The sequence below is a fragment of the Chiloscyllium plagiosum genome, unplaced genomic scaffold, assembly GCF_037043375.1.
Source record: "Chiloscyllium plagiosum isolate Xiang-an unplaced genomic scaffold, Cpla_swu_hap1 HiC_scaffold_38, whole genome shotgun sequence".
NCBI classification, from domain to species: Eukaryota; Metazoa; Chordata; class Chondrichthyes; order Orectolobiformes; family Hemiscylliidae; genus Chiloscyllium; species Chiloscyllium plagiosum.
In genome coordinates, this window is record NW_028270176.1 from 26,457,213 (window position 1) to 26,562,322 (window position 105,110).

A 105,110-nucleotide genomic window follows, 5' to 3' on the forward strand; every position below is an offset into this window, starting at 1 on the left:
AGGCAGGCATCCTTGCAAGAGGATTCGCAGTAGGGTTAAAATCAACGAGGTAAAAACAATGACTGCAGATGCTGGAAACCAGATTCTGGATTAGTGGTGCTGGAAGAGCACAGCAATTCAGGCAGCACCACTAATCCAGAATCTGGTTTCCAGCATCTGCAGTCATTGTTTTTACCTCGTTGATTTTAACCCTACTGCGAATCCTCTTGCAAGGATGCCTGCCTTGAAGAAGTTTTCCTCCTCTCTCTACAAGAATCTCAGGGAGTCTCTCTCTCACTGTAACTCCCAGGTCATTTCCTCAGCCCTGAAGCTCTTCAACCATGTCCTGAAACAAACTCGACTCTATGCTACTCTCTCCCCACCCCCACCCTCCTCTAGCTTATCTCTCCATGCTTCAGGCTCTCTGCCTTTATTCCTGATGAAGGGCTTTTGCCCGAAACGTCGATTTTGCCTGGCCTCGGATGCTGCCTGAATTGCTGTGCTCTTCCAGCACCACTAATCCAGAACAATTGGATTAATGTTTAAATAACCTGTGTTTCCAGTTCTTGCCCACACATTAGGATTTGTCTGCTCTTCGGCACTGGTCGTTAATCTATTCATCGTTACAGCTACCGAATTGTTCTCAACTCTGATCTTTAAATTTAGTAAAATTATCATATCTCTACCTAAAAGGTTGCTAGCGACATCAGGGATATATAATAATCGTTCCGTTATTTCTTCGTTATTTACTTTTATTAAAGTTGGTTCGAAAACAGGCACTAGGAATTCTTCCCCTTTTATTCCAGAAATCTTGAGACTTTTGTTAGTTAACTTAACACCACTAGGTCTAAAGCTTAGGGATGATCGGGCTGCTCCCATCTATTTCCTCTCCCTTAGGCCCCACCTTCAAATTTATCAAGGGTTCCTGGCGGGTTTCAGGAAGAAGGAACCCCTGACTTCCCTATTCTTCATCAAAAGTCATTAACGAAACTGCTTCTTTTTGTCGCATTAGCTTTGGACAATCTTTCTTAAAAATGTCCTGTTACTCCACAGTAATAACATCCTGCCGATTGTCTTTTTTATAATCTGTTCTTTGCCTCTCGTCTTTCCTTGTTGCTTTCTGATTCTATCTTTCTCTTCACAACTTCCTCAACTGCTGCAACCATTATTTTAGCTTTCTATTTCTGTTTCTCATCTTTTTACATATACTTTCTGTGCTTCATGTAACAATTCCTACATCTGTCTCTCACTCCATCCATCTAATTTCTGTAACTTCTTTTGTATGTCTGGCCATGATTTGGTTACGAACTGAACCTTCAAAAGTCCCTGAGCTACCGGATCATTAGGATTCATTCCTGAATATTTTCTAGTGACTTCTTTTAGCCTTTGCAAGAAAGCTGACGGGGCTTCATCTTTGTCTTGTCTTACTTCAAAAGCTTTCGTAAAATTTTGGGATCTAGGCGCCACCTCTCTGATTCCTAAAATAACCATCTCTCGAAAGTCCCTCATTTCTCCTCTATCATGTTCATCCATACCCTTTCATCGTGGGTCTATATTGGGGAATTTGTTTTCAGCTGGTATTACTCCCTTGCCCACAGGGTGTCTCTTTTCCCATTCCCTAAGCACTTCTAATCTTACCCCTTTCTTCTCCTGAAAATAGTGTCCCCATAATACTCATCAGTTCACCCCATGTACACAAATTCGGTCCCAGGAATTGATTCAACTGTTCTGTCAATCCTACTGGATCTTCAATCAAACTTTTCATTTCTCTTTTAAAAACCTAACTTTACTACTGGTCAGCGGTGCATTAACATATCAGATTTCACAATTACCGACGGGTAATTCTCTAAAGGGGATATATTTGTGCCGATGCCCTGCCTATGTCCCTCTCTTCACTTCTTTTTACTGCTGATCTCATTCTAATCGGACTCAAGGGAAGGTCTTCCCCCGGACCTCTTTCAGGTCCTTGTACCTGAGGGGGTGCTGTGGGAGAGGGAAACGACGGACCATTATTATCATTGTTATATGGGGGAGGGAGTAAACTTGACAAAGGATCCCAGCGGGAATCCTTTGTTTCCTCATTGCCTTCTTCTGTTCTTGACTTTTTCAGAATTAAAATTTTCGGGCTCCCTATCAGACAGGCAACGTAGTCAGATTCTTTATAGGAGCACTTATGTTTCCTATTTACATATATATTTAAATCTTGATATAACCAATCCTCGTCAGACCCATATTTAGGCCAAAATACATTTGGGGCTTTAATGCTTTCCTTAGTCCACTCAAAACAACAAAATTTTATCACTTGTTTTTGGTCTTTTCCTCACGTCCAAGGATTGTATTTCCAATCTCTTCGCATTTTTCCTAAAGGACTGTCCATTGGGATATAGTCTTCGGCTGTCTCTCTCATGTCTCTTTCTACATCTGAATTGCTATTCTTATTTCCCATTTTAATACTCGGCTGTTTTCTTTATATAATTTTAAATTAACCTCTCTGAAGTTCGGTGTTACCTTCTTCCACACCCACTTCAGGGTCTCAGACCGGATCTCGCTTGCCCGAGCCTCCGCAGCAATGGGGGAAAAAGTAGAGACCACCGAAATCGGCAGGGTGCACCTTCTCCGATTTTTCCGAAATTGCCGAGAGACCGGAGCTTGGGATCCCAGGACGAGCACCCAAATCTGTTAGAAACAAACTCAAAATTTTAGACGAGACCAACAAATCTGGAAACAAGACAATTTATTACGGACTTGCAAGTACGGGCTGCAACTGCACAAAGCAATTGAGCGAATTAGACTTGGGTTAGTTTACAATTATACCTTTGAGCTGAGTGAGGTCACCCCTCCAGACTCCTAATTACTCAATCTCTCTTACTAGGCTATACAACTGCCCATCTTCACTCCACTCTTATTACTTCCCCTTCCCCATGTTGTCAACCTTCCTCCCTGTTAGTGCTGACATTTTCTTTATTTTGTCGATAGTACCTCAACATATAGTTTAACATTTTGTATCAATACTGCTGGTACATACCATTTTCCATACACTTCAACTTTGTATCATTTTTGTACAGCTCAGACATTTTAGTTATCTCAGTTTTTTTGCTGAAAACTTATTTTAAAAGCGTTAACTTGCTTATATTATTCTCCAGAATTAGTATTTAATTAACCATAATGAAAAGTAAAGATACGCTTCCCTAAGTACCTGCAGAGTTAATAATTTTTCTGCTGGACCCCTTTTCTTCATGTTCTTTTATATCTGCAAAAACAACACTTCTTTTCATTTCTAACATTTCTAAGTCCCAAGTCACAAACTCACTATCCCAACTTGGAGAAATATTCACTGTTCCTGCATTATGATTGGGTCAAAATCCTGCAACTCCCTCCCTAAAGGCACCATAGGAGCACCCTCATCAGACAGGAGTTAAACATTTCAAGATGATCACTAACACCTTCTCCAGAGGCTAGAGAAAACAGTTAGCGTGTTCAAAGCCACAGCAACAAGAGAATTGACCCCTGACCAACATTTCTGGACAGGATTGTTTCACCAGATGGGACTGAGATTGTTCAAGAAATTCATCAACACCTTCTTAAGGAGAATATGGGATGAGCAATAAATGCTAACCTTGCCAGTGATCCCATATTATTGGGAAGATGTTGCCAGCGTTGGAGGGTTTGATTTATAGGGAGAGGCTGAAAAGGCTAAGGCTGTTTGTCAACTGCCTTTTCTGCTAACCTCCATCCCCAATCCACTCCAAATCAATCAACTCTACCCTCATTCCTATATTTAACCAAGGGCAATTATATAAAAAAAAATCACATAATGAGGTTAGAGTCCAACAGGTTTATTTGGAAGTACAAACTTTCGTCAGGTAGCTATTGGGGCAGGATCATAGGACACACACAAAATTTATAGTAAAAGATCAAAGTGTCATACAGCTGACGCGATGTCTTGAACAAAGTTAGGTCGCTGTAAAGCCTCGCATCACTTAGAATGGGTCGCAGATTTTGAATCATTAATATGTAAATTCCAGAGCATCTTTCAAGTCACATTCCCAAGATAATTTAAGGTTAAAAAAAGGTGACACCTCAGTTCAGACAATGCATTAAAGGTGTGAGGTTAGAATCTGTTGCTGTCTCTGACACACACACACACACACTTACATATACACCCTCTCACAAGCATATAATCTGTCACACATGTGCACGCATGCACTAATGTACACACACACGTCTATGGGGTGAATTTGCAGATACATTCTATTTTGTTCAAAAAGTACACAATCTGTAGGCAGTCAGTCCATGTGACATTTTGGAAATAGAACCAGTCTGACTCAAGGTTGGAATACACACAGACTCTAACCTCACATCTTTAATGCACTGTCTGAGCTGAGATATCACCTTTTTTATAAAACCTTAAGTTATCACGGGAATGTGACTTGAAAGATGTTCTGGGATTTACATATTAATGAATCGAAACCTGCAACCCATTCTAAGTAATTAAAGACTTAACAGCAATCTAGGTTTGTTCAATACATCACATCAGTTGTATGACACTTTGATCTTTTACGATCAATTGTGTCCTATGATCTTGCCCCATTAGCTATGTGACAAAGAAGCAGTTCTCGGAAAGCTTGTTCTTCCAAATAAACCTGTTGGACTATAGCAGGTGGCACAGTGGCTGTGGTTAGCACTGCTGCTTCACAGCACCAGGGACACAGGTTCAATCCCAGCCTCGGGTGACTGTCTTTGGAATTTGCACGTTCTCAGTGTCTGCTTGGGTTTCCTCCGGGTGCTCCGGTTTTCTCCCACAGTCCAAAGATGTGCAGGTTAGGTGAATTGGCCATGCTAAATTGCCTGCAGTGCTAGGTGCATTAGTCAGAGGGAAATGGGTCTGGGTGGGTTAATCTGAGGGTCGGTCGGTGGACTGGTTCGGCTGAAGGGCCTGCATCCGTACTATAGGGAATCTAATCTAATGATCTGGTGCTGTGTGATTTTCAGCTCCGTCCAACCGACTGACCCCACATGGACTCCAGATTCTGGATCAGTGGTGCTGGAAGAGCACAGCAATTCAGGCAGCATCCGACGAGCAGCAAAATCGACATTTCGGGCAAAAGCCCTTCATCAGGAATAAAGGCAGAGAGCCTGAAGCGTGGAGAGATAAGCTAGAGGAGGGTGGGGGTGGGGAGAAAGTAGCATAGAGTACAATGGGTGAGTGGGGGAGGAGATGAAGGTAATAGGTCAGGGAGGAGAGGGTGGAGTGGACAGGTGGAAAAGGAGCTAGGCAGGTCGGACAAGTCCGGACAGGTCAAGGGGATAGTGCGGGCTGGAAGTTTGAAACTCGGATGAGGTGGGGGAAGGGGAAATGAGGAAGCTGTCTCCTCTAGCTTATCTCTCCACGCTTCAGGCTCTCTGCCTTTATTCCTGATGAAGGGCTTTTGCCTGAAATGTCGATTTTGCTGCTCGTCGGATGCTGCCTGAATTGCTGTGCTCTTCCAGCACCACTGATCCAGAATCTGGTTTCCAGCATCTGCAGTCATTGTTTTTACCCACATGGACTCCAGACTACATTCAGACCAACACGCCCCCACGTCGATCTCTGCCCCCACAACCAACTCCGCTCCAGCCCCACACCAGGTCCTAGATCCCAGCCCTGCCGTATTTTTACCATCCCTCCCTTAGTCCAAGAACTCCTAGATTACACCTCCTCCCACCCTGCCCCCTGTAAAAACGCCATCCCACATTCCCAATTCCTTCATCTCCGCTGCATCTGCTCCTAGAAGGATAAATTCCACCACCGAACAACCCAAATGGCCTACTTTTTCAAAGACCGCTGTTTCCCCTCCGACGAGGTCGATGATGCTCTCCATCGCATCTCCTTCACTTCCCACACCTCCGCCCTTGAACCCCGCCCCTCCAATCACCACCAGGTCAGAACTCCATTGATCCTCACCTTCCACCCCACCAACCTCCAGATACACTGTATCATCCTCCATCATTTCCGCCACCTCCAAACAGACCCCACCATCAGGGATATATTCCCCTCCCCACCCCTATCAGTGTTCTGGAGAGACCACTCTCTCCTCGACTCCCTCGTCAGGTCCACACCCCTACCAACCCAACCTCCATACCCGGAACCTTCCCCTGCAACCGCAAGAAGCGCAAAACTTGCGCCCAAACCTCTCCCTTCACCTCCCTCCAAGGTCCCAATGGATCCTTCCATATCTGTCGCAAATTTACCTGCACGTCCACACACATCATTTACTGTATCCGTTGCACCCCATGTGGTCTCCTCTACATTGGGGAGACAGGCTGCCTACTTGCGGAACGTTTCGGGGAACACCTCTGGGACACCCGCACCAACCAACCCAACCGCCTTGTGGCTGAACACTTTAACTCCCCCTCCCAATCCGCCAAGGACATGCAAGTCCTTGGCCGCCTCCATCGCCAGACCCTGACCACATCACGCCTGGAGGAAGAGCGCCTCATTTTCCGCCTAGGAACCCTCCAACCACACAGAATGAATGTAGATTTCTCCAGCTTCCTCATTTCCCCTCCCCCCATCTTTCCTCAGTCCCAACCCCCAGATTCAGCACCGCCCTCTTGACCTGCAATCTTCTTCCTGACCTCTCCGCCCTCACCCCCTCTCCGACCTTTCACCCTCAACTCCTATCGTATTCCCAGTGTCCCTCCCCCAAATCCCCTACCTTTTATCTCCACCCGCCTGGCACACCAGCCTCATTCCTGAAGAAGGGCTTATGCCCGAAACGTCGATTCTCCTGCTCCTCAGATGCTGCCTGGCCTGCTGTGTTTTTCCACCATCACATTTTTCAATAGTGGGAGTACAGAGTGGTTTGGTGTCCTGACCTCAGCAAGAGGATGTACTTGTTTTGGAAGGGGTGCAATAAACTTTCATTGGACTAAGCCTTTTCACTAGGTGGGCTGTCCTTTGAACAGACTGTTACTCCCAGATTTCTGGAAGAATGGGACTTTACCTCATTGGAGCTATCAAATTTACATTAAGTTCATTTTGGGACCAATAATTTTTTTTTAAATTCGCTTAGTGACATAGTTTGAGACCCCAGATACACATAGAGAATAAAGTCACCAGATTCCACAGTGTTAAACAAAATAAGCTTTACTAAACAAAGTTACAATAGCAAGAATAATGTGCAATATATGTACAACTTGCATTGTACCATATAGAATTAACATGAGACAAATACAGACAAACTGATAATACACTCCAGAGCACAAATAGCAAATGAGGTCAAGGCAATTACCACGTATTTCTTAACGGATCAAGGTATTATTAATGTGTGGGTCATCAGATATCATTGAAACTTTATAATGGATTCAGTTTTTAAGGTCTTCAAAAGTGCACCATCATGGACTGTCTTAATGATTGCTCACATCCTGGTAGTTCACTCTCCTTCCTAAATTTTTCAATTCTTGAGACTGACCCCAGCATCTACACAAGGATACAATTTTAGCTCTTTGCAGACAGCTAACTTCACAAAGCTACCATTGCCCCGGTTTCACAACTTCGATTTTTCACAACTGCACTAAGCAAATACTGTTTGTATAAATCTTTTACTCCATTCTCAGCTGTACTGAACAAAAGCTGGCTTACATTTTCCAAGCCATTATGGATCTGAGTTTGAAGCACAACACAGCTGCTTCCAGGACTTTTCCTGTGTCCTACCTGCATGGAAACCATTACAGTAGTGCCCTTTAAGAATGAAGCCTCTTTATCCGAAAGCTGACCACCTCAGCTGTCAAATGTGCACCCTGGCTGCCATACACAGGCATTCATGCTCGTACCGTCCAGTGATTTCTCTTTCCATAGAGCTGGGAGTGGAAGGGCATGGGAAAATTGTAGTCCTTTACCTCCACCTCTTAAGAAAGGTCAGCTCACACCTTAATGCAGGAACCAGACTGTGGGCTTATCTGTCAGAACCCCCTTTAAAACAGGAACCAGTCTCTGGGTTTATCGCTCTGAATTCCCTTTAATACAGAAACTAGACTCTGCATGATGCCACTTGATCAGATGGTTTACCAGGAAACAGCCAAATTTCTTCCTCCAAAGTGTTTTTTTAAGTATCTTATAAGCTTTGTGAAAGAGATTTCCATTTCCGTAAAATGTATTGTATGTTTCTGATATCCTGATGTATTCTCCTAGCATGTGCACAAATAGACAAAATGTGATTCAAACTGCTGTCAAGTTGCTTCGTTATGCCAAATGTCCAGCACAAGTTGCTTTTACTTGAAGATCCTCAATGTCTGAGCTTTAGCTTTCTCCCAGAAATGAAAGCAGCGAGTTCCTGATCAGAGATCCAACATCACAATGTAACCATGTGAAGCTTGGGATGTAATGTATCGGCAGGGATGTTATATCTACTTATTCCAGGTGACCCATCTGACCAGGTTTTTGGGCTCCTTGGAAGCAGGTTGGTAGTAAAGAAGGCAAATGTTATGTTGAACTTCTTAGTGAGAGGAGTTGACTAGGAGGAATTGTGTGTAGGAGCAGTGATGACTTGCTGCAATTACACAGGACCTTGGTGAATACCACATCCGTGTAGTTTTGGTCTCTTCACCGGAAAAAGATATTCTTGTTATACAGTGAGTGCAGTGAATGTTTATCACACTGATTCCTGGGAGGGCAGGAGTTATGTCCAGAAAGCAAGGAGATCGGTTACGAATAATTTACTGCAATTTAGAAGAATTATAGTGGGTCAGGGTGAGGGTTGGAGGAAGAAGGAGGTGGTACAGGTCTCAGAAACCTACAGGGCTAGACAGGTTGGTTTAATCTTGCTCCTATCTCTATGTTTTAATATTTTGATGTAAAACCTGATGTCCTCACCTGGTCTGGTCTCTATGTGATTGCAGTCCTCTATTATCTCCCCAATGACTTACTTGGAATTTCAGTTTGTATCAAACCAATGAAGAGAAAAAAAAATTAAACCGAACAGACCACTGGCTATGACTCTGACTCTGAATCAGGTCACAACAAAGAAACATCCAGCACAGTCTTAGGGAAAGTCCCTTCAGTCAGGATCCTGGTTTCCAGGTTGGGAGACTATGTCACAGAGTCTGAATTCCCTGTGCATCTCACACTGCACTATTACCACCTCAGGTCGTAACTGATCTCACCAGCGGTGGACAGTCAGGAGGGAGAGGTGATCGGTCTCCTCAACCTTGACTTTGAGCCCCATGAAGACTCTCAGCCTCGGATCAAACATGGACCTGGAAACCTCCTGCTGGTTCTCAGCTACTTCCCTCCCTTATCTGATGAATCAGAATCAGTTCTCCTTCGTGCTGGACGTCATTTGTACAAAGCAGTGAGTATCACTTGGAAACAATTAGAGTGCCCACTACCAAGGGTTATTTTGTAAAAACACAACTGACGGAGCTGGCTGAGCCCTGAAGGACAGAGTTACCAAACTGGGATGATGGAAGGGGTTAACGGTGCTATAACATGCACATACCCCCTGAAACATGGTCCTTTCATCTTCAGATTAGAATAGATTCCCTAGTGCAGAAACAGGCCCTTCGGCCCAACAAGTCCACACAATGACCCTCCAAAGACTAACCAACCCAGACCCATTTCCCTCTGACTAATGCACCTAACATTATGGGCAATTTACCATGGCGAATTTACCTGACCTGCACGTCTTTGGACTGTGGGAGGAAACCGGAGCAAATCCACACAGACACGGGGAGAATGTCTGTGTGGAGTTTGATGCTGAGAATCGAACCTGGGACCCTGGTGCACTGAGCCAACATGCCACCCCACGGTGTTGGTGAACTGGAGACAGGCCAAGAGCCCCTCTCAAGCAGCCTTTGTGAGACCCAGTGCACTGACCATTAAAGTGCACCCCAGGATCCTATGGGGTGGGGGTGGGTGGGAAGGGGGGGCCCGGATGTAAGCTGCTGGAAATGATCCTGCTCAGGGTCACTCTGGAAAACTTCCATTCTACCCTTCACAGTTAATGCAATCCTGTTGGAATTTTGATTCCCAATCCTGTTCCTGAACCCTCCTGATCAGTCTGACCGGAGCCTCATTCCTCCCTGGATGTGTTTCCCTAAAGCCTGAGAGTCTCTGAACATTTCTACAGTTTGTTTCACACCCCATACTAAACAGGTTTTCTTTAGGACAAGTTCTGACACCTGGACTGAACACACCTGTATCAGGTAAATCTGTTTCTAGACTACTGCATGTGTTTTCAGCTCTTACATTGGATCATGCTGGATAGACAGGGAGGTTTGAAATGCTGAGAGAGATTTTATCAAAGAATGACTGTGACAGTGAGTGGTGTGGGTCACTGTTGCCTGGAACTGGTTCTTAAGCTACTTGAAATTTTTATTTCAATTCCTGAGATTCACTTTTCTGTTCTTCAGATACAGAACTCTCTTGAAAACCAAAAGATCTGATGTTGTAACAAAAACAAAAACAGAAGTTGCCAGAAAAACTCAGCTGGTCTGGCAACTTCTGTGGAGAGAAACCCGAGTTAACATTTCAGGTCAAGTGACTCTTCCGCAGAATTCAAAGAACTCTGAACGTGCTACCACTAGTATTAGTGTTTCCGGAATTCTGTGTAGGAACCAAGTGTACAATTTTAACCAAACCCCCATGACTGGTTTAAGTCAATGGAGGAGAACACAGACCCAGGAGGGAACCAGTGTTTCATCCAGTCCTATGCCTTACTGATCAGCAAATTATTTTAAAATGTCCACTTTATTTCAGCAGCTGTTGGGTTTAATTAAAAAGGGAGACTGCCACTTGTCAGTTACGTCTTTTGGAAAGCACACGTCAATCACATTGTGAGGCAATGTGCACGCACAAGGAGTTGAGGTGGTCTCGTTTGTTAGTGGTTATTGGTATCTAATCTCCCAAATCCCTCCAAGAGTATAATTAACCAAGGATCTGTTTGTACTGGACCTGATTCTGAAACACGAGGTGCTGAAGTTCTCTGCTGTTAGTCTTGTTACTGCGTCCTAGTCTGTTAATGGCTTCACTTGATCCTGGACTTTCTACTACAGCAAGATATGGATTGCTAACCAAAGTGCTTGTTTCTACTTTTACTGTAATTGTGATTTTTGTGATCCTAAAACAACCGAGGTACCGAGTTTCGCAACATCCAACAGTTCACGTTTATTCTGATTACATTTTTGTAAGCGAAAACCCCATGTGTTTGAGGTTGAACTCCTGAAAATCACAACTTTCAGTGAGACCTGATTCCCCATTGTAATCAGTGTTTTAGATTTAGAGTTAGATTGCTGCTGACAATTTTTGCTGGAAAAAAAAGATGCACAGATTGAAATACTGAAGTGTGTGTGTAAAATACTATGTATAAACAACTGAAGTAATTTACAAAACAAAATGAATCACTAAATATGAAAGAAATACCACATACCATGCAATTCAATACTGTTAAAACATGACTGCTGTACAGTACTTTTAAACTGAACATTCCTCATCCAGTGGCAGGTGCGAGTTGGTACTGGATCAGCCCATCTGATCTAATCCCTTGCTCAATATTAAATAGAGACCCTCATCTAATTCTTCATCAGCAATATTGAAGTTAGCTGTCGTTTTTCTGTTTGTTTAGTGTCTTGATCAACACAGCCCCTGGAACGTCCAGCTCTTGCCCATTGCCTCCTCTCCTTTATACTCTGTTCTTGTCACCCATTTTCCAGCTGCCATTGATCCCCAGGATGTTGAGTGTCATTTGATGGGTCTGTCCTCCTGAACAGCTCCTTTATACACTTGTTCAAAGTGTTGGATTCTTTAAAACAACGTGCACTCTGCTGGTTTCTCTCTCATAAGAATTATGTTCCAAGCTGATGCTCTAGCAATCGAAGCATCATAGAGTCAGAGATGTACAGCACAGAAACAGACCCTTCACTCCAACCAGTCCATGCCGACCAGATATCCCAACCCAGTCTAGTCCCACCTGCCAGCACCAGGCCCACATGCCTCCAAACCCTTCCTATTCATATACCCTCTAAATGCCTTTTAAATATTGCAATTTTAATAGCCTCCACCACTTCCTCTGGCAGCTCATTCAACATACATACCACCCTTGGTGTGAAAAAATTGCCCCTTAGGTCCCTTTTATAGCTTTCCCCTCTCACCCTAAACCTATGCCCTCTAGTTCTGGACTCTCCCACCCCAGGGGAGTCTGTCTACTTATCATATAGAGGTTTACAAAATTGAGGGGAATGGATAAGGTCACCTCACAGCCTCCGATGCTCCAGAGAAAACAGCACCAACCTGTTCAGCCTCTCCCTATAGCACGAATCCTCCAACCCCAGTAATATCCTTATAAATCTTTTCTAAACCCTTTCAAATTTCACAACATCCTTCCAATAGGAAGGAGACCAGAATTGCATGCAATATTCCAAAAGTGGCCTAACCAACGTCCTGTACAGCTGCAACATGACCTCCCAACTCCTGTACTCAATACTCTGACCAATAAAGTAAAGCATACCAAAATGCCTTCTTCACTATCCTATCTCCCTGCGACTCCACTTTCAAGGAGCTATGAACCTGCACTCCCAGGTCTCTTTGCTCAATAACACTCCCTAGGACCTTACCATTAAGTATATAACATCAAGTGGTGTCCCTTTGATAGAAGGTGACCTGTTCAGGTGAAACATACAGCCTTGTGAAACTCTAACTGAGTTTCCACTGCACTGAGTCTGGATTAGGGATGGCAGAATCAGCCCAATGTTGTGGGGATCGAGTGATTCCTGGTGCAAAAAGTCTGAGCTGAGGATTGGGCTCACCAATGACTTCCTGCTTTACACAAAAGCTTGAGTAGCAGAATCCCAGGAGGGAAACTCCCAGTGAAAATGCTTATGAGAAAAGCTTTACAATTTGGAAACTCTGAAACCATCCTGTTAATGGGTGCCTGAGAATGTCAGGTAGTTTCTGATGAAATTATTGACTTGTTCTCAGCATGGATGATACAATCAGATTCCATTTATTGTCCATCTTGTCTTGAAGCACTGCAGACGTAGAGCTGTACAGCATGGAAACAGATCCTTCAGTCTAACTTGTCCATGCTGACTAGATATCCTATATTAATCTAGTCCTATTTGCCAGCACTAGGCTCATATACCTCTAAACCCTATTCGTGTACCCATCCAGATGCCTTTTAAAATGTTGTAATTGTACTAGCCTCCACCACTTTCTCTGGCAGCTCATTCCATAAATGAACACTCTTTGCGTGAAGAAGTTGCCCCTTTGAATCAAAAATCTATACCCTTTTGTTTTGGACTTCCCTACTAGCACGACCCAGAGCTTTTGGGGGACTGTGATTTTTGATCTCCATTTTAATTCATGTTCTCACTCTGACACTGAAGGTTCACAGCCTCAAGGTAGGCCATTTAAGATTGAGATGGGTAAAACATTTCTTCACTCAAAAGGATAGTAAACCTATGACCCACACTGCAGAGGCCCCACCACTTGAGTTATACCCAAGTGATGGCTAAATTTACAGATTTCAAAGGCATCAAGGGCTATGGGGGAAAAGCAGGAAGGTGGCTTTGAGACAGAGGACCAGACATGATCACACTGAATGGTAGAGGGCCAACTGGCCTACTCGTGTTCCCGGTTTCTATTCTTTGACCAAACACTTTACAGCTTTCAGGACTGAACTGTGAGTTTACACATAATCTATTCCTATTTTACTAGATTTTTCTTTTATTATCTAAACCACCAACAAACCTCACTCTTTACAACAAAAGCAATAACAAATTACAAGTATTGGCACCAGGGATAGTGCTCATTTTTCTCTTTAGAGACTTCATGACAGCCAACTATTTAGCTGGTTCCTATTTGTTTAAGGCATCTTCTAATCAAATTTGTTCAGAAGTGTAACTACACATCTCTGAAGCAGCTGACACTTTAACCCCGCACTCTTACTTGAGAGGTAAGGTCACTACCACTACACCAACAGAGCTCCTCACTTCTGTCTTTTTTTAAAAAAATAACATTTTTCTCATCAGAGCTGAAAATGTGTTGCTGGAAAAGTGCAGCAGGTCAGGCAGCATCCAAGGAGCAGGAGAATCGACGTTTCGGGCATAAGCCATTCTCGATTCTCCTGTTCCTTTGATGCTGCCTGACCTGCTGCACTTTTCCAGCAACACATTTTCAGCTCTGATCTCCAGCATCTGCAGCCCTCACTTTCTCAAATATTTTTCTCATCAACCTGGTGAGATATGTTATTACATATCTCTGGAGCAGGTGGGTCTTAAACCTGTTCCTCCATTTTCAGTGGCAGAGACATTACCACTGCATCACAAGAGGGCCCTTACTTGTTTTTTTTAATTTAACCTATTTTCCTAATCAACCTGTTCAGAGATGTTATTACACATCCCTAGTGAGCATGGTACTTAAACACAGGTGTCCTACATCAGTAAAGACACTATCACCACACAAGTCTCCTCACTTTTCTCTTTGCTTTCTGCCAGATTGACATACAGCTCTTTCTTTCACATCTCCTCGGGACAGATATTTCGTTGCTTCACTTGTCATTTTAATCGACCTCCTTAGGTTTGCCAAATAAACTCTTCGGTCTTTAAATCTCTGCTTTCCTCCAGCCTGTCACAGATCTTCACTCTTGTTCTTTTTCCTCTTACACTTCTAACTTTTTTTTTATATTTCAAAAATATACTTTATTCATATATATTTAATCTATACAATTGGACATGTCATCATTCTGTAAACATTCCATTTCTTTACGTATCGAAACAGGGTAATCATTCATATTCACAGGTTAGTGCGATTACATTGAGCTCAGACGCCAGCGGAGCCCAAATGACTGCGTGGGCCCCCTGTTCTTCTTAGGCAGGCAGATGTTACACGGTGGTCTTTCCCCACCGCGCCTTGGCGGCAGCTGCCCCAAGCTTCAGCGCGTCCCTCAACACGTAGTCCTGGACCTTGGAATGTGCCAGTCTGCAACACTCAGTCGGGGTCAACTCCTGTCCCCGGTGTCGCGAAGGATGGGCCTGGCCTCGCTGCCGCGGAACGCTCCGAGTAGTTGGACCGTTCCGTATCACCTGTCCTTCGTGGAGAAATTTATCAAGAAAAACACCTTTGACCACAAGTCCATCAGGAAGTGGTCAGCATGTAGTGTCCTTGAGACCCTTCAGGAAAAGGAGAGGTCAACTCCTTCAGCTGGAAGATCAACAGGTTTCGGACCGCCCAGAGAGCGTCCTTCACCGAGTTGATGATCCTCCAGGCACAGTTGATGTTCGTCTCGGTGTGCGTCCCGGGGAACAGGCCATACAGCACGGAGTCCCGCGTCACGGCGCTGCTCGGGACGAACCTCGACAAACACCACTGCATTCCTCTCCAGACTTCTTCTGCATAGGCACATTCCAGAAGGAGGTGTGTGACAGTCTCGTTTCCCCCGCAGCTGCTTCGAGGGCAGCGTGCGGTGTGGCAGAGAGTCCGGGCATGCATAAATGATCTCACAGGCAGAGCCCTTCTCACCACCAGCCAAGCCATGTCTTGGTGCTTGTTGGAAAGTTCTGGCGATGAGGCATTCAGCCAAATGGCTTTGGCAGTCTGCTCAGGGAACCGCTCGACAGGATCTGTCTCAGAAGAGCTTATGCTCGAAACGTCGACTGTCCTGCTCCTCGGATGGTGCCTGAACGGCTGTGCTTTTCCAGCACCACACTTTTTGACTCAGTTTAGATGAAAACTCACTTACCAGAAACATTAACTCCGCGATTTTCCACAGACGCGTCTGGACTTGCTGACTCCTCTCACCATTTCCCATCCTAACATGGCGCCTGTTTCTCGCGGCATTTTCCACCCGACGTGCTCCCGCTCCCGCCCTGCGCTCTCATTGGGCGAGCTGCCTGCCAATCAGCGGATAGCATGGGCGGTGACATGCGCTTCACTGGGACAGTGCGCCAAAGGGAATCCTCAGCTTCTGTTACCTCTTGTTGATTGGCTGAGTTTCTTGGGCCAGTTTCACGGGGGGCACACCTGAGTGGGTGGGGCGGGCTATGATTGACGGCCCAGACCAGCCCCCTAATTGGCCCTTGGCTCGAGCAGAAACCGTTAGAAAAAAACAGTTAAAATTTAAAAGTGGGACTGGAGGTAAAACTTCAAACTGATTGGGCAACTACAGTAAGTTTAATTTTTTGGGGGGAGGGAGGAGATATCACGTAAAGGAAGCTAAGAAAAAAAAACTAAAGAGGTAAATGTGTGATGTGTTGGAATAAGCATTGAATTTACTGGAAAGAAATGTTTGTTTTAAGGATGAATCATTGTCTGGAGTTGGGGCTTCCAAGAGGAAAGGGAACTGGACAATGGGAAATCCTCCCAAATCAACAACACCCAGCCTTCCTGAGAAGGACAATGCAGTGGGAGTGTGGAAAAACTATCACCTTCAAGCTCCTCTCAGAATCACACACTCACTGTCCCGCTTTGGAGAGATATATTCCTTCATCGTCGTTGTGTCATAATCCTGGAACTCCCTCCCTAATGGCACAGTGGGAGCTAAGCAGAAGGCCCCCACCATCTTCCCAAGCAGGACATAGGATGGACAATTAATGTGGGCCTTATCATTTAACATAACTCAAGACTTAATACAGCATTGTAATGATGAAGCATCTCCCTCCACTGCTGTACACTCTGAAGATTATGTTTTATACAGAAAGCTGTGGTTACATGGACAGCTCCTGTAGCATAACTAACAGCATCCTACCAGGAAAGCACAGATAGATACCATGACTGGTGGGCTAATAATTCTCCCATGGGGCACCTGTTCTCTGTTGACCAGAGTAGAGCTAACAAATGTGGAAGTCAAATGATGTCTGCTGAAAAAAGCCCCATCTTTGAGGTGATTCAATTTTTCTTTGGATGCAGTAACACAGCTAAGATAGCTTTATGGTGCAACGGATAGCATCTCTGTCTCTGAGCCAGGAGCTGTAGTTTCAAGTTCAACCCCAAGACTCATTGACCATGGAAGATGCATTCATAATGCAACCAAACAGGTCAACCTGCAAATTCTTCCAACATGGTGATGGAAGGTGGTGGAAGTAAGAGAGATTCCTGGTCAGCTGTGATTGATGTGGAGTGGTGATTAGATTAGAGCGGTGCTGGAAAAGCACACCAGGTTCAGGCAGCATCCGAGGAGCAGGAAAATCAACGTCTCGGGCAGGATTCATTCCTGATGAAGGGCTCCTGCCCGAAATGTCGATCTTCCCGCTCTTCGGATGCTGCTTGACCTGCTGTGCTTTTCCAGCACCATTCTAATCTTGTCTCTCATCTCCAGCATCTGCAGTCCTCACTTTCGCCTTGATGTGGAGTGATGTCCTTCAAGCACAAACTTCTGGCTTCAGGCTAGTGACCTAAAGGGAAAAAAACATAAATAGACAGAGGGTGGCACGGTGGCTCAGTGGTTAGCACTGCTGCCTCACAGCGCTAGGAACCCAGGTTTGATTTTAGCCTCGGGTGACTGTCTGTGTCGAGTTTGCACATTCTCCCTGTGTCTGCATGGGTTTTCTCCCACAGTCCAAAGATGTACAGGTCAGGTGAGTTGGCCATGCTAAATTGCCCATAATGTTAGGTGCATTCATTAGAGGGAAATGAATCTGAGTGGGTTAGTCTTCGGCGGGTTGGTGTGGACTTGTTGGGCTGAAGGGCCTGTTTCAACACTGCAGGGAATCTAATCTAAAGTGTGCGATTCATTGGCCTCATATCTCCAGCTGAAGGAAGGATATAAAGAAAGAAGAAGGAAATAAGTCTAATGACTGTCCTGTGAATTTTCAAAGGTATCCTCACTAATGTAATAGTGGATAAAAAGTGAGTGTCTCATTGAAATTCTGAATGCACACACAAATCAGTTCAAACTGCATCTATGAGGAAGTTCAATGTATTTTCAACACCGAAACAAAGTGAATAGAAATTGGATGGAATTTTCCATGTTGGGAATGAATTACAATGGGCAACAAAGGAATGTGTGTTTAAAATATTAAATAAGGATTAGCCAAATGAGCCTAACCACAGGTATAATGAAGTTGAAAATGGATAGAAACCCAATGGTGCACTCAATGGATTTGGGAATTAGAATCCCTGACATTGTTGATGGATCTGTGGAAATCTAAGCTGCTCGTTGGATTTGCACAGAGCCCTCCAGCCATTTCCAGTACAGTGCCAGCTGCATGTCATGTTGTCCTCTCATGTCTCCCACCCTGTGTCAGAGGGAGCCAAACTCTGAAGGGCATAAAATGGAAGGGGACCACCTTCTGATTCTCCCAATCTTGCTCTGCTCACTGGAAGCACCTCGTCCTGCAAGAGAAAAGATAAAATGTCGATGTGTGTGCAACCCTGTCATTGTCTGTAGTGCCTACCATAATTGAATAACTGGAAACATGGATTAGAATGATTTGGAGGTGCCGGTGTTGTACTGGGGTGGACAGAGTTAAAAATCACACAACACCAGGTTATAGTCCAACAGGTTTATTCAGAAGCACTAGCTTTTGGAGTGCTGCTCCTTCGTCAGGTAGTTAGAGCAGCGCTCTGAAAGCTAGTGCTTCCAAATAAACCTGTTGGACTATAACCTGGTGTTGTGTGATTTTTAATTATAGAAACATGGAGTCAGTGAGGGTTCAGGGTATTGTTAGCAGCATTAATAGGTGTGTGACGGTAAGGTAGCTGTTATTTGAGAACACTGAGTATTCAGGAGTGTTGCTAGGTTTCTCGTGGGATGTGTGATGCATTGAGCACTGGGAGGCTATTCATGTTCTGGGTACGAGATACCATGGGCATACACATTTAACAACCTTAACGGCCAATGTGAGGTCATTTGACTTCTTGTGATGCTGTTACCAAATCTTTGGGCCAGACATTAGGAATGAACTTCCCTGACCACCTGCTCCCATTCTATCAGAGTGTCTTCTGGGCCCCTGAACTTCTCCTGTCCATTATCAGCACTAAGCCTCCAGCACAATATCTTTGCCCCTTTGTCTTCTCTCTTTGTTAACATTGGCATGCAATGCTATTCAGCAGCAGCCCCTTGAAATTCAGTGCAGTTCACATTTAATGTCTGGTACAGATATTAGTTTTGTACGTGTATCTTCAGTCCTTTCTGCATGTTATTTGTCAAACAGGGAGTTTCTGATCTATGTTATCCAGAAGTTATTTTCAAATTGGGAATATTGCCCTCAGTCAGTTTCAGCAATAAAGAAATTTTCATTCGTCAGACATCGTGCCCTATTGGTGAGGCAATGAATCCTCCATTCACTTTAACTCCGAGATGAAATCTATGTTTTTTGGAACTTGGTTGCCTATGTGTTTTGTAAATTGACAACTGAGAGAATAAACTTTTGCTTGAGTGGAGATTGTAATATTTAAGGTTATATCAGATTTTGTCTCGGAATAGGGCTGTTGCGGGGTTTACATGTCACACATCAATTCAAGAGTCAGTGAAAAGTAGTTGGTGAGGGGTTATTTGGAAGCAGACAAAGAGGAACACTGGCTCCATGCAGCGGAAATACTGCTGTTAGCTGTTTCATAATATGAAAGTCATGAGTGTTTACTGAGTTATACTGGCTCTAAGTCAAACAGCATCTTGATTTAACATTTATATCCTTGTTTTCAAGTCCCTCAATGGTCCTGTACCGCAACCCATCTAGTTCTCTGAACCCCTCCACTTGTTCGTCTCTGATTTCAATTGCTTCATCATGGACAGCTGTGCCTTCAGATGCCTGTGCCCCAAGCTTTGAAATCTGTCTTGAAACCTCTTTGCCTGTACAGTTTACTTTACACCTTTACGATGCTCCTTAAAACCTACCTCACTGACTTTAGATCATATGACCAAACAATTCCTTACGTGACTCGGTGTCACATGATATTTGGAATGCCTCTGTAAAGACCCTTGGGATGTAACTTCCGTAAATAGTGTTAGATAAGTTGATATTTCTATGGTTATGATGGAACTGAGCATGATGTTTACTTCAATATTCTCCCAAACAGGAGAACCCCTTTTTATAAACCACACCGGAGTAGCAGGCTAAGTGAACTCTGGGAAATAAATAATAAATTTATTGAGACCCGAGAGAGCGGTGTTCTGCCTACTGCAGATTGATTCTGTTAAGTTTCATTCTTGAAGGAAAATTACAACAGCTTCAACATAACCTGCTCATGGCTCAAGGATATTGCTGAGCAGGTGCTGCTTGATAGCATTGTTGATGATACTCTCTATCACACCTTTCTCCTCCAGTGGTCCCTGGCATCAGAGATGCCAGTTTTCAGCCAATTCCATTCACTCCATGCGATATCAAGACACAGAAGAGGTACTGGATTCTGCAAAGCCTGTGATAACATTCTGGCAACAGTACAGAAGACCAGAACTTGCCACTCCCCTAGCTGAGCTGTTCCAGTATAGCCATAACACTGGCATCCACTATACAATGTAGAAAATTGCGCAGGTATGACCTGCACACAAAAAAAACAGGCCAAATCCAACCCAGTCAATTACCATCCCATCAATCTACACTTGATTGGCATGGTGGCCCAGTGGTTAGCACTGCTGCCTCCCAGCGCCAAGGGTCTGGGTTCGATTCTGAATATTGTATGCAATTCTGGTCTCCTTCCTATGTGTTGTGAAACTTAAAAGGGTTCAGAAAAGATTTACAAGGATGCTGCCAGGGTTGGAGGATTTGTGCTATAAGGAGAGGCTGAACAGTCTGGGGCTGTTTTCTGTGGAGCATTGGAGGCTGAGGGGTGATCTTACAGAGGTTTACAAAATTATGAGGGGCATGGATAGAATAAATAGACAAAGTCTTTTCCCTGGGGTTGGGGAATCCAGAACTAGGCGGCATAAGTTTAGGGTGAGAGGGGAGAGGTATAAAAGATACCTAGGGGGAAACGTTTTCACACAGAGGGTGGTACGTGTATGGAATGAGCTGCCATAGGAAGTGGTGGAAGCTGGTACAATTGCAACATTTAAGAGGCATTTAGATGGGTATATGAATAGGAAGGGTTTGGAGGGATATGGTCCAGGTGCTGGCAGGTGGGACTAGATTGGGTTGGGATATCTGGTCAGCATGGACGGGTTGGACCGGTTGCTCTGGTTTCCTCCCACAGTCTGGATGTGCTAGTTAGGTGAATTGGCCATGCTAAATTGCCCATAGTGTTCAGGGATGTGTAGGCTAGGTGCATTAGTCAGGGGTAAATATAGGGTAGGGGAATAGGTCTGGGTGGGTTACTCTTCGAAGGGTCAGTGTGGACTTGTTGGGCCTGCAGGAAATCTAATCTAAAATGATGGAAGGTGTCATAACGGTACTGCACAGAACACCTGGTCACAGATGTTCAGTTTGTGTTTGGCCAGGCCCACTTAGCTTCTGACCTTATTATAGCCTTGGTGCAAAACCACATAATTCCACAGGAGGTGAGAGTGACAATCCTTGATGTCAAATTTGACTGTGTTTGGTATCAAGGAACCCTAAGAGAACTGCAGATGCGAGAGATAATAGACAATAGGTGCAGGAGTAGGCCATTCTGCCCTTCGAGCCTGCACCACCATTCAATATAATCATGGCTGATCATCCTTAATCAGTATCCTGTTCCTGCCTTATCTCCATAACCCTTGATTCCACTATCCTTGAGAGCTCTATCCAAATCTTTCTTAAATGAATCCAGAGACTGGGCCTCCACTGCCCTCTGGGGCAGAGCATTCCACACAGCCACCGCTCTCTGGGTGAAGAAGTTTCTCCTCATCTCTGTCCTAAATGGTCTACCCCGTATTTTTAAGCTGTGTCCTCTGGTTCAGCACTCACCCATCAGCGGAAACATGTTTCCTGCCTCCAGAGTGTCCAATCCTTTAATAATCTTATATGTCTCAATCAGATTCCCTCTCAGTCTTCGAAACTCAAGGGTATACAAGCCCAGTAGCTCCAGTCTTTCAGTGTAAGGTAATCCCGCCATTCCAGGAATTGATCTCGTGAACCTACACTGCACTCCCTCAATAGCCAGAATGTCTTTCCTCAAATTTGGAGACCAGAACTGCACACAGTACTCTAGGTATGGTCTCACCAGGGCCCTGTACAGCTGCAGAAGAACCTCTTTGCTTCTATACTCAATCCCTCTTGTTATGAAGGCCAGCATGCTATTAGCCTTCTTCACTACCTGCTGTAGCTGCATGCTTACCTTCATTGACTGGTGTACAAGAACACCCAGATCTCTCTGTACTGCCCCTTTACCTAAATTGATTCCATTTAGGTAGTAATCTGCCTTCCTGTTCTTGCCACCAAAGTGGATAACCATACATTTATCCACATTAAACTGCATCTGCCATGCCTCTGCCCACTCACCTAACCTGTCCAGGTCACCCTGTAATCTCCTAACATCCTGATCACATTTCACCCTGCCACCCAGCTTAGTATCATCAGCAAATTTGCTAATATTATTACTAATACCAACTTCTATATCATTAACATATATTGTAAAAAGCTGCAGTCCCAGTACTGATCTCTGCGGTACCCCACTGGTCACTGTCTACCATTCTGAAATGGAGCCGTTTATCACTACTCTTTGTTTCCTGTCAGCCAACCAATTTTCAATCCAAGTTAGTACTTTGCCCCCAATACCATGCACCCTAATTTTGCTCACTAACCTCCTATGTTGGACTTTATCAAAAGCTTTCTGAAAGTCCAGGTACACTACATCTACATGGATCTCCCTCGTCCATCTTCAGAGTTACATCCTCAAAAGATTCCAGAAGATTAGTCAGGCATGATTTCCCCTTCATAAATCCATGCTGACTCTGACCTATCCTGTTACTACTATCCAGATGTGTCATAATTTCATCCTTTATAATAGACTCCAGCATCTTTCCCACCACTGAGGTCAGACTAAATTTCCTGTTTTCTCTCTCCCACCTTTCTTAAAATGTGGTACAATATTAGCCACCCTCCAATCTGCAGGAACTGATCCCAAATCTATTGAACTCTGATCAAGATCAGATTCGAAAAGTGTGGAACTGGAAAGGCACAGCAGGTCAGGCATCTAACGAGCAGGAGAAGTGATGTTTCAGGCATAAGTGCTTCATCAGGAACATCAAAGAATCTTAGTAAAATTGGAATCAATGGGGATCAGATGAAAATTCTCCAGTTCCTGGTGAAGGGCTTTTGCCCGAAACGTCCATTTTCCTGCTCCTCGGATACTGCCTGACCTGCTGATTGATTGAAGTCACACCTGGCGTATAGGAAGATGATTGTGGTTGTTGGAAGTCAGCCACCTCAGCTCCAAGGCATCTCTGCAGGAGTTCCTCAGGGCAGTGTCTTCTGTTCAACCATCTTCATCTGCTTCATCAATGACTTTCCCTCAGTCATAAGGTCAGAAATGGGAATCTTCAATGATGATTGCACAATTTTGAGCACCATTTGCCCCTTAGATACTCAAGCAGACCATGTTCAAATGCAACAACATCTGGACAATATCCAAGTTTGGACTGACAAGTAGCAGGTAACATTTGCATTAGATAAATGCCAGGCAATGACCATCTCCAATAGGAAACAATCTAAACACTGCCCCTTGTTCATTCAGTGGTGTTGCCATCACTGAAATCTATCAACATTCTGGGGGCTTGCCACTGACTCAAATGAAATTGCCATGGCTACAAGAGCAGGTCAGAGGCTAGGGGTACTGTGGTGAGTAATTCACGTCCTGACTCCCCAAAGCCTGTCCATCATCTACAAGGCATAAGTCATGAATGTGATGGAATATTCCCATGCCTGAATGGGTGCAGCTCCAACAACATGCAAGAAACTTGACAGCATCCAGGACTGACATCATATCTACAAGCATCCAGTTGCTCAACCACTGACTCTTGGTAGTAGCCGTGTGTACCATCTCCAAGATGCACTGCAGGAATTCACTAAAGATCATGAGTTAGCACCTTCCAAACCAACAATCGCTTCCATTGAGAAGGACAAGGGCAGCAGATACATGGGAAGACCACCCCATGCAAGTTACACTCCGAGCCAATCACCATCCTGACTTGGAAATATATTGCTGTTCCTTCACTGTCACTGGGTTAAAATACTGGAATTCCCTCCCTAATGGCATTGTGGGTTGACAGCACATGGACTGCAGCGGTTCAAACTGGCAGCACACCAGTATCTTGTCAAGGATATCTAGGGACAGGCAATAAATGATGACCAACTCATGATGCCCACATCCCATGAGTAAATATATGTTCTTGTGTGTTCTTCATTACATTGATTTACATAGGAGACACAGCATAGAACCAGGCCATTCAGCTAAACTAACCCATGACGTTTATGCTCCACTCAAGCCTGTTCCCTTCTTTCTTCACCTAAATCAATCATTATAACCCTGCATTCTTTTCTCCCTTATGTGTTCATTTAACTTCCACTTGAGTGGCACGATGGTTCAGTGGTTACCACTGCTGCCTCACAGTGCCAAGGACCCAGGTTCGATTCCAACCTTGGCCTACTGTCTGTGTGGAGTTTGTGCATTCTCCACATGCCTGCATGGGTTTCCAAAGATGTACAGGGTAGGTGAATCGGCTGTGCTAAATTGTCCGTAGTGTTCAAGGATGTGTAGATTAGGTGCATTAGTCAGGGGCATATGTAGGGGAATGGATCTGGGTGGGTTATTGTTTGGAGGGTCAGTGTGGGCTTGTTGGGCTGAAGTGCCTGTCTCCACACTGTAGGGATTCTATAAGTTGATACTGTTTACCTCCTCAACCATTCCATTTGGAAGTGAGTCCCACATTCTGCCCATTCTCTGGATAAAGATTTTCATGAATGTTTGATTGGATTTATTAATTATTGCTTTATATCAATGGTTCTTAGCTTTCTCTTCCTCAAAGAGCAAACTTTCTCTCTGAATCCATTGTATCATAATAATTGAGAATGCTTAAGACTTTTAATAACTTATCTCTTGGCCTTCTTTCTTCAATCATAACCCAGCTTTCCCAAAACATAAACTCACACATTTATCATTTTTGTTAATCTCTCAATGCCTTCCCCAGTGTCTCTAGATCCTTTCTATATTACAGCTAGCAGAATTGCACGCAGTACTCCAAGTCTGGCCCAATCAAGATTAGATACAGATTTAGTATTACCATTCTACTTTTCAATTCTATCCCTCTGGAAATAAATCTGAATTAAAGTCAGAGAATCATAGAGATGTACAGCATGGAAACAGACCCTGTGGTCCAACCCATCCATGCTGACCAGATATCCCAACCCAATCTAATCCCACCTGCCAGCATCTGGCCCATAACCCTCCAAACCCTTCTTATTCAGATAACCCTCCAGATGTCTTTTAAATAGCCTCCACCACTTCATCTGGCAGCTCATTCCACACACATACCATCCTCTGTGTCTCTTTTATATCTTTCCCATCTCAGCTTAAACCTATGCCTTCGAGTTCTCGACTCCCCACCCCAGGGGAGACTTTGTCTATTTATCCTGTCCATGACTCTATGCCCCTCATGATTGTATAAACCCCTCAGCCTCTGACGTCCAGGGAAAAAAGCCCTAGCCTATTCAACCTCTCCCTATAGCTCAAACTCTCCAACCATGGCAATATCCTTGTAAACCTTTTCTGAACGTTTTCAAGTTTCCCAACATCCTTCCAATAGGAAGGAGACCAGAATTGCACGCAATATTACAAAAGTGGCCTAACCAATGTCCTGTACAGCCGCAACATGACCTCCCAACTCCTGTACTCAATGCTCTGACCAATAAAGGAAAGCATACCAAACACCTTCTTCACTATTCTATCTACCTGTGACTCTACTTTCAAGGAACAATGAACCTGCACTCCAAGGTCTCTTTGTTCAGCAACAATCCCCAGGACCTTACTTTTAAGTGTATAAGTCCTGCTAAGATTTCCTTTCCCAAAATGCACATTTATGGTTTACTTTCAGTTTGCTTTGTTAACCTAAGCTGTGGAGCAACTTTTCTGTGATTGATGTATTTACACTCCAAGATCATTTTGTTTCTTCTTCCTGCGTACATTTGCACCTTCTATGTAATAAGTGACTTCCCTAATCTTCCCACCAACTTGCACTACCCCATATTTATTTGTGTTTTACTTCATTTGCCAAATATTTGCCAATCTTGAATGCGTCTGTGAGGTTATCCAGGTTAGCCAGATGCAAGACATTGTTCAACACCTTGCACAGTCCTCAATAGATTAGAAGGTGGTACCCCTTTCCAATGACAAGATGTACAGGTAAACTTTCTGCTTCAGCATGATCATCTCACCTCTGTATGTGTTAGCACAGAATTGTGTTCTGCACCCATTTTCTTTCAGAACACAGAAATCCACTGAAGTTTGTTATTATCTATTTAAGAAAGAAATTGGTATTCTTGGTCATTGCTGCAATCCTGTCAAAACAACTTGTCCAGCTGACTTCCACCGAAGCCATGAAATAATTTGACCCTTCAAAGATAGATTCCAATATTGCTGTTTTGTTTTTGATTTCCAGCATCTGCAATTAAAAGCAAAAACAGAAATCGCTAGAAAATGTTTTTGTTTTTGACTGTAAATGCTTGTTTTTCATTTTTTATTTCCTTATTCTGCACATAGCAAATACAGGCAAGAATGGTGGACATTTCCAAAATGGCTGAGAAATATTGGGTTGAATTGGAAAGTCATTGTTCTGCCATTGATCATTGCCCTGCAGAACGCTCTCTTCTGACACTCAACCCTACTGTTATTCTACAATGGCATTTGACCTCTATTTTATCAAGTAGCTTGGCGTTCTGCTGTCCAGACCGTCCTTTACAATTTCAACATATTTTGAATCAACTTTTTTTTAATTTCAAAAATAAACTTTATTCATAAAATTATTTGGGTCTCTTTACAATTGGTCATGCCATTTGTGTGCACATATTACATTTCTTTACATACAGACATCGAAATTTACTTTTTCTATATACAAGTTTGTACATTTACTATCTAGCTCTTCTGAGGCATCAGCGGAGCCCAAATGACTGGGTGAGCCCCCTGTTCTTCCTAGGCAGGCAGATGTTACACGATGGTCTTTCCCCACCGCGCCTTGGCGGCAGCTGCCCCGGGTTTCAGCACGTCCCTCAACACATAGTCCTGGATGTTGGAATGTGCCAGTCTGCAACACTCAGTCGGGGCCAACTCCTTCAGCTGGAAGATCAACAGTTTTCGGACCGCCCAGAGAGCGTCCTTCACTGAGCTGATGATCCTCCAGGCACAGTTGATGTTCGTCCCGGAGAATAGACCGTAGAGCACGGAGTCCCGCGTCATGGCGCTGCTCGAGACGAACCTCTACAAACACCACTGCATTCCTCTCCAGACTTCTTCTGCATTGGCACATTCCAGAAGGAGGTGTGCGACAGTCTCGTCCCCCCCGCAGCTGCTTCGAGGGCAGCGTGCGGTGTGGCTGAGAGTCCGGGCTTGCATAAAGGATCTCACAGGCAGAGCCCTTCTCACCACCAGCCAAGCCATGTCTTGGTGCTTGTTGGAAAGTTCTGGCGATGAGGCATTCTGCCAAATGGCTTTGACAGTCTGCTCAGGGAACCGCTCGACAGGATCCGCCCTCTCCTTTTCCCGAAGGGTCTCAAGGACACTACGTGCTGACCACTTCCTGATGGACTTGTGGTCAAAGGTGTTTTTCTTCATAAACTTCTCCACGAAGGACAGGTGATACGGAACGGTCCAACTACTCGGAGCGTTCCGCGGCAGCGAGGCCAGGCCCATCTTTTACAACACCGGGGACAGGTAGAACCTCAGTACGTAGCGACACTTGGTGTTTGCGTACCGGGGACCCACGCACAGCTTGATGCAGCCACACACAAAGGTGGCCATCAGGGTGAGGGTGGCGTTGGGTATATTTCTCCCCCGTTGCCCAGATCTTTATACATCGAGACCCTTCGGACCCATGAGCACGTCTCGTCCTGATCCATCGAGCGGACCCTGGACCAGAAGATTATCTTGGAGGCCTCCGAGGCAAAGAGCAGGGCTTGCTGGGCCTTCACCTCCTTGAGGTCCTCTGTGACATCGACCCCCATTGTCTGCAGCAGGAGCAGGTTCTGCATACTTTCCAGGAGCTGGGACAGTTTTCCCCGCCTCTCTCTCGCCTCCTGAACACCTTTCAGGATGAAGAACCTCTTGATGTTCCCTTTTACTGTTTCCCACCAGTCCACTGGGGACTCAAAGAGGGGCTTCACAGTTCTCCAACCTGCATAGTCCCTCTTGAGCTCCTCAATGTTTCCCAGGGTCAACAGCTTTGTGTTCAGCTTCCACGTTCCCTTACCAGCCCGCTGCTCGTCCTGTAGGTGACAGTCGGCCTGCAGGAGGCAGTGGTCAGGGAAGAACACTGGCTTGACATCGGTGGATCTGACCGAATCAACCTCTTCAGATATTTCATGCTACACCATGGGAGCAGGAGGAACTGAAGCCTCTCATGAGTTCAATAACATATGACCTATTATAATCGGATGTGGTTTCCATTTGCTTCAGTAAGCTTTTGCCTCTGTAGGATGAGAGTCCCAAGTTTTGTTTTCAAAATTATTGGTTGGTTATGAGTTCCATTTCCCCTTTAGAACTAAGCAGTTCCCTTTTCTCTGAAAAGTGCAAAGATACTAAAGCAGAAATGGACCTCAACCAACCAATGATTTTTCAAAACCAACCAAATCAAAACGGGAACAGTGCTGGCCCATAGATATTTCATGCTTGGGAATTCAGCACAGTTCACAATTTCACTTGTACAGTTATACACAGTGTCATTATAGTCCCCAGTTGCCCAAATCCAGCTTAAATAAAACCAATATTCTTGTTGCTGCCTTTGCATGTCCTTACTTTTACAGTAAATGGCATCTTTATATATTTTTTAATAAAACCTTCCACTCCTCGGTGCTATACAACCTTTGCAGTTGAACTTGATGAAGGAATCCCTGTCTTGTTGTGAGGATTTTGTTGGTTTTAAGCTGATGATATATTATGATGGTATAGCCAGCCTTGATTGAGTGTGTTTAGAATTATTTTTCCAATTCTTCGAAATTGATTTTGCCCTCACAGTTGTAGCTTAATTACGCCTTACATAAAGAAGAAATGTATGAAGCAGGTAGAATGAACAGGTTACTATCTGCCTACATTCAGAACATTATAAACACATCGAGCCAAAAAGATATACAGCTCAGAAACAGACCTTTCGGTCCAACTCAACCCTTCCTATTCATATATCCATCCAGCACTGATCCTTACAGCACAATGCTGGTCACAGGCCTCCAGTCTGAAAAGCAACCCTCTACCATCATCCTCTGTCTCCTATCTTTGGGCCAATTTTGTATCAAAATGGCTAGTTCTCCCAGTAGTCCATGTGATCTAACTTGTTACCAGTCTACCATGTGGAACCTTGCTGAACGCCTTATGATGTCCATATAGACAACGTCTAGTGCTCTGCCTTTATCAATTCTTTTCACTTCTTCAAATAACTCAATCAATATGGACTGGGTGCTGGCAGGTGGGACTAGATTGGGTTGGGATATCTGGTCGGCATGGACAGGTTAGACCGAAGGGTCTGTTTCTGTGCTGTACATCTCTATGACTCTATAAGTTAGTGAGATATGATTTCCCACTCACAAAGCCATGTTGACTATCCCTAATTAGTCCAAATATATGTAAATCCTGTCCCTCAGAATTCCCTCCAACAACTTTCCTGCTACTGATGCCTGACTCACCAGTCTATAGTTGCCTGGCTTTTCCTTACCACCTTTAGAACATAGAACATTACAGCGCAGTACAGGCCCTTCAGCCCTCATTGTTGCGCCAACCTGTGAAACCAATCTGAAGCCCATCTAACCTTCACTATTCCATTTTCATCCATATGACTATCCAATGACCCTTTAAATGCCCTTAAAGTTGGCGAGTCTATTACTGTTGCAGGCAGTGCATTCCACGCCCCTACTACTCTCTGAGTAAAGAAACTACCTCTGACATCTGTCCTATATCTATTACCCCTCAATACAAAACTATGCCCTCTCATGCTAGCCATCACCATCCAAGGAAAAAGGCTCTCACTGTCCAACCTATCTAACCCTATGATTAAACATTTCTTTCTTAAATAATGGCACCACGTTAGCCAACCTCCAGTCTTCTGGCATCTCACCCGTGGCTATTGATGATACAAATATCTCAGCAAGGGGCCCAGCAATCACTTCCCTAGCTTCCCGCAAAGTTCTAGGGTACACCTGACCTGGTCTCGGGGATTTATCCAGCTTTATGTATTTTAAGATGTCCGCCACATCCACCTCTTTTTATGGACACTTTTTAAGAAATTGCTATTTATTTCCCCAAGTTCTCTAGCTTCTATATTTTTCTTCACAGTAAGCACTGAAGCAAATTACTTGTTTATTCACTCGTTTATGCACCTCCCCATATAGGCCACATTGCTGACGTTCAAGTGGCCCTATTATCTACCAAGTCACTCTTTATATGTACTTGTTGAAGCCCTTTGGATTCTCCTCAACCGTACTTGCCAAAGCTATGTCTTGTCCTCTTTTTGCTCTCCTGATATCCCTCTTAAGTATATTCCTACTACCTTTATACTCTTTGAGGAATTCACTTGATCCCTGCTGTCTATACCTGACATATGCTCCTTCTTTTTCATGATCCTGTTGACTCTTTGCTCCTGCCTGCCTTGACTATTTGAATTGCTCATTTTCCCAACTGCACCAGCCTCAGACTAATCCCTTTTCTCACTATCTCTCTGGGCTCTCCCCTCACCCCAGCCCACCCCACTAGTTAAAATCCTCCATCATGGATATAGCAAATCTCCCCACCTATATATTAGTCCCCTTCCAATTCAGTTGCAAACCGTCCCTCTTAGACAGGTCACTTCTACCCTGGAAGAGATTCCAATGATCCAAAAATGTGTACTCTTCTGCCCTGCACCAGCTCCTCAGCCACACATTCATCTGCTCTACCCTCCTATTCCTACTCTCGCTAACACGTGGCACTGGGAGTAATCCAGATATTACTATCCTCCAGAATCTACCTTTTAGCCTCCTGCCTAATTTCCTATATTCTCTCCTCAGAATCTTGTCCTTTTCTCTTCCTATGTCATTGATTCCAGCCTGTACAATGCTGGTCTCGCTCTCTCCTCTTTGAGAATATTCTGCACCCTGTCCAAAACATCTTTGACTCTGGCACCGGCGAGGCAACACAACTTCTGATATCTCATAGAAATGTCTGTCTGTGCCTTTGACTAGAGAGTCCCCTATCACAATCGATCGCTTGGAACCTGGCGTACCCCTTGTTACATTACAGCCTGTCTCGGTACCAGAAACTTGGTTGTTTGTGCTACATTCACCTGACAGTCCATCACCCCATACATTTTCCAAAACAGCATACTTGTTTGAGATGGGGATAATCACAGGAGACTGCTGCACCACCTGCCTACCTCTCTTACCTTTCCTTGAGTTAACCCATCTGTATCTGCGATTTTTCTACCTTCCTGAAATCCCTTAGCTCCTGTAAACTACTCATTGCCTCTAACTGCCACTCCAACTGATCCATGTGAACCAATACAATTCACAACCAAACACACTTCCTGCAGACATAACCATTAGGAACATTGAAATTCTCCATAATCTCACACATCCAACAGGAAGACTACATTACTAAAGCCATCTTTGCACCTGAACAATATACAGACAGACCCAAAAAATGGCACAGTCTTACTGTTCTAAAAAACATGGCTCTATCTTTTGTATTTTTCAAAAAAACTTAATCTGGAGACAGATCGTGATAAAATGTAAACAAAAAAAAATAAATTGACTCTATTATAGACTTAAAAACAAAACTTAGTTGATCCCTAGCTGTGAGTTCCTGATACTGAGGTTTCTCAAAGTTAGGCTGTGAATTTCAATAGTTTTTAACATTTTTCTTAGACTGAACTTCAATGTTCAGAGATACTTGCAACTAAACAGTGCAGGCAACCAGCTGTGAAAGTTCACTACCTGGGCAGTCAGTTGCGCAGGTTCATTGCTTTTTACTCCACCTCCACATGGTAGTTACTACTCCAAGAAATCGAGCAAATTAGCTCCAACACTGAAAAATACTTCAAAAAAGGAGCAGCTCTTACAGTCATAACTTTCTCCCATCCTCTGTCTTGGCATGCCAATCAGGAATGGGCACTGATGCCAGTCTTGTCCCGGACCCAAGAATCAAAATGTGCCGACCTTCATCCACTCTCAGGGGTATGATACAACAACCAAAACTCTGGGCTTCTAGCTGTCTTCACCCTCTGTGTCACTGTGGAAACATCCATCAAAAAGAAAGAAAAAGCAGCATAACAATCAAACAGTAAACACACTGTTAAAGAAACTGGGTCTCAAAAGCCATGGGAAAACACCCCAGTTGTGCCCATGTCATGTGACAAACAGCACTGGAGAAATGCAAACAATTGCTGCCCTTGGAAATGAAATCAAATGGAACTATGGATGGTTACATCACTAAAAGAGGCCATTTCACCCATCGTGTCTGTGCTAGCTCTGTAAGGCTACACCCAGCCTCAACATTGTAGCTTCTTTCTGACATTCTCATAAATTTAAATGTAATAGTTTGAATGTCACTGTTTAAATTAGAATCAATTTAAAAGCAGTACTGTGAAGGAACGACGTTTTCGAACCTCCAAAATCCTAAAGCAGAAGCTTCTTGTTAATTCGACATCATTTGATTCCAGTTTCCTGATTGAACAAAATGATGCTTCCAGAATGATGTGGAGGAGCCAGTGTTGGACTGGGGTGGGCAAAACTAAAAATCGCACAACACCAAATTACAGTCCAACAGGTTTATTTGGAGGTACTAGCTTTTGGAGCGAAGGAGCAGCACTCCAAAAGCTAGTGCCTCCAAATAAACCTGTTCAACTATAACCTGGTGTTGTGAGATTTTTAACTACTTCCAGAATGGCAGACTCGGTTAGTCAAGAGTGAGACTACTGTCTTTAAGTATATGTACAATTGCTCAATATTTACAGGCCCAACTGGGCAGGCTGGTGGTTATGCCTACATGAGCCCAACCCTGTTCATCTCCTCCCACATCCAACAGGAACAGTATATTACTAAGGCCATCTTTGCACCTGAACAATATACAGACAGATCCAGAAAACAGCACAGTCTTACTGCTCTAAAAACATGGCTCTATCTTTTGTATTTTTAAAAGAAGCTTAATCTGGAGACAGATCTTGATAAAATATAAACAAGAAAATATTAAATCTACTCACTATTATAGACTCCCATCACCATATTCTTCTAGTCCATTCTCCCTCATGTACTTATCACATTTAAATGTATTATATTATTCACCACAATCACTCCCTATGACAGCAAGTTCTACATTCTCCTTGCTCTCTAGGCAAAGAGTTACTCTTGAATTTCTGATTGGAATTATTGGTGACAGTTTAATATTGATGGTCCTTAACTCTGTTCTCACCCATAATTACAGCAGTGACTTCACTTCAGAAATTATTTAACTTGTTGAAAAGAGCCTTGGAATTACTTCTGGTTGCGAATATAGCAATGTTAAAGCAGAGAAGAGTGACACATTTGCTTTTAGGAAGAAGTATGAGGAAAGGCAAAATAAATTATAGGTATAATTTTAGAGACAGTGTGGAAATGGAGTGACTGGGCATGAGTGCCTGTCAATCTTTGAAGGTTGCTTATTAGGTTATTGAGTATTGTGTTCAAATCTCCCATTTCAGGAAGAATGTCAAAGTCTTGTGGTGAGCTTAAGAAGAGACTTACTTGAATGAGGGGCTTAATTTACTGTGGAAAGATTGGAGAAGCTGAATATATCCTCCTTAGAGGAGATACGTTAACAGGCTGGATCTATCCTCCTTAGAGGAGATAAGTTAAGAGGGAGATTTAATAGAAGCAGAAATAAGGAGGAACTATTTTCCGGGGCAGGAAGGTTAATCAACGGAGAGGCGCAGATTGAAGAGAATTGTTAAAAGAACAAATCAGAATTTTCTTTCATGCTGTAAGTTGTTATGATCTGGAACATGTTGCTTACAGCACATGTAATGGGTTTTCAAAAGGGAATTGAATAAATATTTGAAGTTGAAAAAATTGCAGTGTTATGAAGAATGGGATCGATGGTTATATATTTCAAAGAGGATGAAATGAGGACTGCAGATGCTGGAGATCAGAGTCGAGAGTGTGATGCTGGAAAAACACAGCAGGTCAGACAGCAACAGAGGAGCAGGAGAATCAACATTTCAGGCAAAAGCCCTTCTCCTGCTCCTCAGATGCTGACTGACCTGCTGTGCTTTTCCAGCACCCCATTCTCGACATATATTTCAAAAAGTTGAGACAGACATGTTGGCTGAGTGGCCTCCTCCTGTACAGTATTATTCTAAATCTTTCTTAAAGATAGAAATAATCAGGCTGTGACAAACATGAGTATTATTAAGAGGTAAATATTCTGCTAATGGCAAGTCCCAGCATGTTGCTGCCTCAGTTTTAGATATCTGAATCAACCTGTTAGGGATGTTATTACACACCTTTGGTGTAGGTGGGTCAGCTCTCCTGGCTCAGAAGGAGGGATGTTATTACTACACCACAATAGGTCCTGAAGCAACTGCTGAATCATTGCTGAAACTAAGGATTAAACCTTTTGAATCTTCAGAGTCAAGATTAGAGTGGTGCTGGAAAAGCACAGCAGGTCAAGGAGCAGGAAAATCGATGTTTCAGGTCCTGATGAAGGGCTTTTGCCCGAACCGTCGATTTTCCTGCTCCTCAGAGGCTGCCTGACCTGCTGTGCTTTTCCAGCACCACTCTAATCTTGACTCTGATCTCCAGCATCTGTAGTCCTCACTTACACCTTCGATCTAACACTCCCCCAATTGAGTTATTTCTGCTGACCGCCGAACTCCGTTTACAGCTGCATCATTTGATGAAAGGTCATTTAGCTTGAAACATTAATGCGGTTTATTTCCACAGGTGCTGTCTGACCTGTGAGTGTTTCTAGCTCTTTATGTCCAGAAGCCATCTGCTGGAAGTCGGTTAACAGATAAAAATTGGAACTCTTCATTAATAGCCCCTTAATTTCTCACTCTGAGAAATGACACAGCTTTTACGCACTGATGATCCTCTACTCAAACTCCCTTGTGCCACTTTTGATGGTCATCATTTGAAACTCTTAAGGGTCTTGTCAGTAAGATTCTGATTTAGCTTTTGGGAAAATTTGGTCAGATGTTCCAATCAGCTGAGGTACCAAATAATTCTGAGTTTCCCCAAAATCTCTACACATGACAAATTGAGGAACTTCATTCATTGTATTTCGTTTGTTGACTCGATTATATATATTCAGCTGGGAGACGCCTGTGGGAGTCAACAAAAAATATTGTTTCTGCTCAGAACTGGTTTTTAGTTTCATAAGCATCAGCAGTGAAACTGAAGCACTGGGTTTTAATACTCTCCATTTGAAGTATTTGAAAGAAAATAAGATGAGGTGCTTCTACTCCAGGTGAGTTATTTATCTCCTAAAACATAAATGTTAATTGTTAGATTTGCTCAGGTGAACTCCTGATTTTATATTCCAGTATATTTTGTGTAGGCTGACAATATTTTATCAAATGCCAAATTTTGGTTGGGAAATTACCAAAGTTTACAGCAGAAAAGATGCTATTTGGCCCATCATGTTTGCGCCAGTCATCAGTGTTCACGATGGGGTGTTCTATTCATTTTGTATTTAGTTTATCACCGTTAACCATGAAATAGGGGCTCCATCAGAATCATTGACAGATACAACAGAGGAGAAGGCAATTCAGCCAATCAGAACCTGTGCCAGGTCTGTCCAATTAATTTCATCCTTCCTCCCCTAACTCTTTCCATCATAGCCCTGAACTTATCTTCTCTTTGAGTATTTCTCCAATGCTCCCGCTTTGGAAAATTCCTGTTGAATCAGCATCCACCTCCTCTAAGGTGGTTCCAGATCACAACAAGGAAAAACATATTCTCCTTAAACCCCCTTCTGGTTGTTTTGCAGCTCCCTTCAATCTGTGTCTCTCTGATAATGACGCTCCTGTCACTGGAAATAGCGTGTCACTATTTACTCTGTCAACACCTTTCATGTTTTTGAACAACATGATTAAATCTCCCTTTTTACCTTCTCTGTGCTGATGAGAAGAATCCTAGTTTTTCCGGTCACTGAAGTAATATAAATTAGGTAAATAAAGTAAATCAAGAAACGTAATACTGGGAGGAAAACTACTTTGTTTAAATAATTCAGACCATGAATGTCCATTTTTTCACAGTAAACCCCAAGTCCAACCCCACTGTCTAACTCATCGCACACTTTCTTTAATATACCACCCAGCCTAATCCTACTCACCCTCTCGATCCCTATAACCTTTAATATTCCATCCAGCCTACATCCACTCATCCCTCACTCCCCATTCCATTTCATATTACACCTAACCTAATCCCACTCTCTCTGACTCATTGCCCCAGTTTAATCTGACTCTCCCCCTCTCCCCCATACTCTTTAATATCGTAAACACTCTCTCGCTCCTTACAGCCTGTAATATTCATCCAATCTGATGCCATTCTCCCTTCTTAGCCCCCATGCCATTTAATAAGTCATTTAGTTTGATCCTCACTCCCTGTAAACTTTAACATCCTGTTCTAATTCCATTCACCCCTCACATTCCATGCCCATTAATATCTCAGTCAGTCTAATACTATTTTCCTGTTGATTGTCCACATATCTTTTAATATTATATTTGTTTGTAGCAACCATCTTATTCCTTTTTATTTGTGGTATTTCCATAACAGAATATAGCAGAGAATCTTAGAATTGATCACCTTATGTGTAGAAGAACCTGTTAACATTTTTCTAACCTTAGTGATTTTTGTGACGATTTGTAGCTCAGGCTGATGATAAGCCTGTAAGTTTGCTCGCTGAGCTGGAAGGTTTGTTTTCAGACGTTGCGTCACCATACTAGGTAGCATCATCAGTGAGAGTCTCCAGTGAAACGTTCGAAAGCGAACCTTCAAGCTCAGCAAGCAAACTCATAGACTTATTTTTCTAACCTGTTGTATATCCAGGATTCCATTTTATCTGTTCTTAATATAAAAGTCAGCAAGTGTGTGTGTGTGTGAGAGAGAAAACATGTCAGGAAGGGATGGGATCAAGTTTGATTGCAATGCTTCCTGTAGTGACAGACCCAGTGAATACTCTAAACTTACGAAATAGCTGCCACTTGAGCATGATTCTTGATAATATATTTCTTTGCCTGGAGCATGTATATGTTCATATTGACACCAGATCTGTGTCAATATGAACATATACAAATATTGAGAGTATGTTTAAAAATTCAGTACTGGGGCTTGGGTGCGGATTATTTGTCCAATGGGACTTTCAGTTACTGTATAGAGACTGGAGTTGTTCACCTTGGAACAGAGAAAGTCAATCCAAAACGTAATGGAGGTCTTCAAAATCATAAAGAGTTTTGATACAGTAAATTAGGAGAAGTAGCAGGAAGGTCAGTAAGCAGAGGGGGACAGTCTGAAGATATTATGAACCAGAGGAGGAAATGTGAATCATGTTGACACAGTGTCATATAGTGATCCAGAATACACAAAGGGATTTGAAAACAAGGTTTACAAGGGTGTTAATCCCAGGACAGAGACTTGGGGATGGATTTTCGACAAATGTATGTGGGAGCAGGAAGAACTCAAGGACTGTTTGTCCCCCTGTTTTGCATAATTCCCTGATTCGATCTCCAATCCAGAATCACACAGAGACAAAGTATTGCAGAACCTCTTCTGGCAGTTAGAGAAAGCTGCAGTTGTGTGCTAAAAACAGCAAGTGAAAGATTATTCAAAGATCAAATGGTTCCAGGCTTGAAGAAGCCTTTCGACTCTCTAGAATAGAAACATAGCTAGTTAAAATGCCCCATCCTTTCCACATAATCTTATATCTCTCAGGCACTGCATTCCAGATCTTAACCACTTTCTGCAAAACAAATTTATTCTCAAGTTGCTGTTGTTTGAGTGACCAATCTCCCTAACTCTGTGATTCTGTTTGTCAGTCTTTCATCCAGTGGGAACAGTTTCTCCATCTCTACTTTGTCCAGCGCCTTATGATTTTCAACACCTCAATCAAAACCCTGGTCAACCTTCTCCTCCCCAAGCAGAACATCCTAATTTCTTCAATTTATCAAAATACCTTAACGCTTCTTATCTGTGGAACCATTCTCGTGAATCTTTTCTGCAGCTTCACTAATGTCCTTCCTAAAGTGCAGTGCTGGAACTGGATATACCAGTGTTGTATAAACATTCATAGCAACCTCCTTACTTTTGTAGTTTATAACTCTTGTATAAAGCCCAGGATTACAGCTGTTTTTGTAATCACTTGTCCTGCAACCTTCAAGGATATTATACATGCAGAGGGAGTTCCCTCTGTTTTTGGATATTAGATTAGATACAGTGTGGAAACAGGCCCTTCGGCCCAACAAGTCCACACCGACCCACCGAAGCGCAACCCACCCAGACCCCATTCTCCTACATTTACCCCTTCACCTAACACTATGGGCAATTTAGCTCGGCCAATTCACCTAACCTGCACATTTTTGGACTGTGGGAGGAAACCGGAGCACCTGGAGGAAACTCACGGAGACACGGGGAGAATGTGCAAACTCCACACAGTCAGTCGCCTGAAGCGGAATTGAACCCAGGTCTCTGGCGCTGTGAGGCAATAGTGTTAACCACCGTGCCGCCCACAAATCATCCCCTTTACATTGTGTTTCCAAATTCTCTCTAGCAAAATATGCAATGTAAAGTCTTAACTGCACGTTATTTGTTTCACATTTTTAATTTAATCAGTTGTTTATCTTAGGAAGAATGTCCGAGTGTCTGAGAAGGGAGAGGCAAGAAGGGGAACTCACAAGACAGGGTACAAGGCAGGAAGAGTTTAGTATTGAGGGGCTGAATGGTCTCTCCCCATTCCTAGAAGGTGAAGATGAGATATCTGGCAGAACTTAACACACAAACGCCAAGATGAAACTTGTCCAATGCTGAGGAAAGCTCTTCCCATCAACCTTTCTCTGGTCACACCCACTCCTTTCCCTGGAAGTTACTGTGATGGAAAATGGGATGTTATCTGCCTAATGGTGGAATGGACCTTTGCAAGTTAGGCCAGGAGATAGAGACATTGTTTTTGTCAAGATTATTTAAAGTAATTCCAAGATGCAGCGTACTGTGCTCTTTGAGTGTTCACCAGGGACACACATCAAGTTAAACATCAACTGCATCTGAAGGACCATCAACTCAATGAAAGACACTTTTCGGTCTGCCCAAAACTTGCTGGTATTCCAATGCAAGCTATCTTTCACTATGTGATCCAGATTGACATTTTCTGTTCTAAGTCTACAAGCTGAAGGACACACCAAAGCTTGGGATAGCCACTGCAGAGGCTCAATGTGAAAAGTTCACTATCTCGGTACAAATAGGGACTGGAAACTGTAGAACCCTTTGGTCTGTGTGCCTGACAAGAATTGCATGGAAGGATATGGGAAGTAGGAAATAGGAGTGGGTCACTTGAATCCTAACGTCTCCACTGTCATTAATTAAGATCAAGGATGATGTCCCCAGGCCTCAACTCCTCTTTCATGCCAAGTCTTCGTAGCCCTCAACCCCATAAATTCAAAAATTCATCCAACTCCTCTTTAAATGTTTTTAATGATCTAGCTTCCCAAATCTCTGGAATAGAGAATTCCAGACATTCACTACCCTTTCAGAAAAAGAAAATCCTTTGCATCTTAGTTTTAAATGCTTGTCCCCTTCTTCTGTAATTATGCCCCCTAGGTTGAAAACCTCTCACCAGTGGAAACATCCTCTCAACATTTATCCTGTCAAACCCCATCAGATCTTGCCTCCTCATTCTTGTAACCTTTAATGAATAAAGGCCTAAACTGTTTAACTGTTCCAGATAAGTCATCCATTCATCCCAGGAATGAGCCCTTTAAAACTGTCTCCAATACCAGTATATCCTTTCTTAAAAACAGGACCCAAAACTACACACAGTCCTCCAGGTGTGGCCTCACCAACACCCTGTGCAGTTTCAACAGGACTTCCCTATTTTTAAATTCCAACTCCTGTAAATATCAACAATATGGAAATTTAACAAGGCACCTCTGAGTAGAACATACCATCAAGAGAAAAGTCTGTTTCTATTCCACTACACTTAATTTTCAATTTGAAATGATTAGCCCTCAGGTTCTATACCCGGCGTGGAATGTATGCCATGAACATTAAGTACAATTGTTTGGAGTCAGGTTAAATTTTGTTGCACTTTCTGTAATTTTCAAGTTGTCAAAATGTTTAGTAATATGCTTAATTTTGGCAAAAGGTCCAGTTGAAATGTTCAAAATTATAAAGTTAGAGTAGATTCCCTACAGTATGGAAACAGGCCCTTTCGCCCAACAAGTCCACATTGATCCTCCAAAGAGTAACCCACCCAGATCCATTCCCCCACCCTCTATTTACCCCTAACTAATGCACCTGACACGATGAGCAAGTTAGCATAGCCAATTTACTTGACCTGCACATCTTTGGACTGTGGGAGAAAACCAGAACACACCCATGCAGACACAGGGAGAATGTGCAAACTCCACACAGACAGTCGCCCGAGGCAGGAATTGAACCTGGATCCCTGGCGCTGTGAGGCAGCAGTGCTAAACACTGAGCCACCATGCCACCCAGCATTAGTGATAATGAAACACATAGACTTGAGTATTTGAAAGGAGAAGGCTTAGAACAATACATTCACCGGCTCTAGCTTGAGTTTATACCCGAACTTTGCAACATCCATTCTCCCGGTCTCCCCGGTGACCAACTGGAAAGACAGCAGTCTTTTCCTTATCTGATTGGTTGATCTTTAACTCCCCTTCCCAAGTTTTGAGAAGATTTGTAGCTCAGGTTGAGGTTCTGGACGTCGGTTTGCTCGCTGAGCTGGAAGGTTCATTTGAATTTTCCAAACGAATGAATGAACCTTTGCCTTCCCAACTCAAACATATTTGGAATTACTAAACAGAAATATTGAAAGAAATGTGTTTTCTAATGCCTCAGGTTTTGCTCCTAGCTCTATCTTGGTGATTAATCTTCAACTCCTGCAGACTCTAGGACAATCCTAAAGGATTGGAAAGAACATCACCACTTCAGAGCAATGAAGGATGGACAATAAATAGCAGCCTTGTGGTTAATGCTTGCATTCTGCACTGAACTGCTGTTATCGTCCAAAGAGTCACGAGTTGTTACAAACTAGTTGTTTTACTATTTTGCAGTTGCATTTGTATTTGGGGAGCTTGCCCCAAATTGGGGGAACAAGAGGAAGAACATCATCCCAGAAAACATTAATGATTACAGAACTATTCCAAAAAGATCAGTTCTGATGCACTAGGATCTCAGTGAAAGAATGGCTTGTGCTGGATATTGGCCAGGTCTGGAGAAAAATGAGGAGCACTTGACAGCTGCTTCCTCTAAAGATTGACAGAAGTTTGAATTGGGAAACTTGTCCTGCTCTACAACGGGTGAGTAAATCATGTTTGTATGCAGATACTTACATGACTTTAATCTGTATGTGAAATGTTGTTATACCCTCAGTAAATGTGAGCCAATCCAAAACTCTGCTGCCCCGTATCCCAAGTCACACAAGTCCCATGCAACACATAGTAGGCCTGCATTGGCTCATGGTCTGGCACTGTCTACATTTTAAAATTGTCATCCTAGTTTCAAATTCCTCAATTGACCCACCCTAATTCTGTAAAACTCCTCCAACCCTACGACCATCTGCATCTCTGTAGCTTCTTCAAGCCCCTACACTGCACCCAATTTCAGTAACTTGCTGCAGTCCCTTCAATGTACCCTATCCCTGTGATCTTCTCAATCCCTAACAGCCTCCAGATCACTACCCTCTCCAATTCTGGCCTCTTGCACAATTCCTGATTTCCAACACTTCGCCAGTAGTGGCTATGACTTTATCACTTGTAGGTCCTAAGTCCTGGAATACCCTTCCTCATCTACTCTTCCAGTACAGTCTCCTGCACTAAGACACTCCTTAAACCTATCCATTTTGCCAAGTTTTAGGCACTTGTCCTAATGCCTTCTAATGTGATGTGGTGTCAGAATGTATTTAATTATATTGTAGGAACATTAAAATATTCTTCTCAGCTATACTCTATCTCTCCTTCTGACAACTGTCTGAGATTAAGATAATCTGTTGGAAATGTTGCAATTTTTAGTTAATCAAATTTAAATTCCTCCAGCAACTATGATGAGATTTGAACCCACATGCCCCAAGGCCACTTCCCTGGGTTTCTGGATTTAAATAGTCCAACTTATTTGCCACTTATAGCACCATCCTTCCTAATTGACTGTCTAGACATATAATGTGCTAAGTGAATATAAATTGTTGCTGCTAATGTTTTTTTTAATGTAACACCTGGTAACATTTTGTATTATATTAAAAATACAAAGATGGGAACTTACTGTTGTTGCTGGAGGGAAGGAGGTTACACTCATTGTTGGAGGTGCTTTTGAAAGACAAGTTGTTGTTGTCATGGTTATCTGGGTGAAATGACGCCTCCGGCCAGAGGTTGTGCTGCAACCTGGTCTGGGTACCTGCCATTCTTCAGTCAGCCACTAGATGGGAGCAGCTCACTAGATGGGAGAAGTCAATTAACACCTTGCTGATTTCCTTTAAAACAGTTAATCTTTGTCCCTTTCAACTTGTAAACAGTTTACTCCAGAGAGAAAAAAATTGCTGAGCCTTTCAAAGCCTGAAAAGTTGTTAAAGTTTTGATGTTTACAATATCATAGAGCCCCAAGTATTAGAAATCCCTTCCTTATTCACTCTACCTGTATTATCCCCTCCTTGAAGATGCTCCTCATACAAATTATTTGAGTAAAGTTTTAGGCACTTGTCTTTATCCCACCTTATGTGACTCACTGTCAGATTTTGGCTGATTAAACTTTGGGAAGATCAAACCATTCTTATCAGAGCCGTGATCCAAGTACCATTCTCTGGCTCTACTGTCTCCATCCCTCTATTACAATACAACTGGGTTGTGAATGTTGTTGTGGCAACATTTCTGTGAAACATGTTGGGGCATTTTATGTTACGTGAAGAGCACAGTAAATGAGAGGGATATTGTTGTTGCTAAGATTGCTCCAGGAAATCATGTTCTTGTCCATGTTGTTGTTGCTAATAAACGTCAAATTGTTGCTGTGGTTCTCTGGGTGAAATGTTACCTACAGTCTGATCCAGATACCTTCCATTCTTCAGACAGCTTCTAGGGACAGATAGAACAGCTTCTGTGAATATTCTGTTCCTCTTCCCTCTCTGATTCCCCTTTGGATCACACTGGCCTCTCCATTACAGGTGGTGCAAATGTACATTATCCTGTTCCCTTACATACAGTGTCACATTGTCAAACTCAACATTTACCTTCCATTCCTAATGAATTTGGAATTGAACCTCTACTTCTAGAAACATAACTCAAACTAAATCGAACACTCTGATCACCCCTGAATTGAGTTATTGAATTTAGCTCCTGGTATGCCTCCTTTATTAAAGTTTGCATCCTTGTTTTCATAGCACTCCCTCTTCAGTCTTCCTTATTTCTGTAATCTCACCAGACCTGTAACCCTCCCAATCACTGTAATCTCCCCCGTCTCGAGATCCCTCCCTACTTCTGAACCTCCTTCAGCCCCTACAATATTTCCTATCTCGAATTCCTACACATCTCCCTGACTCTGTAATCTCCTCCAGCATCTACATCCCTTCATACCTCTGTAATCTCCTTCAGGCCTAAAACTCCTCCCTATTTCTGTAACCACCTCCAGCACCTACAATCTATTATCTAGAGAAATCGTACGACTAGCCAAGAGGAGAAGGGAAGCATAGATAAGATCCAGGCAGCTAAGAACAGAACGGGCGCTGGAGAATATCAGAAGAGTAGAACCAGTCTTAAACGAGGAATCATGCGGGCTAAAAGGGGTCATGAAATAGCTTTAGCGAGCAGAATTAAGGAGAATCCCAAAGCCTTTTATTCTTATATAAGAAGCAAGTAGGTAACTAGAGAAAAGATTGGTCCACTAAGGGGTAATGAAGGAAGGCTGTGTGTCGAGTCTGAGGGAATGGGTGAGATCCTGAATGATTACTTTGCATCAGTGTTCACTGAGGAAAGGAACATGATGAATGTTGAGATTAGAGATAGAAGTTTGATAAATCTGGATCACGTTGACATAAGTAGGGAAGATGTGTTGGGTAGGCTAGAGGTTATTAAGGTGAATAAATTCCCAGGACCAGATGGGATCTATCCCAGGTTGCTGAGGGAGTCGAGACAGGAAATAGCTGGGCCCTTGACAGATATCTTTGTAACATCCTTAAAGACAGGTGAGGTGCCGGAGGACTACAGGGTTGCTCATGTTGTCCCCCTGTAAAGGAAGGGTAGTAGGGATATTCCAGGTAAATACAGACCAGTGAGCCTGACGTCAGTGGTGGGAAAGTTGCTGAAGAAGGTACTGAGGGATAGGATCTATTTATATTTAGAAAAGAATGGTCTTTTCAGTGATAGGCAACATGGTTTTGTGCGGGGTAGATCATGCCTTACCAACTTAATAGAGTTCTTCGAGGAAGTGACCAAATTGATAGATGAAGGAAGGGCTGTTGATGTCATACATTGACTTTAGTAAGGCATTTGATAAGATTCCCATGGTAGACTAATGGAGAAAGTGAAGTCATATGGTTTGCAGATTATTCTAGCTAGGTGGATAAAGAACTGGTTCAGCAACAGGAGACAGAGAGTAGTAGTTGAAGGGAGTTTCTCGAAATGGAGAAAGGTGACCAGTGGTGTTCCACAGGGGTCAGTATTGGGGCCACTGTTGTTTGTAATATACATAAGTGATCTGGAAGAGGGCACGGTTGGTATGATCAGCAAGTTTACAGATGACACGAAGATTGGTGGAGTAGCAGAAAGCATAAGGGACTTTCAAAGAATACAGGAGGATATAGATAGACTAGAGAGTTGGGCGGAAAAGTGGCAGATGGTGTTCAATCCAGGGAAATGTGAGGTGATGCATTTTGAGAAGTCTAATTCTATAGAGAAGTCTAATTATATAGTAAACGGAAGAGACTTGGGAAAAGTTGATGAGCAGGGAGATGTGGGAGTTCAGGTCCATGTATCCTGAAGGTGGCTGCACAGGTGGATAGAATGGTCAAGAAGGCATATGGTATGCTTGTCTTCATCGGACGGGGTATTGAGTATAAGAACTGGCAGGTCATGTTAAAGTTGTACAAGATGTTGGTTCGGGCCGCATTTAGAATTACCAAAGGGATGTGGATGCTTTGGAGAGGGTACAGAGAAGGTTTACGAGGATGTTGCCTGGGATGGAAGGTGCTAGCTATGAACAGAGGTTGAGTAGGTTAGGATTGTTTTCATTAGAAAAAAGGAGATTGAGTGGGCACCTGTTTGAGGTTTACAAAATCATGAAGGGTATAGAGAGGGTGGATAGAGATAAGCTTTTTCCCAGAATGAAGGATTCAATAACGAGAGTCACGCGTTCAAAATGAGAGGTGAGAAGTTTAAGGGGGATACACTGGGCAAGTACTTCACACTGAGAGTGGTAGGTGCCTGGAACGCGTTGCCAGCAGAGGTAGTAGAGGCAGGCACGGTAGATTCATTTAAGATGCATCTGGACAGATGCATGAGTAGGTGGGGAGCAGAGGGATACAGATCCTTAGGAATTGGGCAACATGTTTAGACAGGGGATTCGATTGGCACAGGCTTGGAGGGCCGAAGGGCCTGTTCCTGGGCTGTACATTTTCTTTGTTCTTTGTTCTTTTATCTCTGTAACGTAATCTGCTTGAAGTGAAATAGTACCATGCACAAATGTCATAGAGTCATAGAGATGTACAGCATGGAAACAGACCCTTCGGCCCAACTCGATATCCCAACCTCAGCTTGTCCCATTTGCCAGCACTTGGCTCATATCCCTCTAAATCCTGCCTGTTCTAATACCCATCCAGATGCCTTTTAAATGTTGCAAAACCTGGTAACATTTTGTATTATATTAAAAATACAAAGATGGGAAATTACTGCTGTTGTTGCTGTAGGGAAGGAGGTTACTCTCATTGTTGGAGGTGCTTTTGAAAGACAAGTGGTTAGCACTGCTGCCTCGCAGCACCAGGGTCCCAGGTTCGATTCCAGCGTCAGACGAATGTCTGTGTGGAGTTTGCACATTCTTCCCGTCTCTGCGTGGGTTTGCTCCGGTTTCCTCCCACAGTCCAAAGATGTGCAGGTCAGGTGAATTGGCCATGCTAAATTGCCCATAGTGTTAGGTGCTTTAGTCAGAGGGCAATAGGTCTGGGTGGGTTACTCTTCGGAGTGTCGGTGTGGACTTGCTGGGTGAAGGGCCTGTTTCCACTCTGTAGTGAATCTAATCTATAAAAAAGTTTTTGTTGTCATGGTTATCTGGGTGAAATGCCACCTCCGGCCAGGTTGTGCTGCAACCTGGTCTGGGCACCTGCCATTCTTCAGTCAGCCACTAGATGGGAGCAGCTCCTGTCATTTTCTTCTCCTTCCCTGTCTGATTCCCATGTGGGTTAAACTGTTCTCTCCATTACCCACATTTTTCTGTCACCTCATACAGCGCATTGACCTCCACAGAGTGTTACATTATCAAACTTATCATTTACTCCCCATCTCCTCTGCTGGCATTTTTTTTAAACCACAGATTTGTCAGTGAGAATTTGAAACTCTACTGCCCAATATCATAAATTAAACAAAATCTTGTTCATTCTCCATCCTCATATTCACTGACTGAAATTGGTTCCTGGTTTGGCGACGCCGCCATTTTGAAATTCTCTACCTCTTTTCAAATCACATCTTCTCCAACCTTTCCATCTCTGCAACCTCGATAGCCCCGGTATCCCTCAGTACCTCTGTAACAATCTACAGCCGTCAAACCTCCCATTCTCTGTAATGACCTCCAGTCCTGAGAATTATCCCTATTTCTGTTATCTCCTACAACCCCTACAAATCTTCCTTCCTCTATAACATCTCTAGCCTCAGAATCCTCCCTTTCTCTATAGCCTTCTGCAACCTCTACAACTCTCCATATTTTTGTATTCTTCTCCAGGCCCTACAATTCTCCAAGATCTCTGCATTCCAAATCTGGAATCTAGTCTCTCCAACTCTGGCTTCTTGCATATTCCCTGTTTTCCAACTTTCTACCGTGGGTGGCTATGCTTTAAGCTATCTGAGCTGTTATATGCAAATTACCACAAGCTACTTTAACTTCAGCTACTTATTAAGAAATCTCATAGACAATCGAATATTGAAACCTTATTGTGTGTATGAACCAAAATATGACTCCTTAAGTAGACAAGTTAAGTCTTATAGCTCACCTGAGCTATTACCTGATCAATGGTGGAATTTAGTTATAATTCCAGTCAACAGCATCTGTCTCTATATAAGTCAGAGTTCGATTCCTGTGCATTGTGGTTCTCTAGAGATCTGCTACTGAATTTAATACTTATAGGATTTTCTGTCTTGTGAAGTTTCTGATGTGACATTATTGATGATACTTTAGATCTGTTCATCCATAAGATTGATTACACTCTGGAATCATTAAGTCTGTAGCTGCCTTCTTATCAGGTGTAGCTTCCCTGTTCCTTGTTACATTCGATGTGAACTGTCTCCTGTCTCCCAGGAAATATTGCTGAGCCTTTCAATCCCTGAAAGGTTGTTAAAGTTTTGATGCTTACAGTATCACAGAGCCCCAAGTATTAGAAATCCCTAGGCACTTGTCTTTATCCCACCTTATGTGACTCACTGTCAGATTGTGGCTGATTAAATGTTGGGAAGATCAAACCATTCTTACCAGAGCGAGATCCAAGTTCCATTCTCTGGCTGTACTGTCTCCATCCCTCTATTACAATACAACTGCGATGTGAATGTTGTTGTGGCAACATTTCTGTGAAACATGTTGGGGCATTTTATGTTACGTGAAGAGCACAGTAAATGAGAGGGATATTGTTGTTGCTAAGATTGCTCCAGGAAATCATGTTCTTGTCCATGTTGTTGTTGCTAATAAACGCCAAATTGTTGCTGTGGTTCTCTGGGTGAAATGTTACCTACAGTCTGATCCAGATACCTTCCATTCTTCAGTCAGCTTCTAGGGACAGATAGAACAGCTTCTGTGAATATTCTGTTCCTCTTCCCTCTCTGATTCCCCTTTGGATCACACTGGCCTCTCCATTACAGGTGGTGCAAATGTACATTATCCTGTTCCCTTACATACAGTGTCACATTGTCAAACTCAACATTTACCTTCCATTCCTAATGTCTGCATTTGTTTTCACATGATGAATGAATTTGGAATTGAATCTCTACTTCCAAAAACATAAATCCAACACACTGATCACCCCTGAATTGAGTTATTGAATTTAGCTCCTGGTATGCCTCCTTTATTAAAGTTTGCATCCTTGTTTTCATAGCACTCCCTCTTCAGTCTTCCTTATTTCTGTAATCTCACCAGACCTGTAACCCTTCCTATCACTGTAATCTCCTCCTGTATCTAGATCCCTCTCTACTTCTGAACCTCCTTCAGCCCCGACAATACTTCCTATCTCTGTAACCTCCTCTGGTTCCTACACATCCCCCTGTCTCTGTATCTCCAGCATCTACATACCTCCATGCCTCTGTAATCTCCTGCAGGCCTGAAGCTCCTCCCTATTTCTGTTATCTCCTCCAGTATGTACAATCCATTATCTCTGTAACTTAATCCTGCTTGAAGTGAAATATTACCATGCACAGATGTCATAGAGTCATAGAGATGTACAGCAAGGGAACAGACCCTTCGGGCCAACCTGTCTATGCCAACCAGATATCCTGACCTAATCTAATCCCATTTCCCAGTACTTGGCCCATATCCCTCCAAACCCTTCCTATTCATATACCCATCCAGATGCCTTTTAAATGTTGTAATTGTACCATCCTTCACCACTTCCTCTGGCAGCTCATTCCATAGATACACCATCCTCTGTGTGAAAAAGTTGCCTCTTAGGTCCCTTTTATATCTTTCCCCTTTCACCCTAAACCTACGCCCTCTAGTTCTGCCCCTGCCCCTGGGAAAAGACTTTGTCTGTTTATCCTATCCATGCCCCTTGTAATTTTACAAACCTCTATATGGTCCTTCTGAATCTGCTGTGAGTATGAGAACTGGGCCGTAAGGCACATACACTGTAGGCAGATGTTGTGGGGAAAATCACCAGCCTTCGAGTCAGAGTCAGGGTTCAACCACAGGGTTTATTGTACAAGGAAATACTGGAGCTCCGGGTAGAGAAACACCAACAGCACAGTGGTCAGCTGCGACTCTTCTCTCGGCCTGGAGCACATGTCAAGATACTTTTATACATTTTGTGATAAAATAGGTCAGTGATGTGGTTATTGTCTCTGTAACAGTTTGTTTGTTGTAAACATTGCAGAATTGTTGATAGTTTCGGTGCAGTCATTGTCAGTTCCAACATAGCATTTGTTAATTTAAGCGCGGTCGTTGGCAATTTCAGTGTCGACATTGTCAGTTTCACTGTCTGCGCAGGAGTCTATTGCTGTTCCTGATTACTGCAGCCTTGGCTATTATCATCCTGTATTGAGTCCGTGACAGACTGTTAGCATTTCTATCAAAGGTGTTGGCTGGACCCAGACACTTTGGTGGGCAGTATACACTACTCATGTGAATTCTCTCCTCCACCCACCTTAAACTAATCAACTGCGTTGTGAGTGCATTGTGTTGGCATTCTGGTGGCCCTAGGTAGTGTCTGTGTTTGCTCTGCTGTCTCTCTCCATATTGTTGTCCGGCGGCCATCTTGTGTGTCAACTGGTCAACTTATGGCTCAGCGGCCATCTTGTGTGTCCATATGCCTAGTGTCACCCTGCCCCCTGCCATCTCCTACTTCACGGACATCGTTGACACTTTCATGTTGTACACAGAAAACGTAGTGTCAGAAATGAAGCTACGGTGAATGTTGCAGAGCTATGAGAAAGATCAACTCCTGACAGAAAGCCATAGGTATATTTGGAGCCATGAGCTGCCATTAAATACAAGAACAAAGAAGCAAGCAACAATTAAAATGCCAGTTAAAAGAAAATTACTGCAGCTTTTCCTCTCCATGCTGCTCTTTAAATGAACGCGAATGTGGAGAAAAACTGCATTTGTTTCCCTATACAATGGCAGGGTTATGAAATAGCTACAGATTTGTGAAGCCAGCCAGAGGAACCATGAGTTGAGAAGGAACTGTCTCAAAATGTATCCCACTCACAGAAAAGTTGAGAAAAAAAATTTGGCAGAAATTTTAAAAACTTTGAACCACTGGCATATTTTATTAATGAATGGTACATATTCATTGTCAGGGGATCAAACTGAAAAAAAAAATCTACTGATCGTTTCTGAATGTCATTAAGTCAGCTCACAGAATCCTGTGAATTCACATAATTTATAGACAATTTAATTAAAGATAGGATTGTGTGAGGTATAAGAGATGCTGCAGTCAGAGCACGTCTACTGAACAAGGAAAGAATTACAGCAGTTGACAAGTGCAGAAGTGTTGAGGTTGTGAACAGGCAGCTGGAGTACCTTCAAGGCAGGACAGGCCATGTGTTTCCACTTAATCATAGACACCACAGACAAAAAAAGCCCAGAACAATCAGAGGTAAAGGGCAGGGCACAAATACTACTGAGGACATCATGAAAAGGAGAAGAAGGCATGTCGGACTTGGGGAAAGTAGCCTCCCCATTGTAAGAAGCTGAATTAATTTGTGCACTTGTATCTAACAAAAGGCAGCCCGATAAGTAGGCACAAATAGCCATTGAACAGACATTGACTGAAGATTCTGATGAAATTCCACTTTACCATAGAGCAAGTTGTTTCAGAGTGGATGAAGTGTGGAGCTGGAAAAAGCACAGCAGATCAAGCAGCATCAGAGGAGAAGGCGAGTTGATGTTTCAGGTCAGAACCCTACAAGTTGACTCCCCTTCTCTGTGGAGAGGCTGAACAGGCTGGGGCTGTTTTCCCTGGAGTGTCGGAGGCTGAGGGGTGACCTTATAGAGGTTTATAAAATTATGAGGGGCATGGATAGGATAAATAGACAATGTCTTTTCCCTGGGGTCGGGGAGTCCAGAGCTAGAGGGCATAAGTTTAGGGTGAGAGGGGAAAGATATAAAAGAGTCCTAAGGGGCAACTTTTTCACACAGAGGGTGGTACGTATATGGAATGAGCTGCCAGAGGATGTGATGGAGGCTGGTACAATTACAACATTTAAGAAGCATTTGGATGGGTATATGAATAGGAAGGGTTTGGAGGGATATGGGCCGGGTGCTGGCAGGTGGGACTAGATTGGGTTGGGATATCTGATCAGCATGGACGGATTGGACTGAAGGGTCTGTTTCCATGCTGTACATCTCTATGACTCTATGACTTGCTGTGCTTTGTCCAGCTCCACACTGACTATCCAGTGCCTGCAGTTCTCACTTTCTCCAACAAGTTGTTTCAGTCAAGTTGATAGATGCAACATGATTTGTGATTGTTTGAATGGGGATTGCAGAAGAAGAACATAAGTCAGCATGAAGTGTCAGACACTGATGTGCTCTGTAACTTAATGTACTTCACAGACCAGCCTGAAGTGATGCAACATGGTGACCCAAAGACATAGCCCTTGAAAGTGATATTGATGGCACCATGCTTATGCCAGGAGGACACATTACTCTACAAGCCCATTGTGACAATATTAACAAAGGTCTGGAGTTCCAGATTGTAGAGAGCAAGCCATTGCCACTGTTTCAATTGCAGCAAGACTGTAGATTGGAGTACAAAACCTTCCTCCACCACAACAAGGGTAGAGTCCCTAGTCCTCACATTCCACCCCACTAACCTCCAATCCAACAGATCAACATGCACCACTTCCGCCACCTGCAGTCTGACCCCACAACCAAAATGATATTTCTCTCCCCATCCCCATCCACATTTTGCAGGGACCATTCCCTCCACAGCTCCCTCGATGTGTCCACACTCCCCACCAATCCCTCCTCCACACCCAAAACCTTCCCCTGTGGCCACAGGAGGTGCAATTCCTGCCCCCACACCTCCCCTCTCACTTCCACCCAAAGCCTCAAAGAATCATTCCAGGTCCAGCAGAGATTCGCGTGCGTTTCCTCTAACCTGATTTATTGCATTCATTGCTCCCAGTGTGGTCTCCTCTACATAGAGGGCCAAAGGGCCTGTTCTGCGCTGTATTGTTCTATGTTCTATGGTGCTAATTTATCTGAACTCAATGTCCTCAGAAAGTAATACTGTCTCATATACCTCAATGAGCTTCACTTATTTTTCCAAGTTGCAAACACACTCTTGCACTTTGCTTTCCCTTGTTAAAGCCAATGTCCATTTTCCTCCATTCACAGTCTAAAAATGGAAAGATGTGATATTTATGATTCAAATCTTTGACTCAGATTTTCAATAGCACTGAACCTTGATGTATCCCACAATTTACAGCTTGACAACCCATTTATTTTGACTCCCCATTGTGTTTGTTAATCAGTTCTCAATCCATGTCAGTACATTACCCCAATCACATGTGCTCTACTGTTATTTAATAAGCTTATTTAGACTCATAGAGTCATAGAGATGTACAGCGCCAAAACAGACCCTTTGGTCCAACTCGTCCATGCCAACCAGATATCCCAACCCAATCTAGTGCTGCCTGCCAGCACCTGGCCCATTTCCCTCCAAACCCTTCCTATTCATATACCCATCCAGATCCTTTTAAATGTTGCAATTGTACCAGCCTCCATCACATCCTCTGGGCATACACGTACCACCCTCTGCGTGAAAAAGTTGCCCCTTAGGTCTCTTTTATGTCTTTCCCCTCTCACCCTAAACCTATGCCCTCTAGCTATGGACTCCCCCACCTCAGGGAAAAGACCTTGTCTATTTATCCTATCCATGCCCCTCATAATTTTATTCAGCCTCTCCCTATAGCTCCAATCCTCCAACCCTGGCAACATCCTTGTAAATCTTTTCTGAACCCTTTCAAGTTTCACAACATCCTTCCGATAGGAAGGAGACCAGAACTACATGAGATATTTCATGCACCTTTACAAATCTTTCTTAAATTCCTTATGTACTACATCTATTGTCTCCCCTTATATATTCTACTAGCTGTATCCTCAAAAATCTTCAAAAGGTTAGGCAAATATGATTTTCCTTTCAAAATTCATTTTGACTCTGCCAATCCAAGCATCCTAACTATCCTGTTGTGTCATTCTTTACTGTAGATCTTAGCATTACCAGATGACAGATGTTAGGCTAACAAATCTGTATTTCCCATTTTCCTTCCCACTCCTTTCATTAATAGTGGGGTTGAAACAAGGTGAGATTGAAACATGAATGTAAAATAATGAAGAGTAGATAATCAGAAAGTAAAAACTTCTATCGGCATGTAAAAGGAAAACATTAGCAAAAGCAAATGTGGGTTAATTGTGGGAGAGTTTATAATAAGTATTACTTTGTCTCTGTCCTCTCAAAGAAAGGCATAGATCTTCCTAAGATAATTGTGATCCAAATCTTAGCCAAAAGGATTCCTCAAACCTTTTGCCCAGGTATTCTTCCCTTGAGTGACAGACAAAAAAACCAGGAGTCGACTCAGACTTTAATTAAACAAACTCTTCTTTATTGAATTCTTTAGGTATCAATGCTCAATATAAAACATACATTCATTGCAACATTTATTTCATAGCGCTTAAATTCAACTTGAATTCACTTCATTTAACTTCACTTTACCTTACATTAACTTAACTCACATTTAATTCTACCTGTAGCTTTAGTTGTATAAGTTTGGCTTGAAACAAATGCTACACCAAATTGAGTAAAGTGGCCAACTTTGCTCATGGTGTAGATCTTGCCTCATGTTTCTTTGTCTTCTCTGAAGATTTGCCTTCCTCGAAGACTTCAGGGCATGTGCTTCTCAAATGTTGGTCTTGAATGGGCACTCCTGCAAAATCCTTTGTGCTGTTAACTTTTATCCCAGAGTGTATTCATTTTCCAGAAACTTCTCTGGAACTCATCCAATGAGCTGACCAAACCTGAACACAACATTTGATCCCAGCCAATGGAGTTTGCTGGTAAACAACTCACAAATGTTGACACCAAGTTGTAAGCAGTCATGTCCCATGGTCATTATAAGGCAATACAGTGCCAGTATCTGGCAGACTATTATAAAACCTCCCTTATTTTGTCAAGGGACACAGGAGGTCACAACTTATAGGTTCCAACATGTCCTTGCTGCAGTTTTCACCTAGGTCAGAGTTTAAACTAGTTTGACTAAAGTCCCCAGCATACTTGGCTGTAGTGCTTAACCAGTCTTGTGGCCCCACAAGGATCCAGTGAGAACGGGAACAGGTAGACATTAATGTTAATGAAAAGTAGTATTGAAGAAATCAATGGGATTAAAAGTTGACTAAACCCTAGGATCTAATAACCGTCACCCTAGAATGTTGAAAGAGATGATTACAGATATAGTGGAACCATTGGTAACCACCTTGCATAATTCTATTAATTCTTCAATGGTGCCCACAGATTGGAAGACTCCAAATGTAATCCCAGCTCCATGTTATTTTACATTCATATTTCATTCTCACCTTGTTTAAACCCTAATATTAATGAAAGGAGAGAGAAAACAGGGAACTACAGACCTGTTAGCCTGTCATCAGTTATAGGTAGAATACTAGAATTTATTAGAAACAATGTGATTACTAGGTGTTTAAAAATTAACTGTCTGATTGGGCAGAGTGAATCCTTCTTCTATAAAGGGGAAACCACGTTTGATAAACGTGATTGAGTTTTTTTGAGGATGTTTGTAGCAGCGTGAATAAGATGGACAGTGGACCTGATGTATTTTAATTTTCAGAAGTCTTTTGTTAAAGTGCCACACAGGAGGTTGGTGAACAACATTAAAACGGATGCCGCTGGAGATTCAAGATGGCGGCAGTCTGAAAAGTCTGCTGTGTTGGGTTGTGTGCCATACCCCGGGCAGGGTGGGCTCCTACCTCAACCCCCCACCCCCACATTAGCCACCCCTGAGGAAGACTTTTAGTATAAAGCAGGTACAGCACCTAAATTAGGATTTGGAGGCTCTGGATATGAAACGAAGACGTCCAAAGGAAGGAGAGCTAGGGGAGTGCAGCAGGCAGAGCACTCCCCTGCTGTGTTGGGTGCACCCGCAGCTGTTGCCTCAACTCCCATGGCAGCGCCTTTAAGTTCAGTGGAGCAGCAGCATCTACTCGGGGAGTTCGCAAAACTCCATGAAAAAATCAAAAAAGCACTGGAGCCGATTACTGCCACACTGACAAAGGATAAGCAAGAGATCCGGGCGTTGGATCGGCACGTGGAAGCAGTCAAGCAAAGGACTGCGGCCTCGGAGACCCCGATGGTGAGGTCTGAGGGGCGGCTCCGAACCTTGGAAGGCCAGGTTCGGGCCTTGCTGGAACAAGTAGACGACCTCGAAAATTGAGGTCGGAGAAAAAATTTACAGGTCGCAGTTCTTCCGGAGAGTGAGGAGGGTGAGAATCTGGCTGAATTTCTTGAGAGGTGGCTCCTGGATTTGCTGGGGCTGGAGATTGTGTTGGGCTGGTTGAGTGTGGAGTGGGCCCAACAGATCGCGATACACAGGTCCGGGTCAGATTTGCACCCCACCCCGCCCAGTCCTAGTGCGACTCCAGCACTATAAAGAAAAGCAGTTAATAATAGAAACGTCCAGAAGACTGGGAAGAGATCCAAAGGGCTTTGGTATATAAAGGTTCAAGGATAATGATTTTGCAAGACTTTTCTTGGGCCATAATTAAGAAAAGGAAGACTTTTGATGATGTAAAGAAAAAAATTAAGAGACTTGAATATTCAGTATTCTCTGAGGTACCTGACAATGCTACAGTTTAATTATGGGGGGGGGGGGGGGGGGGTCTGTCTACAACTTTGACTTGGCAGATAAAGCAAAGAATTTTTTAACTCTCTGAAATAATAGATTTGACCGAGGGGGAAAGAGAAAAAGATGTGTGCGGACAATGGCATAATCTTTTTTTTTATCTTCTCTTTCTTCGTTCTTTTCCCTTTTGTGGTCTCTTGCCTTATAGATGTGGTAGTGCTTTGGTGTAAAATCTGGTTTGTTTCATATTATATCTGTTTGGTAGTCATCTGTTGTTTTACTGTTCTGTTTTTCTGGGCGAAGGGTGGTTACTTCTTTGACGTAAAGACATGTGAGGTTGTGATATAGAGGGGGAGGGGAGGGCGTCCATTGTTAACTTGCAGGAGCATAAATAACATGTCTTTTTCATTGGCTGTGTTTGGGGGTGTGGCCTTAACTGGAAGGTGCCAGGGTGGCTGTAAGGTTGGGAGTGAATGCCCCCTATGGGTGAGAGGGGAGATCGCAGGCTATAGTAGGCAGTCATGGCTAGTGATCTGTTCAGATGGTGCACCTGGAAAATAAAGGGGAGCCACTCCCCCATTAATAGAAGAAAGGTGCTTTCAAACTTAGGAAAGAAAGCGTTGACATTGCGCTGTTGCAAGAGACACATTTCACCAATAAGGAACATCTGAAGTTACAGCATAGAGTCATAGAGATGTACAGCATAGAAACAGATCCCTCGGTCCAACCCGTCCATGCCAACCAGATATCCCAACCCAATCTAGGCCCATTTGCCAGCACCTGGCCCATATGCAAGAAAATCCTTCCTATTCATATACCCATCCAGGTGCCTTTTAACTGTTTCAATTGTACCAGCCTCCAATACTTCCTCTGGCAGCTCATTACATACACGTACCACCCTCTGCATGAAACGTTTGCCCCTTAGGTCCCTTTTATATCTTTCCCCTCTCACCCTGAGCCTATGCCCTCTAGTTATGGACTCCCCCACCCCAAGGAAAAGACTTTGTCTATTTATCCTATCTGTGCCCCTCATGACCAGACAGGTTTCATCAAGAGCTGCAGCTCCTCCAACAACATCAGATGGTGTTGAATATAGTGCAGATATGTCAGCAGAGATTGATTCTGGGCTGGGTGCTCTCCCTGGATGCAGAAACGGCTTTTGTTCAGGTGGAATGGTCGTATCTCTTTGCTGTTCGAGATTGTTTTGTCTGAGAGGGGCCTTTGCCAGATGGGTGGCAGTGTTACGTAGTGATCCCAAGGTGGCAGTTATCATGAATGGGGTCAAATCGAGCAACTTTAGTGTGGGGAGGGGCAGCCGACAGGGGTGTCCCCTGTCGCCGCTGCTGTTTACTTTGGTCACTGAACTGTTGGCCAAGGCCATCCGAAAGGACCCTGAAATAGGTGGGAATTGGGGAACACAAAATTACTCTTTATGCGGATATGTCCTTCTGTTTTTGGCTAATCCGGCAAAGTCTATACCTAGCTAAAACAAAAAGTTAACTTCATACATGCACAGAAATTAATGCTTCTGTGTAGCACAATTAAAAAGGATCAGTAAAGTATGTGATAAAATCCCTTTTGGTATATTTCTGAACATTTGGTAGTATGCGATGAGGTGCTGTGGAGCTATTTAATATTGATAGGTTACTAATGGGACTAGATTGGGTTGGGATATCCGGTCGGCATGGACGGGTTGGACCGAAGGGTCTGTTTCCATGCTGTACATCTCTGTGACTCTATCAAGCCATACTGACCTTGAGTCCTTACGCACCCATTCACCCATACATGACAGCAGTATGCCTGTTTGGTATCTCTTCAGATCTGGGAGTTCCACCCCTTCATATCCTGCGGAAGTTGCACCTTGGTAAATTTAATTAGGGGGCACCTCCTGCACCAAATAAATGATCCAAGCCCACTGACAAATCTCCACAGCACCTGTTTGGGTAATGACAACAGGAGCATCCTCATGGGATATAATAACCAAGGAAGAACATCCATTTTAATCAAGGTTATATGGCCTAGCGTGATATGAGTTCAGCTAGCTGGACGGCAGGTGTTGAAGACAACAAACACGCTGGTCTCCTGAACTTTTCCAATCGTAACTTCATATTGTCTCCAGCCAGAACATAAGCAAGTGGGTTAATGATGCTGTTCAAACTGGCCATGACCCTGGCCACTTGGTAACCCAGATAAATATTTTTGAATGCACTGGCCCTGGAGTTGGAAATACCTCGAGATCAGGTTGGCGTTTCTCAGGACATGGTAAGGAGCGAAGCAAAGGGATAACAAGAAAGTGACAATCAGCATGAGCTGAAGGCAGCTATCTGGCAAGCCTTGCTCCACGTTCTTACTGTGGATCAGAACATCACAACGGGGCTGTAACAGCCAACAATGATGGGGAAAGGGAGGAAGAAAGTGATCACAGCCATGTACTCCCGCGTCTCCCTTATCGTAACACCGTCGTAGCGTTCAGTGCCATTGAGATCGGCCTTGGTTAAATTTGGATCGGCCAAGGTTTGGGCTAGAACCAGCCCTCGGACCAGAACGCTGATGAGCAGTGAGTGGTGGCGATTCCAGCTGCCCAGCACCTTCATGGGGTGTACTGTGCCCAGGTACCGTTGCACACTGATACAAGTGAGGAATCCAAGCCTCGCAGGTGAGATGTCCCCTCATCAACTTACTGTTGATGGATAAGATGAGATCTGTGGCTGAGCACTGTGAGAGCCCGATTGGCATAAATCAGGTGAAAACATGGAGGATAATGTGGCAGGGTGAGGGCAATTTGCTTAAGGCTTCGCTGTTTACCCCATTTGGGGGAGCCCCAGGGGTCAATGGACTCCAGCTTCAGAGCATGGAAGGGTAAGGGAATCTCCTGACTGGGAGATTTATTCGAGGGAGAGATCTTGATGTCTTTCAACCAATTAAGTCAGAAATATAGAATTCCTAATAGGGACCTTTTCCGATACTTCCAGGTTAGGGATCATAGACAGAAGAAGACTACACCCTTCGCCCAGCCCTACAAGTCAGTTATAGAGAGGAGTACTTTGATGTGGGAGCGCTCTCTTGGTTAGTACCATATATTACCTACAGAGAGGGAATGCCTTGGGGGATATGGAGAGACTCCAGGGATCTGGAATCAGGAGTTAGGGGGAAGAAATCTCATTGGAAGCATGGGAGGATATATAGGGGAAATGTAAAGGAAATTTCTATGTGCAATAAGGCATAAGCGATGCAATTCAAGATCCTTCACAGGGCCCATATGGCGCCAGAGAGGTTAGCAAAGTTTAACAGGACACCCCCCACCCAGATCTTCTCCGAAATGCCCCGAATATAAAATCAGCATAGGCACCCTCACACATTGCTTTTGGTCCTGTTACAAGATTTGCAGATACTGGGCTGCCATAGTGAATGAGCTGGAGAAGATCCTGGGGAATTGAAGTTAAGGAGGATCCGGTATCCCTTCTTTTGGGATTACCGAATCTGTCCTCTCTGGATGAGCACAGGAGAGGTTATTTAACATTCTTACACACTGTGTGGGGAAGAACATTGCAATGAATTGGATGTTAGAAAATCCTCCAGGTCTTGTGGGGTGACGCACACTTGTGATGGTGCACCTCCCCCATGGTGCAGCATAGAACAGAAATGGCAGCATAGATACAGACCTATCGGTGGATCTGATTAGGGCTTTTATATATAGCTGCGAAGGCCGTATATGGTGGTCCGAGGGCCCCGGGGGTAGGGAAGGGGGGAGACCTAGTAAACGTGGGCATAATAACTGTTGCTCCCGTGGATGGGAGCTTCAGTGCAGGTGCGATAAGTGGAGCAATGCAATGTAGTGCAATGTAATGTAATTTAATTTTATTGGATTGTAATTTAGTTTAATACAATTTCATTTAATTTGAGTTTATTTTAATTTGGGGTGTTAAGTTAAGTAAATATGAGACGATTGTACCTTGAAGAGTAGTAGGCAGATTATTGTTAACGTTATGAAAATGTGATATTATATCTACTTTTCTGTACTTCTGTACTTTTATAACTTTTCGGTTCTTTTTGTAAAGGAGTATATATATATATAAATAAATGCATGACACTAGAGGTAAGATATGAGTAATGTTTGAGGATTGGTTAGTGGGCTGAAAGCAGAGAGATAGAATAAATGGTGGGCAGCACAGTGGCACAGTGGTTAGCACTGCTGCCTCACAGTGCCAGAGACCCGGGTTCAATTCTCGCCTCAGGCGACTGTGTGGATCTTGCACTTTCTTCTCATGTCTGCGTGGGTTTCCTCTGGGTGCTCTGGTTTCCTCCCACAGTCCAAAAATGTGCAGGTGAGGTGAATTGGCCATGCTAAATTTCCCGTAGTATTAGGTGAAGGGGTAAATGTAGGGGAATGAGTCCGGGTGTATTGCGCTTCGGTGGGTCGGTGTGGACTTGTTGGGCCGAAGGGCATGTTTCCACACTGTAAGTAATCTAATCACAAAAAAATGGATAATTGTCAGGCTGTGTCCGGTGGGGATTAGTAAGGATCAATGTTTAGGCCCCTGCACATCACAATCTACATCAATGTTTTGATGTGAGAACAATTGTATTATTTCCCAAGCATGTACATGAGGCAAAACTTGATGGGAATATGAGTTGTGAGCAAGACGTAAAGGCACAGCAGAGAGATGTAGTCGGTTTGAGTGAGTCGACAAGAGCCTGAGAGATAGAATATAGTGTTGACAAGTATGAAGTTGTCCCCTTTGATAGGAGGGTCAGCAGTGTAGAATATTTGTAAATTGGTGAGAGATTAGAAAGTGTTGACATCTAAAGGTATGCAGGTGTTCTCGTTAGTGAGTCACTGGAAGCTAACATACTGGTGCATCAATGGATATGGGAGTACTGCAGGAAAATGGCCATGATCTCAATGAATGGAGGAGCAGTCTGGATGGGCCAAATGGCCTACTCTTGCACCTTTTCACGTCCTTATTTCACAGCTAGAATGGATTTAATATAAAGTTAGTTTTGTGGGATTCAGTGGAAGCCCACAGGACAAGCAAGGGTTAAATTAGACTTGATTAGACCAGGGTTGAGTCCTCAGCAGTTACTTTCAGGGCAAGAACAGTGGCCTTGTATTGCTAACTGGGGAAGTGGTCATAGAGGGAATGGGGGATCTTTAAAATGATTGAAGCACTTAGGCAAACAGCAAGGGGTAACTGCAGAGATCAGTTTCAAATGCCCTTGCTATAGAAATTGACATTGCTTTGGAATTCTGGATTAGTGGTGCTGGAAGAGCACAGCAGTTCAGGCAGCCTCCAAGGAGCAGCGAAATCGATGTTTTGGGCAAAAGCCCTTCTTTGCCCGAAACGTCGATTTCACTGCTCCTTGGATGCTGCCTGAACTGCTGTGCTCTTCCAGCACCATTAATCCAGAATCTGGTTTCCAGCATCTGCAGTCATTGTTTTTACCTCATTGCTTTAGAATTGACATTCCTATAGAAATTAACTTTGCGAGAGAAATTGACATTGTGAGAGACTTGACAAATACAGTTACACCCAAACCACAGAAACCACAAGAGTATAAGAATGTGAGCCATGATCCAACAGAGAAATCTGCCTTTTAACATCAGAGGAAGGGTCCTGGGGAAGGGTTACACCTGAAACGTCAAATTATCCACCTCCTGGTGCTGCCTGCCTTGCTGTGTTGCCCCAGCCTCCTGCCTGTCCCTCCTGATGCTGCCTGGCTTGCTGTGTTCTCCTAGCCTCCTGCTTGTCCCTCCTGATGCTGCCTGGCTTGCTGCATTTTTCCAGCCTCCTGCCTGTTCCTCCTGATGCTGCCTGGCTTGCTGTGTTCTCCTAGCTTCCTGCTTGTCCCTCCTGATGCTGCCTGGCTTGCTGTATTCTTCCAGTCTCCTGCCTGTCCAACCTGATGCTGCCTGGCTTTCTGTGATCTTCCAGCCTCCTGCCCGTCCCTCCTGGTGCTGCCTGGCTTGCTGTGTTCTTCCAGCCTCCTGCCTGGGGCTATTTCAGATCCTAGCATTTGCAGTTTTTTTTGTCTTTTAACATCTAAGCAGCAGCCTTGCACCATCAATGTAGTTGTCTCGTTTTTGCAATTGTACCATCCATGTAACTGCCACACTTCTGCAATAAAGAATACATTGTGTAGTTCCCGTCCCCGGTTTTTCCTATTCCCAGGGGAAACGAGTACCGAACAGTAACTTTAACTGCAAACTTCACGTCAGTGGGAAAACTGAGTTAGTCTTTTTACATTAACTGTTAGACCTGGTGTATTTGACCCCGCAGTGAAATCAAGCATTTGAATAATCATCTGACAATACTGAATGGGATGTGTTGGCCATGATCAAAATGAGGCAGTAGAGGGAACTGCAGATGCTAGAGATTAGGGTCAAGATTAGAGTGGGGCTGCCTGACCTGCTGTGCCTTTGCAGCACCACTCTAATCTTGACCAGGATCAAAATGAGTCTTTTCGTCTATTGCAAGTGTCAGTCCCGAAATCTCCACTGACACCATTAAGGTGAAGTGTATAAACGTCCTCATCAGTGACCCTTCCCTCTGTGTGGTGTGTTGTTAAATTTTTCCATTGATCGGCAGTTTTCATGTTTATACACAAAAGATTTTGATAAGATCTGGTCATTGGACGGGGCTAATCTGGCGTAGAATGTTGTCATTTTTTTTGGTGAAAACTGATTATTTTACCTTTGGTATCTATAGTGGCAAAAGAGAAACTAGGTCCCTATTATAGAAAGTGATGCTTGTAGATGGGCTGTGCAGATGAGGGTTTATTAACAATTTGACCTGAGGAGGCTGGTACAATTACAGCATTTAAAAGGCATCTTGATGGGTATATGAATAGGCCGGGTGCTGGCAGGTGGGACTAGATTAGGTTGGGATATCAGGTTGGCATGGAGGAGTTGGACCGAAAGGTCTGTTTCCATGCTGTACATTTATGACTCCATGCCAACGCAGTTTTAAAAAAAACTATGCTGGCCACACCCTGACGTTCTGGCTGGGAATTCATTCTGACGTTACTATCGTTCTTTGTGTGTGAACAGGAAGGCACAGTCTGTTTGGCATCACGTTTGAGTTCTCAATATCCATTTACTTGCCACCAAATACAATATTACAATGATATAATTTAAGATGGAAATTGGCTGATATAAAGGAAAAATGTAAATTGAAGAATTATTTAGAAATAACATCGAGTTGGATGTATTCAAAAATATTCACCTTTCGATAAATATTTCAATTGGCGGGAGTTATTATATTGACATCCACAGGGTTTTGATGTATTCTGTTATTAGCCGGGTGGATTTCACAAACACATTTGTTGCTGTTATTTTTACAGATTGGATGTGAGAATTGAGAGGTGTAGATTTTACCTGAATAGCTCAGCTTCAGGAGAGACAGCTCAGAACTAATCCTACCCTTGTGGATTCTGGTTGTGAAATGTAGACTTTCACTTTATCTCCCTCTTAGTTAAGGGTTGGAACCAGGATCTAAAAATGTCCACTGTTTGAATTAAATTGAATGATCCAATTAGATATTCTCCCCACCGCGTAATTTCATAGTAATAGGAGTAGGCCATTTGGCCCATCGGACCTGCTCCTCCATTCATTAAGATCATGGCTGATCTGTTCTCATCTATCCTGATGAAGAGCTTATGCTTGAATGTTGATTCTCCTGCTCCTCGGATGCTGTCTGACTGGCTGTGCTTTTCCAGCACCACACTCTTGACTCTGATCTCTCCATCGTCTCAGCTCCTGCTACCTGCATTTTGCCCGTAACCCTTAATTCCCCTACCATGCAAAAACCCATTCAACTGTGTTTTGAATATATTTAATGAAGCTGCCTCTATTGCTTCCTTGGGCAGGAAGTTCCACTGATTCACTACTCTTTGGGAAAAGCAGTTTCCTCCTCATCTCTGTCCTAAATCTACTCTCCCTAATCTTGAGGCCATGTCCCCTCATCCTAGTCTCACCCACCAGTGAAAACAACCTGCCTGCCTCTATCTTATCTCTCCCTTTCATAATTTTCTGTTTCTAAAAGTACCCTCTCATTCTTCTAAACTTTAGCGAGTACAGTCCCAGGCAGCTCAACCTCTCCTCAATGGGTAACCCCCTCAACTCCGGAATTAACCTGGTGAAACTTCTCTGCACCGCCTCCAAAGCCAGTATATCCTTCCTTAAGTAAGGAGACCAGAACTGCACACACAATACTCCAGGTGCTGCCTCACCAACTCCTTGTACAGAATGTCCCTGCTCTTAAATTCAATCCTTCTAGCAATGAAAACCAGTGTGCTGTTTGTCTTCAAATTTCTGCAAATTCACCTGCAAATCAAATTTCTGTGATTTATGTATGAGTACTCCTAAGTCCCTCTGCACAACATCATGCTGCAATCTTTTACCATTTAAATAATACTCTGACCTACTATTTGTACTCCCAGAGTGGATAACCTCACATTTACCACCATTGTATTCCATCTGCCAGACCCTTGCCCACTCACGTAACCTATCTAAATCTCTCTGCAGACCCTCCACATCCTCTGCACAGTTTGCCTTTCCACTCAATTTAGTGTCATCAGCAAACCTGGATATGGTACACTCGCTTTCCTCTTCCAAGCCATTAAAAATAGGATGAACAGTTGTAGGCCCAACACCAACCTCTGTGGCACCCCACCCACCACTGATGTCCAACAGAAAAACACCTATTTACCCCAACTCTCTATTTTCTATTGGTTAACCAATCCTCTCTCCATGCTAGTACATTCCCCACACTTCATGCATTCTTATCTTATGGATGACACTTTTATGCGGCACCTTATTGAATGCCTTCTGGAAATCAAGTCTACAACATCTACCTGTTCCCCTCCAATCACCATGCTTGTTACATCCTCAAGAACTCCAGTAAGTTTGTCAAACACAACCTTCTCTTCTTGAATCCATGCTGCATCTGCCTAATGGAACCCTTTCCATCCAGGTGTCTCACTATTTCTTCATTAATGTTAGCCTTCAGTATTTTTCCAACTACAGATGTTCAACTGACTGGCCTATAATTACCTGCCTTTTATCTACACCCTTTTTTAAACAGCGGTGTAACATTCGCTGTCTTCCAGTCTGCTGGGACCTGCCCGGAGACAACTGAATTTTGGTAAATCACCACTAATGCACCTACTATCACTTCCACCATTTCTTTCAGCATCCTGGACCAGGGGACCTATCTACCTTTTGACCCACAAGTTTGCTCAACACTACCCCTTTAGTGATAACAATTGAATCGAGGTCCTCACCTTCCATCGGATCCTTAATATCATTCTTTTGCAAGTTAGATACATCTTCCATTGTTAAGACCGACACAAAATATTCAAGGCCTTGGCCATTTCAGAATTACACAATGTTAAATCCCCTTTCTCATCCTGCAAAGGACCTACGTCCACTTTAGCCACTCTATTCCATTTTATATATTTATAACACATTTTCCTATCTATCTGTTTTCATATTCTGTGCTAACATGCATTCATAATCTTGAATTTTGGGACGATTAAGAACGCAAGGGAGTACACTTTGGATGTAGGAACTGAGGAAGTACAGAGGAACTCAGGAATGTTGGTGTGAGTGTCCACAAACCTTTGAAGAAAGCCAGAGAGATAAATAGTGGGTTACAAGGCAAATGGATTCTTGCCTTTATGACTATAACCTTCAAGAGCAGGGAGGTGATGATGAAGACATACAGTATAAATATATTAATTCGGTAATGATTAGCCTACTGTGTGCAGTTCCAGTATGTGATTGCACTAGTGGAGCTGTAGAGGAAATTAACCAGGACTTTGCCTGGGCTGGAGTAATTCAGATATGAAGAGAGACTTGATAGGCTGCAGTTATTCTCCTTAAAGCAAGAAGTCTGGGGGAGGGAGGAATCTGATTCAGGTGTAGGAAGTTCTGATAGGTCTAGACATGATAGATAGGGAGAAACATTTCCCCTTCGTGGGGAGGAGCGAGTGTTAATAACCAGGGAACGCAGTTTTAAAGTGAGGGGCAGGAGGGTATTTGAGGATTTTTTTTCATGTAGAGGATTTGATTTAATTTATAGTCATGTGTACCTCAGTACAGTGAGAAGTTTTGATTACGAGCTGTACAGGCAGATCATAGTGAGCAAGAAGATGGAAATCATAGGGTGAGAGAAAAGAAAACTTGGACAGAAAAAGGCATGCAGCTTACATCTCACAGGAGATGTGCGAGGCAGGATCAACCTTAACAAAGATCAGTACTACTTGAAGTTCGAGAGTCCATTTGTCAGTCTGATAACAGCAGGGAAGAAACTGTCCTTCAACCTGCTGGTGCGCGTGTTCAAGCTTCTGTATCTTCTGCCTGATGAGAAAGGAGAACATTACAGGGGTGGGATGGGTCTTTGATGATATGGGCAGTCTTTCCGTGGCAACAAGAGGTATAAATGGAGTCAATGGATGGAAGGTTAGTTTCCGTGATGGTCTGGGCTCTGCACATAACCTTCTGAAGTTTCATACAGTCTTGTTCAGAGCAGTTGCCACACCAGGCTGTGATGGAGCTGGACAGTACACTCTCAATGGGGCATCTGTAGAAGTCAGTGAGGGTCCTTATGGACAGGCCAGATTTCCCGAGGCTGCTAAGAAAGAAGCATTGTCGTGCCTTCTGGACCGTCACATCTATATGGAAGGTCCAGGACAGACTGTTAGTTATCGTCACTCTGAGGGACTTAGGGGGAGGCAATGGCCTAGTGGTATCATCGCTAGACTGTTAATGCAGAGACCCGGGTAATGTTCTGGGGACCAGGGTTTGAATCCCACCATGGCAGATGGTGGAATTTGAACTCAGTAAAATCTGGAACTAAGAGTCTAATGATGACCATGAATCCATTGTTGATTGTTGGGAAAACCCATCTGGTTCACTAATGTCCTTTAGGGAAAGAAACTGCCATCCTTACCTGGTCTGGCCTACATGTGACTCCAGACACAGCAATGTGGTTAACTGTTAACCTACTCTGGGCAATTAGGGATGGGCAGCAAATGCTGCCCAGCCAGCAACACCCTCATCCCATGAGTGAAAAAAAGTTGACTCTCGACCTCCACTCCGTTTATGTAGATGTGGGTGTGTTCTCATCCTTTCTTTCTGAAGTCAATGTTCAGTTACTTAGGGGTTTTGCCGATATTGAGATAGGGCTCGTTATTATTGCATCACATCAGCAAGCCCTCTATCTCCTGTTTGTATTCTAACTCATCATTGTTTGATATCCGTCCCACCACAGTGGTGCCATCTGCAAACTTGTAGATGGTGTTTGTTCAGTTGATGGTTATCTGGAACTCCCTGCCTTAAAGAGTGGTTGAGGTAGACACCTTCAAGGCTTAAGAACTAATTATAAAAAGATCTGAAGTGTCATTGTATGTAGGGCAAGTGCTGCCAAATGGGTTTGGAATAGATAGATATTTGATGGTGGACAGATTAGGGGCAGTCAGCATAAATTGTCCAAGGGAAATCATGCCTCATGAACTTGATTGAGTTTTTGAGGACTGATGAGGGCAGAGCAGTGGTCATGAACTATATGGACTTCAGTAAGGCTTTGAACAATGTTCCTGATGGAAGACTGGTTAGCAAGGTTAGATTACGTGGAATAAAGGGAGAACTAGCCAGTTGGTTAAAGCACTGGCTCATGGATAGAAAACAGAAGGTGGTGGTGGAGGATTTCTGTGACTGGAGACCTGTGACCAGTGGAGTGCCACAAAGATTGGTCCCGGGTCCACTGTTTTTTGTCAGTTATATAAATGATTTGGATATGAACATACGAGGTGTGGTTAGTAAGTTTGTAGATGATACCAAAATTGGAGGTGTAGTGGACAGTGAAGGTTACCTAAGAGTACAATGGCATTTTGATCAGATGAATCAATGGGCTGAGTGGCAGATGGAGTTTAATTTGGACAAATGTGAGGTGCTGCGTTTTGGAAAGGCAAATCAGGGCAAGACTTGTACACTTAATGGTAAGGTCCTGGGGAGAGTTGCTGAACCAAGAGACCTTGGAGTTCATAGTTCCTTGAAAGTAGAGTCGCAGGTAGATAGGATAGTGAAGAAAGTGTTTGGTATGCTTGCCTTTATTGATCAGTGCATATAGTATAGGAGTTGGGAGTTCATGGTGCGGCTGTTCAAGACATTGGTTAGGCCACTGTTGGGAGTACTGTGTGCAATTCTGGTATGCTGTGAAACTTGAAAGAGTTCAGAAAAGATTCACAAGGATGTTGCCAAGGTTGGAAGATTTGAGCTGTAGGGAGAGGTTGTACAGGATGGTACGGTGGCTCAGTGCTTAGCACTGTTGCCTCACAGCACCAGGGATCCAGGTTCAAATGACAACACCCTCAGAGCCCTCCACTATCACCTGATGAAGGAGCGTCGCTCCTAAAGCTAGTGTGCTTCCAATTAAACCTGTTGGACTATAACCTGGTGTTGTGTGATTTTTAACTTTGTACCTTGAAGACATTCTCTTCCTCTCTCTACAAGAATCTCAGTGAATCTCTCTCTCTCTCACTCACTCACTGCAACCCCCAGGTCATCTCCTTTGCTCCGAAGTTCTTCAACATGTACTGACCAGCTCAGCACCACCCTCACTACCTGTCGGACCTGCCAATCTTCCTTCCCACATTTCCGCTCCACCCTCCTCTCCGACCTATCACCTTTACCCCACCTCCATCCACCTATTGCACTCTTTGCTACCCACTCCCCACCCCCACCCCCCTCCCATTTATCTCTCCACCCCAGAGGCTCCCTGCCTCATTCCCGATGAAGGGAATTTGCCCGAAACGTCGATTTTCCTGCTTCTCGGATGCTGCCTGACCTGCTGTGCTTTTCCAGCACCACTGTGATCTTTGCTCTAAGACTGGTGACTCCGAACATGTTCTGGGTCAGTGATGAATATTTACTGTTTGAGGAAATGAAGGGAGTCATAATGGGGGGGGGGCGGGGGGGTGATCGGTTCTTTTCATCTTCGGACCGGGTTTTGTCTATTTCAGTAAATGCCGCGTTCGGCTGGATTCAGACTTGGCCTGTTCTGTCAGCTACTGCGTAGTCCCGTTTGAACAGCGGGTTTAATTTAACAATAATCGGGTTATTTTAAACACTGTAGGGGATCCTGTGAGGTACGGAAAAAGTAAACACCCAAAAATTCCTTGCAACAAAATCCTTATTTATCTAAACGAAAAACTTCAAGCTAAAAAGGAATCTTATTTAAATTTGTAAACGATATTTCTGTTTCATGTTTTAAGAAATGACGCTAAGTAATTTATTTATCCGCGCACTTTGAACGGAATACCAAATAATTTTACTGCTCCTCGGATGCTGCCTGAATTGCTGTGCTCTTCCAGCACCACTAATCCAGAACCTGGTTTCCAGCATCTGCAGTCATTGTTTTTAACCTACCAATTGATTGCCGAATGTGTATTTGATTTTGGAAGAGTCCAAGGCAGTAGTAAACAGGCGGGTGGCGCTGGGTTCTCTGATTTTTTTTTGGTAACAGGAAATGTAAAACTGATGGCGCTAGTTTCAGCTGTAGATAGAAAATGGAGGTGGTGGATTGGGGGATTGTGCTTTACAAAGCAAATATATTTAATATAGAATATAAAATATCAAACAACCAGCTGATGAAGAAGCAGCGCTCCGAAAGCTAGTGTTTCCAAATAAACCTGTTGGACTATAGCCTGATGTTATGTAATTTTTAACTTGACAAAATATAGCTTTAACTGAAAACTCTATGTCAATCCGAAATAGAGATTATAACTGTCAAACACTCACTATTTGGACAATCTGATGTGTTTAAGCCTGTATTTGTACAGTGTCTCCTATATTTTAAATGCCTGAAATTTAATAAGATAGGGAGCCCTTCATTCCGGATGAAGGGCTTTTGCCCGAAACGTCGATTTTCCTGCACCTCTGATGCTGCCTGAACTGCTGTGCTTTTCCCGCACCACTCCAATCTAGAATCTGACCTCTAGCATCTGCAGTGCTCACTTATGCCTAGCGTACATCTATATAACGTACATCTGTACACCATTACAAGTTTCACTGACGAATCGTGCCCTAATGGAGTCTGTAAACATTGGTTCCGCTTTGTTAAAGTCAGTTCTTTGGGTCGGTCTGAATTTAAACTCGAAGTCGGTAAGGTATTGAGAGAACTCACATTGGCGAATGTAGTGGGAAGGGGATATTTAAATGAGTTTATCCAGGCGGCACATCATAACAGGTTCAGGTCTCGCTGCATTGACCACACTCCGTGGACTGGACGGGAATGAATTCCGAGCGGAATGTGAGGCTGTGAGATTGTCCGACCCGAGTGATTATGTTACCGTTTAGATCTGAACCTGTATTTGGAAGACGCCAAGAATGATCTTTTTGATTATATAACGTACAAAGAAGGAAATGGGCTGATTTTAAGCTGAAAGATTTAATTGGAGTGGTATTTGGAAACTATCACTGAGCTGGATGTATCTGAAGAATTCGGTGAGAGACCCTCTCCCCGGGATCCCCTGTCTGTGCTTTATCTATAAATATTTCCCTTAATTGGAATCTGTTTGTATGAGCACGGCAAGATTTTTGGCAAGCCCTGATCATTGGTCAGGACGAATCTGCTGTCCGTTCTGATGCTGTTTTTGTCCAGACTGATTGTGAGAATTGACAGGTTGAGATTTTACCTGAATGAGTCTACTTCAGTGTAGAAAGCTGAGATTTTCAGAAGTGGATTCTGATTGTGATCTGAACATTTTTACTTTATTCAGTTGAGAGTGGGAAGCAAGATAAAGAGATACCCAATGATTTATGTGAAAATTTGAATTCTCCAATTAAGCAATTTTACTCTTTTATACTCTCCATATTCCAGAGTCAATATTAACCGTTCCGTTCCGAAAAGAGAAATTTAGTGAGTGTATGGTTGAATTTAACTAACTTTTGGTGGGAAATGAACAATGGACAACTAAACAGTAAAATGTTCAATTTTATTTCAGAATTCCATTCAGCTGAACATTGTTTTAGACTGGCAGGAATGGTCAGATTATTCCCATTTATATCCTGTGCAAGGATTTATCAAATCCTAATCCAATATTTTGAATTGGAGCTGTCGATGTTGAATTGGGGTGGACAAGATTAAAAATCACACAACACCATAGATGGTTACATCTATAACCATAGGTTATAGCTGTAACAGGGTTATTTGGAAGCATTAGCTTTCCAGCTGCTGCCTCTTCATCATGGTTATGGAACATGACCATGCGACACAGAATCTATAGCAAAGGCGTGACAATGCCATGGAGTTGCAATGATATATTAATCTACATTAATTTTTTAAAAACCCACAACATCAGGTATTAATTCTTAAACAAATTTGGATTAAGTCTGTTGTCTTTTAGAATGGGATATGGTGGTTTGGGTTCTTCAGTATGCAAATCTCAGGACTCCTTCTAATTTATATTCTCCAGGTGGCATCAATTTATCTAACAATGTGTAATTTCAGCTCAGACTATGTGTGAAGGTAAAGACTTAACCAATGTTGAGTCAGTTCTATTTCTAAAGTGGGGCTGACAGAATCTTCCATGGATTTCTGCAGGTTTTGAGCAAAATAATTCTGCAAATACAAATTCACCCAATAAATGTCTGTGTGTGTGGATGCAATTCAGAGACACTGGGAGCGTAAATCCATGTAAGATTCTGTCAACCCCACTTTATAAATAGAACTGACTCAACATTGGTACAGTTTTTAGCTTCACACGTGGAATGCACTGTCTGAGTGTACTCATTTACAAACATTTATTTTGAATTCTGTTCATCAAAATATTTCAATTGCAACAAATTTCATTGAATGAAACTTTGCTTTGGAAATTTGGAAAATAAGCAGGTGTTGGTAGGTCATTGAGCTCATCAGTTCACGGTCCAACTGGATTTCCATTTAAACCTGTCGCTACTTAGGTGTTTCTTCATGAACATCCCTCAGAGCAGATATATTGGGAGCGTTAGAGGGTTTCAACAATGGGGTTTTTTAAAGCAAATGATTAACATGTGTAACTTATTTTAAAAAATGGAACAAGGTAATAAATAAGGGGATAGTCACAGGAATACTTTTAATGTGGATTTAGTTTGGTTTTGGAAGGTTTGACGGCTGCTGTCATTCTGGCAGTGGGCCTGACCCTTTAGTTAGTTGAATGAAAGTTTCAAGCCCAGTGTACAGATTGGGTTGGTGCCAACAGCTTCTCTGAGTCATTCCAACCCCGATTACACATCTCTGGGGGATAGTGCGCAGTTAATTGATGTTTGCAACGCTTGGGACCAGAGTACTCAGGTTTGCAAGAATAATAGCCAGACTTCAAGGTAAAGTTATAAAGAGAGATTGCACATAAATTATACCTAGAATTTGGAAGGTTAATAAGAGGTGACATAGAGTCATAGAGATGTATAGCATGGAAACAGACCCTTTGGTCCAACACGTCCACACTGACCAGCTATCCTAACCTAATCTAGTTCCATTTGCCAGCACTTGGCTCATATCCCTCAAAACCCTTCCTATTCATATAACCATCCAAGTGCCTTTTAAATGCTGTAATTGTACCAGCCTCCACCACTTCCTCTGGCAGCTCATTCCATACACGTACCACCCTCTATGTGAAAAAGTTGCCCCTTAAGCCCCTTTTATATATTTCCCCTCTCACCCTAAACATATGCCCTCTAGTTCTGGACTCATCCACCTCGGGGAAAAGACCTTGTCTATTTATCCTGTCCATACCCCTCATGATTTTATAAACCTCTAAGGTTACCCCTCAGCCTCCAACGCTCCAGGGAAAACAGCCCGAGCCTATTCAACCTCTCCCTATAGCTCAAATCCTCCAACCCTGGCAACATCCTTGTAAATCTTTTCTCAACCTTTTCAAGTTTCACAACATCTTTCCGATATGAAGGAGACCAGAATTGCATGCAACATTCCAACAGTGGCCTAACCAATGTCCTGTACAGCAGCAACATGACCTCCCAACTCCTGTACTCAATACTCTGACCAATAAAGGAAAACATACCAAAGACCACCTTCACTATCCTATCTACCCTCGACTCCACTTTCAAGGAGCTATGAACCTGCACTCCAAGGTCTTTATTTAGCAACACTCCCTAGGACTTTACTATTAAGTAGGTAAAAACAATGACTGCAGATGCTGGAAACCAGATTCTGGATTAGTGGTGCTGGAAAAACACAGCAGTTCAGGTGGCATCCGAGGAGCAGGAAAATCGACGTTTTGGGCAAAAACACTTCATGGTTCCTGATGAAGGGCTTTTGCCCGAAACGTCGATTTTCCTGCTCCTCAGATGCTGCCTGAACTGCTGTGCTTTTCCAACACCACTCTTATCATCTACCATTCAGTGTATAAGTCCTGCCCTGATTTGCCTTTCCAAAATGCAGCTCCTCACATTCTGTGGTTGGAAATGCAGTATAAATGCAAGTCTTTTTCCTTTCTCAAGACTGTACCATTGAGGAAGCAATATTCTGTCAAATGTTGTTGTTGCATTTTTAAAATTAAACCCCTTAAAAATATTTTTTATATCTAATATTTATGCACTTTAATCAAAGTGCAATTTTTCAATAGTCATTATAAATAATTTTTGAATTTGAAATTATTTTCAAAGTTAAAAATCACACAACACCAGGTTCTAGTCCAACAGGTTTATTTGGAAACCCTATTTGAAATATTTACTTCACAACCATCTGTTGAAGGTGCAGTGCTCCGAAAGACAGTGCTTCAATTAAACCTGTTGGACTATAGCCTGGTGTTGTAATTTTTGACTTTGTCCACCCCAGTCTAACACCGGCATCTCCAAACCATTATTATTTATAAGACAATGTGTGCACTTGAACACCATCAAATTCTTACAGTTGGGAAGCAGCTCATTCAGCCCAATCAAGTTCACACCAACCTCTTAGAGGATTCCACTCAGACCCATCTGTATACCTATAACCCTTCACTTTCCAAGGCTAATCCACCTCTCACCTGCACATCCTTTGGACACTGTTAAATTTAGAATGGCCAATCCACCCTGACCTGCACATTCCTGGGCACTATGGTGAATTTAGCATGGGCAATCCACCCTGACCTACACACTCCTGGGGACAATGGTGAATTTAGCATGGCCAATCCACCCTGACCTGCACATTCCTGGGCACTATGGTGAATTTAGCATGGCCAATCCACCCTGACCTGCACATTCCTGGGCACTATGGTGAATTTAGCATGGGCAATCCACCCTGACCTACACACTCCTGGGGACTATGGTGAATTTAGCATGGCCAATCCACCCTGACCTGCACATTCCTGGGCACTATGGTGAATTTAGCATGGCCAATCCACCCTGACCTGCACATTCCTGGGGACTATGGTGAATTTAGCATGGCCAATCCACCCTGACCTGCACATTCCTGGGCACTATGGTGAATTTAGCATGGCCAATCCACCCTGACCTGCACATTCCTGGGCACTATCGTGAATTTAGCATGGCCAATCCACTCTGACCTGCACATCCCTGGGCACTATGGTGAATTTAGCATGGCCAATCCACCCTGACCTGCACATTCCTGGGCACTATGGTGAATTTAGCATGGCCAATCCACACTGACCTGCACATTCCTGGGGACTATGGTGAATTTAGCATGGCCAATCCACCCTGACCTGCACATTCCTGGGCACTATGGTGAATTTAGCAATGCCAATCGACCCTGACCTACACATTCCTGGGGACTATGGTGAATTTAGCATGGCCAATCCACCCTGACCTGCACATCCCTGGGCACTATGGTGAATTTAGCATGGCCAATCCACCCTGACCTGCACATTCCTGGGCACTATGGTGAATTTAGCATGGCCAATCCACCCTGACCTGCACATTCCTGGGGACTATGGTGAATTTAGCATGGCCAATCTACCCTGACCTACACATCCCTGGGCACTATGGTGAATTTAGCATGGCCAATCCACCCTGACCTGCACATTCCTGGGGACTATGGTGAATTTAGCATGGCCAATCTACCCTGACCTACACATCCCTGGGCACTATGGTGAATTTAGCAAGGCCAATCCACCCTGACCTGCACATTCCTGGGCACTACGGTGAATTTAGCATGGCCAATCCACCCTGACCTGCACACTCCTGGGCACTATGGTGAATTTAGTATTGCCAATCACCCTGACCTGCACATTCCTGGGCACTATGGTGAATTTAGCATGGCCAATTCACCCTGACCTGCACATTCCTGGGCACTATGGTGAATTTAGCAAGGCCAATCCACCCTGACCTGCACATTCCTGGGCACTACGGTGAATTTAGCATGGCCAATCCACCCTGACCTGCACATTCCTGGGCACTATGGTGAATTTAGCATGGCCAATCCACCCTGACCTGCACATTCCTGGGGACTATGGTGAATTTAACATGGCCAATCCACCCTGACCTACACATTCCTGGGCACTACGGTGAATTTAGCATGCCCAACTCACCCTAACCTACACATCCCTGGGCACTATGGTGAATTTAGCATGGCCAATCCACCCTGACCTGCACATTCCTGGGCACTATGGTGAATTTAGCATGGCCAATCCACCCTGACCTGCACATTCCTGGGCACTATGGTGAATTTAGCATGGCCAATCCACCCTGACCTGCACATTCCTGGGCACTATGGTGAATTTAGCATGGCCAATCCACCCTGACCTGCACATTCCTGGGCACTACGGTGAATTTAGCATGGCCAATCCACCCTGACCTGCACATTCCTGGGCACTACGGTGAATTTAGCATGGCCAATCCACCCTGACCTGCACATTCCTGGGCACTATGGTGAATTTAGCATGGCCAATCCACCCTGACCTACACATTCCTGGGCACTATGGTGAATTTAACATGGCCAATCCACCCTAACCTACACATTCCTGGGCACTACGGTGAATTTAGCATGGCCAACTCACCCTAACCTACAAATCCCTGGGCACTATGGTGAATTTAGCATGGCCAATCCACCCTGACCTGCACATTCCTGGGCACTATGGTGAATTTTGCATGGCCAATCCACCCTGACCTGCACATTCCTGGGCACTTTGGTGAATTTAGCATGGCCAATCCACCCTGACCTGCACATTCCTGGGCACTATGGTGAATTTAGCATGGCCAATCCACCCTGACCTGCACATTCCTGGGCACTATGGTGAATTTAGCATGGCCAATCCACCCTGACCTGCACATCCCTGGGCACTACGGTGAATTTAGCATGGCCAATCCACCCTGAACTGCACACTCCTGGGCAATATGGTGTATTTAGCATGGTCAATCAACCCTGACCTGCACATTCCTGGGCAATATGGTGAATTTAGCATGGCCAATCCACCCTGACCTGCACATTCCTGGGCACTATGGTGAATTTAGCATGGCCAATCACCCTGACCTACACATCGCTGGGGACTATGGGTCAATTTAGCATGGGGAGAAAGTGAGGTCTGCAGATGCTGGCGATCAGAGCTGAAAATGTGTTGCTGGAAAAGCGCAGCAGGTCAGGCAGCATCAAAGGAACAGGAGAATCGACGTTTCGACATGGCCAATCACCTTGACCTGCACATTCCTGGGCAATATGGTGTATTTTGCATTGCCAATCCACCCTGACCTGCACATCCCTGGGCAATATGGTGCATTTAGCATGGCCAATCAACCCTGACCTGCACATTCCTGGGCACTATGGTGAATTTAGCATGGCCAATCACCCTGACCTGCACATCCCTGGGCACTATGGTGAATTTAGCATGGCCAATCACCCTGACCTGCACATCCCTGGGCACTATGGTGAATTTAGCATGGCCAATCACCCTAACCTGCACATCCTTGCACTGTAGGACCTTTCAAGACAATAACAGGAAAGGGCGGGGTAGATAGTGCTTCCACTGGTTGGGGATTGAAGAATTTTTGGGCACAGTCTGAGAACGAGGGAAAGCTTGTTCAGCAGAGATGTTAGGAAACACTTTGACACAAAGGGAGGTGGATGTTAGAAACTGTCTTCCACAAAGGACAGTGGATGCTGGACCAGTTAATTTAAAATCTGAGACAGAAAGTTTTGTTAACAAAGTTATGAACGGATATAGACCAATGGAGATGGCGTTAGATCACAGATCAGCCATAATCTCAGAATGATGAAACAGGCCGGAGGGAGTGCTTAATACTTTATAATGGTCTAAGCTGAAAGGGTCATTTGCCACTCGGTCTGTTAATGAGGGGTTGCACTGTCCCTCTGTTCATTGGATCTCAACTTTTACACCAAGTGCAGAAAGAAACTCCTTGATTTTAAACTGGGAATACAGACTGATAAGCGATACCGGCTCACTGTTTCCTGTAAGCGGGAAATGTACATAATCTTTAGGGTGAACGGCAGTTTATATCGACGAGGCAGATGCTGGAGATCAGTATAGATTAGAGTGGTGTGGGAAAAGCACAGCAGGTCAGGAAGCATCCGAGGAACAGGAGAATCTATACAGTTCCTGATGCCCGAAACGTCGATTTTCCTGCTCCTCGGATGCTGCCTGACCTGCTGTGCTTTTCCAGCACCACTCTGATCTTGAGAATATATTGACAGGCGGAGGCTCCCGCCCCCGTTCTCACCCAGAAGGTAAAAGCTGAGATCATTTCCGAGGAGCTGAGTCCGCCTCTCCTGCGGAATCAGTATCTGAAAGGCAGCGTTCGAGTCAACATACAGATTCCGTTTCTCGCAAAATGCTCTGGGTGAGTGATGAGTATCTGAGTCTGAGGAAATGTAGTGGCTGTGAATGGAGGAAATCGGTTCTATTAGTCTAAGGACCAGACTTTATCCGTTGCAAAAAAGTTGGGAGAATCAGATGCGGTGCGGATGGTTCCGGTTCTAGCCGGTCCCGTCAGTAACAGTGCTCAATCCCGCTCGACCAAAGGGTTTAATGTAACAATAATTTGTTTATTTTAAACTCAACAGTCCACAGAATGTGGTCAACGCAGTGAGATCGGAACCTGTTGTAATGTGCTCCATTTAAAACACCCTATTCCCACCAAAGTGGGTTCCGAGTTTAAAATCAGACCGATTAAAAAAAACAACTTTAACAATCTGGAACAGTTCTTACAAACACCATCAGGGTGTCTGAAACTTGTAATGGAAGAGATGTGATAAATCCCTGGGCAGGATAAAGGTGGGAATATTTCAATTATTCCTACCAACCCAAAGCAATGCCCGTGTGAATAGAATTCTGAAATAAAACGTGAACATTTTTTACAATGTAACCCTTCCTTGTTCAATGATCGTTTCCTATCGAATATTACTGTCAAATTCAATCGTTCGTTCGGATGAGAAAGTAGGCATCTAACCGCTCTTTCTAACGAGTTCATCATTTAAATGCAACGAAAAATTAATGATCATTCCTGTTTACTGCTTTACCTTAGTTTTGTTCAACCGTGCACTTTAAACGGAAACTCGAAGAATTGCAGAGTGTGTATTTATCCGCGAGTTATAGTAAACAGATCAGATGGTTTCCTGGGACGGTTTTCCACCAATCTGTTATTTGATTTTAGAATAGTCCAAGGCATTGGTACCCGGTGGGCCCTGCGTTACCTGAGTTTTTGATTGAATTGATTATTACGTGTTCCTAGGCACAGTGAAAAGCATTATCTTGAGGGCAATACAGGCAGATCAGAGTTAAGTAGCATAGTGTAAAGTTAATGGCGCTGATTTTAACTGTAGGTAGAAAATGGAGGTGGTGGATATAACTTGAACTGAAAACATTATGTCCGTAGGGAATCAGAGCTGAAAGTGTGTTGCTGGAAAAGCGCAGCAGGTCAGGCAGCATCCAAGGAGCAGGAGAATCGACGTTTCGGGCATGAGCCCTTCTTCAGGGCAGATGCCCGAAACGTCGATACACCTGCTCCTTTGATGCTGCCTGACCTGCTGCGCTTTTCCAGCAACACATTTTCAGCTCTCATCTCCAGCATCTGCAGACCTCACTTTCTCCATAGGGAATGAGGTTGGTTAATCCGTACTCGTTATTCTGGTCAAGCTGATAAGTTCAAACCTCTATTTATTAGTGTCCCCTACATGTTAAAGGACCTGAAATGTAATAGGATGGAGAGCCCTTTAGACCATCACCTTTAGACCCTGATGGTGTTTGTAAGAACTGTTCCAGATTGTTAAAATTGTTTTTTTTTTGATCGATCTGATTTTAAACTTCAAGTGTTGAAAGAGCCCACTTTGGAGAATGTGGTGGGAACAGGGTGTTTTAAATTACAACTGGTCCAGGTCTGACTACATTGACCACACCGGGAACTGGCTGGGAATGAATTCCGAGCGGAATGAGGCTGTGAGACTGTCCTTCCCGAGTGATTCTGTTACTGTCTAGATCTGAACCTGTATGTATAAGACAGCGGGAACTGTCTATCTGATTACATAAAGTACAGAAAAGGAAATGAGCTGATTTAAATTGAAAGATATATCGTCGCAGTCATGAGAAACTAACTGCTTATATCAGAATAAACGTGTTGGACTAAAACCTAGTGATTTTTCACCGAATAAGAGTTCCATTGTTCGGAAATTGTTTATATCGATAGTTTTTATAAAACTTTGTCATTGGTTAAGTTTAATCTGCTGTACGTTCTCAAACATTTAAGATTTGGAGATGCCGGTGTTGGACTGGGGTATACAAAGTTAAAAATCACACAACACCAGGTTATAGTCCAACAGGTTTATTTGGAAACACACTAGCTTTCGGAGAGTCGCTCCTTCACCAGGTGATAGTGGAGCCCTGGTGTTGTGTGATTTTTTTTAACTTCAAACATTTAAAGTTTCGTTTATGCAGCTTTTTAAAAACCGATTGAGTATGAGAATTGACCGCTTTTCTCTGAATGTGTAAGCTTCAGTGTAGAAAGCTCAGCAATGTCACTGAGCTTGAGTGCTGACTGTCTGAACCTGACTTTCACTTTATTTTCCCTCTCAGCTGGGAATGGAAATCAGGCTCCAAAGTTGTCCAGTATTTGTGTTAAAACTGAATTCTCCAATTAGGGGATTTCCTCCTCCGGGTTTTCCACATTGCAAAATCAAAATCAACTCTTCAATCCGCAAAAGAGATTCAATGAACGAACGATTGAATTTGGCAGTAACATTCGATGGGAAATGCTCATCGAACAAAGTTAAATTGTAAAAATGGTCACGTTTTACGGCATTGCTTTGGGTTGGCGGGAATGATTCAAATATTCCCACCTCTATCCTGCCCAAGGATTTATCACACCCCCGTTCAATATTTGAAGGTGTTGGGTGTAAAACTGCTTTTCAACAAAGGTAGGCGGATTTAATGTTAGTCACACGGGTGTGGCAAGTGTGGACAGAATTGTACAAGCCCAGCCCACAAAGACAGATAAATGCTGGAGAAACTCAGTAGTAGATCTGGCGGTGTCTGTGGCGAGAGAAACAGAACGAACGTTTCGAGTCCAATATGTTCCTTCTCCTGAAGGTGTTCGGAAGATGTTTGGAGGTGCTGATATTATGTATGGTGTGGAGGAGTCAGTGTTGGACTGGGGTGGACAAAGTTAAAAATCAGAGCTGAAAATGTGTTGCTGGAAAAGCGCAGCAGGTCAGGCAGCATCCAAGGAGCAGGAGAATCGACGTTTCGGGCATAAGCCCTTCTTCAGGAATGAGGAAAGTGTGTCCAGCAGGCTAAGATAAAAGGTAGGGAGGAGGGACTTGGGGGAGGGGCGTCGGAAATGTGATAGGTGGAAAGAGGTCAAGGTGAGGGTGATAGGTCAGACTGGGGTGGGGCGGAGAGGTCAGGAAGAAGATTGCGGGTTAGGAAGGCGGTGCTGAGTTCGATGGATTTGACTGAGACAAGGTGGGGGGGGGAGGGGAAATGAGGAAGCTGGAGAAATCTGAGTTCATCCCTTGTGGTTGGAGGGTTCCCAGGCAGAAGATGAGACGCTCTTGCTCCAACCGTCGTGTTGCCATGGTCTGGCGATGGAGGAGTCCAAAGACCTGCATATCCTTGGTGGAGTGGGAGGGGGAGTTGAAATGCTGTGCTACAGGGTGGTTGGGTTGGTTGGTCCCAGAGGTGTTCTCCGAAATGCTCAGCAAGTAGCTGGCCTGTCTCCCCAATATAGAGGAGGCCACATCGGGTGCAGCGGATGCAATAGATGATGTGTGTGGATGTGCAGGTGAATTTGTGGCGGATATGGAAGTTTCCTTTGGGGCCTTGGAACCCTCCAACCTCAAGGGATGAACTCGGATTTCACCAGTTTCCTCATTCCCCCTCCCCCCACCTTGTCTCAGTCAAATCCATCGAATTCAGCACCACCTTCCTAACCTGCAATCTTCTTCCTGACCTCTCCGCCCCCACCCCAGTCTGACCTTTCATCCTCACCTTAACCTCCTTCCACCTATCGCATTTCCAACGCCCATCCCCCACGCCCCTCCTCCCTACCTTTTATCTTAGCCTGCTAGACACACTTTCCTCATTCCTGAAGAAGGGCTTATGCCCGAAACGTCGATTCTCCTGTTCCCTGGATGCTGCCTGACCTGCTGCGCTTTTCCAGCAACACATTTTCAGCTCTGATCTCCAGCATCTGCAGCCCTCACTTTCTCCTCAAAGTTAAAAATCACACAACACCAGGTTATAGTCCAACAGGTTTATTTGGAAGCACATTAGCTTTCGGAGCGCTGCTCCTTCATCGGGTGATAGTGGAGGTTAAGGTCATGCTCCATTCCGGATCCTTTTGCTATAAATTCTGTGAGAATGACCTTAACCTCCACAACCTCCTGATGAAGGAGCGGGCCCTCTGAAAGCTAGTGCTTCCAAATAAACCGGTTGGACTCTAACCTGGTGTTGTGATTTTTTTAAAAAACACTGATATTATGTCCATTTCTTAAATGTCACTTTCTTCTGGATTTCTTGCGAACATGTCCCCGAGCAGAAATGGCGTCTGCAGCGTTAGAGGCACTTTTTTCACAACGGTATTGTTTTTGTTTGGTTAAGTGTTGAGTGTTTGAACTTGTATGAACGAGTGAAATCGAGATGACGGGGAATCAGAGGGGTAAATATTGGTGCGGATTTGGTTCTGTTTTGACGGGCTGAGCTCTCAGTCCGAATCCAGACCTGACTCTGACAGTTTCATGCAAGTTTAGGTTAGACCATTGAGTATGGGCCAGTCGTTTCTCCCTGTGATTTGAGCACGTTGCCGATTATTTATCTCCAGGAGAAAAGTATGGAATTCATTGCGATCAGTTTTTGTCACAAAGAACTCTGTCCACCCTGTCAAATACAAGGAAAAATGAACCAGTTTTCAGTTGAAAAAAATACTGAAAAGACTTTAAAATTAATCGATGTTTCTGTTTGTATTTTTTGTTCGGTGAAGTGACGCTAATCTGGTTAATGCGATTTGTTTAAATGCTTACCTCCAGCGGAATATCGGGGGAAGCATTCCTGATGAAGGGTTTATGCCCGATTCTCCTGTGCTTTTCCAGCGCTACACTCTGGAATGGAGCGGAATATCAGAGTATTGCAGATTGTATATTTATCTGGAGGAGTTAAACTGATCAGACTGCTTCCTGGGGAGTATTTTCGCTCAGTATGATAGCTTTCTGCTGTAATTAATGACTTGTGTTTTGAGTAACGCAACAGGCCCATTGGGCATTGATAATCAGTTTTCTCTACAGGAGAGAGGTCATGGCGCAAGTTTCAACTGGAGATAGAAAATGGAAAGGGGTGGGGGAGTTGGGACATTCACAATGGGTTTAATGTAAAATATAACTGAGATGTGGGCGGCACGGTGGCACAGCGGTTAGCACTGCTGCCTCACAGCGCCTGAGACCCGGGTTCAATTCCCGCCTCAGGCGACTGTCTGTGTGGAGTTTGCACGTTCTCCCCGTGTCTGTCTGGGTTTCCTCCGGGTGCTCCGGTTTCCTCCCACTGTCCAAAGATGTGCAGGGTCAGGTGAATTGGCCATGCTAAATTACCCCATAGTGTTAGGTAAGGGGTAAATGTAGGGGTATGGGGGGGTTTCGCTTCGGCGGGTCGGTGTGGACTTGTTGGGCCGAAGGGCCTGTTTCTACACTGTAATCTAATCTAATCTAATCTCAGGCCTGTAAGAAATCCGTTCCTAATTGCGTTCATTATCTGGTCGCCCCGATGTGTTTAAGCCTGTATTTATCGCAGTGAGGTGATGAATAAGGATCTGATATCGAATGTTTTGGCGAGGATTAATCAGAATCTGTTATCACCGACGCGTTCTTCCCTCATACTGTGAGTTGGAGTTGACTTTTTTTTAATGAGAAGGAATCTAGTCAGTTTTTAATATTATTTTCGAAGCCGCTATTAATTTATAGCGGCCGACGCGGAGAGAGTGGAGCTGATTGTCCATTGAAGAAGTAGTGGGAACGGGGAATAATAATAATTTCCGTTTATCCAACAAGAGGCAGCGGGTGATAACCGGGGGTTCCTGTGAACTCAATCTGCCTGTTGTTCGGGAGGGAGTGAATTCCTACCGCTAATGACACTGTAAGATGACTTTTCCTGAGTACACTGTCTGCCGCATTTCTCTTGTCATTTAGAGTGAAGTATTGACTTTAAACTACTAGGAGTAACTTTTTAAAAGCTGAGCTGGGTAAAGGGCTGGCAGATGGAATACAATGTTAATAAATGTGAAGTCATTCATTTTGGTCGGATTATTACTTGAATGGTAAACGTTTGCAGTATGCTGCTATGCAGAGGGACCTGTGCATGACTCACAAAGGGTTGGTTCTAAGGTAGAAAAACAAATTAGGAAAGCAAATAGAATTTTGTCCTTTGTTAGAGGGATTGAGTTTAAAAGCAGGGAGGTTATGTTGCAGTTGAAACTTTATTGCTGGAACAGCACAGCAGGTCAGGCAGCATCCAGGGAACAGGAGATTCGACGTTTCGGGCACAGGCCCTTCCTCAGGAATCATTCCTGAGGAAGGGCCTGTGCCCGAAACGTCGAATCTCCTGTTCCCTGGATGCTGCCTGACCTGCTGTGCTGTTCCAGCAATAAAGTTTCAACTTTGATCTCCAGCATCTGCAGACCTCACTTTCTCCTCGAGGTTATGTTGCAACTGTACAGGGTGCTGGTGAGGCCACACCTGGAGCTCTATGTGCAGTTTTGGTTTCCTTACTTGAGAAAGGATGTACTGGCGCTAGAGGAGGTGCAGAGGAGGTTGAATGTGGAGTTGAGAAGGTTGGTTTATGAGGAGAGGCGGAGTAGACTGGAATTATATCCATTGGAATTCAGAAGAATGGGAGGGGATCTTAATAAAATTACCAAGGGGATAGATAAGATAGAAGCAGGGAGGATGTTTCCACAGGCAGGTGAAACTAGGACAAGAGGACATAGCCCCAAGATTAGAGAGAGCAGATTTAGGACTGAATTGAGAAGAAACGTCTTCACCCAGAGGGTTGTGAATCTATGGAATTCCCTGCCCAGGGAAATAGTTGACGCTGCTTTAGTAAATGTTTTTAAAGCTAAGAGTTTTTTTTGAATAGTAAAGGAATTAAGGGAGACAGTGGGAAGGGGGGGGGGGGGAGGGATAAGTGGAGCTGAGTCCATGAAAAGATTAGCCATGATCTTATTGAATGGTGGAGCAGGCTCGATGGGCTGAATGGCCTAGTCCTGCTCCTCGTTCTTCTGTTCTTCTGTTTACTGTATGAGTTGTTAAGAAGGATAAGAACCAATTGAAACTAGTGTCAGGAAAATTGGATGTTAGAGAGGGGATTGTGAAGGTTCCTGATAGATTCCAGGAATTTGAAGTTGTGATGAAAAAGAAGCCAGTTTCTTTGCAAAGATAGTATTTCAGTGCTGTGATTGTGAAACTTTACTGAGTGTACACTGTTTACTGCTTTTCCCACATAATAACAGTGAGCACACTTTAACCAAAGCACTTCACTGTTTTCGAGATGCCTGTGGTGGTGGGAGGCATTAGATAAATGCAGAACTTTGTTTCTGACTTTCTTGAATTAACAGGACGAGGAAAATCAGAACTGGCATTCGATTTAACCATTCATTTCAATCTCCACAATCACATTATATCCAGTTTCCTCTCAAGAAAGAGAATTAACACTCATATATAGATAGTGTACAGACACATTGACAATATATAGGGTATTTTCATGCTCTTATACTGCCACTTGATGGTAATACTGGACAAAGCAGGTTTCATGCTGGGATCGGATAAGAGTATACATTCATCTTTGTGATTTGTTTACTCTGGTGGTCAGTCTTTGAACATATCATAAGGATCTACCAAACAAAAATGTATATTACAGAAAAGAATAGCACCATCTACAGTTTACTGTGTAAGAACCAGAGGAAATAGCCTCATTATAAATATCAAATAAATAAACACACATTTATAGATGCTATACAAATCAGTGACAATTTACATAATATAACTAAATATTATAATTAAACTTCTAATTATCTTTGTATGCATGAAAAATTTTGATTTTCAGAAATGATTAATGGGTTTTAATCTCTTGGCTGTTTGACTCTTCCTGTGCATAATAGTAATTACTGCATTGATGGCAGGAGACAGAGGGTGGTGACAGAGGGTTGTTTTTTGGACTGGAGGCTTGTGACCAGCAGTGTGCCACAAGGATCAGCATTGGGTCCAAGTGCTTTACGTTATTTATTTAAATGATTTGATGCGAATATAGAAGGCATGGTTAATAAATTTACAGATGACACCAGAATAGGTGGTACAGTGGATAGTGAAGAAGGTTATCAAAGAGTATAACAAGACTTTAATTAGATGAGCCGATAAAGTTTGAAATAAAAGAGACCTAAGGGGCAACTTTTCATGCAGAGGGTGGTACGTGAATGGAATGAGCTGCCAGAGGAAGTGATGGAGGCTGGTACAATTGCAACATTTAAGAGGCATCTGGATAGGTATATGAATAGGAAGGGTTTGGAGGGACATGGACCAAACACAGGCAAATGGGACTGGTTCAGCTTAGGGATCTGGTTGGTGCAGACAAGTTGGACCAAAGGGTTTGTTTCTGTGCTATGTGACTTTATGACTCTACCACTCGTATGACTCATAAACTGCATTTCAGAAAGTCTTTCTTGACTATAAAAGTCTGGGATGAGGTGAGCCACTATACAACACACAGTTTTGTTTCATAACTGATTCTTTCCTCTAGGCTGAACATTTCAGTTTGATGAAGATGGGAATATTACAAACTGCAAATCTATAATATGCTTCTGCACATTCAACAGCCAACAAAGAATAAATGCTTGAAGGGAGTGAAACTGTGGTGGGGGCGGGGGCTAAATTTGGAGGAGCCGGTGTTGGACTGGGGTGTACAAAGTTTAAAAACCACACAACACCAGGTTATAGTCCAACAGGTTTATTTGGAAGCACTAGCTTTCAGAGCACTGCTCCTTCATCAGGTGGTTGTGGAGTATAAGATCGGAAGACATAGAATTTATAGCAAATTTTACAGTATGATGTAACTGAAATTACATATTGAAAAAGACCTGGATTGTTTGTTAAGTCTCATCTTTTTTAGAATTACCATGTTAGTTTCAGTTCTTTCAATGTAAATCCAGAACATTTAAAAGTTACATTCTCGAGTGAACTTTAACAATTGGTGTCATGTCGGCCCAGATAATGCATTTAAGGTGTGAGCTGCCAAATGTGAAGCAATGATTTGGAGATGCCGATGTTGGACTGGGGTGGACAAAGTTAAAGATCACACAACACCAGGTTTTAGTCCAACAGGTTTAATTAGAAGGGCTAACTTTCGGAGCATTCATCAGGATGAAGGAGCGACGCTCCGAAAGCTAGTGCTTCCAATTAAACCTGTTGTACTATAACCTGCCTTTGTGTAATTTTTAACCTTGTGAAACAATGGTCAGACTGATTCTAATCTAAAAAATGGATTTACAGAATCTTACGTGGATTCATGCAGATTTTGAGCCAAGTACAATGTAATTCTGCAAGTACAAATTCACCCCACAAATGGAGATGTGTATGTGTGCATGTAGGTGTGTGTGGTGGGGTTATAAGTGTCTGTGAGAGTGTGCATGTGTGAGTGTAAAGGGGTATAAGTCTGTGAGAGGGTGCGTGTATGTGTGAGTGTTTTGAGAGAGGGCTGTGTGAGTGGGAGGGAAGAGTGGGATGATTTGAAGAGTGCGTTCGCAAGGCTAGCACTAGCACAATGGGCTGAGTGGATGCTGCAGGTCCTGCTGTATCTATTTTTCACACTATAATGTCAAAAACACAGCACATCATTTCCCACTCTGCCTGTCACTGGGGCTGTGCATTGCAAATGCTGATGTTTCATTCTGACACGAGTCAGTCAGACAAAGGGTCATCTTACTGGCTTCAAGTGAGAGCACAAATTGTGGCGCATTTCATGTGCTTATCAATCAATGTGATCAGTTGCTGACTGAATCAGAGTATTCCACATGCGTGCGATGTTGCTCATTCACCTGAGGGATAGGATCTGTCTCTGACCATCCCGGTGTCACAAATGATTTCCTCCAGATTGTTAATTCTGAAGAGGATTGAGAAGGCTTTTTGGGAATGCCTCCTCCCCCTCGTGACAAGTTCGGAAATTCCCTGATAGCTTCAGAACCTGCTCATGAAGACTGGGAGCTTCTCCCAGCTCCTGCATTGACCAAATTTGACAGGTTTCCTTGTTTCCATGGCACCATCAAAGTACTTATCTCCAAGTGCTGATTCACGGGCCTGCTTGCTAGGCCCATACCTGGGATCCCTTTCGTCAGAGCAGGGGAGAGTTTTACTTTCTTTAACGGAGGGACTCGCTCCTTCCTGGATGACTGATTTTCAAACCTGCAATTCCCAGGTTATAGCCCGACAGGTTGATCTGAAATCACGAGCCTTCATCACGTGAAGTCTGCTCCAAGAAGTAAACTGATCAGCTTCCTCTCTCCTCCAGGCTGAGGCAGGGATACCACTCAGTGTTTCCCCAGTATTCACTGGACAGGAGGGAATTGTTGCTTTTCAAGGTTTGTAAACGCCTGTGCAGCCTGGAACCTGAGAGTGAACGGTGCTAGGCAGGTTCTGGGAGATATCTCAGCCTGTTTTGTTCTTGCAGGCCCCTTGTCCATGATTTGTTTGAATCCATCGGGATCTGACAGTCCCATCGCGTGTTCAGGTTGGAGAAGTGAAAACCTTTTCTCAGACTCGAGCGCTGATTCTATTCCTTACCGGAGATTCAGCAGCTCAAACTGATTGATTGCATTGAGTTGTGTGTGTGTGTGTGCGTACATGTCTACCCACCTGTTTGCAATGTGTGTGCAGCATCTCTTCGAGCCTGGAATGGAATCGTTGCGAACCCCATCGGTGACCAGTTGTTAGTGTGCCTTAATGTTTCAAACTGAAACTGAGCTAATACCTTTCTGAATTGCAATTTAATGTTTTAATTTCTTTTTCCCAATGATTGCAGGCAAGTATTTTACCGATTATGTTTGCATCAGTCAACATGGCACATGAAGTTTGTATAGAAGGTACGTGATAGAATAGGAATCCTGAGTTGTGAAATATTTATCTCACTCTATTCAAACAAGCTTTTAGCTCTTTTCCAGCAAGAACTCATTAGAATTGGATTGTGATCTACCATCCATCTCAAATATTCAAAGTTTAAATTTAGATCTCTCTACAATGCATACCATTATCCAGTTCAAATTACAGCCAGCTTCACGCTAACTGAACCAATTACAACAGACTGAAGAATGAGTGAAGAGATGAACTCTTGATTGTGTTCTCAATGAGCATATTCTCGGTGAGATTCCTGATGAACGACTTTTGCCCGAAACGTCGATTTTTCCTGCTCCTCAGATGCTGCCTGACCTACTGTGCTTTTCCAGTGTCATAGAGTCATGGAGTCATGGAGATGTACAGCATAGAAACAGACCCTTCGGTCCAACCTGTCTATGCCAACCAGATATTCCAACCCAATCTAGTCCCACCTGCCAGCACCTGGCCCATATCCCTCCAAATCCTTCCTATTCATATACCCATCCAAATGCCTTTTAAATGTTACCAGCCTCCACCACTTCCTCTGGCAGCTCATTTCATACACGTACCACCCTCCGCATGAAAAAGTTGCCCCTTAGGTCTCTTTTATACCTTTCCCCTCTCACCCTAAACCTGTGCCTTCTAGTTCTAGACACCCCCACCCCTGGGAAAAGACTTTGTCTCTTTATCCTATCCATGCCCCTCATAATTTTATAAACCTCTATAAGGTCACCCCTCAGCCTTTATAAATGCCAGCATTTATACTCAATGTGGATCTCTTCCTATCCCCTCGTCTTGCCCTATTGACATATCCTCCATTTCCAAATTGCAAAAATAAAATTGATTAATGATGTCTTAAAAGGATTTTAGGAAGCAAACTTTAAAACAATCCCAATACAGAAAGATGATTTTTAGTGCACTTAAATTTAAATTTCGAGATGCACATCAGTTGATTTTTGGGAACTGAGGGAATATGGGGGAAGAAAATGGAGCTGAAGTTGAAGATCAGCTGTGATCATATGGAATGGGGAGTGGGTTTGAATGACTGAAAGATGAGTTTGCTTGTATTATGAGTTTGAATCTGTTAACAAGTTCAATAAAGCTTGTTCTTCCTTCTCTTTTAGCACATATTGGAAAACCTGTAAATAGAACAATTCCAGAATGCGAGAAGGGGAGTCTGACACCCACCCTGACCAAGGGAATACAGGAGCTGATATGCAAGGATTTAGAGTGCATCAGGACTTTCAAAGCAACATTTATTTGCAACAAATATTACAACTTATACATTCCAAGTGTTTCAAAGAATAATATTTCTGAATACTGGCTAGTATGTGGTAAAGATCAGATAAAGATAGTCTTGAGTGGAGGTGAGTTTAAAGAGTCTGGAAGCAGACGTGTGTTATGGCACAATGTTCATAATCTCATTAAGTCTCTTTTCACCCATAATTTGCAGACCAATAGTCAGTGCTAATTCAGGGTGCACAATAACTGATATAAATAAAGATTCAATCAGTGCAAATACACACATTGAACAGGAGATACACATATTTGAGGGGGTGATGGTCTTGTGGGCTTAGTGCTGGACTGTTAATCCGAGGGAGCGCCGCACGGTCGGAGGGTCAGTGCTGAGGGAGCGCCGCACGGTCGGAGGGTCAGTGCTGAGGGAGCGCCGCACGGTCGGAGGGTCAGTACTGAGGGAGCGCCGCACGGTCGGAGGGTCAGCGCTGAGGGAGCGCCGCACGGTCGGAGGGTCAGCGCTGAGGGAGCACCGCATGGTCGGAGGGTCAGCGCTGAGGGAGCGCCGCACGGTCGGAGGGTCAGTGCTGAGGGAGCGCCGCACGAGCTGGAGAAGGTTAGAGTTAGGAAAGGATGTTGGACTTGGAGAATGTTAGAACGTGGTAGGAATGGTGGTAGTGAGGCTGTGGAGGGATCTGAATACACAGATGAGAATTAAATGGTGATGTGCCAGACTGGAAGCTGGTCCTGGTAGTCCTGGCTAATGATGATGAGAGAATGAATTTGGTGTGGTTTAGGATCTGGCAACAGAGGATTGAATGGTGAATGTGTCCTGATGTCAGCCTGGTCCATTCTGAAATATTGGCCACAAAAGCACAAAATGCTTGACCCTGCAGTAAGAGGGACAGAAGTGTTAGTTTGTGCAGTAATTTAGGCTAGTTTGGGCTTATACGAAAGGTGAATAGTGGCTCAGTTTCACATTGCAATTGTACTGTTCTGTTTTCCAGGTTGTCCACCTCTAGAGACAAGTGATACTCCGGAACGGAATCATCACAAACAGTTCAATATCACTCAAGGTAAAACCAAGTGAAAGTGTAGAATGTCATAGCAGGTATTAGCCGTGGTTCTAACCTGTCAGCGCTGAGGGAGTGCTGCGTGGTCGGAGGGTCAGCGCTGAGGGAGTGCTGCGTGGTCGGAGGGTCAGCGCTAAGGGAGTGCCGCGCGGTCAGAGGGTCAGCGCTGAGGGAGTGCCGCGCGGGGTAGGTGTAGGAGCTGGAGAAGGTTAGAGTTAGGAAAGGATGTTGGACTAGGAGGATGTTAGAACATAGTAGGAATGGTGGTAGTGAGGCCGTGGAGGGATCTGAATACACAGATGAGAATTTGAATGATGTGCCAGACTGGAAGCCAGTCTGGTAGAGACTGGTGGCTAATGATGGGAGAATGAATTTGGTGTGGTTTAGGATCTGGCAACAGAGGATTGAATGGTGAATGTGTCCTGATGTCAGCCTGGTCCATTCTGAAATATTGGCCACAAAAGCACAAAATGCTTGACCCTGCAGTAAGAGGGACAGAAGTGTTAGTTTGTGCAGTAATTTAGTTTGGGCTTATACGAAAGGTGAATAGTGGCTCAGTTTCACATTGCAATTGTACTGTTCTGTTTTCCAGGTTGTCCACCTCTAGAGACAAGTGATACTCCGGAAAGGAATCATCACAAACAGTTCAATATCACTCAAGGTAAAACCAAGTGAAAGTGTAGAATGTCATAGCAGGTATTAGCCGTGGTTCTAACCTGTCAGTCAGAAAGTCTTAGGTTCAGGACCATTCTGGAAGGAATTGTTTCATTACTTAAATAGAAACAATGGGCAGAGTTGGAGGAAGAGGCAAGAGATTGATACGAAGTTGAAGTGCAGTGACACTGAACACAAATATGATGGACTGAATGCACCATCTGTGATCCTCTGAAATTTACAGAGAAGGCCTGGAGTGGGGCATGGGGAGGCAGTCTGAAAGGCAGCACTTGTCAGTGAGAGATGTGTTGGGTGGTGAGGGAGTCTGCAAGGCCAGGCCTGGGGTGGGGAGGGTGTCTGTGAGGCTGTGCCCGGGCTAGGGAGGGAGCCAGCAGACTAAGGCCCGAAGAGGTGGCGGGAGTTTGATGCAGGGCTCAAAGGGCTGTGTGGTAATCCACTGTTCACCGGTACCAAGCTAACCAGGAGCCAGGAAACTCCGAAGTCACAGGTGATGTTGAACTTGCGTTTTTGAGTTTCATTTCCTCTCCGTAACAAGATATTTTCTGGAAAACAGGGAACAGAACAACTTCAGACGAGAGTGATTCTTCAACAATGCCCCCAGGGTTTATTGTAATGATTGTTATTGGAACGATTGGGATTATTGGAACGATTATAGGTTGCTGTGTATTGAAGCACAGATACCCCCGAGTCTGGAACAACATTTGGTGAGTTGATGGTCATATATACTCCTTGATTTGGATTTCTAGTGAAGAGGCACAGGATAGGGCACGGAATGAGCTCTCTGAGTGTTTTTTGATATTTGACAGCTTAACAATGAGGGGCATTCAAAACCCCTTTCTCCAACACTCCAGTATCTGGGGAAGTCCCCTTAACCCCCTCTCTCTCCCCCTTATATAATGGGGAGGTCTCCCTAACCACCACTCTGATATGCAGACTGGCATTTGCTATCTTAGAATTCACAGCCACAAGTGAGAACCTCCTTGCATGTGTTAATGAGTCCAGACTGTGCTGCAGTTCACCTCTGAAACGGATTGGTCAGTGAGCTACTGCAGCTTGACCAGCTAATTGATGGGCTTCTCTCCTATGTGCCTGCCCTCACTGGCACACACATGCATTTAGATTCCGACAGTTGCACATGCTGTAAGATGGGCTTGATCAGTAACTTCACAAACAGGGCTTGAGCCATTTGTTCAGTGTACAAACCTGAGGCTGAAATAGGGCACACCACAGGCAACCTGTGTGATTATAACTCCTCTGATCGCCACATTGTTCAAAATGGAGAGCAGCCATAAGGCTGTCACCTTTGACCTCAAGCACCCAGCCTGCTTGCTATTCTCCCTGGATTCAGGGATCTTCTCATATCCTTCCTGGAAGGGCTCTCAACACTTGGGTGACAGAAGAGACTAGCTGTTTTATGCTGCTACTCTGCAGCAGCAACACATGTGGCAGTTCTCACTAATGGGATGCTCCAGAGGTGTTCTACCTGTCCAACAGCTCAGTTAGGAGGTGGCTGAATTCCAGTGCCAGAGTAATGCTTGTTACATAGGCTGCACAAAGCAAAGACCGGTGAGTCATATCAAATAACATAGAATCCATTCAGTATGGAAGCAGGCCATTCAGTCTAAAGAATATCCCAATAGATCCACCTGCCTACCTTATCCCTGTAACCTTGCATTTCCCATGGCTAACCCACCTAACTTGCACATCCCTGGACACTATGGGCAAGTGAACATGGCCAGTCCACCCTAACCTGCACATCCCTGGACACTATGGGGCAATTTAGCATGGCCAATCCACCCTAGCCTGTACACCTCTGGACTGTGGGAGGAAACTGGAGTACCCGGAGGAAACCCACTCAGACACGTTCCTTTTGTTGTTCACAACAAGAAAAGTACTGACTGCCCCCATCCAGTCCACACTTGTAAAATTGCCTAACATTACATGTGATTCCAGGAATGGATAACATTTGCCAAACAACCCTGAGTCTGCTAAGAATTATGCTGACAACCAGTTTAAGATTATAATTTGGGCTCACCGGGTCGTGTACTTGTGTGTACTGTGAGCTACAAACAGACATCCCATTGCATGCACAAGGGTTCCATTCCTGAGAACCCCTGTTATGGACCTGGCCAGACCCCCCTCAAAACATTTCAGGAAGGTAGCCCAGACCCTAACCTTTCCAGTTCTTCTAAGCAGGTGTAAAGTGGATGTTTCAGAATGATGCAGCTGGCCCAACCATTCAGTTTTAAACAAAACAATTTATTTACAGACAAACAAAAGAACTGAATTTAGAATAGCATACCTATTTGAAAACCCAATGGACTCTATCGCAACTTAATGCTGTTCCAAATACTTGCAACATTCCCATAAACACCCCCTTGGCAAATAAGGTAAAATCAGACACAGGCTCTTACAGGAGAGCAATGTCAGAGAGAGAGGATCAGCATGGAGCTGTTTCTTTGACCAGTGGCCTCAAAAACCTGACTGCCCGCTCAAACCAAACCAAACCAAACTCTGAGCTGGGGCAACTAGCCACTCCCCTTTCTTTGTACAAGTGTTTCAAAAGAAAGACTTAAAAAGCATTCTCAGTAGATATTTACAGACACATTGGAACCTCTGCCTTTACAACCCCTCTGAAAAACAACGAAAGACAACATAACTTTGTTAAAGGAACAGCATCATCACGTCCCCATGAACAATGAAATTCACGTGTGCAGCCTTTTAAACATACAGGTTAACGATAGGTGGAAAATCACACGTGAGTTCTGCCGCAGATGTTGAATAATGTTATTACTTTTTGGTGTGGAGACGTGAATTTCCAAGTTATGATCTCACAGATAGGGAATTTATTGTATCCCTATACAGGACCATGTTTTGCAGACAGAAAGGACAAGAAAATGTAGGAATTAGGTACAGGACCAGACCCTCCAAGCTAACATGGCCTTGTCTGATCCTCTGTCTCAATACCATGCTCTCACACTCTCCCCATACACCTTAACACCTTTGGTCTCTAGATATGTGACTATGCGTTTCTTTCTTAAATATATTCAGTGACCTGGCCCCCACAGCATTCTGTGGGAAGATTTTCCTATCCTCTGAATGAAGGAGTCTCTCCTAATTTCCATTTGAAATGGACCACTGTACAGTGTATGCTGAGTCTGTGATGCCCTGCCAGGGGAATATCGTCTCCACATCCAGTCTGTCCAGTTCTGTCAGTATTGAATATGTTTCAATGAGATCCCCTTTCATTCTTAACTGCAGTGAATACAGGCCCAGTTGACTGAATACCACCTTCTGTGACCACAAGGGACATCCTAAACCCCTCAACGTGTTGTATAATATGAGGATTTCTTTTTCTAGTTCCCAACGCATGGTTTGCAGACACAGAGATCAAGAAACAGATCAGCATAGCTACGAATTAAGTCCCCTGAATAATTGTAATGCTGAGGCCAGGATATCAATTGAACAAAAACATTGACTGACCAGGGTGTGTGGACAGGTATGTTTTGTGAGACAATGATAAAGGGAACATAGAGTCATAGAGATGTACAGCACAGAAACAGACCCTTCAGTCCAACTGTCCGTGCCGACCAGATATCCCAACCCAATCTCGTCCCACCTGCCAGCACCCAGCCCATATCCCTCCAAACTCTTTCTATTCATATGCCCAACCAAATTCCTCTTAAATATTGCAATTGTACCAGCCTCCACCACATTCCACATTCCATACATGTACTATCCTCTGTGGAAAAAGTTGCCCCTTCGGTCTTTTTTTTTAATATATCTTTCCCCTCTCACCCTAAACCTATGCCCCTCTAGTTCTGGACTCCCCCACCCCAGGGAAAAGACTTTGTCTATTTATCCTATCCATGCCCGTCATGATTTTGTAAACCTCTATAAGGTCACCCCTCAGCCTCCGTTGCTCCAGGGAAAACAGCCCCAACCTGTTCAGCCTTTCTCTGTAGCTCAAATCCTCCAACCCTGGCAGCATCCTTGTAAATCTTTTCTGAACCTTTTCAAGTTTCACAACATCTTTCCAATAAGGAGACCAGAATTGCACACAATATTCCAACAGTGGCTGAACCAATGTCTTGTACAGCCGCAATATCACCTCCCAACTCCTGTACTCAATAAAGGAAAGCATACCAAACGCCTTTTTCATTATCCTATCTACCTACGACTCCACTTTCAAGGAGCTATGAATCTGCATTCCAAGGTCTCTTTGTTCAGCAACAGTCCCTAGGACCTTACCATTAAGTGTATAAGTCCTGCTAAGATTTGCTTTCCCAAAATGCAGCACCTCGCATTTATCTGAATTAAACTCCATCTGCCACTTCTCAGCCCATTGGCCCATCTGGTCAAGATCCTGTTGTAATCTGAGGTAACCTTCTTTGCTGTCCACCACACCTCCAATTTTGGTGTCATCTGCAAACTTACTAACCGTACCTCTTATGCTCACATCCAAATCATTTATATAAATGACAAAAAGCAGAGGATCAAGCACCAATCCTTGTGGCACTCCACTGGTCACAGGCCTCCAGTCTGAAAGGAGGCCTGAAGAAGGGCTTATGCCCGAAACGTCGATTGTCCTGTTCCCTGGATGCTGCCTGACCTGCTGTGCTTTTCCAGCAACACATTTTCAGCTCTGATCTCCAGCATCTGCAGACCTCACTTTCTCCTCCAGTCTGAAAAACAACCCTCCACCACCACCCTCTGTATTCTACCTTTGAGCCAGTTCTATATCAAATGGCTACTTCTCCCTGTATTCCATGAGATCTAACCTTGCTAGTCAGTCCCATGGGGAACCTTGTCGAACGCCTTACTGAAGTCCATATAGATCACATCTACTGCTCTGCCCTCATCAATCCTCTTTGTTACTTCTTCAAAAAACTCAGTCATGTTTGTGAGACATGACTTCCCACGCACAAATTTGCTCGCAACAGCACTGTCCCTGCAGCAGGGTGGGTGACCTTATGATGCTACATAACATCAAAATGAACATGGTGTTGTGCATATTTTTTAACCATTGATTGGTAATGTCTTCCAAAATAAACAGTTCCATTTTGAGACATGGGTGTTGGTGCAGAGAGGTTGAGAGGTGACCTTGAAAGGTCTTTAACATGAGAAAAGGCTTCAATAGGGTCAATGTAAAGAAGATGCTTTCATTACTGATGGGGAGACTAGGACAAGGGGTTTTTGATAGAAGACAGTCCCCAATAAATCCAATGGGGAATTCAGGAGAAACATCTTTCCCCCAGAGAGTGGGAGGATGATTGACTCACTCCCGCAGGGAATGGTGACGTGGGGAATGTGGGACTAGCTCCCACAGGGAGTGGGGAGGCGGGGTGGGAATGTGGGACCCACTCACTGGGAGTGGGGAAATATGGGACTCAGTCCCACAAGAAGTGGGGGGGAAATGTGGGATTCAGTCCCACAGGGAGTCGGGTGGGGAATGTGGGACTAGCTCCTACAGGGAGTTTGGGGGGAATGTGGGACACTCCCACTGGGAGTGGGGAAATATGGGACTCAGTCCCACAGGAAGTTGGGGGGAATGTGGGATTTGTTCCCACAGGGAATGGTCCAGGTGAACTGTGTAATTGAAGAGGGCAAAGCTAGACAAACATGATAGGAGGTGGGGAGGGTGTGTGGGGGGGAGGGGAGATAAGCCAGGGTTTTGGGTGCCGGCTGATGTGGAACCAAAGCCTCAGCAGAATGGTTCGGCTCGGCAAAAGTGAGCACTGCAGATGGTGGAGATCAGAATCAAGATTAGAGTGGTGCTGGAAAAGCACAGCAGGTCAGGCAACATCCAGGGGCAGGAAAATCGACGTTTTGGGCAAAAGCCCTTCACCAGGAATGAAGCCCAGGAGCCTCTGGGGTGGAGAGATAAATGGGAGGGGGCTGGGGCTGGTTAGGCTGACTGATCAATTTTTATCCTCTAACATCTTTGTAACTTTGTCATTTGTTTTTATATTTCAGGATGTAAACACTATTAGGCCATGAAGAATTTCTGACTGAATGTGAACCTGACTACCTGTTCTTGGTTATTGTAGCTTTTTATATGTTGTTTTAATAAAAAATTTAAAAAGATATTGTTGCCGTTATTGGAGTTTGTTTCCTTTACAGGATCTCCTTTTAAAACCCCCACCCTTCTATTTATCTCTCAGCCCCCTTTCTCATCCCCAGCATTCCTGATGAAGGCCTTATGCCCGAAACGTCGACTCTCCTGCCCTCCTGTCGATGCTGCCTGACCTGCTGTGCTTTTCCAGCACCACACTCTCGACTCTGATCTCGCGCTTCTGCAGCCCTCACTGTCTCCTCTTTAAGACTTCATCATTTTAACAAGTTGCATTATAGGAAGTGAGTAAGTCAGACAAAAATTGGGCCACTATTGGGAAGAAAAGCAGTGGATAAGGGATGGGGACAGGACATTGTGGAGCTCTCCCCAGTATCCAGAGGCAGATATCGATCCCTCATTAAAATAAACCAGATGACCTGGGTCATAGTCGCACTGCTGATTGGAGAATCTTGCTGTGTGCAAACTGGCTAAAGTGCAGAAGTGACCAGACTTCAGGAAACTGGATTCAGAATTTGAATTCAGTTTATTGTCACACGTACTCACACTTATACAGTGAAAAGGTTACAAGTCTCTGCTTACAACGCCATCTTAGGTATCAAGGCACAGATTCGAGTAGAAATTCTTAGGGGAAAAAGATGATGAGAAAAATAAAAAAAAGTGCAGCAATAAATTACAAAATAGGTAAAGACAACTTTGGAATAACAATCCTTCCAAAGAAAATGTACAGCCCAGGAACAGGCCCTTCGGCCCTCCAAGCCTGTGCTGATCCGAATCCACTGTCAAAACCTGTCACCCAATTCCTAAGCATCTGTATCCCTCTGCTTCCCACCGACTCATGCATCTGTCCAGACGCACCTTAAATTAATCTACCATGCCTGCCTCTACTACCTCTGCTGGCAACATGTTCCAGGCACCTACTCCCCTCTGTATGAAGTACTTTCTGTGGATATCCCCCTGAAACTTTTCATCTCCTTGAACACATGACCTCTTAACTGAATCCGTCACCCTGGGAAAATGCTTATCTCTATCCACCCTGTCTATATCCTTCATTATTTTGTAAACCTCAATCAGGTCCCCCCTCAATTTTTTTTCTAATGATAACAATCCTAACCTACTCAACCTCTCTTCATAGCTAGCACCTTCCATCCCAGGCAACATCCTTGTAAACCTTCTCTGCACCCTCTCCAAAGCGTCCACATCCTTTTGGTAATGTGGTGACCAGAACTGTACACAGTATTCTAAATGCAGCTGAACCAATGTCTTGTACAATTTGAACATGACCTGCCAGCTCTTATACTCAATACCGTGTCCAATGAAGACAAACATACCATATGCCTTCTAGACCACTCTATCCACCTGTGCAGCAACCTTCAGGGTACAATGGACCTGAACTCCCAGATCTCTCTGCTCATCAATTTTTCCCAAGTCTCTTCCGTTTACAGTAAAGTTCGCTCGAGAATTAGACTTCGCAAAATGCATCACCTCACATTTACCCGGATTGAACTCCATCTGCCACTTCTCTGCTCAACTTCCAACCCAGACAGCGTCGGGTTCCACCTCAAGGTCAGGGGTCATGGGCTGCAGAAGATGTCCCGAGGTGGGGGAAGACCCTAGAGAAAGGCAGGCCTTTTGCTATGGATTGTATTTGATCCGGTGGGAAGCAGATTTTGTTCATGGGGAAATGTGTTGGGCTGGCGTTCCTGTACATCATCTGCCCGCGTCCTTACAGATGGAAAGTGGTCATGGGTTTGGAAGGTGCTGTCTAAGGAGCCTTGGTGAGTTTGTGCAGTGCATCCTGTATTTGGTATACATTGCTGCTACTGAGTGTTGGGGGTGGTAGATGGAGTGGATACATTGTCAATCCAGTGGTTTTGTCCTGGATAGTGTCAAGCTTCTTGAGTGTGCTCTGATGGAGTCATTTAGACTCGAAACATGAGCGTGCTGTCTCTCCATGGATGCTGTCTGACCCCACTGTGATCTCCAGCATTTGTTGTGCTCAGTACACATTCCAGCATCTACAGGCATTCACTCTTCCTGCTTGAGTGTGTTTGTGCTCACAGCTGCCCTCCTGTGGACATTAGGCCTCCAGCAAGTTTATTTTCACTGTTCCAGTGTCAATGTTGGAGACTGGGGACAATGGAAGACAGATTTAATCTGTATCTATCCCCGTGCTGTCCCTGTCCTGGGAGTGTTTGATGGGGGGACAGTGTAGAGGGAGCTTTACTCTGTATCTATCCCCGTGCTGTCCCTGTCCTGGGAATGTTTGATGAGGGGGACTCTGTAGAGAGAGCTTTATTCTGTACCTAACCCCGTGCTGTCCTTATCCAGGGAATGTTTGATGGGGGACAGCATAGAGTGAGATTTACTCTGTATCTAACCCCGTGCTGTCCCTGTCCTGGGAGTGTTTGATGGGGGGACAGTGTAGAGGGAACTTTACTCTGTATCTAACCACATGCTGTCCCTGTCCTGGGAGTGATTGATGGGGGACAGTGTAGAGGGAACTTTACTCTGTACCTAACCCCGTGCTGTCCCTGTCCTGGGAGTGATTGATGGGGGGACAGTGTAGAGGGAGTTTTACTCTGTATCTAACCACGTGCTGTCCCAGGTGGTTTTTGATGGGGTGATGTTGAGGGAACTTTACTTTCTGGTTACGTCTAAATTAAAATAGTAGAAGGAGTTTTGCCCTCAATCTAAACCTGAGCTGTCACTGTCCTGGGAGTGTTTGATGGGGGACAGTGTAGAGGGAGCTTTACTCTGTACCTAACCCCGTGCTGTCCCTGTCCTGGGAGTGTTTGATGGGGGACAGTGTAGAGGGGGTTTTACTCTGTACCTAACCCCGTGCTGTCCCTGTCCTGGGAGTGTTTGATGGGGGGACAGTGTAGAGGGAGCTTTACTCTGTACCTAACCCCGTGCTGTCCCTGTCCTGGGACAGTGAGGTCAGTGTGGAATGTGTTGTGATTGTAATGAGGTCAGTCAGGTGGATGTCATAGAATAGGAGTTTCCTGATTGGGGCTGTTAAGCTGGATCAAGTGTGTGCGTGTGCAAGGACTCTCCTCCTTGAAAGTGTCTGAGAGGAAGGGGACTGTCCCTGGACCAGCTGCCCCACATCGAGAGAGCTCAAGGAAGGAAGGAAGGAAGGAAGGAAGGAAGAAGAAAGAAGAGAAGAGGAAGAGGAAGAAGGAGGAGGCAGAAGGAGGTGAGAGTTCTGAGTCCTGGGCCTATTTTTGGAGGTGCAGCCTGGGCCTCATCAGGTCAAGGGAGTGTTGCTGCTGACCTGGGGCCCACTCCCACTGCTGGTCTCTGGGACCCTGCCCGGACCTGCCTCACTGCTGCTGCCTGGGACTCGCCTCGGGCCCCTCCCCACAACCTCCACCACTGCTGGAGGCCCACCTCCACTGCTGCTGCCTGGGACTAAATTTTGGGGCTGCCTGGGACTTGCCTTGGGGACCCTCCCCAACAGGTCTGCCCCCACCACTGCGACCAAGGGCCTACCTGGGACTCGCCCAAGGCCTGCCTCCACCGCTGCTGTTGCCTGAGGCCGGTCTCCACCATTCCTGCCTGGGACCCGCCTTGGGTTACTTGCCTTGGGCACCTCCTCAGGACTTCCGCCACTGCTGCTGCCAGAGGCCCACCTCCACTGCTGCTGCCTGGGACCTACCAACATCCAGCAGCAGAGTATAGCAAGCCCGAAGGTCGCGGGGCCCAGCCGCACCTACGCCAGGGTAGCCGCTGCCTTAGGCTCGGCTGTCCCAACCCCGGCTGCAACCGCAACCCCCATCCGGCACGTATACTCCTTCTGACGGCAGGTGTTCATTTGCCTGGCCCGGGAGGAGGTCACTGAGGGCTCCTTCACCCTCCCCCACGAGGGCACAGCCTACCGTGTCTTCTGGACGGCGTGTGGTGCAACCTGTGCCGCGAGGTGGGGCACATTAGAAAAAACTGCCCCACCCAGAAGGCTGCCCAGGACCTACCAATGGCTGAGGGTGGCGCCACCGCACCCCCTCCCCCTCCCCCTCCGCCCCTTCCTCCCCCCCTCCCTCCCCCTCCCCCCTTCCTCCCCCCTCCCCCGCTCCCTCCCCGCTTCCTCCCCTCCCCCTCCCTGCTCCCTCCCCCCCTCCCCCTCCCACTCCCCTCCCCCTCCCCTTTCCCCCTCCCTCTCCCCCTCCCCCCTCTCCCTCCCCCTCCCCCCTTCCCCCCCTTCCCCCACTCCCCCCTTCTCCCCCACCACCCCCTCCCCCTCCCCCTCCCCCTCTCCCCCCCTCCCCCCTCTCCCACCTCTCCCCCTCTCCTCCTCTCCCCCCCTCCCCCCTCCCCCCTCACCCCCCTCTCCTCCTCTCCCCCCTCCCCCCTCCCCCCTCACCCCCCTCTCCCCCTCTCCCCCTCTCCCCCTCTCCCCCTCCCCCTCTCCCCCTCCCCCTCCCCCCTTCCCCCTCCCCCTTCCCTCCCCTTCCCTCCCCCCCTTCCCTCCCCTCCCCCCTTTCCCTCCCCCCTCTCCCTCCCACCTTCCCCCCCTCTCCCCCCTCTCCCCCATCTCTCCCTCCCCTCCCCCCTCCCCCCTCTCCCCCCTCTCTCTCCCTCCCCCCCTCTACCCCCCTCCTGCCCCTTCCCTCCTCCCTCCCCCTTCCCCCCATCCACCCTCCCCACTCCCCCCTCCCCCTCTCCCCCTCTCCCCCCTTACCTCCCCCTCCCCCCCTCCCCCCTCCCTCCCCGCTCCCCCCTCCCTCCCCACCCCCCCTTCCTCCCCCCTCCCCCCTTCCCCCATCCTCTCCCCCTCCCTCTTCCCCCGCCCTCCCCCCCTCTCTCCCCCCTGTCTCCCCCCTCTCTCCCCCCTCTCCCCCTCCCCTCTCCCCCCCCTCCCTTCCCCCCTCCCTTCCCTCCCCCTCCCTTCCATCCCCCTCCATCCCCCCCCAACCCCGCCCCTCCCTCCCCCCCCCTCGGAGAAGTGTCCGCTCATCTCGCCTCCATCGACGAGCACCAGTGCGTCATCCTCGGGGGAGATTTTAACTGCGTCCTCGAGGGCAGGGACCACGGCGGTGCCCGCACTGGCTGCGCGTCGGGGAGGAGGTTGGGGGACTTGGTCAAGTCCTTCGACCTGGTGGACGTCTGGCGGAATCTCCATCCCGACTCCATCGACTTCTTCTGGGACAAAACGATGCACTGGGTCGCCGCGCAGGTTCTGAGTCTCCCTATTGAGGAGGGCGGTCAGTCGCTGGTGTGCGCCCGCACCCAGGTCGCGACGTTCCGCCTTCAGACCTTGCGGCGATACCTTTACGTCGAGCCTCCTCCTAGGTGGTGCGCCCTGGCGACGTATTTTTTCCGCCAGGTGCGTAACCTCAACTACGACACGCAGCTCCTGTTCGTCAACCGTGACGGTTTGGAGGTCGCCCTCAAGACGCTGCCTGTCTTTTACCAGGACCTGATCACTGTCTGGAACATGGTCGAATCGCACCGCGCCTACCCTCCGGCTGGAGTAGCGGCTGTCGTCAGGGAGCCGTTGCTCAGGAATCCGCACCTCCGTACTCGCGGGTTCGAGTGGCTGTCGGAGGGGAGGGCCGCGGCGGCGAGGGTGACCAGGGTCGGGGATGTGCTGGGTGCCGGGGGCCTGGGCTGGACGCTGCCGCAGGACATAGCAGGCAGGGCAGCGGTAGACGTCCGGTACGTGGCCACCGCCATCCGACGCCTTAAAACGGCGGTGCTCGGACCCGACGTAGTGCACCAGTTGGAGGACGCTCAGGTGTGCGGTGGGATCCCGTCCGCGCTCACCCCAGCCCGGATGGAATTTCACATTGGCCCCAAGGTCCCGTACTTCCCGCGGGAGCCTGTGCCCCACAACCTGAGCCGCCTCCGGAATTTTAATTTTGTTTCTTTCATAGGTGTAAAAAGGAGAGCCCTGTACCGACTGCTGCTGCACACCGTCCACCTCTTCTCCCTCATCCACCGTCCGGACACGCCTTGGCGTGCCCATTTGCCACCGGGCGGTGGGGATCCCCAGTGGAGGGCTCTCTACGCGGGAGTCCTCCCCCTTTCTCTCGGGGATCTGGGGTGGAGGGTGTTGCACGCAGCAGTCCCCTGCAACCGCAGATTGCGGTGGTTCACGGACTCCCAGCCCAACTGCTTGTTCTGTGGCGCTGTGGAGTCCGTGGACCACGTGTATATTGGGTGTGGGCGTTTGCACTCCCTTTTTGATTTCCTTAAAAACCTTCTCCTCTGTTTTTGGCTGCACTTCAGTCCCACGGTCCTGATCTTTGGGCACCCGGTACAGAGGAGGGAGGGCAGGTCTGAAGACCTCCTCGTGGGTCTGCTCCTGGGCCTGGCCAAACTGGCCATGAACAGGTCCAGGCAGCGGGCCGACTGCCTGCCCCTCTTCCGCGGTTACGTTAGAGCCCGGGTGTCCTTGGAGAAGGAGCATGCGGTGTCGACCAACACCCTGGAGTTGTTCAGGGAGAGGTGGGCGCCGCAGGGAGTGGAGTGCATTATTTCTCCCTCCAACTCTATTTTGATTTAGTCCCTCCCCTCCCCCTCACTGTTTTGATCACACAGCACTGCCCTTTGATGTGAAGGGCAGTGTTTGTCACTGGCCACTCGGGTGTTTTCCTTTCTTCCTGGTGGTGGAAATTGAATAAAGATTCGTACACCTTGTGTCTCTCACTGTGTCTCACACCTGCACACACACAACATGGGTGCTGGGGAAAAATAAACATTACCGCACTTAGGTGGGAGTGTGGGGATAAGAGAGGGAAAAAAAGAAACCGGTATGCCAGGGGTTCTGCTCACTCTGAGAGCTGGTTCTGAGCTCGCTGGACAGTGTAATGTTATTGTCCATGTGTCAAAAGGGGTCTTTTTTAAAATTCATTTGTGGGACTTGGATGTCACTGGCTGGCCAGCATTGAATGCCCATCTCTATTTGCCCTTGAGAAGGTGGGGGTGAGCTGCCTTCTTGAGCCGCTGCAGTCCATGTGCTGTGGGTAGACCCACAATGCCCCTGAGGGAGGGAATCCCAGGATTCTGACCCAGGAAGGAACGGCCGATATATTTCCAAGTTGGGATGGTGAGGGGCTCAGATGGGAACTTGCAGGGGGATGGTGTTCCCATGTATCTGCTGCCCCTTGTCCTTCTAGATGGAAGTGACCGTGGGTTTGGAAGGTGCTGCCTGAGGATCTTTGGTGAGTTTCTGCAGTGGGTCTTGTAGCTGGTACAACACTGCTGTTACTGAGGGTCGGTGGGGGGAAGGGAGGGGATGGTACACACTGCTGTTACTGAGCGTCGGTGGGGGGAGGGAGGGGATGGTACACACTGCTGTTACTGAGGGTCGGTGGGGGGAGGGAGGGGATGGTACACACTGCTGTTACTGAGGGTCGGTGGGGGGAGGGAGGGGATGGTACACACTGCTGTTACTGAGCGTCGGTGGGGGAGGGAGGGGATGGTACACACTGCTGTTACTGAGTGTCGGTGGGGGGAGGGAGGGGATGGTACACACTGCTGTTACTGAGCG

At 44.8% G+C, this 105,110-nt stretch overlaps 1 protein-coding gene and 1 pseudogene across 7 annotated transcripts; one reads left to right on the plus strand and one right to left on the minus strand.

The window, feature by feature from the left end:
* The first annotated feature begins 35,351 nt into the window (after nucleotides 1-35,351).
* LOC122544207 (uncharacterized) lies at nucleotides 35,352-97,629 on the plus strand. Of its 7 annotated transcripts, XM_043683265.2 has the most exons (9): nucleotides 35,352-35,482; nucleotides 41,304-41,549; nucleotides 88,488-88,548; nucleotides 89,683-89,925; nucleotides 90,802-90,870; nucleotides 91,460-91,528; nucleotides 92,096-92,246; nucleotides 94,903-95,041; nucleotides 97,519-97,629. In XM_043683265.2, exons 3-8 carry the CDS (start codon nucleotides 88,506-88,508, stop codon nucleotides 95,018-95,020), a joined length of 693 nt encoding a protein of 230 aa, XP_043539200.2. In that variant the 5' UTR covers nucleotides 35,352-35,482; nucleotides 41,304-41,549; nucleotides 88,488-88,505; the 3' UTR covers nucleotides 95,021-95,041; nucleotides 97,519-97,629. The 7 variants fall into 7 exon arrangements, with proteins under 7 accessions (XP_043539200.2, XP_043539202.2, XP_043539203.2 ...); XM_043683267.2 differs by lacking the exon at nucleotides 41,304-41,549 and having other exon boundaries at nucleotides 35,396-35,482; XM_043683263.2 differs by lacking the exons at nucleotides 35,352-35,482; nucleotides 41,304-41,549 and adding an exon at nucleotides 68,791-68,908.
* LOC148139350 (P2Y purinoceptor 1-like) lies at nucleotides 58,013-61,443 on the minus strand (annotated as a pseudogene).
* Nucleotides 97,630-105,110: the final 7,481 nt, after the last annotated feature.

What these genes read in the sequence shown, in the direction of transcription:
- LOC122544207 (XM_043683263.2), top strand. Translation starts at nt 68,831, where the DNA reads ATGCTGCCTGACCTGCTGTGCTTTTCCAGCACCACTGTGATCTTTGCT. An exon ending in ACATGAAGTTTGTATAGAAG is followed by an intron (nt 88,549 to 89,682) that starts GTACGTGATAGA and finishes CTTCTCTTTTAG; the next exon opens with CACATATTGGAAAACCTGTA. An exon ending in CGAGTCTGGAACAACATTTG is followed by an intron (nt 92,247 to 94,902) that starts GTGAGTTGATGG and finishes TTCTTTTTCTAG; the next exon opens with TTCCCAACGCATGGTTTGCA.